Source organism: Aquarana catesbeiana, linkage group LG03 (assembly GCF_042186555.1).
Source record: "Aquarana catesbeiana isolate 2022-GZ linkage group LG03, ASM4218655v1, whole genome shotgun sequence".
Classification (NCBI taxonomy): Eukaryota; Metazoa; Chordata; class Amphibia; order Anura; family Ranidae; genus Aquarana; species Aquarana catesbeiana.
The window spans coordinates 350,949,157-351,093,335 of NC_133326.1; the positions used below are offsets into that span (position 1 = coordinate 350,949,157).

At 43.5% G+C, this 144,179-nt stretch overlaps 1 protein-coding gene across 1 annotated transcript; it reads right to left on the reverse strand.

Annotated features, from left to right (window-relative positions):
• Nucleotides 1–14,772: 14,772 nt before the first annotated feature.
• On the reverse strand, nucleotides 14,773–81,590 carry STC2 (stanniocalcin 2). Its single transcript, XM_073624049.1, has 4 exons — nucleotides 81,268–81,590; nucleotides 54,326–54,468; nucleotides 19,289–19,500; nucleotides 14,773–16,713 (listed from the first exon to the last, which is right to left on the reverse strand). The coding sequence occupies exons 1-4, from the start codon at nucleotides 81,425–81,427 to the stop codon at nucleotides 16,308–16,310; spliced, it is 921 nt and encodes a 306-aa protein (XP_073480150.1). The 5' UTR covers nucleotides 81,428–81,590; the 3' UTR covers nucleotides 14,773–16,307.
• Between the last annotated feature and the right edge of the window lie 62,589 nt (nucleotides 81,591–144,179).

Below are 144,179 nucleotides of genomic sequence, written 5' to 3' on the forward strand. Positions count from 1 at the left end.
AGTGTATGTATTAGCAGATTTAAATACACTAAACAAATTCAAGACAAAATCCAGCTCACGCTTTATAATCAATTACAGCAAGTAGTTCTTTTTTTCTTTTGGGGTACAGGTTTTGTAAGAATAAATAACAGCTGATCATTTTAGTCACCTCTGCCAGTGTTAAGTGGTTTGTCTCATCCATCTGATACATTCCTCATGGATCGCGTGTGAAAAACAATAGACTTACTTGCTGGATCACCAGATGAAAGAGAGCCTGGAAATAGAATTGAATGCAGCCATTACATCTAAGAATTGGTAAGCTGCAATATAATAAAGGTTTGCTTTTGGATTTAATACAAATAAAGAGATAAGTTCACCTTTTAACAAAAAATAATAAGTGCACATTTTTGTGCAAGTAAAAAAATGTGCATTTACAATTTTTTGTTTTAGGAGCCTGGAAAGCATTGCAGATCATTGACGCCATGTAGGTCTCCTGCAGACTGTCAGTGTAAGATGTCAGCCTGTACATCGAGCATCAGTAATATTTACAGCAAAGTTATTTGGAACAGTGATTCCATAGCATGCCATTACATATGGAAACCAGCAAGGGCAGATCTCTTTGTGTGAACACAACTAAACTGAGGGAGTAGCAAATTTTAGCTAAGAAACACGTCTCTTCTAAAAGACACTAAATCAAGACTTCCTAAACCAACACATGCAGCCACAGGTGCCTCGGCCGTGCAAACAGTCGATGAGACGTTTCATTTGCATTCACACCTGGGCAATGCTACACATAACATTTTTTTTTTTGCTGCGTTTTTTTGGCATGTTTGTGGCATTATATAGGGCAGTATAGGGCAGCCCGTTCACTTGAAAAAAAAGTGCCAAAGTAGCTCCTAAACCTTTTTTATCAGATTGCCAGGCGCGGTTTTCAAAAATTTGTTGCAGGAAAAACGCATAAAAAAATGCATGACTGCTACTTGTGTTTGGCGGGCCATTAAGAAAAATGGCACCGCAAGTGTGATGCGTGTTTTTCTCTGTTTTTTTTTTGTGTGTTTCACAATTTGGCCTTACTCAGCCGATCACCCTCCTGATGTCCCCCATGAGGACGTAGGACAGGGTTCTTCAAGGTATCAAGAGCGACCTACCCTGCATGAAGATATTCTCCACACATGTACTTCGAAGGTTGTGTCTACCATACCAATTTGTGTAAGTTGTTTCCTTGGTCTTATGTGTACATCTGTATACAAAATGTAATATTTTACTACCAGACGTATTGTGCTGCACTAAACTTTTTATCCAACCTCTATATTATTGCATTTTTTATTTTGATAAGTGTAGCCAGGTGCTTGGCTAAGAATGGAGAGTGAGAGAAACACTGGTTACAGTTGCTATCTGTAGCTGCTGCCCTGCTTAACGGCTATATTAGGAGGAGGTTGCTGCTGAGAGGGTTGAGCTAAAAAAACTGAGTCAGGCAGCGGTGTACTATGGGATTTGTAGTCCAGAGGAGGGAGACTCTACAAAAATCAAGTGCTTTTGAACTGCATTTCCCAGAAGGAGATTGCCAGAAGAGGGAGACAGAGCCTCACTTTCTCAAGCTGTACAAGACACAGCTCCCTCTTGCACGTCACTGTTCAGTGTGCACCACCACTGCTGCATAACTGCTAACAGCCAGAATCACCTGGATGCATAGCAGAGAGTAGATTAATCACTGTGTATGACTAGAAAGTGATCTGCAATATCGCTGGGACTGTGAGCTGCTGTTGTGGGGATTTACTATCTTTTGCTAGAGAGGCTGAGCCCCTTAGGAACTGACCATGCAGCCATCTTGTGGCCTTATTGCTGCCTGCAGGCTCGAATGGAACTAGTCTCATGTGCATCAACAGTACAATTGTGCCCCAACGCTAGCCTGCTTAAGAGTTACTAAAGAGAGGCTCTTTACAGCAAAGTTTATAGGGAAACCTTCACCCACTGCTTATGCTAAGAAGGGCCTCTCAGGGAATATTGCACCATATACTGGCCATTCTCTTAGAGTACACTCTAGGCTAGTTATAGTATTATTATTCACATTGCAGGTAATGCTTATATGCACTGTTTATTGCCAACTTTGCTGATTCATGAGTTAAACCCAGGCTAGTGGAACAGAACTCTAGGTTACCTTTGCATAATGCTTATACTGTCTAGTGGACTGTGTCTGACCCTACCTTCTGTGTGTTAATTTATGCCCAAACCACCATTTATTTTAACCTGTACCAATAGATTGAGTTAATTTACCACTAAATGGTCTTGTGTCTAATTCCTTGTACTAATTCACAACCAAGTTAAAGGTATCTATTCTCTTGTTTTTATAAGTGCTTGCAGTAACTTTTACTTAGCCAGGGGTGTCAGAGGGGCTGAGGTTGTTCTTGGATTCAAGCCGCAGAATGGAGAACCCAAAATACCAAGCAGCTTCTTTGGGGGTAGCGCTACATAAGCTAAAATATTAGAGAGAAATAGAGGTAAAAAAAGCACTTGTGTGGCTTAGCCAATCATTTTCTACATAATAAATCTTTGAGGTCCATGTAACTGGGCCCGTGGGGAGTTGGGAGGTATGCATTATGTAACAACAAATACAAAGTGATGAGAAATCTCTCCAAAGGGGACACATACAGGAAAAAACGAAATGCTATATGAAATCTACCCTGTTGTACCCTTTTTTTTATAGCAGAGCAACAGGAAGAGAAGGGAAATTCCCCACCAAGCCAAAAAGCGGTTTTAGCCCTTTGTCACTCTATCCAAAATAAAAAAAATGACTGTAGACGGTCCACAATAGACAGCCTAATTCACATTCACAAATACGTTAAAAAAAAAAGGATTCTTTTGTTTTGATTCCAAATGGCAATTTCAGTTCTGAAACAAAATTCAAAAGGAGGTTCCCTAGAAGAAGTCTTGCATACTCTTTTCTCGCCTGCAGTTATCTCCTACATTCCCTCAATTTCTGAGCTACAGTCTCCATCAGACTCTTCAGCATGTATTTTTCATATTGTCAAATGCTAATGTCCTCTCTGCAAGCTGTAGTTCCTTCCCCCAGGCTATTTGTCACAGTTCAGTCCTGTATGTTTAGCTTTTAAATGGAAAATGGATGGTGCCCCCAATCAATGTGGCTGGATATTGTGAGTAAACAAAAGACCCCTCCCCTTTTTATAGCTCTATACTACACATGGCCTCCTTGGCTTTATTGTCTAAAAACAATCCCCTTTGAGGCTAGTAGTATTCTGGTTCCTATTTATCTGCCCATTTTTTTTTTTTATTACACTTAAGCCCTGTTTCACACTTGTGCGGTGCGAATTGAAGCTCAGGTTTCACTGGGGAGATAAAAATCTCCTGTTCAAAGAATTCATTGCGTTTTTGCTCAGTATCAGAGAGCAGGGAGAGGGGGAGGGAGGGGGGGGGGGGAGAGGGGGACATGTAGTGAGGAGAAGTAGAAATTCCTTGTTCAGAACGCAATGCATCTGCGAATCAGATGCGTTCCCATAGGAGATAATAGGCTTGTAGTTCGCACCGCAATGCCCAAAAAACGCACACGTTTTTTGTGCAATGCGCAGTGCGAATGCAACGCACATATGTGAACCAGATGCATTCATATGAATGTATTTTAAAATGTCCTGCGAATTAGATGCGGTGTAAGCCGCATCTAATTCGCATAGGTGTGAACCCGGGCTCAGTAATGATCTGATCTCTCATGCTCTCTCTTTCTATGGACCTTGGTGTCCTGACAAATTTTAGCTTGTTCCATTCCATCCACTGTGTAGTCTCCACCTTCAGACTCCTGCTGTAGATCTTGCAGACCCTTGGCCTTATTTCACATCATTAATTTCTCCTTAGGTCTTCTTGCTGAATTTTCCTCAGAAATCCACTTTGCATTAGTTTTCCTGTGTTTATCACATGGCCAAGCCATTGAAGATGTTTGCTTCAAACTTCAAAATGTCTGCTTCTTAAATTTTTTGTTCACGGCTATTATATACAGTACTTCATTTGTTCTCATTTCTCACCTCTCTGTTTATTAACTTCCCTTCAACTTCAACTGTTCTTCTCACCTATTAAACCTGTAAAGTGTATCTAAACCTGCATACGAGAAAAAAAATGGTGTTTCTTTAACTTTAATTTATTACTATGGTAGCAAGTACTATATATACTGCAGTATAGTTCAGTGCGTCAGTGAACTTTAACGCAGTATATTTCTGTGTGTTACTGCAAGTTTAACGCAGTATATTTCAGTGTGTTAGTGCATGTCAAACACAGTATATTTGGGTGTGTTAGTGCACGTTTAACACAGTATATTTCTGTGCGTTACTGCACGTTTAATGCAGTAAATTGCAGTGTGTCAGTGTGGTTTTCCTGCAGTATATTGCAGTGTGTCAGTGCGGTTTTCCTGCAGTATATTGTAGTGTGTCAGTGGAGTGTGTCTGTGTAGTGAGTACTCAGGTTAAAGTGCACCAAACATTACTTTCCATTAATTAAAGTGCATCAACGTACACATTTCCACATCTGTATTACATTTTGTTAATAAGTACCCCCCATCATGTCTGGGAGGTCAACAAGGAGAGGCAGACGTGAGGGGACCAGCAGCATATGTGTTCACAGGGAAAGGTGGATGTGGTCAGTCCTCAGGCAGAGCATAATTTCATTTAGTGATGTTGCCCATGCTATCCAGCCACAGCATGCAGAGGAATTGGTGGACTGGCTTACTAAACCATCCTCATCCTCCGTCACCCAAGCAGAGACTAATGCGCAGTCCACTGCAGCTGCCAGAGTGGCTAAATCTGCCTCCTTGTCCACAGCTGCTCCTGGCATAGCCCCATCATCAGACCTGGAGGAGTCAGCTATGTTATTTAAACACAGCATTGGTCACTTGCTCCTTGACGATGCACAGCCATTACTTGATTAAGATGTTGTTTCTGAGTAGCGTTGCACAGATACCGCTTTTTTTAAGACCGAGTACAAGTACCGATGCTTTTTTTCAAGTACTCGCCGATACGGATTACTTATTTTTAATATCATGTGACAGTGCTACTGAAAAGCAGCACTGATTGGCATAAAAGATGGGCTCAGATTGGCCTCACTGCAACTTATAAATAATACATAATGTTTTCCCAAGACAAATATGCCGGTGTTCCGTCAGAATCGGCGACCCATCAGATTAGGTAACAGCGCGACGGTCATCTTGGTACACCCTGCACTCGCCCGCAGTAAGCCTGCAGTCAGAAGGCGGAAGTGGACATCTTGTTACACTGAGCCAAGACTTGAATTTCAGACTTATTTTAGCAGTAAACTGAGCTTATATAGCGAAATACAGTATTTTAAAATCTGTGAGACTGTTTTCATGTGCAATTTTAAAAGCAGCAGTGTTCTGTCAGGTTAGCAAACCTGTCAGATCAGCAGGCTTGCCGCTGCTTTTAAAATTCAACATCAAAACAGTCTGAAAAATAGTCTTTTAAAATACTGTATTTCACTATATGGGCTGGGCATAACAAGAGTGCAGGGTGTACCAAGATGGGTGTCACAGTGTTCTGACGGAACATCACTTCTGTTACCGAATCTGACGGGTCACTGATTCTGACGGAACACCGACATATTTGTTTTGGGAAAATATAGCGGCTGCGCCCCTGCCTCAGCCAGCTTACCTGCTAGCTGCCAGTGTGTTGTTGAATGTTGACGCTGACTGCCTCTGTCTTCTCTCCGCCCACTGACTTTTGGGAATGAGCAAGTGACGCTGTTCTATCAGAATAGCGCTACCTATCAGTGTAAGGGAAGTGATGTTCCCACCAAAAAATACTTATTTCGCATGCGCTATGCATTTCAAACACTGATCTGACAGGTAGTGGTAATCTGATAGAACAGCGGCAGCGGACATTTTACTACACCCAGCTACATCTTGAATTTCAGAGTAATTTTAGCAATACAGTGTGCGTTTATAAATAAAGTATGTTTACATCTGTGATTCTGTTTTGATGTTACGTTTTGTAACAAGCTGGACGCCATCAGTAGGAATGTGGCGGAGGCCATGTTGGTACATCCTGCATTGCTCAGCAGTAAACCTTTAGGCTTTCAACATTAAACATCCAAACAGCATCACAGATGTCAATATACTATATTTATTTATATACGCTCACTTTATTGCTAAAATGACTCTGAAATTCAAGACCCGGCTGGGTGTAGTAAGATGATCGCTGCCACAGTGTGTAGAATGCATAGCGCAGTGGAATGCATGTTGGAACACATAGCGCAAGCATAGTAAATATTTTTTGGTCAAAATAATACAATCCGATGGGTAGCGGTAATCTGATAGAACAACATCACTTGCTCACTCCCAAAAGTCAGTGGATGGAGAGAAGACAGAGGTAGTCAGCGTCAACATTCAACAACACACTGGCAGCTGGCAAGTAAGCTGGCTGGAGGAAAATTCTGGCAGTTTTGGAGGCATTGAAGCAGAGGAAGACATACTGTATTTCAAACCTTAAGAGATGGCTTTCCATCCCCAGAACCCTTGGGCGTAGTACATGGCTGGGAGGAGGCAGTTCCAGATACTGTAATCCTCAGTGACCTAGAGAAGTCTGCTTCTCATGCCTCCGCAAACTTGAGGTGCATGGGCTGCCTCATGCTTCAAAGCCTGCAAAAGGACCCAAGAATATGTGGCATAAAGTAGAAGGATCACGATTGGTTGGCAACCCTCCTTGACCACCGTTACAAGGGGAAAGTCTCAGAACTCATCCCGTCCCCACAGAGGGTGCAGAAAATAGTATCCCTTGATGACACCTTAAAGAGGAGTTTTGAGGCTTCTGTTGGTCAAGAGAGGAGCGGTGGAGAAGGGGGCTGCCTAAGTGATACATTTCACAATTTTTTTTAGTCACCCAGGGCTGTTTCCACATCCCATTGGCATCATCGGCATCATATGGTGGGCGTTTATCTATGGGTGAAAACAGAGATGGAGAGCTTTCCAGTTGACGATCCACTGGGTTACTGTGTCATGAGAATAGACCACTGGCTGGAACTTGCTCAGTATGCAATTGAGCTTCTGGGCTGCCCTGCATCCAGCGTGCTTTCCGAACATGCATTCAGTGCTGCTTAAGGTTTTGTTACTGATAATAGAACGCATCTGTCAAGACTCCATGGACCGTGTACATTTATCAAAATGGATCAGTCCTGGATTACCAGCAGCTATGAAGCCCCTGATGCTGATGTCACTGATTAAGTGTTTTTGGGTTGTGGAATCTCTGCAAGACTTCTAGGCTGCCTAGCATTGAGAGTGTAGATTTCATCTGGAAGAATTTTTTTTGGTGTAGGCTTCGTGAGCATAGTTAACACCCAAAGACCAATTTTTCCGCACCTGTTTGACAGGTGCATATCATTTCAATTTTTGACAGCAGGGCCAATTCTTGCTTTAATCAAGAGTACCTCTGTAGCGGTGGTGGTTGGTGGAAATTTTTTGGGGGGGCGGCAAACAATATGCCACCCCACCAACCCCCCCATTTTGAAGTCTATTAGAGCCTCTGGCTCTAATCAGGTGCTTAAAAAAATCCCCTGCCGCTGTAATTCACGTGCCCGGTGACCAGAAAGGGGCCGGACGCATGAATAGGAGGTGGGCGCGGCTGCAATGGATAGATTCATGCTATGCATGAATCTATCCATTATGCATATAGGGGGGTGGTGTGAGAAAGGGGGTGGTGCCCAGGCGCCCAGCAGGGCCAATTCTTGCTTAAATCAATAGTACCTCTGTAGCGGTGGTGGTTGGTGGAAATTTATTTTGGGGACCGCAAACAGTATGCCACCCCACCAACCCCCCGATCGAACTTACACCATCACCAGCGACTTCCCCCTGCATGACGACAGCCTCCCGCTCTCCATCTACGGTGGCTTCCCCTAATCGGCGGCCTCTCGTTCTCCTGCTCTCCACGGCGGCGGCTGCTTCCTTCTGCTCGGCGGCCTCCTGTTCTCCTGCATTCCACAGCGGGGGGTGGTGTGAGAAAAGGGGTGGTGCCCAGGCTCCCCTAATGGATGGGCTGCCAATACTCTATAGGGAGTACAGTGTGAAGGCACCTCTGACACCCAAAGACCAATATTTATGCACCTGGTTGACAGATGCATATCATTTAAAGTTTTGACAGCAAGGCAATTCTTGCTTTCATCAAGTATACCTCTATAGGGTTATTTCGGTGTGGAGGCACCTCCGACACCCAAAGACCAATTTTTCAGCACCTGTTACTTACATAATTACATAGTTGGTGAGGTTGAAAAAAGACACAAGTCCATCAAGTCCAACCTGTGTGTGTGCTTTTATGTCAGTATTCCATTTTATATCCTTTTATGTTATGGTTGTTCGGGTGCCTAATTGTTTTTTTAAACTATCTATGCTCCCTGCTGAAACCACTGCCTGTAGAAGAGAATTCCACATCCTTACCGCTCTTACAGTAAAGAAGCCTGTACGCAGTTTAAGGTTAAACCGCTTCTCTTCTAAATTTAGTGAATGGCCGCTTGTCTTTTTTCATTCCCTTTCACGGAAGAGTTTTATCCATATTGTGGGGTCACCAGTACGATATTTGTACATTGAAATCATATTCCCTCTCAAGCGTCTCATCTCCAGAGAGAATAAGTTCAGTGCTTGCAGTCTTTCACCGTAGCTGAGAATCTCCAGTCCTTTAATTAGCTTTGTTGCTCTTCTCTGGACTCTCTCCAGTTCCAGCACATCCTTCCTAAGGACTGGTGCCCAGAACTGGACGGCATACTCCAGGTGTGGCCGTACCAGAGTCTTGTAGAGTGGGAGAATTATCATTTTGTCTCTGAAGTTAATCCCCTTTTTAATGCATGCAACAATACCGTTAGCTTTGCTTGCAGCAGCTTGGCATTGCATGCCATTGCTGAGCCGGTCATCTACTAGGACCCCCAGATCCTTTTGCATCCTAGATTCCCCCAGAGGTTCACCCCCTAGTGAGTAGATTGCATTCATATTTTTGCCACCCATATGCATCATTTTACATTTTTCTACACCATTAATTTGTTCAGATCTTCTTGCAAGGTTTCCACATCCTGCAGAGAAATTATTGCCCTGCTTAGCTTAGTATCGTCCGCAAATACTGAGATTGAGCTGTTTATCCCATCCTCCAGGTCGCTTATGAATAAATTAAATAGGATTGGTCCCAGGACAGAACCCTGAGGGACCCCACTTTCCACACCGGACCATTCCGAGTACTCCCCATTTATCACTACCCTCTGAACTCGCCCCTGTAGGCAGTTTTCAATCCATGTACTCACCCTTTGATCCATGCTGACAGACGTTAGATTGTACAGTACAGTAAACGTTTATGGGGAACTGTATCAAATGCCTTTGCAAAACCAGATATACCACGTCTACGGGCCTTCCTTTATCTAGATGGCAGCTCACCTCCTCATAGAAGGTTAATAGATTGGTTTGGCAAGAATGATTCTTCATGAATCCATGGTGATTACTGCTAATGATACCATTTTCATTACCAAAATCTTGTATATAGTCCCTTATCTACCCCTCCAAGAGCTTGAAAACTATTGACGTTAGGCTAACTGGTCTGTAATTCCCAGGGATATATCTTGGTCCTTTTTTAAATATTGTTGCTACATTGGCTTTTCTCCAATCTGCTGGTACCCTAACAGTTAGTAGACTGTTCTTAAAAATTAGGAACAATGGTCTGGCAATTACTTGACTGAGTTCCTTAAGGACCCACGACGGCAAGCCATCTGGTCCCGGTGACTTATTAATGTTACGTTTTTCAAGTCTATACCTAATTCTATCCTCTGTTAGGTATCCAAAGTCTGTGGAAGAGGCACCAGAATGTATCCAAAAAATCTCTAACCTTGTTCCCAGTGCACATTGTGGCCTCATCATACAGACTGGCGTCCCAGGCCATTGTTTACAAAATAATGAAAGCTTGCAGGGAACATTTCATTTGTTTTGGCTTTGTAAATGCAATTATTGCTGCAGCAGCTTCTATACACAGTACAGATGTGCCACTTTAAAGGTAGACTGAGGGGACCCCACAGGCACTATATTGAAAGGAATTTTTCATTTTTATTGTTATTTCTCATTTTTATGCTTTCACTTTAAGCATCAGGTAATCACTGTTCATTTAAAAATCATGTTTTTTACAAACGTTTTTTTCATTGATACATGTACAGGGCACTACCCGGACCCCATAATCATTGTATGCCCAATTACTTGCATATAAGCCTTTAAAATGGGCACTTTTGATTTTTACAGTTCCTATAGACTTCCATGGGGTTCATTATTCGATTCTGAACTATTGCAATGTTCGAAAAGTTCTGGTGCGAACCGAACAGGGGGGGCGTCGCTCCCTACCCGGAAGTGCAAAATCACGTATATATACCTGATTCTGCACAGAACCGCTGCCCTATTGCAGTAAATCTGGTATGGAGCTGTCGGGAAGTGGTTGTTAATTGCTATAAATGATGGCACTTTGCATAATGCCACTACACTTTATACTACTATATTAGTAAACATATGATGAATTTTAGTGTCATATTGTACCACACCCCTATAATTTGATTGGAATGCCATTGTACTGAATAAGCTTGAATTTGTCACACTCAGCTAAGTAATCAATATTATTATAGTGTTATGTTTATCAAGAATTACACATTTTTATGTAAATATATGATTGTTTGATTTATATTTAAAGTATATGTAAACCATCACCTTGTAAAACACCCCATTCGGTTTAAAACTGAAATAAAAGGCAAAACATATGTGTATAGAGATAAAAAAACATCACCTTTCTATAAGTGATCACATACCCTCTGTTCTAAGCTGCATAAGTAAGTCAGAGAGCTGTGGGAGGAGAGCAGCACAACAATCTTCCTAGTGAATGGGTGTGCAGGGAGGGGGAGCATGTCAGGACCTGATCATTGGAGGAATGCAGGCTGAATTCTCAGCATGGCTAAAAACTGACCACTCTGTGCTGTCATGCCTAGTGTGGTCAGGAAAGCAGAGGGACTGGCAGGATCACCAGGGATTTGACACAAAGGAAGCAATACAAAGAGAACAGAATACTTTTTCATACAAGTGCATGGTACAGCAGGCACGTTTCAGGAATATGAAATGTTGGGTTTACATACTGTATTCCTTAACGTATGAGTATACTGACTCTGCTGTCAACTTAAAAAATGCAGGTAAAAGCACAGAAGAACCAAGTATTTTAAATGCTTACCTGCAGCCCTTTTTATAAAAAAAGTTTTTTTTTTTTTTTTGTTTTTTTTTTAAACTTACTAAAGTACTAAGAGACTAATTTCCTTAGCATAGAGCCCTCCCTTCTGCCATGTCACAGCCCTGTCCTCTTCTTAGAGTGTCTAATTACTGTTTGTGTCGGCCCAGCTCCTTCATTCTTTCACTCACCTCCTGACAAATGTTTGCTTTTATGTAGCAGCTTGGGAGGTGCAAAGAGGAATACTATCAAGTGTTGCTTGAATGACAGCTCGGATTCTGCTGGGGCTGCTGACGTCACATTGAAGATGGATAGAGGTCTTACAGGTTACAAACATGCATTAGATACATTAAGTCCAAATATAAGCTTATGAGGATATTGTTCTTGAAATGAATGGTCCTGTGACAGGGTGTCTTTGGGTACTCTAGTATGCAGCAATATTTTTTATGTGACTATTGGTAAAGCCTTTTGAAATATTTAAAAATATATTTAAATTATATTAGCATTCAACGTTTTGCTTTGCACAACAGAACGAATGCAACTATAACTTTCCAATATTCAATCATTTGATAACAAACCTTTATCACATTTATATTAACATAGCCAAAAGATTTACTGTATGAAAAACAAGCAATTGCTGATTATACATAAAATGTTTATTATTAATAAAATAATTATAGCAATAAATAAAGTGTTATAACATCAATTACCTTACACAACTGCATAAAATTATATTACGTTGCTTAACAAAATATACTACTAGTGGCATAAAATATGTACAACACAAGGTGAAAAAAAAAATGGTTTAAATTAAAAAAAGATAGAAAAAGTGTACATGTTTCTGCACATGTGTATAGTAAGGGAGGCGTGTGCCTAATGTGCTGGTGTACAGATATGTGTATGTAATATCGTGTTCATAAAGGAAAACAATACAATAAATAGAGCATAACATATATACAATAACGGCAAACAGTAGATATACAGTACATGTAAACAAACATTAACTTCATTCGTCCCTTCATTCAGCCCTTAGTTAAAACAGTAACCATGTACACCTTGCTGGCAGTGAAGGCTGATACCAGTCAGGAATGCCACCATAGCAGCTCAGGTAGCTAGAAGCACTCTGCTAATGAAGGCTGATAATGTGGGCACTTGAGATTCTGCCTGCCCTGATGCAAATCTCCAGTATTCACAGGGGCAAGAGGCAGCGGGAGGCAAAGAAATATTAATCTTGTATCCATTGGAGGGTCCATATTGATACAGTATTTGTAGTAACTATCATTGGCAGACATATTTGTCAAAGGCATGGTTACAGTCTACTGGACAGTGGTTCACATGCTGCTTGTCAGCCGTATTGCTTTAGTGTAGCCTAGACCAGGCATGCCAACGTCAGAGGACTGTACCTGGTTGATAAACTGTTACATTCATCCTGCAAAGTTTTTAATAAATAAATGTGGAAGATACAGAGTTCTCACGCTTAACCTGTAAATGGTGGGATACTCATGAACCAGCTTTACTACAATATAATAGTCTTGCTAAAGGGAGGAACAGTCCTGTGTGTGGCATTATGTGGCCATGTAGGAGGAAAATTAGGAAGTCAACATGCATGGTTCCTTTTCGAATATTATGAGTGGAAGCACATGTTTCTTGAATCAATTAATATCCGTATTGTCTTTTCATCTAGAATGATACTGTCAGACGCTAAAGTCTAAGGCTAGCCATACAAATATAGATTCTTCCATCCACGCTAAACAGTGTCGATGAAGTAATATCCTCCGCTGGCTGCTTAATCTCCAAACGGTGGCTACATCTGATTTGATGCTGACAATTTTTCACCCAGCTCATTTGAGAAAGGTTGACTAAAAGATTTACGAATTTCGTCTGATTCAGTTGAAATCATGTGGAAATCAAGCCTTATATGGTCAACTTTAGGACATTTGGACATTCCCTGTTTTTCCCTGCTTTAGGGTATTTTTTGTTTGACAAGTATCACCATTAGCATACCCTGTGTTGTCGACCCAGCATGTTTAGACTCAATGAGGTTGACAGCAGGGTGAGGGATCAGAACAAGGGGCTCTGAACTATTCAAGAGCCCAAGAATTTGTAGTTCTTCTTCTCGGATAGACATTCTGCACAGGACATAATGACCACAGATTGCCTGCAAAGTATACATTATGTAACTTTACAGGGTCTACTGGGTTGATGGCTCCTCAAATATTGCATGCTGTCTTTTAGGTGTGTCTTGCCTTCATGATGATGTCTTCAGCCACTCTAGAGATCACTGATCTCACTGACTTTAAGCCACCACGGGCAATGCATACATAGACTTACTGAGTGGGCACACACACACAACACACACATTTAAAGCAAACCTTTCAGGAGAGAAACATGATGACTACCATTGCTGACTTCTGAATCATAATGCTAGTGTCCTGGCTGTCATGATGATGCTCACTGACCTACAACAACTACAGACGTAAGGAATTCTAACTTTTCTCTGACTTTTATTTACTGCATACTTTTTACTGGACTAAAGACAACCATGCAACTGGCCAACAACAATGGTTGCCCATACAGTATATTTCTCCCCTGACAGGTGTACGGTAAATATGTCTACATTCACACACAGTCATACATACACAGATACCAACAAATTCTTATACACCCACACAAAAACACATAATGGCAGCAATGTTCATCACATAAAGATAAGGAAATCCATCCTTGTAATAAAGAAATAATAGCTATGTATTATGCATACTGAGGTGATCTGTTGAACAAGACATTCAATGCTTACTATGGACTTTTTTAGACCTATTAAAAATTTGTACAAAGCGTTGAAAGCACAACACTGACAAAATTCTGTACTGACTACTAAAGTGGATATGTCCAAGTTTTTTTTTATATTCTGAACACCTTCAGTTGGGTTTCATTGGATTAAAGAGGAGATTAAAAATCATTAAACATTCCTAGGATTGAAGCAGGACACAAAATAACTTGAAAGCTCAACTCTGGGCAGAAATATTTTAAAGTAAAATAGTCCCCCAGTAGGTCCATAAACTAAAAGACTGCTCAGGCTACAATACTCACCTTTAATCCAGAGTTGTTCCCTGCAGTAAAACCTTTTCACCGCAAGATGTCCTAAGTCCTCTGGGCTTCGGATCCGGTGAGTGCAGGGTTTCATGGACCCACATCACTGTAGCAGCCATCACTTAGTGTGATGACACTCCCTGCATTATTGAGGACCACACCTACCTCACTCTACAGAAGAGAGGAAGAGGTACATCATGTGACTAGAAAAAGAAAAGAGGGTGCACCAGCCTAGTGCATTATCCAAAGTGAATTTATTTTGTAAAGAAGATAAAAACTACTGACAAGCATGTAGAAATAAATGCACTTAAGCAGGCCTGTGACCAGTAATCTCTAGTACGTAGGAGAGACCATGCAGGAACCCCTGCTGGCTAACATGTTTCTAATGTCGACCTTCTTCCTCAGAGCCTCTGGGGAAGAAGGTTTACCTTTGAAATGCGTTAGACAGCAGAGGCTCTTGCATGGTCTCCCCTACGTACTGAAGATTGCTGGTACCAGGATTGTATAGCCACGGGATGGTGGCCTGCTTAAAGCGGGGGTCCACCTATCTGTCGTTTTTTTTTTTTGGAGTTCATTTACAAACTTTTCTTCTCATGATTATCTACTCACATGTTCTGTGTAATAAGTCCGCCTGTGTCCGATTTTGTTGTAAAGAATAACTTATAAAATTCACTGAAGGCGGTTTCCATCTTCATTGTGGGCATTTGAAGCCCACAAGCATGTATTTCCTGGATGCGGTGAATGCTGTGCTCCCAGCATTCATCGAAATGTTGTGATGACGCTGTTGCACAATGCATGCTGGGAAGCCTGAGACTAGCTCCCAGGGGACTGTGGGAGGACTGGGAGAGGCTAGGAACACGCCTACACCCATGGGAGGAATACCAGGAAGTGCTAAGAAGAATAGAAAAAAAAGGTAATTACGGTGATTTAAATTTTTTTACATGGCATGTCAGCATCTAGGCAAGGAAGAGAATGCATAGAGATAATGTTCAAAATTTGGGTGGAACTCCGCTTTAAGCGTATTTATTTCTACATGCTTGTGAGTAGTTTTTAATCTTTTAAAAAAAAAAAAAAAAATTCACTTGGGATAATGAACTAGGCTGGTGCGCCCTCTTTTCTTTTATCTTTCTAGTGTATAAAGGACATCCCCGGTCCTAGAGGTAAGCAAAGCCAGAAACATTATCCATTAAGGAGTGGAACATCACTCATAGCTGGGCTGGCCATTATACTTATGCACAAAAGTGTTTGTTTTTCTACATCATGCTAGCCTGATTAGAAAAGGTGTAAATATATATATATATATATATATATATATATATATATATATATATATATATATACACACAAACATACATACACACTGTATATAAAGCATAACTTACTGCTATAGAGGACTCCGAGGGGGGGTTGGGGGCTGAGCCCAGAGTTGGAGTATTTGGAGTAACTGCTATATAGATATTTTGAAAATTTATACTAAACACCTGAATTTAGTAAATGACATCTAACTTGCATAAAAATGTAACCTTCCTCTATTTGTAGGTAAAACTTCAGAGGCTTACAGTTGAAGTATTAATGGAATGGAGTGGTAGCTTATTATACGAATTAGAGTATTTATAGAATATAACATTGTCTGACATCACTCAACATCAAGTTAGCTTTAACTCAACATTTAAGTTTGCTTGTGTTTAAGCAGTTAATCACCACATAAGTACATCATAATATCAGTTTGATTTGAAAACCGATCTGTTCGATTACTATCTCATGCCAGCAATGTATATCAACGAAATGCAATGTATATCATTGAAATGGCCTCAATGGGTTCTTAGATGATGTTGGATGTATGGTGCTCTGTCCTCTCCTTAGGAGCTCGAGAATAAGCAACTGAATCTGAGAATGCACTTCAGGCAAAGCATTGCCCTCTTTATGGTAAAGGCCTTGGAATGTCCACAGAAATGGTATGACAGGCTTCTCAATGGAAGGATGTTAGAGAATGCTTGTGGAGACATTTTTTCACCTTCGGATGTCTGCTGAACCGACCAGTTTTTCAGAACTTTCTGTAGCACTAAATGCTATTTTGTTGCTTACAGGTTTTCCACGTATGTTTGACTGCACTTTGTTGTTTTTCTCATTTTTGTTGGATTTAGCACTTTCCCGTTCCAAGTCAGACTGCGAAGAAGAGTCACTCTGACTGCGAATGATTTTACCTGTGTCTCCTTTGACTGGGTCCCCCTGCTTTTTTGCAGGAAGAGCACTAGACCCAGTTATACCATCTCCTTGCATAGTAGGTGTGCAGAAGCTTAGAATGTAACAAAGGCTTCCCCAGTTCTGTGCACACTGAGCTTGTACACTGCGAGTGATTGCATCTTTCACCTCATCCCCACATGTAAGCAAAATGTTTACCAGATCAACATAGGGCCTAAGGAAAGAACACATTATAACGCATCAGGATAATTCTGAACCAGCAAAAACTGGGATTTTAACTATCTCATATTTTACCCAAAACGTAAAACAAAAGGTTTTAAGTATTGTTTAACAACCCCCTTTCCTTTTTACAGATAAATTATGTTTAAGAACTTTGTTTTTTTTTCACCTGAATACTTAGCTTGCTTAAAGTGACAGTAAACTCTGCTTTGAAAAAAAAAATGATTCAAGTACAGTATTATTCTTAACTCAAAAAAAGTAAATTCTATTGCTCCCAGCCTCCTACAAATCTCAAAATTCCTATTTTTTGCTGCTGTAGTGATCTGACTTCCTGTGAGAGGGTGTGGCTATTTTCATTCTCCATGGTCCTACTGTATGTAGGAACATAGTCAACCTCTCTTGCTCACTCTCCTTAAAAATAGATTGCAAGGTCATTTAGTAGTGGATGTGTATGGATTATTTTTGGAGAATAAGTATATTGTTTAATGGCACTTTACTATCTGTGGGTCTCAAAAAAGGCTTATCTTTTCCCTAAAGGGTTGCACATAAAAGTATCTTAAATTTTGCCTAAATAATACATTGAAACAGTAAAGAAAGCCATTTCTATAATTAGTCCACTGGGGAGCTTTAAACATTTGTACAAAAAAAGATTTCAGCGGATTTAGGAATCTTCATTCACGCCAGATGATTTTATGCAGGACAAAGTAAAATTAAACAATTAACTTCTCCCAAAGACATATACTCCGCTCCTGGACCATTCCACTGCTTGGAAGCCCCAAACTGACATGTCAGTATTTACACAGAGGTATAGACTTCTTCCCTGTCAAAAGTGACATCTCTGGGCCAACCCACGAGATAAAATGCTGTTGCATGCAAGAGGGGGAGTGAGTCACATGCTCTACAATATATGCCATGTATTTTAATTTATTAATGATGCCGCATGTCTGAATTCAAGAGTAGTAAAACAGTGAGGGTGTGTCAAGAAACATAAAGCAAACATAAAACTTAAAACATATAGTAAAATGCCTGGAACAGTAGCGCGCACACACACATACACGTCTTCTTAAAGCATGCAGTCTGTTGGGTGTAGCCTACTATTGTGTATATTTAATAAAATCCTTTGATTTTCTATGAGAAACACTTTTTAGATTCCATCCAAGTAACGAAAGTAGAAGAAATGGCAGCACACCACTGTAGCTCTAAATCCTCTTTATTTGGACATCCCAAAAATTACAGGCATCAGAATGCTGGATAGTCATTGACTAAGCGCACGTGAAGTGTGTGAAACGCATCTACCTAGCATTCTGATGCCTGTAATTTTTGGGATGTCCAAATAAAGAGGATTTTGATCTACAGTGGTGTGCGGCCATTTCTTCTAATTTTATTGTGTGTGGAGGCGGACCAAGGTGAGCACCTGCTGGATCATTAAGCTTCCTTAACTCACCTGGAGCGGAGGGTTTTCTTTTTTCCAAGTAATGAAAGTACCAGGAGGGTGGCAAACTGTTTTATTCAAATAAAGGCTGAGAGAAGGGGGGGATTCCTACATGACACTACAAGTATGGTCCCAAATCAAATTCGAGGCCTTTTATTTTACTTGAAGTAACTCAATGTCCTCCTCAAGGTTGGATGTACACTTTTCAAGCAAAGACAAATGAAATAGTGTTGCAGCTGTAATCTTCTTTCCATATTCACTGTCATCATTTGCCAGAAGCTCCACTCTTCAGTTAGAGTGCATCTTATTTTTTATGAACCTTGCTTGGATAGTGCAGGCATTCTTCAGAATGCACCACTGATTCCTATTACACATTTTGTAACACAGAGCAGCATCAGTTGTAAACCATGTTGTGGAAATTATAGTTAAAATAGAACCGAAGTCTGAAAATCAAAAACTGCTAAGGAGGTAGTACATTTTTTTGGCCAAAGAGATATGCAAAATCTTATCTGTCAAAAAACTTCTTTCCCTGACTCATGGGATTTTTTGTACAATGCTTCATTCTTGGCATTTGCTAAAATGCAAAGGATGGAGCTGGGTGCTGGAAGCGATGTACTGTAACTCCTGTAAACATGCACATGAGTTACATATTCACTGGCCACCCAATGGCTGAATAGGAGACATGCAGGTCCCAGAAGAAACAACCAAGAACCTGGATCTGCCAGCACTCTTTTGTTAACGTGAACAGTTATACTTAGAAGTGGCAATATAAAGGTGTCTGTGCTAATTGAACTCGGGATTAAGTAAAAACTTGCAATCATTACTCAACCTCTTTTGTCACTTATGGAACTCTTACAATTCCAGTTTGTGATTTTTTTTTTAACAGCAACCATGTATTAATCACTTTGCATGTGTAATGTGTCAGTATGTAAGCATTCATCTGGGGTCTTTTTCTACTTTATTATGGAAAGTAATTTTATAGAAAAGGGTAGTTGTGTTAAATTGTGGATGACTTTATTCTATTCCAAATGTCAGTTTTGTGCTTCTGGCTACAATACCTTTCACACAAGGAATTTCAAAGCTAATGGCCGCAAAACACCCCTGGCAATGCTGCAACGCTCTGACCATCATCACTTACTCATGTAACAGTAGGTCTTTGAAGTGAATCATCTCCACAATCACTTGAACATTATCCTTGGCAGCAGAGCAGAGGTCGTGCTTGGCGTAGCATTCCTTCTGGAGCTGGTACACCATCTCCTTAATAGCTGGGCACTTGCGACTGATGCAACTGAACTTGTGTCTCAGTCCATGAGCTTTGCATTTCAGTGCATCCTTGATAAATGATTTACCCTGGAAGGAAGACAAAAAGTATAGTATATTGTCAAATGTCACCTATGGCGAAGACCTGCCATTTATGCAAAACAATTATGTATTACTTTTTTTTAAAAAAACGAGGCAAAAAAAAAGATTGGTTTGTATCACTGTAAGGTTGGTGTCACACATTTGTGTTGTAGTACCATGGTATGCAGCATGCAATGGACCTGCTCAACTGTGCATTGTTGAGTGCTTGTAGGCAGTTTGAATTGTGCTTAGTTGTGAATTGGCGGCTGGCCCGGCTGGGGAAAGGGTTATTTGTTACGTGCTCAGTTCTCAGGCTTTTGGTCCCAGCCAGTCCACCTGTTCTATAAAAAAGGGGGCACAGCTGAGGTTCAAGAATTTCCAGCGTCCTGTGGAATCCAGATTACCTGTGAGATGAATCGTTTGACGCTGCTCTTTAGCACCAGGGTTTTTAAAAGACATTCAGTCATGGACAATGTCATTATGGACTCTCACCTCACGGAGGTATGCCTGGGCCACTACACTACTCTAGTTAGGATTAGAGGAAAGACGTTGTTCATATTGAACTGTATGCCGCAACTTGTTCAGTAAAGTTACATTAACTGTTCTGAGCCTGGTATGAAGTTATTTAAAGGAGTGGTTGTGGGTACTGGTATAACAAAAGAACCTGGATCTGTAAACACACTATGGGGTATGATGTAGCACTGCTAGAAAGGGTTGGCTCGGCAAAACAAGAAGGAGAGTAGTTGCTATGGGCTACCAAGTCAAGGAACAAGCTACTAGCAACCAGTCATTAAATGTGGCACCTAGTAAAGTGGCAGGTCCTCCAGTAGCAAGGGGGGTGTAGTCTGGTTCCCACCCTAGTGGTGGGTATCCAATAGCACCTGGAACCGAACCTGCGTTACAGAGATCCATGGCCTGATCACGAGGCATGGGAAGGAAGGCGTTAAGTGAGAGCATGCATGAGGTCTGGGCTATGTGCTTGATGGGACCCCATTCTGTTACTGGGAGTGTGGTAACAGAGGTATGCTTTACTGGTGGAGAGGGCCCAGACTCAGCACGTCCCTCATAATACAACATCTTCTATGTTACAGTGTGTAGTGACATGGAACAGCACTTTTCAGAGGTACTTTAATTTCTGCACACAATGAAGGCTCATCTCTAAGTCAAAGAATTGCCTTAATGTTAGATTCTTCACATGACCGCAGTCTCCGCCTTGTCCCGAGGATTGATGAACACGTTCTGAACAAAAGGTACACCCGCGTGCACGGCCCAGATGACCCCGCTCCCAACACTCTATGTAGATAAAATGGGCCAGGTCTGGTTTTGGTGCACTGGGGTGCATTGACCACCTATTCTAACTGGATGTGGTGCGTGCGGTAATGCAACACAAAGTCATTACGTTTTTTTATGTTTTTATATGTTTTATATCTTTATTGTTTTTAGTATGTACACAATATCTTTGTTTTACCAATAAACATTTATTATAGGAGATCCATGACACAGAAGCATTAGAAAAGATCCTAGAGCTTTACATGAAAATACAAAATATTTACATACAGTAATTCCTGTTAACTAAATAAAAAAGAACCTTTAAAAAAAAAAATATATATATATATTCCTGACCATAATAAAGAAAAAAAATATATAGAAAACCACATGTTCTTATTACATTTACTATATTAATATTTTATGTTTAGAGACAAAAGATATAGAAGAAAAAAAGGTTTACATAACTATTTTCACTTAACCATAGTTTGCTGCTCTTGTTTAAGTTACCCAATAGACAATTGCCAAATCACATCTACTAACTGACTTCGGCCAAACATTGCCAAAAATACCTCTGTGGTGAAGGTCTTAGTCCTGAATATTTGTAAACATGTTTTCAAATTTTCCTAAATTAATGTTTGTACATGTAAATATCACACTCATAAGGTTTAGAAAACAACTGTGTGAATACTGGAGATGAAGCTTAGCCGTGGGGGAGAGGCAACACTGAAACGACAGTCTCCGTTAGCATGAAAGGGAGATATGTCCTGTCCACATTCTTGCCACAGAATTGCACATTGGTCATAAAGGTAAAAATAAGTAAATGAATGGAATTCCACTGGTTTTAAGATGCTTACACTAGTATGAATTACATACAAGGATATAGTGTATATTATATTCGCTCTTCCTTGGCTAAAGCTGCTTCTAGACTAGGGGTTGTAGTAATCATATGATCACTCTCAAGCAAAATAAATAGCAGAGTAGGTCACTTGCAAGCCTGGATTTGCTAAGCTAGAAGTGCAAGCTTAACAGAGAGGAGAGTGGAGTGGGAGTGCTTCCAGTTTGCCAAGGGGCAACAAGTGCAATTGGAACAGGTTTTCTAACTTGACTGTTGCCACAGAAGGCGATGGCTGGCAATCCCAGGACCCAACCACAGGTATTTGACAAAAGATTGTCAGCTAATCCAGCATTTTTCATCAGCCTTTATCTATGGGTACTTCAAGTCTTTGTTAAGCATGAGAAATTCTGTGGCACTCTGAGATATCAAAATTTCTTGCATGTTAATGGGTATAGGATTGTGATGACAATGACCTGATGAAACTCAAACTGTGTGGACAACAGAATGAGGGAATCATACCCAAAACAGTGCAATTCTCATTTTCCTCAAAATGTGCAAGTTGGTAACAGATTTAAAATGTAATGTCTGTGGTGGGCAGCCAGAGAAGGCAACACATTTAATAAGCCATAGACCAGCATGGTGTACCTTTGATAAAACACAGCTTAACTTATTTGAAATTTGCTGGAGTTACCTGACCCAAATTACACCTCAGTGCCTGGAACTTAGCTCATTGGCCTCTCCTGACCTGCATCCTAATCAACCCCTTTTTGTGTGTGTGTTTGTTTGTGATATCTTAAGGCCACTGCGGTTCCGGTGCATTACTACAGTAACACCTCAGATCCATATGTTACCGTGGTCTTGATATTCTGATATTACTTACGTTAACTGTAATTCGACTCACCCTGGGCATCTATGTAATTCCCTCAAGGCTTCTAATAACAACTAGAAGCATAATCTCTAGCCTTATATTTTACTCTTAATCTAGATCCCAGGGGTGACCCACCTACTGATCTATGTTGCTTGTAATGCCAAGCTATTGTTATTGTTGTGTTTAACTATTTTTCTGTGCACTCCGGTGCTGTTCTCCCATTGGAACACCTTGCCCCCCCATTTGCTACCCTAGACTACCTGCCCTTATTTATTTATTATTTGGTCCCCGACGGTAGCTTTGGAGCCTCTGCGGGACCGCTTGCCGCTCCCCTAGTATGCCCCTACACCCTAATGTTAAGCTACTACTCTTATGCTACAAACCAACAGGGTTGTTCTATTCTTGTATATTCTCTCTGCTACTGTCTTTCTCTCTCTCTTTTCCTTTCTTCTCACGGCAGATGCGGTTCTGTACTCGGGATATGTTTTTACCACTGATAGATCTCATTTGCAAATGTTATGGCCCTCCTAAACATTCTCTCCTTGAATGTTCAAGGCTTTAATACCCCATATAATCGCATTAAGGCGTTACTATCCTTTGGAGCAGCTAAAGCCCATATAATCTGCCTGCAGAAAACCCATTTTATTGAAAAATCCACCCCCAAATTCCTCAGTACCTCTTATCCACAATTCTACACAGCTTCAGCCACAAAAAAACAATGAGGAACCCTGGTTGGATTCCATTGTTCCTTACCTTTCAATCACAAATTAAGTTCCCTGCAGGCAGATATCTCATTCTTACTGGACATATATCAGACACTGCGTTCAGCATTGTGTCGTATTGCACTCCAAATAAGCGCCCGACAGCATTTATCTCAGATCTCTTTCAGGTAGTGGATAAACACAAATGTGGTACGGCGGTCCTCTGTGGAGATTCGAACCAAGTAATTTTCCCATTCCTAAAAAAATCCCCACCAACCCTGACCTCTAGCCCAGTCAAGCTGACATTCCAACACCTACTCTCCAAACACAACTTAGTTGACACTTGGCATGAAGCCAATCCAGTTTGTAAATGTTACACACATTATTCTTTTCCACACAAATCTTTCTCCTGCATCGACCACATTTTTCAAACAGGCATGATCCCAGAAATCCTTTTTAGAGTACTCCCCATTGCTGTACCCTTGTATTTACTACGTCTTACACAACGTAGAATGATGTCCTATATTTGGGGTAATATAAAACCCTGTATTCCCAAAACCACCCTATTTCTTGCCAAAGTCAGTGGGGGACTTGGAATCCCAAATTTTTCATCCTACTATTATGCTGCGCAACTCGCACAATTGCCTAAATATCATGCAGCAAAAGAAACACCATAGCGGTCGAACTTGTTGACTGTGATCCCATATCTGTAGCTAACATGCTATGGCTCCATCCGAATGATAGAACCTTTATTCGAAACTCCATTACCACACATTCCCAATATATATGGGATAAGTTCAGGGACACACGTAACCTACAATCCCCTCATAATCCACTCCTCTCCTTCCTTAGGAACCCGGCATTTTAGCCAGCATGGGAATCTCCCACAGCATTCACCGCCTGGTCCAAAGCTAACCTATTCAGACTTCACAAACTAGTCTCTAATAATGCTATTCATTCTTTCCCAACTCTATGCGAGTCATACGGACTCCCTAGATCTGAACTGTTTCGCTAACTACAGATCAAAATTTTTTTATATTCCATTCCCTAGAACGGTATCACTATTGAATGAATGAATGAATGAATGAATGATTTATAAAGCGCTGCAAATGCGAACTGAATCGCCTCAAGGCGCTGGATGCATTTTCTGATGTCAGCTTCTCAGAAAAGGAAGGTCTTTAGTTTTTTTCTGAAGGCCTGGTGGTTTTCTTCCATGCGGATGTTGGTAGGAAGAGCGTTCCATAGTTGAGGTCCTTGGACTGCGAATCTTCGTTCTCCCTTTGCTTTGTAGCGGTATTTGGGAATGGTAAGGAGGTTTTGGTTAGCTGATCGAAGACTGCGATTCGGTGTGTAGTGTTTTATTTTCTCGCGGAGATATGGTGGGGCGTTTCCTTGTACGCATTTGTGGGTGATGCAGAGGGTCTTGAATGTGATCCGTTTCTTCACGGTTAGCCAGTGTAGGCTCTTTAGGGAGGGGGAGATGGATTCCCAGGGTTTTTTTCCTGTTAACAGTCTTGCCGCCGTGTTTTGGATGAGTTGTAAGCGCGCAAGCTGATATTGGGGTAGTCCTACGTAGAGCGAATTTGCGTAGTCGAGTCGGGAATTGATGATTGTTCCCACAACTGCCGCTTTGTCCTCTTCTGGGATGAAGGGGATTAGTCTGCGTAGTTGGCGGAGGAGATGGTGGGATCCGCTCACCACTGATCCTATTTGTGCATCCATTGTCATTCCTGAGTCAAAAATGACTCCAAGACTCTTGACTTTGGTGCTTGGGGAGATGGTCTGTCCAAGGATGGTGGGAGGTGTCCATGTAGTCTTTATTTTGGAATTTTTGTTAGCTTGTAGGAGAAGTAGTTCTGTTTTTGATCCGTTGAGTTTGAGGGAGCTAGTGGTCATCCAGTCGTCTATTAAGGAGAGGCATTTCTGTAATTGCTGATGAAGGTCTTTTTGTCCGTTGATACGAAGGTAGAGTTGGGTGTCGTCAGCGTATGAATGGAAACAAAGATCGGTTTTCCTGATGATATTGAGAAGTGGGCGGATGTATATATTGAATAGTACTGGTGACAAGGGTGATCCTTGAGGGACTCCGCAGGAGACTGCCCGGGTTTCCGAGGTGAATGTACTATTGAGTCAGATGACACAATTCGAATGGATCCGTAAAAGTGACCCACACGTTCGAGGTCTCATTTCAACATTGTATTAGCAATTGAACACTGTTACAGATAATGCACCACCATCATACACAGATAAATGGGCAAATGATTTGGAGCGCACTTTTGAGATCGCAGATTGGTCTAATATATGGATGGCCACTAAATCCTCTTCTCTTAATATCCTGGCAATCAAAACTAATTACAAGGTCCTAGCACGCTGGTATCTTGTACCAGCGAGGATTGCAAAATATGCCCCATCATATCCAGGGACATGTTTTCAGGGGTGCACAGCTCAGGGCACACACTTACATATTTGGTGGCAATGCCCTATTACCCAAGAATTCTGGAAGCGTATCCTTGCTATGGCCTCTAAAGCCCTAGAAACAATTGTCCACATGGATCCGACAACAGCCCTTCTAAACCTTAAATCACCTGAGCTCACACATACACAGTTTCAATTACTTTTACAACTCACCACAGCGGCAAAACAAACCATAGTCAGGGCATGGAAATCCCAGACTTTGGTCATGGCTGAAGCTAAGCATAGAATGAATAAAGCCCTTATAAATGCAAAAATGACCACCATTGAAAGGGACAAGATCCGGAAATTCGAAAAGGTCTGGCAACCTTGGATCAAACACTGCTTACCCCCTGACTTTGACAAATCCTTATTACTGCCATGGTAACTGTAATTCGATGTTTAATTCTCGAGCCATGTCCTGAGACAGAGCCGCACTCCCAGGATGGGAATCATTCACCCACCGTTAATTGCTCTATACCTTTCCTCTCTCTGTCCCTTAGGGTGTGAACGCTCTACAGTATATACACACCATTTACGTAGTGCTAAACAAAGCCGCATATGCTCTCCCCCTTTTCTTCCCCGTCTCTCTTTTCACTCTTCCCTTTCTTTTCTCTTTTCTCCTCTCTTCCAGGTTACAGCTTCACTAATCCGAATCTCCTAACTGAGATCCCCGAACACCTCCTTTACACTTCAAAGTATTCAGATCGCCGAAAACGGCGATTCTGAATACTGTGTACTTTTTTAAATTCGGCGCCATTGGCAGCCGAGTAAACGGGAAGTGACGTCATGACGTCGCTTCCGCGTTTACAACTAGAAGGCTGGAACGAAGCCACTCACAGCTTCGTTCCAGCCCGCCCCCAGCCGCCGAAGGTACCCGATTGGACACCGGGCCTCCCGATCGCACGGGAGGCCCGGTAACAGCGGCGGGAGGGGGGGGGATGTCCCCTCCCGCTCCTCCGGTATAACAACCGAGCGGCTTTTAGCCGCATCGGTTGTTATACACGGGTAGCCGATCGCCTGCTGTAAACAACGGTACCGGGATGATGCCTGCAGCTGTGGGCATCATCCCGGTATAACCCTGGAAAGCCGAGTACGCATATCTGCGTACGGTCGGCGGGAAGGGGTTAAAGTGGATGTAAACCCTCTCCTATACCCAGTGAAGTGAACAGCCTCAGATAATACACAGGGATGAAACACATCTCCCTACATAAATTTTACATGTATATCTGCCGTCTTCAGCTTGCTATATTCTTTAGAATTCTAACATTGTGGTAGAATTTTTACTTCCTCATTTAGCAGTAGGAGTGGATTCTTGGCATACACTATATGACAGCTGATTGGAGGAAAGGCACACACTCCAACTCCACATAGGTAGAGGAATGAAGATACTTTCAGAGCTGTACTATGACAAGACAAGCTCTCTGCTAATCTATTTATAGCACCCACCCTGACAAAATTTCCACCTGCTTTTATCTCCCGTCTCGGAGAACTTGTCAGAAGTTATCATGTTGATAACAGAGGAACGAAACAGCAGAAAGACACGGGACTTAGGACTTTGGAGAGAGATAAGTAAACACTACAGATAACGGCGATTCTGAATACTGTGTACTTTTTTAAATTCGGCGCCATTGGCAGCCGAGTAAACGGGAAGTGACGTCATGACGTCGCTTCCGCGTTTACAACTAGAAGGCTGGAACGAAGCCACTCACAGCTTCGTTCCAGCCCGCCCCCAGCCGCCGAAGGTACCCGATTGGACACCGGGCCTCCCGATCGCACGGGAGGCCCGGTAACAGCGGCGGGAGGGGGGGGGATGTCCCCTCCCGCTCCTCCGGTATAACAACCGAGCGGCTTTTAGCCGCATCGGTTGTTATACACGGGTAGCCGATCGCCTGCTGTAAACAACGGTACCGGGATGATGCCTGCAGCTGTGGGCATCATCCCGGTATAACCCTGGAAAGCCGAGTACGCATATCTGCGTACGGTCGGCGGGAAGGGGTTAAAGTGGATGTAAACCCTCTCCTATACCCAGTGAAGTGAACAGCCTCAGATAATACACAGGGATGAAACACATCTCCCTACATAAATTTTACATGTATATCTGCCGTCTTCAGCTTGCTATATTCTTTAGAATTCTAACATTGTGGTAGAATTTTTACTTCCTCATTTAGCAGTAGGAGTGGATTCTTGGCATACACTATATGACAGCTGATTGGAGGAAAGGCACACACTCCAACTCCACATAGGTAGAGGAATGAAGATACTTTCAGAGCTGTACTATGACAAGACAAGCTCTCTGCTAATCTATTTATAGCACCCACCCTGACAAAATTTCCACCTGCTTTTATCTCCCGTCTCGGAGAACTTGTCAGAAGTTATCATGTTGATAACAGAGGAACGAAACAGCAGAAAGACACGGGACTTAGGACTTTGGAGAGAGATAAGTAAACACTACAGATATTTGTGCCTAGGTCAAATTTCATGAATCGGGTTTACATCCACTTTAATAATATAATAACAAATGCGTTGCAGTGGTGTGTGGGCACTATCCACTGAAAAAAAAAGTTTTTTTTCAGCACAACGCGAGGCAATCCAGCACCTCGCACTGTGCAGTGGGCAGTTGAACTTCATTAAAATGTCTGTGAACCATTCCTTAATACCCTAAATAGAAATTAAAGAAACATTGCCCCTGTGAAGGGCTACTGTATTTTATTTTTTTAATAATCAAAATTGTATTCGTTTATATAATACATCATTTATACAACATACTATACCCCTACATTCAACCCAATAACAAAACTACAAATTACCCTACCTATCCCATTTAACCGAGGTTTATAAATTACAACAGAAAAAAAAAAAAAAAAACCAAGTTAGACTTACCGGTAACTTGTTTTCCAGAAGTCTTTCAGGACAGCACCTGAGAGATAGCGACTCCACCCACCGGAACAGGAAACACCTTCTTCCTCCAAACTTTAAAGGGAGGCACCTCCCCACCATACCTCAGTTGTAGTAGAGAAGACCTCCGGCCCCGGCTGGAACACATAAACACATACGTTAGTCACAGCATAGTATATACAATACAATAGGGCGGGATGTTGCTGTCCTGAAAGACTTCTGGAAAACAAGTTACCGGTAAGTCTAACTTGGTTTTTCCCAAGGCGTCTTTCAGGACAGCACCTGAGAGGATAACAGAGACTTACCCCCTTAGGGCGGGACAACAGCTTGCAGGACCTTTCTGCCAAACGCCTGATCATTAGCAGATGTGAGGTCCAGCCTGTAATGTTTCACGAATGTGTGAAAACTCGACCATGTTGCCGCCTTGCAGATTTGTTCAGGGGTGGCACCAGCTCTCTCTGCCCAAGTGGCCGCTAATGCTCTTGTTGAGTGTGCAGAAATTCCTGCTGGAGGAGACACACCTGCATGCGAATAAGCCTCTGAAATGGCTAACTTCAGCCACCTTGCTAAAGAGATTTTAGAAGCCTGGCAACCTTTCCTGTTGCCCGAAAATAGCACAAAGAGAGAATCTGAACGTCTAAAGAGCTTTGTCCTTTCCAAGTAACATAACAAAACTCTTCTAACATCCAACATGTGAAAACAAGTCTCCTTCTCCCCTACTGGGTTGGGGCAGAAGGTCGGAAGTACAATGTCCTGAACACGATTTTGTACTGAAGCTACCTTTGGTAAGAATTTCTGATCTGTTCTAAGTATAACCCTATCTGGGAAGATAGATAAATAGGGTTCCTTAACTGATAAAGCATTAAGCTCACTGATCCTTCGTGCAGAGACCATGGCAATCAGAAACACAGACTTAAAAGTGAGATATCTAAGTGGCGCTTCTTCCAAAGGTTCAAAAGGACTCCTTGTTAGAGCCTGGAGGACTATCGACAGATCCCATTTCGGAAACAACTTAAGTGGTGCTGGTCTGGATCTCGTAAGGGATCTGAAAAATCTGGTTACCAACGGATCTGAGGCCACCGATTTTTCTAGGAACACTGCTATCGCAGCTACCTGCACCTTCAAGGTACTAACTGCTAGTCCCTTGTCAGCACCAACCTGTAAAAATTCCAGAATGGAAACAAGACTCCCTGGGTCATGGTCAGATGAATTACACCATGTATTGTAAACCTTCCAGACCTTGGAATAGATATTTCTAGTCACCCTTTTCCTACTGGATAATAGCATAGAGATTAACCGGTTGGAAAAACCTTTGCTCCTTAAGAGCTGCTCTTCAGATACCAGGCTGTGAGCGCCAAAGTGGCTACCTCTGGGTGATTTACTGGCCCCTGAAATAGTAAATCGTGCCTGAGGGGCAGATGCCAACAAGGCCTGACCGCCATTTTCAGAACGGTTGAAAACCAAGCCCTTCTTGGCCAAAAAGGCGTGATTAGGATAACCGGTACTGTTTCCCCCTGAATCTTTCTTAAAACTAAGGGAATTAACTGGAATGGGGGGAAAGCGTAGCAGAGATGGAATCTCCATGGATACGCCAAGGCATCTGTTCCTAGTGACCCATCGTGATTGCTTAGGGAAAAAAATTGCGGAACCAAGGCATTCTCCTTTGAGGCGAACAGGTCCACCTCTGGCAGCCCCCACTTCGACAATCATGGCGAAAACCTCTGGGTTCAGCGACCATTCTGCTTCCCGAATGGGGTTTCTGCTCAGGAAATCCGCTACCCCGTTCAGGGATCCCTTTAGATGGACTGCTGATAAAGACAGCAGGTGTCCTTCTGCCCAACGGAGAATGCTCATGGCTAGTACTTGCAGCGATTTGCTCCTTGTACCTCCCTGTTCCTGGATTTTTCCTTTCTTCTCTAAAGGAAGAAAAATTCTTTGGCTTACCGAATTTATTATATACCCTAGAAAGCGAATCTCCTGAGATGGTTCCAGGGAAGATTTTTGGAGATTTAGGATCCAACCTAGAGACTCCAGATGGCTGCATGCTCTGCTTAAATTGCTCCTCAACTCCTCTCTTGAGGGGGCGAAAAATAGCAGATCGTCTAAGTAAGGAATTACTGCGATTCCCTGAAGACGCAGCGGAGCTAGAGCTTCTGCCATTATTTTGGTAAAAATTTGGGGTGCGGATGATAGCCCGAAGGGGAGGGCTCTGAATTGCAGATGCTGAATTCTGCCTTCCAACCTTACCGCCAACCTGAGAAACCTCTGGGACTGGGATGAGATTGGAATATGCAGGTATGCATCCTTTAAATCCACTGACGCCATGAAACAACCTGGAGTCAGAAGATTTCTGGCGGTGAAAATTGAGTCCATCTTGAACCTTCTGTATTTGATGGCTCTGTTTAGTGGCTTTAAATTTAGAATTAAACGAAATCTTCCTGTTGGTTTTTTTACCAGGAAGACATGAGAATAGAAACCCTCGTGCCATTCCTCTGGTGGCACCGGGATTACTACACCCTGTTGCATCAGTTCCTCCAGAGAGGATTTCATGGCCAGGGCCCTTAATGGATCTCGAGGAGCATTTGTTACCAGAAACCTTCTTGGGGGGCTTCTGGAAAACTCGAGAGTATAACCCTGCGAGAGAGTGGTCAGAATAACCTGATTTGTAGTTATCACTGACCACTGCGGAAGAAACTCTCGTAATCTTCCACCGACCCGCAGAGATGCGTCATAGTGAGTTTTCGGCCTGTGAAGGAGGACGGAAGAGAATTCCGCCTTTGCCCTTCGCCTTTTGCGCGGACCAATTTTTTCTCCTGCCCTGAAACTTATTTTCCTGCTGTTGCTGTTGAGTTTTTTGAGGTCGAAAAAGACGTTTTGGGGGTCTGCTTTTTCTTTTTGACCGGAAAGGACTTCTTCTTATCGGCAGTTCTGTCTAGGATATTATCTAGATCAGGGCCAAAAAGAAGGTCACCTGAAAAGGGAATACCACAAAGTTTACTCTTTGAAGCTGTATCACCTGGCCAGGTTTTTAGCCATAAAGCTCTTCTCGCAGCATTTGCTAAAGCTGCAGACCTAGCTGACATTTTGATAGCTTCAGCCGAAGCATCAGCAATATAAGCAACAGCAGAAATCAGGGTAGGAAAGGAATCTAAGATCTCCTGCTTGGGGGAATCTGCCACTATATGAGATCTAAGTTGGTTCACCCAGTATTCCAGATTCCTGGCTACACAGGTTGTGGCCATTGCTGGTTTTAAATTGCTCATGATTGATTGCCATGATCTCTTGAGCAAAAGATCCATGAGTTTGTCCATTGGATCCCTTAGAACACCCATGTCTTCAAAAGACAGGTCTGTGGATCTTGAGACCTGTGAAAAGGCCGCATCCAACCTGGGCACCTTATTCCACACCGCAGAAGGGTCCTCCTCAAAAGGGAATCGCCTTTTGTGGGCTCTGGAAAAAAAGGGCTTTTTCTCTGGATCTTGCCATTCCTTAGTAATGGCGTCAGAAATGACCGAATGAACCGGAAATGTTCGCCCCTTAGGCTCATTTAACCCTGCATACATGCGGTCATGAAGAGATAACTCCTTCTTTTCCTCACTTAAGCCAAGTGTAACATGGATAGCCTTAAGGAGTCCGTCTACCTCCTCTAGGGAAAGCTTAAATTTGGAAGGAGCCACTTCCGCTTCCTCACCCTCCTCCTCCGAATCTTTAACGGAAGGAGTAGGGGACTGCTCTTCCCTGATAGAGGGGCCTTCAGGTAAAGCTTCTACCATGGGGAAAGAAAAAGAACCCTGGGAAGCCTCAGAAGTGGATGGCTGACTAGCAGCTGGATTAACTAAAGAGTCACGAAAAGTCTGAATCGTGGCGTATAGTTCCTTCTTTACAGAGGCAACCAGATCATCACAAACCGAAGCTGATTCCTCCTTAACTAAAGAAGTGATGCATGTACTGCATAAGGCTTTTTTCCAATTTTCTCCCATTTTGGCCCTGCAAGAAGGACATCTCTTTTTTGGGTCAGAGCTTTTAGCCTGTGAGAGAAAAAACAAAAAAGGGAAAAAAACCAGGGGACCTTTTAGTGAGACCCGGTCTCAGCTACACAAGAATCACCCACAGGTGCACTAAGAAGAAACCAGTCAGCCTCTAGTGCCCAGACAGGCCCCTTGCCACTAGGGGGTAAGAAAAAAGAAAATAGACCAAACCCAGGAAAGGAAGAAAGGCAGACTTAAACTGCTGCTCCTACCTGAGCTTTACTGGCGCCTGTGCCTGTCCCCACCGCTGCAGACGCTGAGTCCTCCATCTCTGGTGTGCAGCTCCTCACTTGTGGCTTTATAAGCCGCTTCCGGACTCCCATAGTGCATCTGCACCGGACCGGAAGCGGAAGTAGGCGCCAGTTCCTGTCCTCCCTCCTCCCCCCTTGCATCCACGCCGGAAATGACGCTTCTGCTGACCCAGCGACCCCGCCATGTCACTTCCGCCGCGCCTGCCGGCCAAAAAACATGGCGGCGGCGCACGCGCACCGCCGCCCTATGACCGCGCGGATCACCGGGTCTACGGCTCTCACCGAGCACCAGGAGGGGAAGAGGAGCCCGTTTGCTACCACTGCCGAGGCTTGGGTAGGCCGGGAGGACAGCGGGTCCCTGAAGGAGGAAAAAAAGAAAGGAAGCCCCGTCTCCCAGGAGCACCTGAGAGAACCTGCTCCCCCTCAAAAGATGTTCCCTCCAGGCCGGAGGAAACACAAAAACTGAGGTATGGTGGGGAGGTGCCTCCCTTTAAAGTTTGGAGGAAGAAGGTGTTTCCTGTTCCGGTGGGTGGAGTCGCTATCTCTCAGGTGCTGTCCTGAAAGACGCCTTGGGAAAATTCTTTATTAAAACCTATAGTTCCTCCCTTCACCCTTATCCTTGGTATTAATTACTCCAACTCCTTCCCCCCAACATACAAACGTGATTAAACAGTATTATAAAGTGACTTCCCCTAATTATAAAGTGAAAGAAAAAAAAAAATTTTTTTACTATCCGTGATATCCCCTCCCCCCCTCCTTAATATTAATTTACTCCAGCACTTCCTCTCAACGTGCAAACATAATTAAATGAGATTTTAGAGTGGTTTTCCCCCTTATTCTAATTCATGTCATAAATCCCTATAATTCATAATTATATAATTTGTGCATATAAGAAAGGGGAAAAAAAAAACAAAAAACAAAAAACCCCTTCTGTGATTCTTCCCCCCCCCATCCTTAGTATTAATTTACCCAACTCTCCCCCCCCCTATCCAAACGTGCTTAAATAAAATTATAACGTGAATTTCCCCCTTATTCAAATCATGTCATAAATCACTATAATCCATAATTAATAAATTGTGCATTCTTCCCTCCACCCCCATCCTTAGTATTAATTTACCCCAGCTCTTCCCCCCAATGTACAAACATGATGAAACTAAATTATAAAGTGAATTCCCCCTTCTTCTAACTCATATCATAAATCAATATAGTTCCTAATTATATAATTTACCAAGAAAAAAAAAAAAAAAAAAAAAAAACACACAACCCTACCCCACATCACCCTCACCACTCAGTGTTTATTAGGGGAATCGGGGTGTATGGAAGAACAAAAAAAAAAAAAACCCGGAAAATGAGAACATGTAACCATACATTATCTTACCCCCCACCCCCTTTACTTAATTGGCATTAGAGAAGTCATGTCAATATTTAACTCTCTCTTTCTGGGCTCATCTTCTTATTTCCTAATTCTTAATGACTATACCATTTCTGCCTTCATTACCCATTGATGTTTCCCTCTTCCATTATCGCACTGTTCCCATTTTGCCCATGTACTTTCAAATTTCTCTTTTTGATTTTTAACCACATGAACCCACCTCTCCGCTTCCTTTATTATGTTAACCTCATTTCTCCACTCCAAAACTGACGGACTCCGATCTTGCCTTCAATACTTCGGGATTAGTTGTTTTGCTGCGTTTAATAAGTGTGGGGTTATACTTTCCCTATACTTTTTGACAGGTCCGGGATTTCCGTGAAACAAATATTGTATAGGTCCGAACTCCAAGGAGTCCACTGTTAGTTTGTTAATCCATGGGGCCACTGATTCCCAAAATGACTTAATTATTGGACATGTCCACCAAAGATGAAGAAAGGTTCCCCTCTGTCCACAACCCCTCCAGCACCTATCGCTAGAAGCTGAGGTGATTTGTGCTAGTTTTACTGGTGTCTTGTACCATCTCGCTAGGAGCTTATATGCCATTTCTTGCACCTTTGAGCTTATGGAAGTTGTGAATGTTAACGATATCATTCTATGAATTTTTTATCTGTCCAGACTTGGCCCAGCTCCCTCTCCCATTCTTTTACAAAGTATGGGGGTGTCCTTTCTTGTTCCCTTAGGATCATTCTGTACATTCGAGATAGCATATGCCCAGATTCTGATATCTGTGCACACTGCCTCTCAAATGCTGTAAGTGAGTTCATGGGTCTTAATGGTTTTGATTTCTTGAGAAAACTCTTCATTTGGTGGTATTTCCATTCTGCCATTCGTGTCTCACCAAATCTCATGACCATCTCTGTCAGTGATAATAGGGCTCCATTAGGAGCAAACTTACCATATCTAGTATTCCCATCCTGGCCCCATGCCCCCAGACTTCCCATCTCCTTCTACTGTTCATTCTGTGCCATACTTCCAGCGAATTCAGGGTCATCGGTGATGTCCATTTTGACAACCCTCTCAATGACCCTTGGATCCATGGTGCTCCTGCCAGGTTTCCCCCCCGCCATTGACATTTCTGCCTGTACCCATGGTTTTCTCTTTAGGTCATGGCACCAGTCTACTATTCTTACTAGAGTCATGGCCTTATAGTAGAATGTTATGTCTGGGAGTCCTAGGCCTCCCTCAGCTCTGCTTCTCCTTAAGATATCGTAAGCCAATCTAGGCCTTTTATCATTCCACACAAAGGACACAAATAGCCTACGCACTTGCCTGAAGAGAGTCGCTGGCAACCTGATTGGCACTGTGCACAGCACATAAACCATTCTGGGCAGTATACTCATTTTTATGGCAGCGATTCTCCCGAACCAGGTCAGATATTTACCCTTCCATTTCTTTAGCTCTTCTGTTATTTCTTTCAGTAATGAGCCATAGTTACGTTCATACAATAGTTCATAGTCTGCGCTAATTTGTACCCCCAGGTACGTCAGCGACTCCTTGTTCCATATAAATGGGTACATCTCTTTCAATAACCTCTCCATCTCCGCTGAGATATTACTAGGAAAGATGACTGATTTCTCAAAATTGATCTTGAAACCAGACACCCTTCCAAATCTCTGTACCTCTGCCATCAATGCGGCTATAGATGCCTGAGGAGCGGAGAGGAAAAATAACAGGTCATCCGCATACGCTGCTACTTTATGTTCCATATGTCCTATGTACGTCCCTACTATCTCCTCATTCTTTCTAATTCTGCGCAGGAATGGTTCCATTACTATCGCAAATATCAAAGGGGACAGCGGGCACCCTTGCCTGGTACCATTTTGTATGTTGAAACATTCAGATAATGTCCCATTGACCTTAATTCTTCCTCTTGGTTTCCCATATAGTGACATAATCCACCCTAACATTTTTCCCCCCAGACCTATCTTCCCCAATACTTCTCTCATAAAGCCCCAGTTCACTTTGTCGAAGGCCTTTTCGGCGTCCATCGACAGAGTGATTCCTGGGGCTCTATCCGAACCGTGTCGCATCCATTGCAATACATGGAGAGCGCGGATGGTATTGTCTCTAGCTTCCCATCCCTTTATAAACCCTGTCTGGTCTGGATGTACCAAATCGCCTACATGTTCCTGAAGTCTCAAAGCCAAGATTTTTGCCAATAATTTGGTGTCAGAATTCAGCAGAGAGATAGGCCTGTAATTAGCACATATCTGGGGATCTTTTCCCTCCTTTGGTAATACCGTTATATATGCCAGTAATGCTTCTGGAGAGAGTGGGATCGCAGCATTAATAGAGTTAAAATAACTGCAGAGTGGTTTTACCAAAACTGGAAGAAATTTCTTATAATATGAGTTTGTCAGCCCGTCTGGCCCAGGACTTTTCCCAGAAGGCAGGGTTGCTATCACTCTGCTCAACTCTTCAACCGTAATTGGACGTTCCATATCTTCAGATATTTCTCTAGGTATTATAGGCATGGCAGCGCTCTCCATATATTCATCTATCTCCTTCCTCCTATGACCCTCACTTTCCCCTCCTTCAGATGGTTCTGTTTTGGCGATGTTATATAGGGCCTCATAGAATTTACCAAATTCTTTAGCTATAGCCTTTGTATCCATTATTTTCTTGCCTTGCACTAGTAAGCTATGCACGTGTCTAGAGTCCTGTTGTTTTTTGAGTTGTTTTGCCAATAGCCTTCGGCATTTATTTCCTTGTTCGTATGCTCTATTAGCAAAAAACCTAATTTTATTCTTCGCTCTATGCTCTAGGCATTGTGAGAGCTCTGCTTGTAAGCTCTCCAGACAGCTGCCATCCATTTGGTCGAAATTTTTCTTGTGCTTTATCTCTAGGGCCCTAATCTTCTCTAGTAGTTCGTCTATCTCTCTTTTATCTTCCTTCTTCATGTGGCGATTAGCTCCCCTCTTACAACAGCCTTATGGGCTTCCCACACCACTTGATCTGACATTTTTTCTGTTTTATTTATTTCAAAATATTCCTTTATCTTAATACTTAGTTTCTCCACTGTGTCCTCCTTATCCAACAATGACTCGTTCAGACGCCATATTCGTTCCGAACGCGCCATTTGTGTTGGTCGGAGGGTCAGAGTTATTGGGGCGTGGTCGGATATAGTTATTGGTTCGATTGTACTTGTGCTAACATTCCCCAGGTAGAATTGGTCCACCAGAAAAAGGTCTAACCGCAAGTACATATCGTGTGTTTTAGAGTAGTAACTAAAGTCCCTAGTCCCTGGATGTAAAGCTCGCCAGCTGTCCACAAGATGTTGTGAGCGTAAGGTTTGTTTAACTCGCTTTATGGCTCCAAAAGATAAAGCGGTTCTACCCGTAGATGTATCTATACTCGGATCTAGCACCATATTGAAGTCTCCTCCAACCACTACACATCCCTCCTTAAATTCTTCCAGTTTTTTAAACATTTTAACCAAAAAATTAACAGTCCCTTCATTGGGTGCATATATTGAAGCAAAGGTATATCGTCTCCCCTGTATTACACCTTTTACAAACAAATACCGGCCTTCTGAGTCGCATTGTACGGTCTCCATTATCCAGGGGCATGATTTCTTAAATGCAATTGTAACCCCTCTTGCCCTTGCCATTGGAGATACCGCATGATACCATTGCTTCAATATATTCTGGGGCAGGCCTGAAATCGAGCTGCTCCCAAAATGGGTCTCCTGCAGGAGAACCACGTCAGCTCCCAAGTGTTGCATCTCCACCCACAGTCTCCCTCTCTTATTTGGTGAGCTCAAACCCCTCACGTTGTATGACAATATTTTCAATATGGCAGTCATTTTCTTTTGTCCCAGGAACCCCCCGTTCCCTTGCCCATAATCTCTGTCTTCCCCTCTGCCACTCCCGCCCCCCCTATTACCTCCCCATTTCCAACATTCAAAACCCCATTAAACACATACCTACACACAACATAACAAGAAAGCAAAAAATATATCACATTTGTGTTATAAACAGAAACCTTGCATGCTCTTCCCCCATACCAAAAACCTCTCTTTAGGGGTATACCTAAAAATCGGGTGGGGAGCTTGCGCGTATGGGCACCTCCCACGCGCAAGCTACCCCCTTTCCCTGCATTCCGCAGGATTACTCTTCCCTTTAATTGGGGCTGGCCTACTGACCTACACAAGGTCCTCATTTTCCCTCATGTCCCCGCATCTATTCCCCCCTCCTCCCGGGCTTCACCCTATAGAACCCTTCCCAGGTGGAAAAACAACAACAAAAAAAATAAGAAGGGGAAAAAAACCCCCCTAAAAAAGTCCTTTAAGTCCTTCTTTGGGCTCTACCCCTGTTAACCCTTGCCGGTACCTCTTGCCACTTATCTGCTCGTTGCAGGGGGGCCCTAAGGAATTTATTCCCCAGTCCGTAAAGTCCACCAGCGGAAGGTCTAATTTCTCTATAAATGATTTTAAATCATCCTTTGTTCGCAAAGTTGCAGTTTTTCCATCCCTGGAAGCTGTTAAACTAAAGGGGAACCCCCACCGGTATTTGATCTCAGCCTTTCGTAGGATTTCTAACAGTGGACGGACCGACCCTCGCTTAAAAAGAGTTCTTTTTGAGATATCTGGATACAATGCTATGTTTGAGCCTTCAAATGTAATTGTAGGAATATTACGTGCTGTCTTCATTATATTTTCTTTCACGGTGTATTTGTGAACTTTACAAATTACATCTCTGGGTACGTCAGCTTTTGTGTTCTGGGGAGGGACCCGATGTGCCCGGTCTATTTCAATAACGTTTGGGGCTTGATCCCCCAGAATCTGTCCAAAAATTTTTTGTACTGCTGGGGCTAATTCTGTCGCTGTAATTGACTCCTTTAATCTTTTTATACGTATATTTTGTCGCCTATCCCTGTTCTCGTACTCATCCAGCTGTTCTCTGTATGAATTTAATATCTCTTCATATTTTTTCATGGACTCTTGAACATCTACCACTGCCTGTGTGATAGTTTCTTGTTCTTTTTCCGCCCCTTCTACTCTGTGTCCTAGATCCCTGATGTCCTCTTTTAAACTTGCCACTGCTTGCATACAGGATTGCTCAACTGCTTGTATTAATTGCTGAATGTCATTTTTGGTGGGGAGGGCCTTCAACAATTCCCAGATGTCCCTTTCTGGGTCTGCATTTTGTCCATTCTGCCCCTGTGGGTTCCCCTCGCCATCCTGAGCGTTCTCCTGCTCACACTCGTGTCTATGTGGTGACCCGCTTACTCCCATATCCCCCCTTGTTATTTCTAGATGTTCCTGTCGGATACTTTGATCCATATCAGGGATTGGGTCTTCTCCTCCTCTTCTCATCATAGTCTCTGTGTCTATGGACTGTGCCTCTTCTAATGACCACCTGTTATCCTCCCATTGCGTCATTGTATCCCAGCTCTCTACCAGTGGGCTTTGTATGTCCACTGGTAGATGTCCATTGCCAGGGATGAGTTGGCCCTTATTCTTAGCCCCTATTACCTTGGGGCTCCCACCATTTCCGGGGGGGCTTGGCTCTGGGGTCTTCCTTCCTCTCCCTGCTGTAGGGGATCTCTTACCGTTTGCCACGACACTGTCACTTGTCCTCCGGGTACTCGCCTGCTTTATCCGGGACTCCCGCTCTGCTGTTTCTGCACAGTCCATGATGTTGCCTCCGCTTTGCTTCTTTGTGTCCGACCTTCCTGTTTGCTCAGGTATGCGGGGGGATAGGTACACTTTGATGCCATCTATCGATTTTCTGCCTCTCCCTGCTGTTGGTTGCAGGGCTGCTTGTCTGCGTGTTGTCATCCTCGAATTTTTATCACACTCTGCTCGTATAGAATAGAGTAGAGACATGGGGGGAGGGCAGCCTGTGAGAGCAGCCACTCCTCTCTCCACCTCTCTCACTCTCCCACTCCAGCTGGCTGCCCGTCTGCTTTCAGAAGAATGCCGGTGTGTGTTTGCTTTGCTGCACGGAGAGGTTGTAAACAGGCAGGCAGACTAACAAAGACCTCTCTCCCATACACCGCTTCTCCACTTTCTATCACACTGTGGAGTCTGCCTGTATGAAGTGGAGTATTGAAATGGGGAAGTAGCCGTTCCTCTTTTTCTCTCCACCTACGCTGGCCGCCCGTCTGCTATCAGGGAGAAGCCGGCATGTGTCTGTCTTGCTGCACGGAAAGGCTAAAGACAGGCAAACAGGCTAGCAAAGCCCTCTCTCCCATACACCACCCCTCAGCTTTCAGCCTTCTGTTACTCTTTGCTTTGCTCTGCTGCACTGGCTGTCCGTTTGCCGTCAGGAGAGCGCCGGCGTATGGTCGCTTTATTGCACCGAGAGGCTGGAGACAGATGAGGGGAAAATAGCCGGTGCGAGCAGTCGCCCCCCTCCCTCTCGAATGCCGGCGTATCCTTGCTTACTGCACGTGGGTGGCCGAAGACAGGCGAGTTGGCAAAGCCCTTTCTCACGTGCACCGCATCTCAGCTGTGTCCATTAGCCCGAGATCGTGGAGGGGGGAGGAGTACTCACTTACACACACACACACCCCCTACTGTATTTTATAACTCTGTTACATTTCTGTCTTGGTGTTGCAGCAAGTGACACAGACATTTCTTAAAGGTCAGAATTGCAGCAGAGCATGCTTTGAAAGGTACATGGTTTCTACTGTGTGTAGACCATAGGGTTCACGGTTCAGTTAACCTTCTGCAGTGACAATCACTCTCAGTCTGCTGGCATTTATGCCCTGTACACATGACCGGTTTTGATGTCGGACTAAACGCCGAAGGTTTCTCTGAACTCTGACGGAATTCCATGCAAGCAGTCTAAAGTCCGACCAAAGTCCGACTGTCCAGAACGCGGTGACGTACAGTACGTACGATGGGACTAGAAAAAGGACGTTCAATAGCCAGTAGCCAATAGCTTACGTCTCTTACTTGCTTCGGAGAATGTGTTGTTTTTGGTCCGTCGGAACAGCATACAGACGAGCGGTTTTCCCGATAGGAACTGGTTCCGGTGGAAAGATTTAGAACATGTTCTATTTCTAGGTCCGTCAGAATTTTCAAAAAAAAAGGTCCGATGAGGCCTACACACGAGCAGATTATACGATGAAAAGACTCCATCTGACTTTTTCTTGTTAAATATATTTATTGAGTTTTCACAGAAGAAGAAATAAAATGATACAATACATGGATACATATCAATCATCAGAAGATCTTTGCAGTATGATAAAAAAGATAAATAAATAAGTTAATAAAATAAAGTAATTTTAGAGATATCTTACAACCATATTTACTATACACTAGTTGGGATTCTAGATGTAAGATTAGAGAAATAAATCAAGTTATTAGACCAAGTATCCATAGGAATATTTTAGGAAATAATAAAAGAAAAGGAGAGGGAGGAGAGATAAAGATGGAAAGAAGGAAAGAAGAGAAAAAAAAAAAAAAGAGAGTTTCCCAGGATGATGATCCAGCTCTCATTAGGTATACAAATATAATATATATTTCAGTAATAATATGATATATATCTTAGTGTGGTAACAACAGAGATTGGTCAAAATCTGTAGGGAGGTAGTTTTTAACCCATGGTTGCCAAATTTTGCGAAATTTATTTATTTTATTTTCTTCAATAGCTGTCATCTTGGCGTATAAAAGTGCTCTGTTCATTCTGTGTTTAGCTTCAGCAAGAATTAGATTTTGGGACTTCCACGCCTTGGCAATCGTTTGTTTAGCTGCAGTGGTAAGTTGGATAAACAATTGGAATTGAGTATGGGTGAGTATTGTGGGTTTAAGGTTTAGGAGTGCCGTTGCAGGATCTGGAGGAATCGTGATTTCCAGGGCTTTAGAAGCCATAAGAAATATATTCTTCCAGAATTCTTCAACTACGGGGCATTGCCACCATATGTGAAAATGTGTTCCTGCTGTGTCACATCCTCTAAAGCAATTAGGTGAATATGTGGGGACAAATTTAGCTATTCTAGCTGGTACAAGGTACCAGCATGCTAGAACCTTGTAATTAGTTTCTACAGCAAAACAATTTGGAGAGGAAGTTTTGGTGGCTGACCATATATTCGACCAATCTTGTTTATTAAACACTGGATTCATATCTTGTGCCCATTTAGTTGTGTATGAGGGTAGAAACTCACTAGATATCATATTAAGTTGGAAATATAATATTGAGATAAGTCCTCTAATGTGTGGATCACTTATAAAAATCCGCTCAAATTGAGTCATTTGATTAAGAGTTGAGCCTGTACTAAGAAGTGGTTCATAAAAATTTTTAATTTGTAAATATCGAAATATTTCAGTTTTAGGTAACCCAAAGGTTTCACATAGTACAGGAAATGTATAAATAGCTTTAGTCGAGGAAAGATTGTATAAATGAGTGAGGTTCGTAGAGGTCCATGCAGAGAATGATTTTGGGAATTTCCAGGCAGGATAAAAGGCTGGATTATTAAGAAATGAAAGCAAGGGATTATGTGTTGATTGAAGATTATGTGCAAATTTACATTTATCCCATACTGCTAGGGTCTGTTTCGTGATAGGATTAGAAAGATGTATTCTATCAGCAGGACAGAGCCAAAACATCTTTGCCACTGAGATAGGGTCACTTTCCACTGATTCAATAGCTACCCATAGGGGAGCTTCTACAGAAGTATGATACTTGGTTATAAGTGCTAGCTGTGCAGCGTAGAAATAGGAGGAAAAGTTGGGCAATCCCAAACCACCACTCAATTTATTAAGGTAAAGCGTAGATTTAGGTATACGAGGTTTGGTGGTACCCAAATGAAGGACATAACTCTACGTCGAGTAAGTCTTATGCCCCGTACACACGGTCGGACTTTGTTCGGACATTCCGACAACAAAATCCTAGGATTTTTTCCGACGGATGTTGGCTCAAACTTGTTTTGCCTACACACGGTCGCACAAAGTTGTCGGAATTTCCGATCGCCAACAATGCGGTGACGTACACCACGTACGACGAGACTAGAAAAGGCCGGTTCAGAACCAAGCGCGGCACCCTTTGGGCTCCTTTTGCTAATCTCGTGTTAGTAAAAGTTTGGTGAGAGACGATTCGCGCTTTTTCAGACTCGTGGCTTTCAGATCGTTTTCTGCCGTTCAGTTTGTGCTTGTGGGTTTGTATCTGCTCTTCAGTGCGTGCAGTCAGTTCGTATCGGAGTTTTCTGTGCGATCTTGCCCGCTCGTTGCTGTTTTTCAGGTGGCTCTTCACAGGCCTTGCTGTTCTTCAGTGCGTTCTGTTACTTCGTTCTGAGCAGCCGACCGTTTTCTAGCCATGTTTCATATGCGTACTCCTCGTAGAGTTCGTGCTGTGCCGGGGCTTCGTGTTGGGGTCCTGACCTTGACACAAGTCCAGTCCATGAACAGGGTGGGGAGGAGTTCATGGACCAAGAATTGGTTGCTTCAGCGTGACCAGTTCTGTCATATGCCTTTGCTCTGTGAGATCCGTGAGAATAATCCTGATGATTTCAGGAACTTTCTCAGGATGACGGACCCCGTGTTTCACCGTTTGTTGGCTTCGCTGACCCCCTATATCAGCAGGCAGGATACCTGCATGAGGCAAGCCATCACTCCGGAGCGGAGGTTGGTCGCTACCCTGCGGTATTTGGCCACAGGGAGAAGCCTGCAGGACCTCAAGTTCTCGACAGGCATCTCCCCCCAGGCTCTTCTTTGTGGACATTTACTGCTTGTGTTTGTTTGAGCTGACCCTGACAGAAATGTGTGGAGTCCAGAAAATGTCGTGATTGTGTAACCTTATACAAAGCACTGTTGGCTGTTATTTACTAAATGCAAAGACACTTTTCACTACAAGTGCACTTGCAACTGCACTGAAACTGCACTTGTAGTGCAAAGAGGATTTGCCCTTAGGAAATTACCCCCATTTTCTCAGAAAACAACAATTACATCACCCCAAAATTGTTGTAGCGTTGAGACAATAATCCACACATTCTTGATTAGCAATCTTTTTAATACCTGCACAATCACATGTGCATTTACCAAAGGTTTTTCTGACAAACCAACATGTTTGTTGTATAACAATTTTTGTGGTGTCATTATCCAAAATCAAAATGTGCATTTTATAGAAAACAGGCCTGTGTAAAACCCACAAGAAAGACACAAATCTTGATCTTACAAAGTTCACATTTGGTAGAACTTGAAGGCAATATCAGACATGAGTATTTAGGAACTGTGTTTGATATTGTGTTCAGATGGGGGGAAATCACCCCTGGAAAAGCCAAATTTGGAAGATGCACACAAATTTCACAATGTCAACATGTGCTAGCTGCCATCACGGGGGATCAAGGGACGTGTTTTGGGGGAGAAAGCCCTTCCTCACCGCTACTTTATTATTGAGGAAGGGGTTGCACCCCCAAAACGCGTCCATTGATCTCCCGTGATGGCAGATAGCACATGTTGACACACTGTGTGCATCCTCCAAATTTGGCTTTGGGAAAAATCACAAAAACATTTCGCAAATTGTAGCAGACAAAAGAAGAAAGTGATTTGGAGGGGCTTTAAACTCGCCCCAAAACATCAATGATGTTTTTATATTTTGGAATAACATCATTGATGTTTTGCTTGATGATTTCCAATTGTAAATTACACCCCATGATCTCCCCGATCACGATCTGGGCACTTTCTGATGTGAAAGGATCTTCATCCACAACCTCACGATAGCCTAAAAAGTGAGGAACCCAAAATAAATTAGGTCTAAAAAATATGCCGCCATCCATTTCTTATCGGAGCCTGTGGTCGCAGACACTCACCTGTTGTGGTGACTTGTTCCACCACGTCTTCTTCCTCCTGCTCATCTTGTGTTGGGGGGATTTCACCTTCTTCCAGAGGGGGGGGCTGTGGTCTCCTCGGATGAGGGGTGTCCTCCAAGTCTTTTATCCCCTATGTAATACAAAAATGGTATAATTAGCACACAGATATTTGATGGCAGAACTATAAAGATGAAACATTGCTTGGAAGTGGGGTACAATGATCTATTTTAGCAGAGTTCCAAGATGTAGCATTTTTAGTGTCCTTTGTCAATCTGCGATACTTTACCTGTTTAGTACAAGCTTCACAGATGTAGCCCCCCCCCCCTATAGTATACACTGGAGCACCTGTGTGGCCCCCCTAATAAAAATGGTGTTCTGGGGTCCCACACTAGTGCTCCAGTGTCCAGATGTGAAAACAGCTGCTCAGTGTCCTCTCCTTACACAGAATCTAGTTTGCATTTCATTCTAGTAACAAAGCCATCTACACAACCCAATTCTTTGAAGACAAGTATAGGGCCTCAAAATGGTGGCCAAATGCATATGGCCTAAACAATGGTATTTTATAGTCCGAAATAAAAATGTGTGATCCGAACGAATAATGTGCCCATGAACATGAAATTTGCCATTTTAAACTGTACAACAGTTCCTAAAAGCACATGGAGCAGCACGAACATAATAAACACAAGAACAATAGGAACAGAGCACAACTACTTACTTTTTTTGCAGCACTCTCCGGATCTTTCTGTACTGCTCATGTTCTCATAATTTCAGGTCCGACCACCGCTTCCTGAGCTGATCTTTCGATCGTCGTACCCTGAATTTCCGTTGCAGACTCCGGACCACTTTCGCCATGATCTTGGCCTTTCGGACATTGGGGTTGGGGTAAGGCCCATACTTTCCATCATAGTCGGCCTTCTTCAGGATGTCCACCATCTCCAACATCTCCCCAAAGGACATATTTGAGTCCTTTAATCTCCTTCTGGATTGGGACGTTTCAGGCTCCGGCCTTTCCTCCTCCTCCTCCTCGTTGCTGTACTTAGCACGATCCTGCTGTCTATCCGCCATGTGCTCTTCCTCCACTGCGCCGAACGAAAAGGGGCGGGGAATAGAATAGAAAGAACGTCGGGGCGGGCGGAGTTATACGCATGCGCAGTGTGTATAAATCGTAACGTGCGCGTCTTACGTACGATCTGTGAGCGGAGGAAGGAGCATTGGAGACGCCGATCGTGCTAACGAAGGTAGGATCTAAACTTGGGCCTATACTGCTTCGAAATTGAAGCCTATATTGTAACAAGATTAGGGGAGTTTGGCCTGACATTAGGGTTTGTCTTGTGTTGTGTCTTGCTGAGAAAATGGATGGGTTCAACGACCACAATTTCCTGCCCCTGTTCATAGACAAGTACAGGGAGCTGCCCTGTCTGTGGCAGGTGAGACACCCCCACTATAACCACAAACAAAAGAGGCAGGCAGCGCTGGAGAAACTGCTGGAGTTGGTGAAGCCGGTGGTACCCACAGCAACCATCCCTTTTTTAAAAGCAAAAATTGGTGGCCTGAGGAGCACATATCTTAGGGAGCGCAAGAAGGTCACAGATTCCCAGAGATCCGGAGCTGCAGCAGATGACGTTTATGTCACCAGGCTGTGGTACTACGAGAGACTGCGATTTCTGTCAGACCACACTGAAGTCAGGGAATCCCTCTCTACTCTTCCTTCCACTCTTCCTTCCATCCCAGCTGAGGCTTCTGATGTCCAACCTGGGCCTTCCAGCCAGGAAGAAGTGGAGGAGCCCAGCTGGAGTCAGGTATAGCATTCTTCTACAGATTTCTGGGCAATAAAGAAATGATGTTTACTATAGATGTTATTATTGATCATTAATTGCTGATTAAAAAAAGTGTTTTACATATCAATAGACAGTAGTGGGCACCCAAAATTGGGACAAGAATGAAAAATGCTGGGCTCAGAAGGATAGTCTGTTATATTTGTTAACATTCAATTTGCAGCAGTCAGGAGGTGAAAATTGTGTGTGATTGATGTAAAAAAAACTAAAACTATGTCCCTTTTTCATACACAGGAAGACCTCAGCCAGGAGGAGGCTGTGGAATGTGGCAGTCAGGAGGAGGCGGGGATTAGTGGCAGCCAGGAGGAGGCGGGGCTAAGTGTCAGCCAAGAGAAGCCTGGGACAAGTCGCAGCCTGACTGAGTCTCAGGTTCCTCCCCTCCACCTGCCATACAAAAGGGCCAGGAAGGCCACTCCCAGTCCTGTGCAGGATTCAGCATACAGGCTGATCCAGGAGGCTTCTGCGTCCCTCAGAGCCTTCCCCAGTCCTGAAGAGGCCTTTGCCTGCATGGCTGCCACCAAATTGCAGGGCATGCAGGAGGGCCAACGCAAGATCTCTGAGGACCTGATTTATAAAGTCCTACGTAAGGGGGAGAGTGGGGAACTGACACACAAGACGGATGTCATTGAGATCGACGATGCTCCTCCTCCTCCTCCTCCTGCTGCCACAACTCCACCACCACAGCCAAAGGCTGGAAGGAAGCGTGGAAGGAAGACCAAAGAGTGATTGCCCTGGGTTCAGTCTGGTCTGACAAAAGCTGCAGTCTCTCGTATGACCACAGCCTGGGGACACAGATGTCATCTGCTGTTTTCCGGATCTCTGGGACTTCTGGACCAGACTGCCCTCCCTTAGATAAGGACTCCTCAGGCCACCAATTTTGCTTTTAAATAATTGATGTCTGCCCTGGGGGTTCAAGGCTTCGCCCACTTCTGCAGTTTCTCCAGCGTTGCCTCCCTCTTTGTTTATAGTTGTGACCCCTTAATAAAATATTTTTAGGTAAATTCTACTCTCCTGTGTGTGTTTTCATCCAAAAAGGACAGTTTGTTGGTGACGATTCAGGTACATTTCTAACATAAAATGTGAAATTAACAAGAGACAACAACAAACAATCTCCTACAGATTAAATAGAACAACATATCAATGGTGTTGGGGGAACTTGTCACAAAAAACACACAAACATTTTCGGGAGTACAAATCAAAATCACTAAAAAAAAAAAATTAAAAAAGAGAAACACAAAAAAAGATTCTACATTAAAGTCAAAAAAATAAAAAAAATATGTTGTCAGATGTGAGAAATCAAAATATATTGAGGGAATCCCGATAAATAGTAACGAAAGAAGTTTGTGAGAAGTGTGTGTGAATATGAGCAGCAAAACTACTTAATTCTTGTCACATTATAAAGAAGAACAGAGTGCGCTGTATTAAACCATTTTGAACATTGCAGCGTGACGAAAGTGCTGTATCCATTACGAACGCTAAGTTTACCAGAACGAGCTGTCCCGTGTCAGAATTTCTTCTGAGCATGCATGGCACTTTGTGCGTCGGAACAGGCCACACACGGTCGGAATTGACGCGATCGGATTTTGTTGTCGGAAAATTTTATCTCCTGCTGTCCAACTTTGTATGTCGGAAAATCCGATGGAAAATGTCCGATGGAGCCCACACACGGTCGGAATTTCCGACAACACGCTCCGATCGGACAATGTCCATCGGAAAATCCGACCGTGTGTACGGGGCATTAGAAAGTAAGATGGTAAAGAAATAGGGAGTACCCTAAATAAATATAAGAATTTCGGCAGGATTGACATCTTTACCGCATTAATCCTTCCCAACCATGACAATGATAGAAGAGCCCATTGTTTCAGGAAGCCGGAAGTTTGTTTAAGGAGGGTTAAGTAATTTGCCGCAAAAAGGTCTTTAAGAGAGATTGTGAGTTTTAATCCTAGGTATGGAAGCAGCTTTGGAACCCAAGTAAAGGGTAAGGAAGTTTGTGCCTGCTGAAGTTCTAATTGAGATAAGGAAATATTTAATGCATTTGATTTTGTTGGATTAACATGTAGTCCTGATATTTGGGCGAAATTATCTAGTGTTTTTAGTAGATTAGGGGTGGATATATGGGGATGAGACAAAAATATGAGAATGTCATCCGCAAAGAGACATAGTTTATGGTGATAACCACCTAGTTCGATACCTTTAATGTCAGGATTGGTTCTAATAAGGTGTGCCAGGGGTTCTATTATTAGGGCAAAAAGTAGAGGGGAAAGAGGGCATCCTTGTCTAGTGCCTCTTTTGATATCAATCATTGTTGACTTATAGCCTGCATATTTGATATATGCTCTAGGATTATTGTATAAGGATGAGACCCAGGTTAAAAAATTGTTTCCAAATCCCCATTTACCAAGGACATATTCCATATAAGGCCACGTAACCGAATCAAATGCTTTCCTTATGTCTAAGGATACAAGACACGCTGGGATTCGTCTAGTTTTAGCCGCATTAATAAGTAAGAGTGCTCTCCTGATATTATCTCCAGCTTGGCGTTTAGGCATAAAGCCTGTTTGGTCTTTATGGATTAGTAGGCCAATAATATTATTCAGTCTAGTGGCCAAAATTTTAGCAATTAATTTTATATCGAGATTTAGGAGGGATATAGGACGATAAATAGTCCAGGAGGTGGAGTCAGAATGTGGTTTGGGGATCATTGCTATTATAGAGGTGAGAGTCTGTTCTAAATGAGTTACCTTTAAGGATCGAATTGAAGGCTTTAGTTAAGACAGGTGTTAAGATTGATGCAAATTGTCTATAATATGTTGCCGAAAATCCATCTGGGCCTGGTCTTTTACGTAATTTTAAAGATTTTATTGCGTTAAGGACTTCAGTATCTGTAATTGGACATTCAAGAAGATCTTTCTGTTGTTGATCAAGGTTAGGAAGCGTGATATTGGAGAACAGTGTGTCTGCTTTAGTTTTATCAAAATTTGAGGCAGAAGAATATAGTTTAGATAACTTAGAGCGAAAAATTTCAAGTATTTTCACTGGGTTACTAGTGTAAGATTCCCGGGATACTTTCAATCTGATAGGCGTATGTATATGTTGTGAATTTTTTAAAATTCTGGCCATAGGTGTATCAGGTTTATTTGCCCTGCAATATTGAACATGCTGCCGTTTACTTATAAGTTTATCTGCGGTATCAGTAAGAAAAAGATCTAGATCCAGGCGGGCTTTTTCTAGTTTGGTACTGTTGGTAGCATTTGGGGAGGTTTGAAAAGTTTGATGACAGTCATTAAAGGTAGATTCAAGTTTTGCAAACAACAATTTGCGTTCTCTTTTAAGGTTAGTTGCTTGTTGTATCAGTCTACCCCTAATGACTACCTTGTGCACCTCCCATAATGTAATAGCAGAGACATCGTCTGTATCATTGGATTTTAGGTAATCAGAAAGTGCTTTTTCAATCTCAACACGATGAGAAGGGTGGGTCAGAATTGAATAGTTTATACACCAAGTGGTATCGTGTAATCTAGGAATTGTGGAAGCAATGGTAATGAATACTGCGCAGTGGTCTGTCCATGGAAAAGGAATGATTTTGGATGATATAATTTCTGGTAGCATACTTGACGGGATTAGAATATGATCTATTCGTGAAAAAGAGTTATGCGGATAAGAATAATGAGTGAAGCGCCTACTAATAGGGTTCATCTCTCGCCAAGTATCTACCAGGCTATGAGTGGTGAGTAGATGTTGAAAAGTTAGGTTTATTGAGTTTGTGGTAGGTCCAGGGGGAGATTTATCTAAGAACGGGAAAATAGTAGCATTAGAATCCCCACAAATAACAACAGTACCAAACTTATGTACTTCTATAAGTTGAAAAAGGTGGGATAAGAAAGCAGTTGGGCGTTTGTTAGGGGCATAATAAGACACAATAGTAATAGGATTATCAGAAATAAATCCTGTTAGGAGAACATATCGTCCTTCAGGGTCTGTTATTTTGGATACAAGGTTAAACTGAGTGGAACGGTGAAAACCAGTGAGAGTTCCGCGCTGTTTAACCGTAGCTGAAGCAGTATAGAATTGTGGATATGATGATGAAAGAAATTTGGGATAAACTTTGTCAGTAAAATCCGTTTCCTGCAAACATATAATATTAGCTTTTTTCATAGCAAAAGAGCGTAAAGCCTTGGTTCGCTTATGTGGAGTATTAAACCCCTGTACATTTAATGACAAGATATTTATAGGATCCATAAAGCAACGAATGCGAATATTATAGCATAACAAGCAGAGTACTCACCGAGAACCAGGATCACCAACCGGAGAGTCAGGAGGGAATAGCAAAGATTAAAGAAAGAAGCAATAGAATAGAAAAAGAAAAAAGGAGAGGAGAATCGAACAAACCCAATATGAAGACAATTTAGCAGTATATAAAGGCTAAATAATAGGGTGTAGGAGCATCTCAGGAGAGTTTTTAGAACTCTCTGAGAGGGTCCGGGACCACCAATAGAGACCCCATAACAATGGTAGGAGTAATTGGTGGAATAATGGGCAACAAGAAATTCCTAAGGGATGTATAACATCGGAGGACCACAGGAACTATTCCATTACTATCATGGAAAAATTTTGCTTAAATTGTTACAAAAAAGAAAAAAAAAAAGTTCAAAAACTTAAGAGGAAAAAAAAACAGAAAAAAAGTTAATATAAAAAAATAAAAAAAAAAATATTAAAAAAAAATATATATTTTTGTAACATAACAGTAGTATGTAGCCATAACTCATTTCAGTCATGAATATGGCCAGTTTATTAACTCTGTCAGCATACTGTGCTGGAAAAAAATAGCAAGGACAAATAACTAGTCTGGCTTAGATTGTCAGTCCATTGAATCCTCATTGTTTGGTGGTGAATGTTCATATCAACCTCGCTTGTTAAGATTTTGATGGGAAGATGTGGAATAGCTGGGTTTTGGGTCTTTGTTTTGCTGTGTAGAACGAAAAGCTGAACGCCTATGAGACTGGTCATTTGGTAAGATTGCTTCGGCTAGGCCCATATCAAATAGGGCTGACTTCAAGTCCTCTGAAGAGCGACAAACATATTTTGTTTCCAAATGAGTAAATCTGAGACAAAAAGGAAATTCCCATTGATAGGAAATTTGATTTCTCTGGAGTACCTGGAGTTGAGGTTTAAGTGCACGTCTTTTTGCAACCGTTAGTGGGGACAAATCTGTGAAGAGTTGATAGGTATTGCCCTGGAAGCTAAGAGATTCTCTCCCTCTGGCAGCTGTTAGTATCTGTTCTTTGGTTCTGTAAAAGTGCAATTTAGCTATAATATCCCTCGGGGGACCATTTATTTTGCTTGGGGCTAACGCTCTATGCACTCTATCCATTTCGAACCTGTCAATAGGGGTTCCAGGTAATAATTCTTGAAAGAGCGCCGTGATATTAGCCTGCAGGTCTAGAACAGATTCAGGGATTCCCCTGATTCGCAGATTCGATCGGCGATCTCTGTTCTCTTGGTCCTCTAAACGATTTTGTAATGTAAGGTTTTCCTCTTTTAGTACCTTCATCTCAGACATATAGTTCTGTGTAAAATTATCAATTTCATCAACCCTCAGTTCTAAGTCAGCTGTTCTCTGACCTAGTTCTCTAATTTCTTTAGTCAGTTTGTCAGTTATATGATCAGAAGTCTGTTTGAGGGCTTTCTGAAGCATACATTCAAATTTTTTGAAGATGTCAGACTGTGTAGCAGCTTGTAATTCACAGTATTCATATTCAGACTCAGACTCACCGTTAGCAGCCTGTGTCTTCTGACTGTGAGGTAAAGATTTTTCAGTGTATTCACCGCTGTGCTGACTGTGAGGTAAAGATTTTCCAGTGTATTTACCACTGTGCTGACTGTGAGGTAAAGATTTTTCAGTGTATTTACCACTGTGCTGACTGTGAGGTAAAGATTTTTCAGTGTATTTACCACTGTGCTGACTGTGAGGTAAAGATTTTTCAGTGTATTTACCACTGTGCTGACTGTGAGGTAAAGATTTTTCAGTGTATTCACCGCTGTGCTGACTGTGAGGTAAAGATTTTCCAGTGTATTCACCACTGTGCTGACTGTGAGGTAAAGATTTTCCAGTGTATTCACCACTGTGCTGACTGTGAGGTAAAGATTTTCCAGTGTATTCACCACTGTGCTGACTGTGAGGTAAAGATTTTTCAGTGTATTCACCGCTGTGCTGACTGTGAGGTAAAGATTTTCCAGTGTATTCACCGCTGTGCTGACTGTGAGGTAAAGATTTTCCAGTGTATTCACCACTGTGCTGACTGTGAGGTAAAGATTTTTCAGTGTATTCACCGCTGTGCTGACTGTGAGGTAAAGATTTTCCAGTGTATTCACCGCTGTGCTGACTGTGAGGTAAAGATTTTTTAGTGTATTCACCGCTGTGCTGTGGGGGAGAGGATGCCGCCACCATTCCAGCCGCCAGCCTGTGTGCCGTTTCCTTCGTTTTTCCTGCTTTAATTTTCGTTTTAGGAGCGCTCAAGACCATTGTCAGTGAAGCTGACAGTATTAGCTAGGATTTTCTGCAGTTTTGGGATACTTGCTGGTTCACTGGGACCTGTAGTCCTCTGATGAAAACTCCCGAGGAGCGGAGCTCTAAGGTAACATTACCTTCACCTCAGGCTGCCGCACATGTGCCCCGTCTGACTTTTTCTATCGGATATTCCGCTCATGTGTACGCGGCATTAGACAGCAGTTCCAGGCTAAATCTGAGTACTGTTAGATCTCGCTAAGGGACTGTATGCTTTTTGTGTGCAAATATATTCCTGTAATGTGAATATGGTCATTTAGACATTTATTTTGTTTTAGGTGTAATAGCCAGAGTTTAGTTATGGCTAAACTTTTAATGGGGCATTTTAATGTTATAGAAAAGTATACATTTTCAATAAACACATATTTTGAGTCATTGCATGTTTACCATAATATCTGACATGAGTCAGAATTCAACAAGCTCACATTCTCATTATTTTGTTATTCTATTATATATAGAGATTTGTTTATTGGTCACTAAAAGAAGCTCTCAGTGGCTCAGTGTACTTTATTTTAAGACAGACTGTAGTTACACAGGAAGTTTACTTTTATCAATCATAGGCCTGCTGGCCACATTTGGCAATTAAAACTGATCATCGCTGGATCCACAGATAGAGCAAGCTGACGCTTTATGCAAATCTACACTTTTCCTGTGAACATTAAGCTTGCCCCCTCCCAACCTTCTATGCCTACCTATTGATCCTATAATGTGATGGGTTGTCTCCTGCATCAATAGAGCAGCTTGGTACATGACAAGGTGTAGAGACTGTTGGACTTGAAGTAATGCACACCCCACAATCTGTCTTTTTCACACCTATATTTTAAAGATGCTGAAAAAACTTTTCTGAAAGAACTTGATTTCTGAGAGTCATGCAATTATTATACAGGTAGCGAAACTATAAAGAAGACTCCATGATAAACATTTAATACTAGTATCATTATAATACCTGAGCATCAAATCGGCCAGCGTTATGCAGGAAGGTCATGCAGATCTCATGAAGGCCGCGGATCTCACACGAGTTGTTCTCAAAGCATTCAAAGACTCCGCATCCCACGTCACCAGCACTGACTAGGCAGTGTTGAATTTCAGCTGTTATGGTAGAGAATATATATATATAAAAAATGGTTATGATTTATATGCATGCTCTAAAAAATACAAAACAATACACAATGATGATAGCTATCATCACCAGAGTTTTATCATAAACATTTCCATCACCATTATCACCGCTCCTAAAGCACCCCTGCCCATTGAAAATAATGGGGCGGCCGCTGCACTGGTGCTTTGTGGCCGGTTTTAACCCTTTTTCGGCCATTAGCGGGGGTTAAAACCGCCCAGCTAGCGGCCGAATAGCGCCGCTAAAACGGCGCTAAAAATAGCGCCGCTTTACTGCCGACGCCTGCCCGTCCCAGTGTGGAAGGGCTCTTAGGCCTGCAAGTTACCAAGATATCAATAACAGTTTGGGCCCATGTGCCATTATGAAATCAGAAATTCCTCCTGATATATCCTGCATACTGCTATTCTAAATTTACTCTTGTTGAATTCTGCTACAGTTCCCATAATATTGTTTAGATGACCCTGCCTTCTGGTTCAGTACTTAAAGTGTGTTATGCCAATGTCTTTCTAGTTTTGGATAAAGTGGGGAAGGATTAAAACTCATAATGGGTTTTTACTGCTATTTCTGTTAGAAGTATTTAAACTATCTTCCTGTTCACCAGAGAATGGTTTTGAAAAACATTTTTTGGGTGGACATACACTTTAAAATCTAAAAAATGGATCCTGCTTACTGCTTAAAGTGGTTCTAAAGTCTAAACATCTTTAACTTAATGCATTCTCTGCACTAAAGGAGAAGTATAGCCAAAGCTATTTTGGCTATACTTCTCTTGGGGATCACAGAAGTATGTTTGCTTTGCACTCCTGTGACCCAGTTTCAGCTGACAGCTGGCTAAAGCCTGCTGTCGGCTAAGGTCACAGAGCCAGTCCAGGCTCTGAAAAGATCCCACCACCATATGGTCGGGATCTGCCCAGATGCCTGGACTGGCAGCTGGCTTGGCATAAGCCAGCCGCTCCAGTCCCCTTTACAGCTCAGTGCTCCAGTGAGCGCTTGAAGGGCAGAGCAGAGAGGTGATAACTGACAGTCACAGGCTCTCTGCTTACTGAAGGCTGAGAATAAAGTGATCAGCGGTCTTTGATCGCTTAGTTCTCAGTCTTAGAGCTGGTGAGGAACAGATGCAGCATCGAATCGATGCTGCGTCCATCTAGGTGAGTATATGTTTTGTTTTAGAAGCCCATACTTCTCTGTTAAGTTAAATGTTTAGGTAGCAGTATGCCCCCCTTTTTATTTACCTAAGACCTCACTGGATCCAGCACTGTGCCCGTCTGTAGCAGCTCCCCTCGCTGTCACAGGCTTTGCTGAGGCAATGGGAGACAAAAGCTTTCAGTCAAATCCTGTGATGAGAGAATGGGGACTATGGATTCAGGCAGCATGGCTTGGGATAAAGCCTGCAGGTGTGCTACAATAGGCTTCCTATAGTAGCACATTAAGAAGAGGAGGAGCCAGGAGCAGATCGCCAGTGGGAGGCCCAACAAGAGGAAGATTGGGGCCGCTCTATCAGGTAAGTATATCATGTTTGTTATATAAAAAAAAAATATTTACTACAGGGTTCCTCCTGTGAACCCTGCCTATTGCCTCAGTCTCTTATTTCATGCTGATGTTTACTGCTTCAGCCCCATAATTCACCCCAATAAATCCAGCTCACTGTTTCAGTAATTCCCCCAGATGGATCCTGCCTACTGCTTCAGTCCTGTAGTTCCATCTGATGGATCCTGCTTGTTGCTTCAGTCACATATTTTATCCTGATAAACCCTGCCTATTGCTTTAGTCCTGATATGCCACCTGATGGACGCTGCCTAATCCTTCAGTCCCATACATCATGCTTTAACATGCCTGTGCCCATCCAACATGAAACTTTCACAATCTTTCATTGACTGCATTTAGGTACATATTTGGATTACTTTTAAATCAATTTATTTTTTTTTCTAATAATTTTTATTGGGAAAAAGATGATGTTTTTACAAAGTTCAGAAGGAAAAGAGAACAAAAGCAAAAAGGTGAAGACAAGTCATCCCCATCATATGAAAATGAACATCTTTCATAAGAGCAAGTGAAATATAACATCATCATAATTATCACTATATTACTCAAAGATTTGTAAAAGGACATGCAATTGAGTAGCAGGGGCACCGCTTCTTTAGAAAGAGGTGGAAGATGGGTGAAGCAAGAGATAAAGTAAAGGGAGAATCAGGAAGCATATAAGTACACCATAACGTGATATAAGTGTGCGAATGTGTAGAGTTGAAATTGGTAGCTCACTCTGGTCAAGGGTTAGAGAAATGATAGCAATCACAGGGGAATCAGGCCAGCAGCACCTAAACAAATCCTTAAGTAGTAAATCAAAGGGGAAGTGATATGCTTCTGGCGTCTGACAGCCAGGGAAGCGTAAATTTGTCAATCAATAAGTGTGTTTTAGCGAAAAGAATTTCCATATGGCAATGTTCTTTAATTGAAGAGATGACAACAGAATATGGGGTGGGGCAGCATTTTTCCAAGCACGCTCTATGGCTAAGTAAGCTGCTATCAGAACATGTGTAAACAATAGCGCGAAATTTAGGAGGCCAAAAGGATAAACCCAGACCAAAATGAGACACTTGAGGGTTAAGCACACATGAAATACCAGTGATCTCATAAAGAAGTTAGGAAACATTCCTGCAGAAGGGGGCAATATGGCACTCCCACCAGAGATGTACTATCAACATCATATTTCCTCCAGCATTTCAGGGAATGAAATGGATTTATCTGACTGGTGTGTAGTATCACTGATAGTATATTTTCATCACTGTTTCCCAATGTGAAACATTTCTGGAGAAAAGAGAGGGTGTTTGTAGAGCTTGATGCCAAGAGTTGAGGGGTATGTCAATTTGCAGGATGGATTCCCTTGAGGCCATATTAGAAGATTTTTTATCTGGATCAGAATAATATATTATAAATAAAAGAGATCCCTTTAAATTTGGTCGTTGGTGAAGCATAGAATGAGAGCAAGTCTTTCCTCACTGTATTAGTGGTTAGGGATACGGTAGAGTGAATGTGATGAGTTTGTAGATGAATGTAGAAGTCTTTGTTGGGTAGATGATAGGTTTCTGAGAGTTGTTGGAAGTATTTGAGGCCCTGAGAGAAGAAAAAGGTCCCCAATCCCCAATGCCTGCTGTTGTCCAGCGTTTTAGTGGAAGGTCCAGATAGAGTTTTAAAGAGAGAAGTGGTAGCTGTTTCAGGGCCTGTTGGATTACTTTTTTAAACCTTTAAATGATATATGCTGCTGCAAATATAAGTGCAGTAAAGATTCTGAATGTTGTACCTCCAGCTCTTTTACACACAGCAGGTTTACACATATGACCCTTATAGAAAATAGACTTACATGCTATTGTCTTACTCCATCACTACAGGTAAAACTTTTGCCTGGACACTAACAGTCATCATTACTAGAGCCTTGCTAGGATAATTTAATCATCATATGTATGTAGAATATTATTTGTGGAACTGCGTCACCAGTGTAATGATGCATTCATGGTTTGCCTGGTGATAACAAATTCCTCTGCCCTTGAAAGCCTGAGGTAACTTGAAACACATTCAAATTCTCATGTTACTTTTAAACACTTTCTCCGTCCAACTGCATCACTGCTTGTTTCTGTGATGCCAGTCATCATCTGATCTATTATTTAGGATGCAACTGAAGCACTTTCTATGAGCTTATTACATTTCTCTTCTTAGTTTAAATCAAATTATTAGCAATGTGTGTATTAGTGTGGAAGTAAAGAAAAGTAACATGGCTTGGTACTTTAACAGGATACGTAATCAGCCCAGTGATCAGGCAGAGAGTAATCGTAACTAGCAGTTTACTAAACACGTGAAAAGTTAGAAGCAATAATGCACAACAAAGGTCAGTTTGGCAAAACACATACATACAATGCAGAATAAGGGCTTGTTTAGACTTGCAGTTGGGGGGGGGCCTTAAAAAAATATATGCATGTTTTCAGCAATGTTTTTATCACCCCCAAACTGCCACCTCTTAAGCTGCAAAGGACAGGGGTGTTTACATGCCACGTTAGCAATTCTTTGCTTTGAATTTGTGGCAACAATTCTCAGCGGTACTACCATTGAACATGACCCATTCAAGTGAATGGCGATGCTCCTTAAATGCCCTGCAAGTGAGTGCAATGCATGTGGTTATAGTGCATTGGTATGGCTTTTATGAGGTTAAAACAGGAGGTGAGGAGGCATCATATCCCCTTCTCACTGCCTGTCAAATGTCTCTGAAAAGTGATCCAAGAGGCATAGCAGTTTAGATGCAAGTCTAAAACTTAGCTTAATAGAAAAACGTATTATGAAAGCTGCTCAAACATGGACTCCTCACAGCAATGTCCCTGTGGCTTAATCAGGGTAATGTGGTTGCAAAGTAAAGCCTCTACAATACTCTATAGAGAGTTAAGCTGAGTATCACTACTTAAAGTGGTTGAATTCTTTTTTTCTAAAATGACAAACATGTTATACTTACCTGCTCTGTGCAGTAGTATCGTAGACAGCAGCTCCGATCCTTCTTTTTTGGGGTCCCCCGCTGGCGCACTAGGCTCCTTTTCTGCATGTGCCACCATAGCAAGTCTATAGACACACACAGTGCAGCTCGGCAATGCCCCCCACTCCCTCCTCACATGACTTGATTGACATCAGCAGTAGCCAATTGGTCTCACTGCTGCCTCTGTGTCCTGTGAGGATAGAGGGAGAAACTAGCGCTACCCATCTTGTCTCGGTCCCTTATTGTGATGTCATCAAACCATTTCAGTCTTCTGGAGCCTGAGAGGACCCCGCCACTTAATAGCCAATGGGAAGTGGTCATGTCACCCAAGCAGCGACATGAGCAGCAGAAGAAGGAGCCTCCCACTCAGCAGTTCAGAAGGGTGAAGACTTGGGACCTATGGACCACATTATTACAGTTTTAGGTTAGTACAGTTTTAGGTAAGTATAAGGTAATATTTATATTAAACTTTGAGATTAGTCAGTGGAGAATGGAATTAAAGGCTAGTGGGAGGAGGGTTTCAGTCATGCACTTTAAGTCTTATTTCCCCCGTACACACGGTCGGATTTTCCGACGGAAAATGTGTGATAGGACCTTGTTGTCGGAAATTCCGACCGTGTGTAGGCTCCATCACACATTTTCCATTGGATTTTCCGACACACAAAGTTTGAGAGCAGGCTATAAAATTTTCTGACAACAAAATCCGTTGTCGGAATTTCCAATCGTGTGTACACAAATCCGATGCACAAAGTGCCACGCATGCTCAGAATAAAGAGATGAAACCTATTGGCTACTGCCCCGTTTATAGTCCCGACGTACGTGTTTTACGTTACCGCGTTCAGAATGATCGGATTTTCCGACAACTTTGTGTGACCGTGTGTATGCAAGACAAGTTTGAGCCAACATCCGTTGGAAAAAATACTAGGATTTTGTTGTCGGAATGTCCGATCAATGTCCGACCGTGTGTACGGGGCATTAGAAGGAGATTATGGGGTTGATTTACTAAAAACTAGAGTCAAATATCTGGTGCAGCTCTGCATAGAAACCAATCAGCTTCCCATTTTTTTTTTTTTGTCAAAGCTTAATTGAACAAGCTGAAGTTAGCAACTGATTGGCTACCATGCACAACTGCACCAGATTTTGCACTCTCCAGTTTTAGTAAATCAACCTCTATGTGTTAGGAATAAGAATGCCTGTCTCCAATACCTAATTTACCACTAAATGATTCATTTGAATTTGCACCCTTTTAGTATTTCCACCTGACAAGAGCCTTTAATGTTTTGAACTTGATAATGCTGGTGACTGAGCCATATAACTATGTACTGGGACTGTAAAAAAGCAATAACCCACTCTGTGAATGCTGTTTAAACTGTTTGATGCTAATAACTGCCAGGTACTTTCTCTGTAGCAATACGTAGGTACACTCTGCTGGCAATACACTTTGAGGTTGGGATTTGCAGACTGGCTCACCAATGTCGATTGAAATAACAAATGATCAATCCATGTCGCTTTTTCTTAAACAGAGTGTTGGTACCTCTGCCACCCATGCTATCAAGTGACTAGGTCACTGAATGAATATACCAAAGACCCTGGGAGTATCCACATAATACTAGGATACAGGTTGAAGGACTACTTGGCCTGTGATTGGGAAAGGGGTCTAAATATATAAGCTGGGTTCAGTCTGAACTCAGTCAAATCCCTGTTCGGCAAAAACTCATGGGATGAGGTGACATGATCGCATCCCCGCTGGACAAATCAGCTGCAACTGGGGCATTCCCTGCCCTGAAAATTTATATACACAAGAGGGTGGGGATACTCATGTGGCCATATTAGGTCAATGACACAAGCATTCCTTTTCCTTTGTGTTTGTGTAGCTGTGGGGTTGGGATTGCCCCAGCCTCATTTGATTGGGAAAGTGGGGAAGCAAACATGTGATAGATTCCCACAGGTTCTGCTGAATTGGGTTCAGATAGAACCCAGCGCATCCCTGTTTATCTGATAACAAGCTAACCTGATCAGCTAGATTCACTGCCAGTCCGTGTTTAGATGAACTATCTTACTTATCATTACTCCTGTGTGTTGCTACTCCTTATTTTTACATTAAGGTGGACCCAAGGTCGGAAATAATTTTCATGCTAAGCGCATGCATGCTAAGTAATGTGTAATTGTAACAAGCACCTGTATCTATTGTAATACCCATCGCAGAGTTCACTTCCTCTGATAATGCCTTCCTCTGATAATGCCTTTATCTGAAACAATGCCTTTAGCCAATTGTCTGGCATTATCTTTGTTCGGGCATCGATTAGGTTTATATTTACTTCCTAAACAGAAATGCTGTCTTAGAGATTATGCAGTCTTGTAAAATTATGATGCCTGTGCAGCTTTCAACTGTGTTAACAAATGTCTGACAGATTAGCCACAGCTACAATGGCCATGGGAGTAAAGGAGATAGAGAATATGCTTCTTCCTGCCTCTAGTAGCTTCACGACATCTTCTCAGTCTAAGCAAGGGCACATATCTGGAGCTCAAGGACTGCTTCATAATGATAAAAGGTAGGTTGTTTTTGAAAAAGTTCACTGGTGCTAACTATTGTGACGTGTTGGGAATTTATTCAGGCAGATTTATAAAATTACAGAAAGGTCTACTTTAGATAGATCTAGGTAGGTTTAAGAATATGCTCCCACAAGGCCATGAGAGGTTTTCCTGTTATCAGCAGGACACAATGAGCAGAAGCTCTGCTGACTTCCATCATCCAATCATGTGCAAGCAAAAATGCTGTTCTCTTTATTTTCCTTGCACGTAATTGGGTACCCTTTGTAAAGTGAAGCTTTACCTCATTTACTAATCTCTGTAGCAACTGCACTTTGCAAAGTGCACAGTCTATTTGCCTATAGTAACTCAACATCATTGAACTGTAGAGGAACATATAAAGGGTTATTGAGTGTGTCTGGTATTGGGGTTGATTTACTAAAGGCAAATCCACTCTGCACTACAAGTGAACTTGGAAGTGCAGTCACTGTAGATTTGAGGGGAAGATCTGAAATGAGGGGAAGCTCAGCTGATTTTATCATCCAATCATGTGCAAGCTAAAATGCTGTTTTTTATTTTCCTTGCATGTCCCTCTCAGATCTACAGCGACTGCACTTCCAAGTGCACATTTCTTAAGTGCACTTGTGTGACGGGTGTCACTTTGGGCGGGGGGCTTGTAGAACACAGCTTAACTTGGAGAGCTCTGGAAACTCTGTGTCCAGTTCCACCAGCCCCTCCTATGTGTAAATAACCCTGTGTCCATTAGGGGCACAGGGTGACCGAGAACCCCAGTCTGATCTGTGCTAGTTGGACTCGCTGTACAGCCACACTGGAATGTTGTATATATGTATATATTGTGTGTTGTCTCATTCTGTTCGACTCTTTGCTGAGATCGTTTGGGGTGTGGCTGTGTTCCATTTTTCTATTGTGTCTGTCTGCCTTGGGTATTATGGGATGTCTATGTAGATTAGCTGTGAGAGGGGAGTGGGAGAATTCCTCCAACAGCTCTCCCAGCTGATTGAACAGTCTACCCCATCCTGAATGCAAAGGGAGCGTTACCTCTGTGTACCTGTGTTTCAATAAACAGTTCACGTTCCAGCTTGCAGCCAAAGGAGTACTATCTAGTTTGTGGTTGCAAGTGGTAGGGAAGATCTGATATCTATATTCCGACAAGAAGGAAGCGGTATATGATGAAAGCACTCAAGCGGAGTGTGGGATGTTTCGTTACATTGGTGGCAAGAAGTGGGACGCTTCCTGCAGTCTGGGACATCCAACCCTCCACCTGGATCCAAGATCAGGATAGCAGACTTCAGTCAACCCAGCGGAGATATGGATCTGCTGCGGATCGTCCTTTCAGCATACTCCACGACTGTGTCAGCGCATGTATACCTGGAGCTCGGGCAGCAGATTCAGGTAGGACTCTGGATTGGAGCTGTCAGGGACGTGCCAGTGCCTTTCAGGGGAATATGCGTGCACGCATGCGGGGTCCGTCCAGAGTGACACGGCAGAATTCCCCCACTGGTGTGCGCGCTATCGCTGTTTGGCGCCAAGGGCCCTTTAAAAGTGTGACAGCTGCACTCATGCGGTGCTGTTCGTCTGCAGCTCCGTACCTGTGTTCCTGAACCTGCCTGCTGATTGTCATTACTGTTATCGACCTGGCCTGCCTGACCTTGCTATCTTCTTGTGACCCGTTGCCGACCTCCTGCTTGCCTGACTACCCTGTGATTATCCATTTGCTAATATCTGCCTGATCTCCTGCCAACCCGGACTGTCTGACCCTGCCTTTGCCTGTGCCTTGTATTGCTGCATTCCGGCCTTCTCATCCACCTCCAGGTGCCGCTGCTTCTATACCTCCTACCTGCCTGTCTGCTGTTCCTCTTCTGCCTGCCAGCATCTGCAGCTCAGCCATTCCAGAAGGATCTCTACTCAGCATCTGTGCTGGCCTCCGCAAGAACCTTCACCAGGCACTCCTACCCACTGTGCTCACGAGACCACTGTTCCCACTCCAGTGGCTCCTGAACCAGCGCTGTAAGAGAGGTTTTCTCCTACCAGTCGGGCTCAACTGCCAGATACCTAACAGTACGAACAGCCATGACTGAGCCTGCAGGAGAGACTTCCCCCATCAAGGAGATCTGCACGCACCTTGCAGCACTCACCCAGGCCGTGAACACTCTGCAGGATAGCTACAACCGACTGGAGGGACAAGTTCTGAACCTTACTGGTAGTGTGGCCTCTGCCTCAGCGGCTGCCCCAACAGACTGTCTCATCTCCTTCTGTGGTAATGCTTCCACCTGAACCAAGGGTCCCCATTCCTGAAAGGTTTTCTGGGGACCGAACCAATTTCCGGGCCTTCCGCATCGCTTGTCAGCTTTACTTTGCCCTGCAGCCACGGACCTTTTCTCTAGAGGCTACTAAAGTGGGGTTTGTAATATCCCTCTTACAAGGAGAACTCCAGACCTGGGCTCACCGTTTACTTGAAACAGACTCTGCACATACCCAGTCCTTACCTTCCTTCTTCGAGGCTATGGCTCAGCTTTACGAAGAACCTCAGCGGACTGCTACAGCTGAGTCAGCTCTGTTCGCGCTCCAGCAAGGCTGCCGACCGGCCGAGGACTATGTCACGGACTTCAGACGCTGGAGCGCGGACACTCAATGGAACAATGCAGCTTTGCGCCACCAATTCCGCATGGGCTTGTCCGAGGGCCTGAAGGATGAGCTGGCTCGGGTATGTCTGATACCCTTGAGGAACTTATCACCCTGATGATTCAGATTGATCGACGCCTCCGTGAACGTCGGTCTGAACGCTCTTCCCAGCAAACACGCCCAGTGTGGATGACCACAAAAGTTCCAGTTCCTGCTTCCCGTTACTCACCTTCCACCTGCTCAAATTCGGTCACTCCAACACCTGATGTTCCCGAACCCATGCAGCTAGGACTAATGCGATCTACTCTGTCTCCAGAAGAACGAGCACGCCGATGCCAGCTAAACCTTTGCCTTTACTGTGGTGGAGTAGGCCACTATGTACACAGCTGTCCAGCTAAGACCCGTAAGTGTCCCCTTCCTGCTCCGGCCAGTTTATCTGCTTTGTCCGCTAATGCAACTCAACTTGCTCTCCCTCTCTCGTTACAGCTCCAGGGAAGGACAATCCAAGTCAACGCCATTATTGACTCCGGGGCATGTAGTTGCTTTATAGACTCTGTCTTTGCCACTCAACAAGATATTCCCCTAAAAGGACAAGACGCATAAACTTTCAGTTTTCCTGGCTGATGGGTCCCACATTAAATCTGGGCAAGTCTCTCAGGAGACCCTTCCTCTGCCTGTCACCAGTTCTTCTCAGCATAAAGAAATTCGAACCTTGGACATCATCTCTTCTCCGCTATTTCCGATTATTCTGGGCATGCCCTGGCTCCAGGCCCATAATCCTTATGTCAATTGGACCACCGGTGAAGTCAAGTTTTTGTCATCCTACTGTCAAGAACATTGCTTACATATACCCTCCAGATCTTCAGCCACCTTACTGTGTATGGACATAGATCAGGACCTCCTTCAAACCATACCAGAGGCCTATCGGGAGTTTGCTGATGTGCTCAGTAAGAAGGGAGCAGACTCCCCGCCACCCCATCGTCCTTATGACTGTCCAATTGAACTTCTTCCTGGGGCCGAAATTCCTTTTGGGCGCATCTTTCCCTTATCTGAAAAAGAGCAAGAAGCACTTAAGTCATATATTGACGAGAATCTAGAAAAAGGATTTATTCGACCTTCTACCTCTCCAGCTGGTGCCGGGATATTTTTTGTCTCTAAGAAAGATCAGACCCTTCGTCCATGTGTGGACTATTGGGAGCTAAACAAAGTCACGGTTAAGAACCGATACCCGTTGCCCTTGATACCTGAGCTATTTCAGAAGTTGAGATCTGCTGTCATCCTGACCAAACTGGATTTAAGAGGAGCCTACAACCTGGTCCGCATCCGGGCCGGGGATGAATGGAAAACAGCTTTCCGGACTCGTTTTGGGCATTATGAGTACTTGGTCATGCCCTTTGGCCTATGTAATGCTCCTGCCACTTTTCAACATTTTATCAACGATGTATTCAGAGACTTCCTAGACATCTTTGTATTCGTTTATCTAAGACGATATTTTGATTTTCTCTGGGTCACTTAATCAACACTGGGAACATGTTCTCAGAGTCTTGGGCCGTGTTCGTCTGCACGGGTTATACGCTAAAGCCGAAAAATGCGAATTCGAACAGAAGGACATTCAGTTTTTGGGGTTAGTGATCTCCCCAACTGGTATCAAAATGGATCCTCAGAAGGTATCCGCCGTGCTAGACTGGCCAGTTCCCCTGGATAAGAAGGGGGTGCAACGCTTCATAGGGTTCGCAAACTTTTACAGAAGATTCATCAAGGGGTTTTCCGCCATCATCTCACCCATCACGCAACTAACCAAACAGAACTGTCGCTTTCACTGTAGTCCGGAAGCTCAGGACGCCTTTGAGAAACTTAAAAGGCGTGTCACTTCAGCCCCAATTCTCAGTCATCCTGACCCGTCCTTACCTTTTATCATGGAAGTTGATGCTTCCGAAGTGGCCGTGGGAGCAGTCATCTCTCAGCGGCAGGGCAACAAGGACCTAATGCATCCCGTGGGATTTTTCTCTCGAAAACTCTCTCCGGCTGAACGGAATTATGACGTAGGTGATGGAGAACTACTTGCTATCAAAACAGCGTTGGAGGACTTGAGGTATCTGTTAGAGGGCGCAGTCCACCCGGTATTAATATATACCGATCACAAAAATTTAGAGTATTTGAGATCTGCCAAACGATTGAAACCCCAGCAAGCCCGTTGGGCTCTATTCTTTACACGTTTTTGTTTCCATATCACATACCGGCCAGGAACAAAGAATATTAAGCCAGACGCGCTATCCCGCATGTTTGATAACCCCAAGGACTTATCTATACCTGATACCATTCTGCCTGCAAACAACTTTTTACTCCTTCAGACGGATCTTCTGTGCCTGATCAGGGAGGCATCCCCGGAATCTTCAAGCCCCCAGGGAATCACCTTAACACCTCAAGACGGGTTATTGTGGAGAGGAAGCCAAATCTTCGTGCCAGAAAATGTTCGAGTCAAGGTGCTAACCCTACTTCACGACCATCCACTTGCAGGGCATTTTGGGGTCCGTAAAACTTTTGAACTTGTGCAACGCACGTTCTGGTGGCCTAATTTGAAGGAGTTCTGCAGGAAGTATGTCAGCTCTTGCCCTGTCTGCATCCAGAGTAAGACCACAAGGAACCGAGCCTGAGGACTACTAAGACCCTTGCCAGTACCAGACAGACCCTGGTGGATAATAGCAATGGACTTCATAGTTGAACTACCATGCTCAGAAGGGTGTTCAGCGATCTTTGTGGTCGTTGACCGCCTGTCCAAGATGGCCCATTTTGTACCCTTAAAAGGAACACCTTCTGCTGTGGAGATGGCCCGTGTGTTCATCAAAGAGATCGTCAGGCTGCACGGAGTCCCTGCAAATATAGTGTCTGACGGGGGGTGCAGTTCACCTCACGCTTCTGGAAGGCCCTGTGTGAGATCTTGAAAATTGAGCTAGCTCTGTCCTCAGCATACCACCCCCAATCTAACGGGCAAACGGAAAGGACAAATCAGACTCTAGAGCAATACATTCGGTATTTTACATCTTTTGTACAGGATGATTGGGTGTCCCTGCTGCCCCTAGCGGAATTCGCTTATAATAATGCCAGCCATTCTTTGCCAATTACGGTTTTCATTTATCCTTTTTACCTGATTTTCTTCCAGAATCCTCAGTTCCAGCGGTCAAGGACACATTGCAGTTTCTCAGCCACAATAACTGGATATTACAGGAGGCGGTATCCAAGGCACAAGCAGACAGTAAGAGGACCTTTGATCAGAAAAGAAGAGGGGATCTGAACCTTCAGCTTGGCGATAAGGTATGGCTGTCTACCAATAACATTAAATTGATTTGTCCTTCCAAGAAATTTGCTCCTAAGTTTATTGGTCCTTTTTCGGTTAGAAGGAAGATTAATGAAGTGTCTTATGAACTATGTCTACCTGATTCCCTCATAATTCACCCTGTATTTCATGTATCGCTGTTGAAGCCTGCCCTGCCTGATCCTTTTCCTGATAGGGGTACCAGGGCCCCCGAACCTGTCCTGGTGGATGGAGGTGAGGAGTATGAGGTGGAAGCCATCGTGATTGCAGAAAAAGACTGGGGCAAGTACAATTCTTAATAAAATGGAAAGGGTATGGTCCAGAGAATAATTCATGGGAACCTGACAGCAATATCCATGCAAAACGCCTAATCCATGCTTATTTTTCTGCCCACCCTGAAAAGAAAAGTTACTTGGGCATCCGGAGGCTGCCCGTTGGGAGGGGGCAATGTCAGGGACGTGCCAGTGCCTTTCAGGGGGATATGCGTGCGCGCATGTGCACGCGGGGTCCGTCCAGAGTGACACGGCAGAATTCCCCCACTGGTGTCCGCCGTGCGCGCTAGTGCTGTTTGGTGCCAAGGGCCCTTTAAAAGTGTTACAGCTGCACTCATGCAGTGCTGTTCGTCTGCAGCTCCGTACCTGTGTTCCTGAACCTGCCTGCTGATTGTCATTACTGTTATCGACCCGGCCTGCCTGACCTTGCTATCTTCTTGTGACCCGTTGCCGAACTCCTGCTTGCCTGACTACCCTGTGATTATCCATTTGCTAATATCTGCCTGATCTCCTGCCAACCCGGACTGTCTGACCCTGCCTTTGCCTGTGCCTTGTATTGCTGCATTCCGGCCTTCTCATCCAGCTCCAGGTGCTGCTGCTTCTATACCTCCTACCTGCCTGCCTGCTGTTCCTCTTCTGCCTGCCAGCATCTGCAGCTCAGCCATTCCAGAAGGATCTCTACTCAGCTTCTGTGCCGGCCTCCGCAAGAGCCTTCACCAGGCACTCCTACCCACTGTGCTCACGAGACCACTGTTCCCACTCCAGTGGCTCCTGAACCAGCGCTGTAAGAGAGGTCTTCTCCTACCAGTCGGGCTCAACTACCAGGTACCTAACAGGAGCCCTCCAGGTTACTGGTATGCAACAGGGCAAGTACTTTCCAACCCCAGAGCAACAGGCCAGTAACCAGCGGGCACTGCAGATGGCATTCCTGGAAGAGCGGCCCCAGGAGTAATGGGTGACTGAGTTGGACAGGCTGGTCCAGCAGGAGAGCTGGACAATAGGTATTGGGCTCTACAATGGCATGCAGAGCAAGGATATGTCTTTGGTGGCCCTGGATTGCTGTTCGAAAGCCTTACAGATCGTTTTGTGTTTGGCGATGAAGGGGAACCTACCCTTGAGGACCTGCGAGAACACAGAGAGGCTATGCTCGGTGTTGCAGGGGTCTTAGACCTTAAACCTGATCTGAACTATTTGCTAAGGAAAGAACAGTATCTGGAAAGGGCATACAGGAAACTGCTAGAACACGTTCAGCAGCATGCCAGAGAATCGGCAGCGGAAACTCTGGAGATTGCCATCTCCAAAGCTGAAGGGCTGACAACAGAGCAGACCTCTGCTAACCACTGTCCAGCACCAATAACATCTTCTGGGTTCTACGGACAGGAGATGGTGAACCTCTATCCCCAGACACCAGTTCCAGAGACTGGGGATTTAATATACTTCTCTGCTGAGGAAGGACAACCTGGTGAGCCTCCAGCAGAAGAGCTGGCATCAGGGCCAAACATCACTGAGCTCTGCCCAGCTCCAACAGCAGCATCTGTGGAGTTACCAGAAACTTCTGCAGCTGAATTGCTGACAACTGGACAGAGGGACCAAGACCTCTGCCACACACCTGCGGCAGTTCCGGAGGCCAAGGGTGAGAAGGAGATGATCACTTCCCAGCAAAAGATTAAGATCCAGGGGGAGAAGGGAGAGGAGGTATTCATCCTCCCTTCCTAACAGTTGGCCAGGGTGGAGAAAGTGATCTTTCCTCCCCAGCAAGGATCGGTGCAGTTGGGAGACAGTACCAGAGACATATTGTCCCAGCAGCCAGATTAGGGTAAGGCCGGTACCCCTTCCCAGCAGCAGATGCCACTCTAGAATGATGCCACCAACCCAGCAGAAGAGCTAGCAACAGGGCAGAGTGCTGCTGGCCTCTACCCTCAACTAACAAAAGATGGAGTTCCTGTGAAAGTGGATGGGACTTCTATCTCTACTGATACAACCCCAGAAAATGGTGCGGCACTGAGACAGGAGGATGTCAGCCATGCTTTGCAAGCATTGGGGGATTTTCCTCTACCAAAATTGGATGAGTTTTCAGTCTCCACCTGTATACTCCAGGGAGGCAGGGCAGTTAGCCCAGATCCCCAACAGCATGATGAAGTGAGCCCAGTCACTGTCTTCTCTCCAGTGGCTGAAAGGACTCCAGGGAGAAGGGCCAGTCCACGCTTCTCCCCAGCGGCGGGTATGTTCTCTGAGAAAGGCAGAGGTTGGCTGGGTGAGTAATGCTATGTTTAGGACAATTTATTTGGGGTACTGTGTGGATACCGGCATTGGGGGACTGGAACTACTGACTAACTTCGGAGTCAACCCGTCTGGGGTCTCCTCCTGTGTTAGTCCCCTGCCGAAAGGGGAGATTTGGGCGTGGGGCTTGTGGAACACAGCTTACCTTGGAGAGCTCTGGAAACTCCTTTCCAGTTCCCCCGACCCCTGCTATGTGTAAATAACCCTGTGTCTATTAGGGGCACAGGGTGACTGAGAACCCCAGTCTGATCTGTATTAGTTGGACTCGCTGTACAGCCACAGTGGAATGTTGTATAAATGTACAGTATATATTGTGTGTTGTCTCATGCTGTTGGACTCTTTGCTGGGATCATTTGGGGTGTGGCTGTGTTACATTGTTCTATTGTGTCTATCTGCCTTGGGTATGATGGGATGTCTATGTAGATTAGCTGTGAGAGGGGAGAGGGAGAATTCCTCCAAAGGCTCTCTTTGCAGAGTGGAGAGTTTACCCTGCCCTGAATGCAAAGGGAGTCTTACCTCTGTGTACCTGTGTTTCAATAAACAGATCATGTTCCAGCTTGCAGCCAAACGAGACCTGTCTAGTTTGTGGTTGCAAGTGGTAGGGAAGATCTGATGTCTATATTCAGACAGGAAGGAAGTGGTATATGACAAAAGCACTCAAGCGGAGTGTGGGACATTTTGTTACATAGTGCAAAGTGGATTTGCCTTTAGTAAATAACCCCCATAGTGTTTGATTATTAGCTACTCTTTCATCACTAGGAAAGTTACAATTGTCAATTTCAACAAATCTTTTAAAATCTTAATTTAACTGCAGTGCATTTCTTCATGGTTTTAAAAGTATTCTTATGCTTAGTTGCCCATGGCCATACATGGCCTATTTATCAAAAGTAGTGTGACTGAACTGAGCATAATTTGCAAAAACCTGAAGCAGTCCACTCCATAATGATACAAGCATTCTCTGCATGGGAAGAGCTTGCTAAATTACAGACACACTTTCCAAGATATTAAACAGTGGACTTTAAATGCTCAATCAGTTTTCTCACCAGAAAACTTCCCATCACTGCATACATTCTGCATTTAAACTACGACTAAGCTGGAAAGAAGAATGGGCTGCTTGCAATCAAATGTAATCAGAAGATCACTGCCTGTTTTTCTCAGAAAAATGTGTCAAAGCAACAATGGTCCAAAGGCATGTGACCTTAATAGCACCCCAGGCAAGAAAGCTTGACAAAAGCCAAGTCATACAAGCTGGTCAGATATCACCAAGATCAGTACAGAATCAACAGACAGGATTGGATGTAAAATACATGCCAAGATCAAAACCAGATGTCATCAGAGACAGATGCTGAATCTGATACCAGAGATGCAACTAGCAAAAAGTCCAAAATCCTAATTTCATCCAGGTGCCAGAGTTGCTGTCCGAATGCTCCACACACCTCTCACGTGCGCTACCCCCCCCCCCCACTTGCTCACTTTGTATCCCAAGCTCTGCTTGCCCATCTGCGGGTCCGGGGCTGGCCTAGCAGGTGCCGCTGGGTAGAGGGGAGGAAGGAGAGCGTACACACATCCGCTTTCCTCCCCTTCTTATTGTTGATCCAGAAGTGACGTGTGACATCACTTCCGGTTCCTGGTTGACATAAACACATGTGGCGGGGTGCCTACACCTGAAAACGTTGATTGCGATACACAGGTTACATATCGCCGCCCAGAATGAGAGCAATAATTCTAGCACCAGACCTCCTTTGTAATGCTAAACTGATGGACTTATAGGTTTTTTTTCGCCTATGGAAAATGTACCTAAGTTTGTCGCCATTTCACGGGTGCACGCAAATTTTAGGTTTGACAAGTTGGGTATCTATTTACTTGGTGCAACCTCAGCTTTTATATTTTACCAAACAATTGGGTAATTGATTGCGTTTTTGTGCCCTAAAATTACCTTTGCTGTAATATCGTGTGACATAACAAATTGGAACTACAATACCACTATTTTATTGTCTATGGTGTCTGCTTTCAGAAAATATATAATGTTTGGGGTTTATGTATTCTTCAGACCTAAAATTATTTTTTAAACGTGTGCAGAAAACGCAAAAATGGCTCTGGCAGCAAAAGGGTTAAAGGATAAATTCACCTTCGGGAACAAGCTACATGTTCCACCTGTAAGCTTTGTTAAAAAAAAGAAAATTTGTCAAGCCCTGCCTTCAGTCATGCATGTGTAGAAGGATGGCTACTCATACCCTCTGTCTCTGAACATGTCAAGTAAACAGGGACACCTGAGAAATCAACAGGGACATCGGACATTCTAAAAGCTATGACATGATGTCATGAAAAAGGATTCCAAATAAACACATTTTTTCCCTATAATATAAACACATTTTCACTTAAAATACCCAGTTTATAAAATAAACTCAGAATTTCCTTGTTCTAGTATGACGATGATGTCGCCTCTAGCTGTCCCAAGTCACGTCACACAACTGAAGAAGTATCTAAGTAACATAAATGTTTTGAAAACATCCCTCTTGTCCCTCACGCTTGGCTCTTCAGTTCACTATGAGTTGTAAATTGAGGATATCAAATAAGCTACAAAATGCTGACCCTGTGACCCATGGAAGCAGTGTATGTTTTAAACATCTGCTGGAGCAGCCAGGAAGTGTGACCCTACTTGTACTGAGGTTGGCTGATGTACTTCGTAAATATTTTTGCACTAAGAAAAAGTGAAGGAGAATTCCCTGTTCTCACCAGATACCAGGCCACGTTCTATTATCCCGTTTCCAAAATATGAATTTGTCTATTCTAGTCTGTGAATCGAACCATGGGATTTAATGAACTAACCACAAAGTGTTCAGTGGTCAAAATGAACTGTGTGCAATCTTTTGCAAGAATATCTGAGCATTAGCGACTAACTGATCAGAGGAAACACTTTATACAATTTATGAATAAAACTTGTGATTAGGTAACTGTTAGGAAAAGAAAATGCGTAGCATGTATTAGTGTGCTATTACTGGGAAATTTACCAGTTCTGGAATTGGGTTTGTCATCATTATTAGAGGTCGACCGATATGGGTTTTTCTCTGGCCGATGCCAAAGCCGATATTTAGAAATCGCAGTGGCCAATGGCCGATATATGATGCCGATTTTTTTGGGCCGATATATTAGGCCGATATCTTTTTTTTTTTTCCCTTCATCGCATAAAATCTAACAGTTAGACCCCTTTCACACTGGGGCGTTTTTCAGGCGCTTTTGGGCTAAAAATAGCGCCTGTAAAACGGCTCCCCTGCAGTCTATGTGAAAGCTCGAGTGCTTTCACACTGAGGCGATGCGATGGCAGGATGTTAAAAAAAAGTCCTGCAAGCGGCATCTTTGGAGCGGTGTATACCGCTCCTCCACCACTCCTGCCCATTGAAATGAATGCACACCGCTGCCGAAGCGCCTGCAAAGCGTTTCGGCAGCAGCATTTCAGGGGCGCATTTAACCCCTTCTTCGGCCGCTAGCTGGGTTATAAGCGCCCCGCTAGCAGCCGAATAGCGCCGCTAAAATGACGGTAAAGCGCCGCTAAAACTAACAGCGTTTTACCGTCAACGCATGCCCGCTCCAGTGTGAAAGCAGCCTTAAGTAATAAGTGATACAGAAAATTTTTTATATTTAAACATTTATTAAACAAAACAAACCTCCAATCAGTTCACTTGTATGTATAATTTAGATTAAAAAAAAAAATAAGTATCTTAAATATTAAATACACAAAAACAGGTAATCAAAACTTTTGGACGAAAAAAAATGGGCTAACTTTACTGCTTTTTTTTTTTTTTTTTTAATTTCATTAGTGTATTTTTTCAAAAAAAATTGCGTTTGAAAGACCGCTGCGCAAATACCGTGTGACATAAAATATTGCAACAACCGCTATTTTATTCCCTAGGGTCTCTGCTAGAAAAAATATATATATAATGTTTGGGGGTTCTAAGTGATTTTCTAGCAGAAAATACAGGATTTTTACTTGTAAGCAACAAGTGTCAGAAAAGATTTAGTCTTTAAATGGTTAAACTGAGAACTTCTCCAGGAGTTCAGTCTATTGATAAAAGAACCTGAAAGAGATACAAATGTATCTTCTTATCAGACTTGGCAGGCTGCCCAGAGGAGGAGAGAAGAAAACTTCAGAAAACTTGCATTGACTTCTATTACAGAAGTCATTTGCAAGTCCCGCTGAAGGTATAATCGGCTTTTTTTATCAGCACAATCGGCCGATGCCGATTAAGTAAAAAAAGCCAAATATCGGCCGGCCGATATATCGGTCGACCTCTAATCATTATGTATACCAAACATTAATTCCGAAGTATCAAACGTTCTTTAGGAATTTTTCTATTGCTGATTTGTAATTTTTCAAAACTAGATTCTAAAAGCCCATTCACACAGGGGCAACTTTGGATCCGACTTCAAGTCGTCCCTAATCGCCTCAAGTCGCGCTACATGAGAAAATCAATGTAAGTGAATGGATCCGTCTTAATGCACACTACTGCAGTCGCTCCGACTTCAGAAAAGGTTCCTGTACTACTTCAATCCGACTTCTAGGCAACTTGTACCCATTGATTTCAATGGAAGTTGCCTCCAAGTTTGATCACTGTTCATACTGAGGCAACTTTACAGGAAGCAGAAAGGAAACAGAAAGTAATTTCCTCCACTAAACAGCCAGCCCCCTCCTTCTCACACACAGCTGATAAGCTCTGATTGGCCACTTGTAAAGTTCCCTGTCCTGGAGGCGACTTCAAGTTGTGTTGTGAGTTGCCCCAAGTCGTGCTGTGATTCATACTCAAGTCGTGTCCAAGTTGCCTCCCAAAGTCACGCTGGAAGTTGTGTTGCCCCTGTGTGAATGGGCTCTAACTCTCATATCATCTCGCACATAAATAAAGTTACATTTAACAGAATGTTGACTTCTACATGAAGGCAGATAGGTATTCTTGTGAGGTTACCCCCATCACTGGACATGATAATTAGGTGTCTAAGAACCATGGTGGCCAAACCAAGGAATTTCCCAGTATACAGAATTACAGTATTGTAAAACCCAATTAAAATCACACATGTTGTATTTCTTTTTATAGTCCTCTAGCATCATATGTTATGAGTTTCATTCGTAAGTGCCTTAAAATGGTTTAAGACATGAAATTATTACTATATAGCATTTATATAGCGCCAACAGTTTGCGTAGCGCTTTACAACATGGGGCAAACAGTACAGTTACAATACAATTCAATACAGGAGGAATCAGAGGGCCATGCTTGTTAGAGCTTACAATCTAGAATATGAAGCATATCCCTCTATAGTGTGTAGTTTTCTCAATTAAAGTGTTTGTTACTCCATTTCATATTTCTGATATGAGCCTGCTGTACTATGTACTTGTATGAGAAACTATCCTCTTCTCCTTGTATTGCTTCCTCAGTGTGCTGCTGCTTCTCCTCTCCCCATCTCTTATGCAGCTGAGAACAGAGGAAATGTGATGACTTATAAAAAAGGGAAAACATGTATTTATAACTTTTTTTTTATATCTATACACAAATGTCTTGCCTTTTATTTCTATTTTAAACGTAATGGATTGTTTAACAAGGTGATCGTTTACAATCACTTTAAGAGCTCTAGGTGTAATTTCTGTCTGCTGCTTCCTTCCTCTGCTATCATCATGAATAACCTCTGATGAATTTTCCTGACACTAAAAGAAAAATGGTGACAGGGGAGGGAGCTCTAGCAGATTGACAGCCTCAGCTCTGTTTATGTGAGCTGTGTGAAGGGGGTGTGTCACTTCCCTCCAATCAGCTCTCCGAGCTCTCCTCAATGATGTAACTTTATCTCTCCACCCCCTACTTTTAAGAGTGGAGAATTCATGTGTAAATTCAGCACTTTGAATGGCTGTAGAGAAGAAAGAGCTGCAATTAGACAGGTACAACCTATGTAGGAGGAATTGTTTTATCTCTGTGTATCACTTGAAACCAGTCACTTCACTGGGTATATGTGAGGGTTTACAACCACTTTAAAGTAGCCTTGTTTCCTAGTAGAATTGCAGCTTCCTGCTCTCCTACTCCAGTGTTCTATGCTGGTGTTTTGTCAGATTAAGCGACCCATAAGAATTTGAAACGGAAGTGATGTTCCGTCGTCACCATCTTGCTACACCCTGCACTTGTCCACAGTAAGGATACAGTGAGAAGGCGGCAAGCGGACATCTTGTTACACCCACCGGAGTCTTGCATTTCACACTTATTTTTAACAGTCAACTCAGCTTTTAGTGAAATTCAGTATTTTCAAATCCCTCATACTGTTTTGATGTTGATTTTTTAAAGCAGCGGTGTTCTGTCAGATTAGCAAACCTGTGAGATCAGCAGGCTTGCCGCTGCATGTAAAATTCAACATCTAAAAACAGTCTGATGAATTTTTAAATACTGCATTTCACTATATAAGCTCAGTTTACTGTTAAAAATAAGTGTGAAATGCAAAACTCAAGATGTCCGCTTGCCACCTTCTCACTGTATCCTTACTGTGGACAAGTGCAGGGTGTAGCAAGATGGTGGCGACAGAATGTCACTTCCGTTTCAAATTCTTATGGGTCGCCTAATCTGACGAAACAAGTCATTACAAGTGTCCTTATGCAAACTTGTATTGCAGAAACAAATAGGGTGTGCCTGACCAAGTCTGTTAGATCAGTGGTTCTCAACCTCAGTCCGCAAGTACACTCAACAGTCCATGTTTTCAGGTTTTCCTTTACTTTGCACAGCTGCTAATGACATGGCATTGATAAGAGCCATTTTATCTAAGGCTACTTTCACACTGGGTCGGGGGCGTTAGCGGGAAAGCGCTGCTAGTTTTAGCGGCACTTTCCCGCTATTATAGCGACGCTTTTCAGGAGGGCGCTTTTAACCCCCCCGCTAGTGGCTGATTAAAGGGTTAAAAGCGCTGAAGCACTTTACAAGCGCTTCGGCAGCGTTGCCCATTGATTTCAATGGCAGGGACGGTGAAGGAGCAGTGTATACACCGCTCTTCCGCCGCCCCAAAGATGCTGCTTGCAGGACTTTTTTTCCTGTCCTGCAAGAGCACCGCCCCAGTGTGAAAGCACTCAGGCTTTCACACTGGGGTGGCTTGAGAAGCGCTTTCAAGGCACTTTACAGATGCTATTTTTAGCGCAAAGAAGCCTGAAAAGTGCCCCAGTGTGAAAGGGGTCTAAGGGAAGTTCCCAAAACATAGCCCATTGGGAGTACTTGAGGACTGAGGTTGAGAACCACTGTGTTAGATTACAGAGTGCTGCCCATCAGTGCCTCCTATCAGTGCCCATCAGATCCACCTATCAGTACAGCCTCATCAGTGCCCACTGGTGCCGCCTCATCAGTGCCATCACTGCAGCCTATCAGTGCCCATCAATGTCCATCAGTGCCGTCTAATCAGTGCCCATCATTACAGCCTCATCAACGCACATCAGAGAAGGAGAAAAGTTACCTGTTTGCAAAATTGTATTACAGACTATAAAAAGGTTTTTTTTCAAATTTTCTAGTTGTGTGAACAAAATAATAAAAATTTAGTTTGGGTACAGTGTTGCATGACTGTGCAATTGTCATTCAAAGTGTGACAGTGCTGAAAGCTGAAAATTGGCCTGGGCAGGAAAGTGGTAAAAGTGCCCTGTAGGCAAGTGGTTAAAGAAGTTTCCTTGTCTCGTATGGTATACTGAGTGTAGCACCCTCCTAGGTAGATGCTTGAGTAAGTGTATATAGTTTTTGGTTTCTTTGCCTAACAGAGAGACAGCTAGGTAAATGTAAGTGCTGTCTGCTTAACAGAGATGCTGTGATTGCTTAGTATGGTATGCTCAAAATGCTCTGGTGCTGATCATGCTGTCTGGAATTTCACACTGGTCTAGTAGCTATGGGAGGTATTGGACAGTGGGTGAAAACCATTCAGATGATAGCATGAATATTCATACAGCCCTGGCCAATTAGAAGGGCATGTGCCCCAATGCATGCTGGATGACTAGTTATATCTAAAGTGCACATGGGCTCTGGGTCTTCCTCTACAGAAAGAGGTCCGCTGCCTCTCTCCAGCACAGGCTGCCATGCGGTCTCAGGTGGGTGATCTGAGGCCCTGAAACACTGAAGCTGAAACCCATGGTTCTCTTGCCAACTGATTGAGGGAGGATGTCCATGGATCCTGCCTGTTATCACTGAGAAAGGTGACCTGCATCCAGGGCCTTGTGAATACAGACCCCCCCTAAAGGGATCCTAGAGACTGTTGTTGCTAAAATCCCCCTCTTGGTGCCAAAAGTCTGTATACTGGGTGTAAGCTAAAGGGGACACTGGCTAATGTCTTGAAGAAGCAAAGACCACTAAATTCCTTCTGCTACAAAGGGACTTGCTCTATTCTATACAGCCTGCGATATAGTTCTACTGATAGTCTGCTATGCAGCCCTACTGACAGTCGGCTACACAGTTCTATTAAGAAGCTGTCCTTGCTTGTGAATAGTTAATTTGGAGTATCCTACTAAATCCCTTCTCCTATCCAAGTTCTCCAAATAAAATAAAAAAACAAATCCCCTAGTCTGGTTATAGGAGACCCGGACACAAATATTTCAAACGGCTCCTGCGGGGGTAGCGCTACATGAGTATTGTTTGTCTATACTGTAGATATCTGCCTACAAAAGGTATCCAAACTGGAATTAAATTTGGATTGGGTCTCTCTACTGAAGATACTCTGATTGGTAACTATTATAAAGAGCAAAGTAGATACATGTAATGTGGGTGAAAAATGATGCCTCCTTACTTGTACAGTAAAATATTAGAGGCATTCTGGAGGTAAGCATGTCCCATCCTCAGCTCCCAACCATCACGCGGATCTCTCTCTTATGACTGATCCCTGATTCTATCACCACACACAGGAGTGACGTACACAGGAGAACCCGTTACTTGGAAATGACTTTGAGGATGCGGTCCCACACAGTGACGACACTGCCAGACCCTGGGTGTCATTCTAAAGCTTTTAACATCGCAGAAATTTCATATATTCCAATTTAGATGCCTGTACCTTTTCATCCTTCTTTATATAACGATTTAACATGGACTCTTATTCATAAATCTCACTTGGCACACTGCTAGCCAGTGGCTTGTAAACAAAATAAATCATTATAAAGCCTAGCTTGCGTGGAATGTACCTACGTATGTCTGACACAAGCACACAGAGACAGGGTTCTATAGACCACAAAGCTAATGAAATATTCCCTAGGGGGAAATGAAAAAGAAATGCTTAGTGCTAAGTTGGCATAGGCAATCTATGGCTCTCCAACTGATGTAGAACTAACAATCCCAGGTCACTCTGTTAACAATCAGGCCCATGGTCACAGCATGCTGGGACTTATAGTTACACAAGAACTGGTAAGAGGAGAACGTTGAACCTTTTCCCTGGAGGGGGTGGTGGGGTACTGGCAAACATAAAGACCTTTCAATGGTCAGGATGGATTTCTACGGTAGTGCACTGGTTGGTAGGCATGTTTAAGGGTGGGGGATCCTAAAGGACAAGGCACAAATTTGTTTTTCACATCTTCAGGCATCGGCTTCCCTGGGTGCTCTTGGCATTCGTTCACATAACACCTCATAGCCGCATGAGCATGCTGTGATCATAGATCTGAATGTGGAGCAGATAGTGGAATATTGCCCAAGACGTGCTATCAACAGTAGACCCTACTCTGATCAATGTCTGAATGGTGAAGTATCTACACTCAGGGTTACCATTTCAACATACCTGATTAGCACTGGCCCAGAGGACAAATACCCACCGCCCCTCCAAGCCTAGTCCTCCCCTGTCCACTGGTTGCCAGCATCTGCTGTAAAGCTAGATTTAAAAAAAAAAAAAATCTCATGCTTAAAAGTCTGTTTTTATACTGAAAAACTTGGCTATGTAAATATTCCAAATATATTTTTACAAATCAGCACATACCATGACTCTAAAAAAAACAGCCTTTACACTGCAACCTTTCTGTGCAAAAATGCTTTCTTGGGCACCGACCAAACACCTCAAAGTACTATTGTTACCTGAACTGGCAAACTGGATCTCGCTGACATGTTTGCTAAACAGAAGACAGGACATTTCTTGTAAAAGATCCCAGCCTTGGTCCAGTCAGACAAAACACCATCCTATTTACTACAGCAGCCTGTCTGGGGATGAGTGTATTTTTCTTTCTTTTTTTTTTCAGTCTCTGACTTGCAGATATTAACTCTGCAATCCCCATGTGACTGGACTTTTCCTCCCCTAGCAGGCACACTTAGCACGTGCTTTAATACAAGCACTGGTTAGTAGAAAGCATTCACACACTACAAATCTCACCGCCTGTCATCAGGCTTCATTTTATTGCTCAAAGCAACTTCTCCAATCGTGTATTTTGCCATATTCCCAAAATATTTGTAACCACATGAGAACTGCATTTAATCAGGTTGTGATAACTTTGCAGTTGTGTTGTAAAACACAATGAAATAGGATTTCCACGGGTATTAAAATCCCCCCAGATCTGAATCAGTAATAGCACTAAATGATAGGGTTACCCCTTGGGGGGGGGTGAAGAAATGAAAAGATACAATATATACCTTGTCATTATTTTAGCTACACCTCTGTCTATCCATCTGTGTATGTCTATGCACCTCTGGCTAGGTTTTGTTACCCATGTACAGGTTAGGCTTGGTAAAAAAAAGTAGATGGGTGGGTGGATAGATAGATAGCTAGATAAGAAAATTGATTACTGCAAGAGATTGGTCAAATGTGTAGATAGATATGCATAAAAATAACACAAGTATACATAACTGCAAGAGACAGGTCAAAGTTTCAAAAAGATGATAGATAGATACAAGAGATGGGTCAAAGGGAGAGAGAGAGAGAGAGAGAGAGAGAGAGAGATGTTAAAATGGAAGATTACTGAAAGAGATTGGTCAAATGTGTAGATAGATTGATAGATAGATATGCATAAAAATGACACAAGTATACATAACTGCAAGAGACAGGTCAAAGTTTCAAAAAAGATGACAGATAGATAGATAGATAGATAGATAGATAGATAGATAGATAGATAGATAAACTAAAGGATAGACAGTCACTTGTGTACCAAAAACTTCAGAATACAAACTATACACGATGCCTGATTTCCATGTACTGTAACATATCTATGTATGTCTATGTGATGTATATTGTAGGTGAGCCCTGTCCCAGGCAGGCTCTTAGAAGTTACCTGTGTTCTGTAGGGAGAGCCTCCCTTTCTGATTGGCCAGTTTGTCTGCTCTGTCCTGGCTGCTGTCAGGCAGGTCTGTGGCTTCTGTCCCGAACACGGCATCAATGCTGGCGAGTAGCAGTCCCAGAGTGACGAGTGTGTGGAGAAGTTGTGCGCACATGGTCCCGTCCTCACACTTAGAGCTGTAATACGGAGAGGCTGACAGATCAGCCTGTACTTGTAGCACTGGCCAGCCCCCTTGCAACTCGATCTGCCCACCAAATACTGGGAATGATGAGAATCGGGGAGGGATGGAGCCTCAAATATCCCCTGCGAGCTCTGCTGTCACTTGAATGAAGGAGTCAAGCAGGTGTTGTCTTAGGCGTGCACCAATCGCAGCGCCCCGGCGCTTTGACAGCTTTCGAAGTGGGCGGGGCGCCCCAGCCTACTCACTACTACGGCGAGGTAGATGATGATGGATGGATTTGTGTCGGCTCTGCAGGGCTTCCCTTCTTTCCGATGTCAGAGCTAAGGCATGCAGAACAATAGAGCTCACATAGGCAGCGTGGTCGCATAAAGTGCATCATCCTGTCTGGTCAGATTTCAAGTAAGGATCATCTGTAGGCAAGAGGTGCTGGTTACCTTTGTAGATGATCACCAAAAAAGAAATAATATTTTAAAGGGAATCTGTCACGTGTGAGGCAAGATAGCAGTGCTATAGAGCAACATGTATCAGTTTTACTTTTAAAAGAATAAGTTCACCTTAAAAAAAAAAAAAAAATAAGTGCACATTTTTTGCAGGTATAAAATATCTAAATATTTTTTTGTTGGGAACCTCTAAAGCATTAGGAGATAATGGGTGTAATGCCAGGCTTCTGCAATCTGTCTGTGTAGCTGTCTGCCCAGTGGCAGTGCATCCATTAAGGGCGCACGGGTGCCTCCCTCTATCTCCAGCCACCCCCTCTACGTATCATGGCCGCTGCTGCCATCCCCTATTCAAGCATCCAGCCCCTTATCAGACGCCGGGCGTCTGAATTACAGCAGCGGGGTTGTTTTTTTAAAGAACCTGATTAGAGCCATAGGCTCTAATAGTCTTTAAAAAAGGTGGACTCGGAATCCACCCAGATGTGTTAGAAAAGCGAGTGAATATTTGCTTTTCTAACACTGAACTGCCTCTCAGCCAATCAGAAGACGTGGGTCTAATACCCATCACCTGATTGCCTGAAGGCACAAGCGATCCCATTGGCCACCTAGCATAAGGCAAGAAGAGATGCACGTAGGACACAGGAGCCACCGCATGACCTGCGCTACCCGTCCCACAGCTCTCCACCGTCACCCGCTGCCTGATCCGCCACCACGATGGAGTAAGTGCCTGGCAGACAGCGAGTGAGTAGGTGGGTAGATGTCACAGTGGCTGCATATGATGGGGCAAGGTTGGCTGTATAGGATGGGCACAGTGGCTGTATATGATGGGGCACAGTTGGCTGTATATGATGGGCACAGTGGCTGTATATGATGGGCAGAGTGGCTGCATTTGCTGGGCACAGTTGGCTGCATATGATGGGCACAGTTTGCTGTATATGATGGACACAGTTGGCTGTATATGATGGGAACAATGGCTGCATATGATGGGCACAGTGGCTGCATATGATGGGCACAGTGGCTGCATTTGCTGGGCACAGTTGGCTGCATATGATGGGGTACAGTTGGCTGCATATGATGGGCATGCTGGCTGCATATGATGGGCACAGTGGCTGCATTTGCTGGGCACATTTGGCTGCATATGATGGGCACAGTGGCTGCATATGATGGGCACAGTTGGCTGCATATGATGGCCACAGTGGCTGCATATGATGGCACAGCGAGGCTGCATTTGATGTTTTTATTTCAGTGTTTTTCTGATTTTTTCAGTTCGTTTGCACCCCCCAAAAATTTTGAGCACCAGCCGCCACTGTGTCTGCCCATACCTCCTATGCAGGCAGGAAGTTACACAATGACAGGAGGCTCAATGAACTACCTAGAGCGCTAATGTGATCTACAAGCTGACAGCCGTAAAGGCTTTGGGAACTTGTAGTTTATTTAATCAATGGCACGGACGTGTTGGGTGGAGCTCCGCACAGCTGCGCTCTCTTTGACATGTGATAGCCAGTGCAGGGAGAGGATCCCCAGCTTTATGTCTCAAGGAGGGGGGGGGTCAGATGCTGAACATGTTACTTGTTGCACCCTAAATATGGATGTAAAATGTTCAGAAACTTATCCTTTAAATTCAGGCTGCAATTGATGACCAATCTACTGTGGAATATTAAGGCTCATGAACACAGCTATACATCACCTAGATCAGCATTTTTCTTTATCAGGTACAGCAAGGGATTTCTGACCAGCCTCAGATAGGAAGCTTGTTCAGTTAGTGATAGGCTGAGGCAGTATGCACCGAGCACATGAAATTATTACATGCAATTAGGGATGGATATGCCCCCTTGGATGCAGACAGATTGCATCCAGGGGTGCACATCTATTCCTAATTGCAGGTAATCATTTCATGTGCTCGATGGACAGTGTCAGCATGCCATTGATTTGTAGAGGTTTATGGTTCATAGCTAATCAGAATCATATGGCTGTTCCAGCAAAATATATACTGCACTGGGCGCTGTATGGCCTTAATCGGTCATGTGTAAGAACCCTTACCTGTGTGTAAAAAGAAGTAGTCCTTACATTCCTGTAAGTACAGTGGGTCAGAATACAGCTTGCTCGAGGCCCCATTGGCCCTCATTGCTAAGGCCCAGACCACACTTGATGATAGAGCATCAGTGACATCAATTGAGAGGAAGATTCCAAAATTCTTACCTGGGGCCATCAGATTACCAGGCCCAAGAAATTACCAACTTCTGACAGCAGGGGACCCCTTTGCACACACATGCAAAAGAAAGATATGTAATAAACCAGAGACTTGGGGGCTATTAGAACTGTTGATTATGGTCTCTGTCTTTAAATGTCCCACTGTATAGCAGAAAGCTGGGTAGAGGATGGGTGCCTGATGCAATAAGTAATCTCACATGCTGTGGCCAGGGAACGCAGAAAATGAAGTATTGCCTTTTCCAGCATCACTAAAACTGTGTGATGAGAACATGCAGATATATGCACATTCTTAGGTCAAGTCCACGCATGCACTAATGTGTTACAATCAAGCCTCTATTTCCAGCATGAATACTCTCATTTTAGTAGCAGACAAGCAGGGGTTAATTATTATAATGTCATCCTAAAGTTGGATGATGCCATGCTCCGGATGCATGTATGTACATGAATATGTGCTGGGAGGAGCTGCATAACATGAAAGTGTTCTGTTTGCACCCAGTCTCCTTGTAAAAGCTAAGTGTATGAACTTGCTGGTCATCCCTGGCAGATATTTTTATGAAAAATATCAGGAAATGGTAGCTGTTGCAATGTACAAATAGCTTAGGAGCAGTAAGAATGTGCACGTGAAAAAAAGCAGATGGGCAACACAAAGTCAATTTAGTTATTTATTACAAAAATAAAGACTGATTTGATTTAATTTATCTAAAATATACTTAGTTTTTTTCCAAGGCTACATTCACACTAGCCTCCTATGTTTAAACAAACCAGATTATCTAGTAAACATAAAAAAACAAAAAAACAAAAAAACAAAAAAGAAAAACTTCCTGCTCGAGTTTTCCTGTATTTAAATATACTTACATTTAAGTACGTTTACATGCATTCACATGCGTTCAGAGTATCCAGCTAAACGGAATGCACTGAAACACAAATAATCAGGTAATTGCACAGTGTGAATTATACCTTTTAAAATCATTACATGAATTTATATATATATGCGTTTGGAAATGTCCTATAAACGCATGTATGTCATTGCCCATGTGAACGAAGCCAAAATTTATTAGCTTGCGCTCTTAAAAAAAATATAAAAAAATAGTTGTTTAAAGCTGATGTTTAGCTAAAGAAAATTCCTACAGCTTTGGTCATATCACCTACCTGTAATGAAGTAAGTCCCACGTTGTGTAGGCAGCTGGATCCTGAGAAAATATTCACTGCAGGGATGCCTATCTGCTTTTTGTCTCTGAATTTTTGGCGCTGTAGTAGTTAACAGCTTTGGGTCTTCTTTCAGAAAAGCAGTGGAGATGGTTGGATGGAGACCCGTCCCCCCCCTTCACTCTACATTAATAAAAGCATATGGGACACAGGGGCACGTCCCCCTGATCCACCCGCTCAGCCCTTAATCTACATGCAAGGTGCCGGATGCATGGATTCCAATAGGATTTTTTTTTCTGACGCTCATGATTAGAGCCTAAGGCTATAATTGGCTTCAAAAAAAGGGGAGGCTCAGGGGGCAGAGCACTTCCCCCCAAGCCCACCCAGTTGTGTGACAATATCGAATTAATATAGTGGATAGAAAAACTGAATCCTGGGAGCAGTGTCCCAAAAATGAAATGCAGAGAACAAACTGTTTACCAGTATTGTCTCTGGCCTCTGAAGCTGATCTTTCCCCCATTACTGACTTATCATGCCTTTTTCTGCATGAACCCTGCATTACTTACTACTAACCTCTGAACTCTGCATTGCATACTACTGACCTCTGCACTCTATTACTTACTACTGACCCCTTGACCCCTGCTCTCTGATTTACTTGCAACCCCTGGACGTTATGATGCTTACTGCTGACCTCTGCACTCTGCGTTACTTGCTGCTGACCCCTGAGCTCTGCATTACTTACTACTGGCCTCTGCTCTGTGCTGCTTACTACTGATTCCTGCAATCAGCATACATACTACTGACCTCTGACCTCTGTGTTACTTACTCCCTACCCCTAAATTCTGTGTTACATACTACTGACCCTTGCATCCTGCAATACTTACCACTGACCCCTGGACTCTGTTACTTACTACTGACCTTTGTTCTTAGCTACTTACTATTGATCCCTTCACTCTTTGTTACATACCACTGACCTCCACACTCTGTTTTACTACTGACTCCTGAACTCTGCGTTACTACTGACCCCTGAACTTTGGAATACTTGCTACTGACCTAATAATGATCCCTGCACTCTGCATTCCATACTATTGACCCCTGCATTCTGCGTTATTTACTAATGACCTCAGCTCTGCACTAATTACTAATGATCCTGGCACTCTGCGTTACATACTACTGATCTATGCACTCTGTGTTCCTTACTCCTGACCCTTGAACTTACATAGTTAGTCAGGTTGAAAAAAGACACACGTCCTTCTAGTTCAACCATAAAAAAATAAAAATAAATAAATAAAATAAAAAATATCATACAATCCCATATACCCAATCCTATACCCACAGTTGATCCAGAAGTAGGCGAAAAAAACCCTAGCAAAGCAGGATGCAATTTGCTGCAGCAGGGGAAAAAATTCCTTCCTGATCCCAGAGAGGCAATCGGATATTCCCTGGATCAACTTTACCTATAAATGTTAGTACCCAGTTATATTATGTACATTTAAGAAAGAACCCAGGCCTTTCTTAAAGCAATCTACTGAGCTGGCCAGAACCACCTCTGGAGGGAGTCTATTCCACATTTTCACAGCTCTTACTGTGAAGAAACCTTTCTGTAGTTGGAGATGAAATCTCTTTTCCTCTATATGTAAAGAGTGCCCCCTTGTCCTAAGTGTTGACCATAAAGTGAATAACTCAACACCAAGTTCACTTTATGGACCCCTTATATATTTATACATGGTGATCATATCCCCCTTATTCTCCTCTTCTCAAGAGAGAATAAATTCAGTTCCTCTAATCTTTCTCATAGCTGAGCTCCTCCATGCCTCTTATAAGTTTAGTCGCCCTTCTTTGCACTTTCTCCAGTTCCCTGATATCCTTTTTGAGAACTGTTTCCCAAAACTGAACTGCATATTCCAGATGAGGTCTTACTAATGATTTGTACAGGGGCAAAATGATCTCTCTCTCTCTGGAGTCCATACCTCTCTTAATACAAGAAAGGACTTTGCTCGCTTTGGAAACCACAGCTTGGCATTGCATGCTATTATTGAGCTTATGATCTACCAAAACCCCCAGATCCTTCTCCACCATTAATTCCCCCAGTTGTACCCCCCCTAATATGAATGATACATGCATATTCTTAGCCCCCAAGTGCATAACTTTACATTTCTCAACATTAAACCTCATCTGTCACATAGTCACCCAATTAGACAGTGCGTTGAGGTCGGCTTGTAAATTGGAGACATCCTGTAAGGAGGTTATTCCACTGCATAGCTTGGTGTCATCTGCAAAGACAGAAATGTTACTTTTAATCCCAGACCTGATATCATTTCTAAAGATATTAAAAAGTAAGGGTCCCAGCACTGAACCTTGGGGTACACCACTGATAACCTTAGACCATTCAGAGTAAGAATCATTAACCACTACTCTCTAAATTCTGTCTTTTAGCCAGTTTTCTATCCATTTTCAAAAACCTGATATTTCCAAGCCTGTAGACTTTACCTTACACATGAGCCGTGTGAGGGGAACTATGTCAAACGCTTTTGCAAAATCCAAGTATACCATGTCCACCGCCACCACTCGGTCCAAGGTTTTACTTACCTCCTCATAAAAAGAAATCAGGTTTGTTTGACAACTTCTGTCTTTCATAAATCCATGCTGTCTGTTGCTTAAAATATTTTTTTCCAGCAAGAACTAGCGGGTCTATAGTTACTTGGTAAAGACTTTGTTGCCTTTTTAAATATAGGCACCCCATTGGTCCTACATCAATCCAGTGGTACTATTCCCGTCATTAATGAGTCCCTAAAAATTAGATACAATGGTTTTGAAATTACAGAGCTCAATTCTTTCAAGATCCGTGGGTGTATGCACATCTGGTCCAGGTGCTTTATCCACCTTTATTCTGTCTAAATACTTCTGGACCATATCCCTTTTGAGCCATTGTGGATCATTTGGGGCTGTGTCACTACCACCCCCATTATGGACATGAGCTCCCCCATGCTCCTTTGTATACACAGAGCTGAAGAAAGTATTTAATACATTTGCCTTCTCTATGTCCCCAGTCACGCACTGTAGATTATTTTGTAAAGGGCCTACATGCTCAGACCTGACCTGTTTACTATTAATATATTTGAAGAATTCTTTGGGGTTTGTCCTACTATCTTTTGCAATCTGTCGTTCGTTTTGAGTTTTTGCTTCCTTGATTTCCCTTTTACATATTCTGGTATATTCTTTGTAACATTTAACACACTAGTGTTCCTTCATTTTTATATTTTTTAAAAGCTCTTTTCTTATTGTTTATAGATTTTTTAACTTTGGCCCGTGAGCCACATAGATTTTATTTTTAGCCTTTTAAGCGTATTGCCCATGGGAATATACAGTGGGGCAAAAAAGTATTTAGTCAGCCACCAAAAGTTCTCCCACTTAAAAAGATGAGAGAGGCCTGTAATTGTCATCATAGGTATACCTCAACTATGAGAGACAAAATGTGGAAACAAATCCAGACAATCACATTGTCTGATTTTTGAAATAATTTATTTGCAAATTATGGTGGAAAATAAGTATTTGGTCACCTACAAACAAGCAAGATTTCTGTCTCTCACAGACCTGTATCTTCTTCTTTAAGAGGCTCCTCTGTCTTCCACTCATTACCTGTATTAATGGCACCTGTTTGAACTTATTATCAGTATAAAAGACACCTGTCCACAACCTCAAACATTCACACTCCAAACTCCACTATGGTGAAGACCAAAGAGCTGTCGAAGGACACCAGAAACAAAATTGTAGACCTGCACCAGGCTGGGAAGACTGAATCTGCAATAGGCAAACAGCTTGGTGTGAAGAAATCAACTGTGGGAGCAATAATTAGTAACACACTACTCCGCCAGGGACTCAGATCCTGCAATGCCAGACGTGTCCCCCTGCTTAAGCCAGTACATGTCCTGGCCCGTCTGAGGTTTGCTGGAGAGCAATTGGATGATCCAGAAGAGGATTGGGAGAATCTCATATGGTCAGATGAATGCAAAGTAGAACTGTTTGGTAGAAACACAACTCATCGTGTTTGGAGGAGAGAGAATGCTGAGTTTCAACCAAAGAACACCATACCTACTGTGAAGCATGGGGGTGGCAACATCATGCTTTAGGGCTGTTTCTCTGCAAAGGGAACAGGACGACTGATCCGTGTACATGAAAGAATGAATGGGGCCATGTATCGTGAGATTTTTAGTGCAAACCTCCTCCCATCAGCAAGGGCATTGAAGATGAAACGTGGCTGGGTCTTTCAGCATGACAATGAGTGGCCGCCCGGGCAACAAAGGAGTGGCTTTGTAAGAAGCATTTCTAGGTCCTGGAGTGGCCTAGCCAGTCTCCAGATCTCAACCCCATAGAAAACCTTTGGAGGGAGTTGAAAGTCCGTGTTGCCCAGCGACAGCCCCAAAACATCACTGCTCTAGAGGAGATCTGCATGGAGGAATGGGTCAACATACCATCAACAGTGTGTGACAACCTTGTGAAGACTTACAGAAAATGTTTGACCTCTGTCATTGCCAACAAAGGATATATAACAAAGTATTGAGATGAACTTTTGATATTGACCAAATACTTATTTTCCACCATAATTTGCAAATAAATTCTTTCAAAAATCAGACAATGTTATTGTCTGGATTTGTTTCCACATTTTGTCTCTCATAGTTGAGGTATACTTATGATGACAATTACAGGCCTCTCTCATCTTTTTAAGTGGGAGAACTTGCACAATTGATGGCTGACTAAATACTTTTTTGCCCCACTGTACTTTGCAGTGAGTTCACAAACAGTCATTTTGAATAATTCCCATTTCTGTTCTGTGCCCATTGATGCCAATATTCCCTCCCAGTCGAAGTGTTGGAGAGCAGCCCTCATCCTTGGAAAATGTACTCTCTTGAAGTTAAGTGTTTTTATCTTTCCCGTATATGTTTTTTGCTTACAGCTCAAATGAAATCATGTTATGGTCACTGCTACCAAGATGTTCCTTTATATGAACATTAGTAATAAGCTCTGCATGTTTTGAGATTACCAGGTCCAACAGAGCATCATTCCTAGTTGGGGCCTCAATAAACTGGACCATTAAAGGGGTTGTAAAGGTAATTTTTTTTTCTTTAAAAATAACAAACATGTTATACTTACCTTCACTGTGCAGCTCGTTCTGCACAGAGTGGCCCCGAACCTGCTTTTCTGGGGGCCCTCAGCGGCTGTCTCAGCTCCTCCCAGCAATAACGAACCACCTTAATGCGAGCTCCCTCGCATGGTGGTTCGTTATTGCGGGCGCGCTCCCGTGATACAGCCGCCGGCTATAGCCGCTCACTGTATCACTCGGCCCCGCCCCCCGCGTCATTGGATGTGATTGACAGCAGCGCGAGCCGATGGCTGCGCTGCTTTCAATCCATCCACTATAGCCAATCAGCGACCAGGCTGATCGGCTGAATGGAGGACGGGAACGAGCAGGCGAGTTTTTGAGGTGTCAGGTAAGTAAAACGGGGGGGCTGGGGGCGGCGGTATTATCAAAAGTTTTTTCACCTTAATGCATAGAATGCATTAAGGTGAAAAAATGTATACCTTTACAACCCCTTTAAATTGTCCTGTAATAGGTTTATACATTTTTGCCCTTTAACTGTCCCAGCAGTGCCATTACTCCAGTCAATTTCTGGGTAGTTAAAATCCCCCATTATTATCACCTTCACAGCCCTTGCAGCCCTTTCCATCTGTGCAAGGAACTGAGTCTCCACCTTCTCATTAACATTGGATGGTCTATAACAAACCCCAATGATTAACTTTGAACTACGCACATCTATATGCAGTTCCACCCATAATGTTTTGCCGCCTCCCACGTGGCTTCATCTGGAGGAGAGGATTCCTTGAAAGGTTTATTGGCACTAAGTGCAAAGGCATATTTGACCCCTTGGGGTCGCATAAAGGAGGTGAGCGGCCATTGCATGCGGTGGTGGGAACACTCAGGATAAAGTTTTTGTTAGAAGAATCACCACTGTGGAGGATTTTCCATTATTGATTACTGGACTTTTTTTTGCATCACTTTATTTTCATATTTTTAATATTTTTCTTATATTGCATTATCACTGGAAAGTTTTGTTTTTGGTAAATTATCGCAGCACTGTCACATTTTCATTTTCATATTGTCTTTTGTGGGAGCACACTAGTGACAGCTGCAGCAAAAATTCTAATCACTATTTAGTATCACAATTTTGTTTATCTATCAAAATCTTCACCTATTAGCGCGCCGCTACTTTTCTTTTAACCACTCCCCTTAATTAGAGGGAAAAAAATGTGCTGTTTAAAAAGTGTCAGAAAAGGGGGGAAACAAAGTATTTTAAAAACTGATAGCAAACTTATCAAATAAAGGAGGAAAAAAAAAAAAACCCAAAAACACTTGAAAGCATAACCAGTCAAAAGCACAAAAGCACAACTCCTGGTTATTACCTCTCCACTTTAGTTCAAAATTACACATATGTTCACGAATTGCAGAAGCAAGCCAACATTAGTAGGGAGCCAATGGGAGTTTGTAAAGCCACTTATATACACCTGTAAACAATTAGCCACTCCCCTTAATTAGCAGAGGCAAAATAAAAAAATTCAATAAAATGTGCTGTTTGAAAAGTGTCAGAAAAAGGAGGGAAGAAAAGTATTTTAAAAACTGATAGCAAACTTATCACATAAAGGAGGGAAGAAAACCCCCCAAAACACTTTCAAGCAGTGCCGGGACAAGGCCATCTAGAGCCCAGGGCAAACATGCCAAACTGTGCACCCCCCCCAAAATATATTAGCATTATGTGTTATGAAAAATCCCCCTCCCAAAAAAATTTGAGCACTAATCTGCATGCTTACACCCTAAGAATATATTCCCCCTCCTCCAAGGGCAAATCCGTCCCACCCTGCAGAAATCCCCCCTCCCAGCATAAATCTTTAACCCCTATCCCCTCTCCCAGCTCAAATCCTCTCTCTCCCCAAGTCCTCCCAGCACACACCCCCCCCTCAAAAAAAAAAATCACTCCTCCTAGAACAAATACTCTACTCCTCAAAACCCCCCTCCTCTGAGTATACGTCCTCCCCCCACTCCAAATCCCCCCTCCTAGCACAACCAACCCCCAAAATACTCCCATTCATCCATACTGGCACAAATTCCCCCAAAAAATATTTCCCCCTCCTAGCACAAATCCCCCCCCCCCTCTACAATATCACCTCTTCTAGCACAAACACCCCAAATCCCCCCTTCTAGTACAAATCCAATTCCCTCACCCCACCAACACAAATCCCTCATAATCACCTTTCCTAGCTAACCCCCTACATTTCCCCTCCTAGAACAATTCTTACCCCCTGCTGCCCCCGAATTCCCCCACTCAACACAAATCCCCTCTCCCCCAATTTCCTTTCCTTGTGGTGCCCCTCCATCTCACATGATACCACAGTGCCCATGGCAGCCGTCCCTCCTGCCCAACCCTTGTCCCGGCCCTGCTTGCAAGCACAAGCAGTCAAAAGCACATTAGCACAACTCATGGTTATTAACTCTCCACTTTAGTTCAAAATTGCACTTATGTTCACAAATTGCAGAAGCAAGCCAGCATTAGCAGGGAACCAGCTCCAATGGGAGTTTGTATAGACACTTATATACACCTGTAAACAATTAACCACTCCCCTTAATTAGCAGAGGATAAAAAATGTGCTGTTTAAAAAGTGTCAGAAAAAAAAGGGAAAAAAAGCATTTTAAAAACTGATAGCAAACTTATCAAATAAAGGAGGGAAAAAAAACCCAAAACACTTGCAAGCACAAGCAGTCAAAAGCACAAAAGCACAACTCCTGGTTATTAACTCTTCACTTTAGTTCAAAATTGCACTTATGTTCACAAATTGCAGAAGCAAGCCAACATTAGTAGGGAGCCAGCTCCAATGGGAGTTTGCATAGACACTTATATACACCTGTAAACAATTGACCACTCCCCTTAATTAGCAGAGGAAAAAAAAATGTGCTGTTTAAAGTGTCAGAAAAAGCAGGGAAAAAGTATTTTAAAAACTGATAGCAAAACTTATCAAATAAAGGAGGAAAAAACAAAACAAAAACACTTGCAAGCACAAGCAGTCAAAAGCAGTCAAAAGCACAAAAGCACAACTCCTGGTTATTAACTCTCCACTTTAGTTTAAAATTGCACTTATGTTCACAAATTGCAGAAGCAAGCCAGCATTAGCAGGGAGCCAGCTCCAATGGGAGTTTGTATAGACAATTATATACACCTGTAAACAATTAACCACTCCCCTTAATTAGCAGAGGGAAAAAAAAGAAAAACTCTGCATTACTTAATACTGACCTTTGTTCTTCTCTACATACTAATGATTCCTGCACCTTGTCTTACATATTACTGAGCTCTGCATTCTGCACTAATTACTCTTGAACTCAGTGTTACTACTGACCCCTGCACTCTGCCTTACTTACTACTGACCACTGAAGTCTCCATTACTTACTACTGACCTCTGCTTAGGTCACAATTTAGCATTCTTCCAGAACTGATTTCCCTTGCATTCAGCCACACATCATCTAAGAGCTGCTAAGAAACTTGCTGATGGAAGCCTTGCCTCTTCTGGTGTGATAGGATCTCAGGCATGAACAGAAAGCAGACAGATATATACACTACATTACCAAAAGTATTGGAACGCCTGCCTTTAAACACACACATGAACTTCAATGGCATCCCAGTCTTAGTCTGTAGGGTTCAATATTGAGTTGGTTCACCTTTTGAAGGGAACTCTTAAGGCGTCAGCATACCAAGACATTTTGGACAATTTCATGCTCCCAATTTTGTGGGAACAGTTTGGGGATGGCCCCTTCCTGTTACAACATGACTGCACACCAGTGCACAAACAAGGTCCATAAAGACATGGATGAGCGAGTTTGGGGTGGAGGAATTTGACTGGCCTGTACAGAGTCCTGACCTCAACCCAATAGAACACCTTTGGGATAAATTAGAGCAGAGACTGTGAGCCAGGCCTTCTCGTCCACATTAGTGACCTCACAAATGCACTTCTGGAATAATGGGCAAACATTCCTAAACCTTGTGGACAGCCTTTCTAAAAGCGTTGAAGCTGTTTTAGCTGCAAAGGGTGGGCCAACTCAACATTGAATCCTATGACTAAGACTGGGATGCCATTACATTTCATGTGCATGTAAAGTCAGGCTTCCCAATACTTTTTGTAATATAGTGTATATCAATTAGGGATGAGCCCGATGTTCAAGTTGAACGTAAGTTCGAGTCGTACATTGGGTGTTCGCCTGTTCGCCGAACAGCGAACAATATGTGGTGTTCGCTGTAAATTCAAAAGCTGTCAGAACACCGTTAAAGTCTATGGAACACTAACATGAAAAATCAAAAGTGCTCATTTTAAAGGTTATATGCAAGTTTTTGTCATAAAAAGTGTTTGGGGGCCTGGGTCCTGCCCCAGGGGACATGTATCAATGCAAACTTTTTTTTTAAAAACGGACGTTTTTTTGGGAGCAGTGATTGTTTTAACGCTTAAAGTGAAACAATATAAATGAAATATTCCTTTAAATATCGTGCCTGGGCGGTGTATATAGTATGCCTGTAAAGTGGCGCATTTTTTCCCGTGTTTAGAACAGTACCACAGCAAAATGAAATTTTTAAAGGAAAAATTGTCATTTAAAACTGATCTAGGCTGTAATGAATTGTCGGGTCTCAGCAATATAGATACAGATAATTGAAAAAAAGAGCATGGAATCCCCTCCCCTCCATTACCAGGCCCTTTAGGGGAACCCCAAATCAAAATTAAAAAAAAAATTTTTTTAAATTTGCCTGGGGGGTCCCCCTAAAATCCATACCAGGCCCTTCGGGTCTGATATGGAAATTAAGGGGAACCCTGCGCCAAATTAAAAAAAAATGGCGTAGGGGTCCCCCCAAAATCCATACCAGACCCTTTAGGTTTGGTATGGATTTTAAGGGGAACCCTGCCCCAAAATTTTAAAAAAAAATGGCGTAGGGGTCCCTTATCCGAGCACGCAACCTGGCAGGCTGCAGGAAAAGAGGGGGGGATGAGAGAGCGACCCCCCTCCTGAACCGTACCAGGCCACATGCCCTCAACATGGGGAGGGTGCTTTGGGGTAGCCCCCCCAAAGCACCTTGTCCCCACGTTGATGGGGACAAGGGCCTCATCCCCACAACCCTTGCCCAGTGGTTGTGGGGGTCTGTTAGCGGAGGGCTTATCAGAATCTGGAAGCCCCCTTTAACAAGGGGACCCCCAGATCCAGGTTTCCCCCTGTGTGAATTGGTAACGGCCTACCATTTCACCAAAAAAGTGTCGAAATGGTAAAAAAGACAAGACACAGCTTGGGACAAGTCCTTTATTAAAAATTAAAAAAATAAAAATGTCTCATGAAGTAAGTTTGACTGAAAAAATAAAATAAAAAAAAAGCCATGACCGACCCTCCATGGGGGGGTTATGTCACCAGGTGGCCCCGCCCTCAGTTATATAATAGCTGTCAAAGCGAAGATGCAGCAGACAGTGGGAGCCTCCCATGGAGGCGGGTCGGTCACGACTTTTTTTTTTGTTTTTCTTTTTCGGTCTGTCGGGCGGCGTGAACTTACTTCGTTTGACATTTTAATTTTTTTTATTTTTTAAAAAAGGACTTGTCCCATGTGTCTTGTCTTTTACCATTTTGACACTTTTTTTGTGAAATCGTAGGGGTACATTTGTACCCCGTTACCAATTCACACAGGGGGGAGGCCGGGATCTGGGGGTCCCCTTGTTAAAGGGGGCTTCCAAATTCCGATAAGCCCCCCGCCCGCAGACCCCCACAACCTCCGGGCAAGGGTTGTGGGGATGAGGCCCTTGTCCCCATCAACATGGGAACAAGGTGCTTTGGGGGGCTACCTCAATTACCCTCCCCATGTTGAGGGCATGTGGCCTGGTACGGTTCAGGAGGGGGGTCGCTCTCTCATCCCCCCCTCTTTTCCTGCAGTCTGCCAGGTTGCGTGCTGGGATAAGGGTCTGGTATGGATTTTGGGGGGACCCATACCCCATTTTTTAAAAATTTTGGTGCAGGGTTCCCATTAAAATCCATACCAGACCTGAAGGGCCTGGTTTGCATTTTAGGGGGACCCCCACGCAATTTTTTTTTTAAATTTTGATTCGGGGTTCCCCTTAATATTCATACCAGACCCAAAGGGCCTGGTAATGGGGGGGGATCCCATGCTCTTTTTTTCAATTATCTGTATCTATATTGCTGAGACCCGACAATTCATTACTGCCGCGATCAGTTTTAAATGACAATTTTTCCTTTAGAAGGAAGGCACGATATTTAAAGGACTATTTAATTTTTATTGTTTCACTTTAAGCATTGAAAAAAATCACTGCTCCTGAAAATACGGTCGTTTTAAAAAATTTTTTTTGCATTGATACATGTCCCCTGGGGCAGGACCCGGGTCCCCAAACACTTTTTATGACAATAACTTGCATATAAGCCTTTAAAATGAGCACTTTTGATTATTCATGTTCGTGTTCCATAGACTTTAATGGTGTTCGTGTGTTCTACTGAATTTTTTGCCTGTTCGCATGTTCTGCTGCGAATCGAACCGGGGTTTTTTCGGCTCATCCTTAATATCAATGTATACATATATCATCACAAATAAACATAGACAAGTGCAAATTTAAGAGGCTACAACTTTTAAGACAACACAAACCTAAAACCATGACTGGCAATCAAGGGCTTGTGGCTCATGAATGACTGCAGGTTGGATATGAGGGGGCTCTGAGGAACATATTTTTATATTTAAACTGGGTCCTTAGGGGGATGGTGTTTATTTCCATTATGGAATTCCTTGTGTGGTCTGCCCTGTCTGTGATTGGATTATTTCCACAGTCAATATTGGCATAGGTGCCTTGGTGTTGGGTAGCATTTTGGAGAACTGGAGAGAGGAAGCTGGTGTTTTCAGTCTCTCCTGGGTAATCTGGAAGCAGGAAGCAGCAGACAGAAATTACACTTAGTGCTCTTAAAGTGATTGTATAGGCAGAAGGTTTTTTTATCTTAATGCATTCTATGCATTAAGATAAAAAAACCTTCAGTGTGTAGCAGCCCCCCTCATACTTACCTGAGCCCCATCTCTATCCAGGGATGTGCTTGAATGCTTCCTGATTCACTGAGACACTGCAGCAGTGCCATTGGCTCCCGCTGCTGTCCGTCAAAGTCAGGTAGCCAATCACGAGAGAGAGGGGGCAGGCCTAAAACGCGGCTTCCGTGTGTCAATGGACACACGGAACTGCGGCTCGATTCGGGTGCCCTTATAGCAAGCTGCAGGAGGGAGGAGCCAGGAGCGCTGGCAAGGGACCCGAGAAGAGGAGAATCCAGTATGCTCTGTGCAAAACCACTACACAGGGCAGGTAAGCATAACATGTTTATCATTTTTAACCACTTCTCGTCAGGCCTATAACAGAATGACGGCCGGGTGGTGGTTCTGTTATCCTGACTAGACGTGGTACAGTATGCGGGGGTGCGCACGCAACTTTGATCTAGGTAAGTTGTCTCTGACGGAGGCTCCTTACCACGTGTTCAGCTGTGACCAATCAAAGCTGATCACAGCGTGAACCAGGAAGTGCCGGCTTTCCTCGGTTCGCGCTGACAGGGAGAGCCGATCAACGGCTCAGAGGGGGGTGTGCACTGATAATCAGCACACTGAATATCAGCACAGCCCCCATCAGAGGTGCCACCACAATGGCAATCAGTGTCCATCAGCTGACAGTCAGTGCCGCATCAGTAATGCCTATCAGTGCCCATAAAAGTGCCAATCATTGCCCATAAAAGTGCCAATCAGTGCCCCATCAGTTATGCCTGTCAGTGCCCTTCAGATGCCCATCAGCAATGCCTGTCAGTACCTCCCAATCAGTGCTGCCCATCAGTGCTGCCTATCAGTGCCACCTGTCAGTGCCCAACAGTGCCGCCTATCAGTGCCCATCAGTGCCGCCTATCAGTGCCACCTATTAGTGCCCATCAGTGCTGCTTATCAGTGCCCATCAGTGCACATCAGTGCCGCCTATCAGTGCCCATCAGTGCTCCATATCAGTGCTGCCTATCGGTGCCCATCAGTGCTTCATATCAGTGCCGCCTATCAGTGCCCATCAATTCTACATATTAGTGCCTCCTCATCAGTGCCCATCAGTGCCCATTAGTGCAGCCTCATCAGTGCCCTGTCAGTGAAGGAGAAAACAAAATTTTATAACAGAAATGAAGAAAAACTTTTTTTTCCAAAAATGTTGGTATTTTTTAGTTTGTTTAGCAAAAAATAAAAACCAAAGTGGTGATCAATTACCACCAAAAGAAAGCTCCATTTTTGGGAAGAAAATTATAAAAATGTATGTAGCACTGCCCCCTAGGGGACTGTTTGGAATTACCTGCTCATCTGCACTGCTATGACCTGGTGAACATTCCAACCCACCTGGCACTCTGGGTTCAGACATCCTGATACCATCCTGATACCACTGCAAAGTAATGAATCAGACAACTCGAGGTATTATGATTCTGATAGTATTTACTTGAATCAACTGGAAAGGGTGGAACACAACAAGGAGGGAATAAATCTGCTGAGCTTTAGGGCTTACAACGCCAGCTCAGCAAAAGAATTCCTCCGAAAGTCAAGAAACAAGGTAATAACAAATATGCGGCACGTTATAAATACTTCCTTTAAGAAGTAATACTTTCCCCCTAGGGATGAACACAACTAAACAGAATAGACTGGCACACTAAAAGAGGTAACCTGGCTGAGCAAAAACGGCTCTAGTAATGGGAGCTTAGGTCTAGAGAGGATGGTACAAAGGCCATTTTGTAATTCTAATATTAATGTCCTCATTGCAGATCTGATGTTCTTCACCGGTACGTTGGAGCTTGTCATTTGTAATCCAATTAGGTGTAATGGGGTGTATTAAGTTCCTTGTAGAGAGTGAGGTTAAAGCGCTTAAGCACTGCGTTACGCTAAATTCAGGAAAGTGTTCATAGGGTGGATGTGTCTGATGCAAAGTGTACCAGTGATACTGTGACAAGAGTGCAGATAAAAGAGATGGGCGATTAGCTCTCTCACTGACAAGCAGGTAGACGTGATTGAGAAAAATATATTTTTGTTGTGTTGGGACTTTATATGAGGCAATGGCCTTAAAAGGCCAGATACCTCCATCCCTATTTAGTTGGAAAGGTTTGCAGGTAGATGCGATGTCTTCTGACAGCTTCTGGTGTAGCGATGCTTCTACATCAAATCCACCGCTTTGATCTTCCTTTTTGCAGCTTCACACACCGACTGGCTGGTCACTGTAGCGATGCGGTAAGGATGTCCGATGGCAACCCGTGGAGCTAGACCCTTTTGGCTCAGGTGGGCAGATGTTACACCGCATGGTAGACCGCGACCTCTCTCTTCCTGCATGGAGAGGTTCATCTTGTATCAGGCCCAGGAGGAAGAGAGCGACTTGCGGGTCTCTGGCATCTTTTATAGCTCCTCCCAGCAATCTCTCTGATGGTAGCAAAGATCTCTGGGATATATGGTCCAGATGCATAGACAGACAGAACAGTTATCAGTCTGATGAACTACTCATCCCATAGTTCCTTTAACCGGACTCTCAAATATGATGTAATTTAATAGCCCTGGGTATTATGGGGCATGCAATGCATAAAGACACCGGAGGATTGCCTTACTTTGCAATTGTAGTCCACATTGCTACATCTGGTATGGGTACAGCGTTGCATGCCATTCAAAGTCCGACAGCGCTGAAAGCTGAAAATTGTCTTGGGTTGTAAGGGGGGAAAGTGCCCAGTATTGAAGTGGTTAAAGAAAAAAAAACAAGACTTTAGTATCACTTTAATTGAGACAAGTGCACACTATAGAGGTATATGTTTTGTTCATATTTCATGTCTGAGGTTTACAACCACTTTAAGGGAATACTTTGGGTACCCCCCCAGGTCAGAATTAGTGTCCCCGTTGGAAGATTTCCCCTCTATTACTTTTCTGGGGACAACCCAAAATTAGGTATTTTCTATTCTATATTGTACCTGGGCGCTGGAGCAATTTTTTACATTTTTGGATTAGATTGATTTTATGTAGTTTTGTATGCTGCATGGACTAAATTTTCATTGTAGAATTGGAACAAAGATATGTTGGGCTTTGCATTTCTATTATAAGCTCTGTAGTCTTCTCAATTAGCCAGGTGCCCTTTCATCTGATGTGAAAGAGGCATGGGAGCACACTGCTAAAATGTGTTGTTTCAGCTGTCAGCTGTGGTGCTGAACACACTCATGTGACATCGGCCATAGACACATTCATGCAGGGGCCCCATTTTTTTTCTAGCCACCCTGCCCTGAGCACAAATAAAGTTTTCTGGCTGGTAAACAGCAGAAGCTGATTTGCAGTGCTGTACTCATTTGGTCTTCCCCTAAGCTCAGTTGCTGCTGCTGTTGCTTTTGCCGGAACTCCACATTAAGGCGGAACCCCGCACTTAGAAGTGAGCTGTACCCCCCCAGTGTCTCTGTACACCTTCTTCCGTGGATTGTAGCATTTAGAAGGGGACACCACTGAACCTGCGTCCAATTCCACCAGTCCAGCCTTCCTATCCAGGGCTGGTGCAAGGATTTTTGACACCCTAGGCGAAAACTCATTTTGCCGCCCCATTAGCTCCACCCCTGACTCCACCCGAATGTGAATGGATGAGAAAGATACCTTGTATCTTTTTCTGTCCTTGTAGAGATAGAAAAAAAAGTATGTGTAGAAAAAATAAATAGAATAAAAAATACACCTGGATTAAGGTTTGATCTAGGTCAGCCCCAGGGTTAGTGTTTGGGTCAAGGTCAAGGTCAAAGGTCAGGTTCAGTATTTTTTAGACAGAATTTTTTTTTTAAATTAGTGTCAGTGTCAGTTAGTGTAAGTGTCAGTGTGATTTAGGTAGGATAAAAAAAAGCAAAATGTGCATTATTGTTTCTGAGCTGTACTACAGGTACAAACAACAACTAACATACACATATGTGGTATCGCTGCGATCGTCAGGAGCAGGAGAATTTATTTTGGGTTGCTCTTTGGTGGTAGGTTATGATAGTAGCAAGAGATATACAGTTGCATTAAAAAGGTTTTTTTTTTTTACCATTTTGGGCCAGTTTTCCTTAGATCACAAAAAAAAATATTAGGAGATATTCATAACTATTTACCACCAAATGAAAGGCCAATTTGTCCTGAAAAAAAACCAAGGTATAATCCATCTAGATATACTGTGGATCAGCCACTGGGCAGGGAGGACAACCACCTACTCTCCCAGACTGTGGATCCCCGCCCACCCCCTATCTTCCCCCCCCCCTCCCCCCCCCCCCCTTTTTCCTCTGTAAACATGAGAAATTCACTTCTTCACAATCTTCTGAGATTCTTCACCCTAATGTGTCTCACTCACTTTTCCTCCTCTATGGCCTCTTAGGCTAGGTACATAGGATACCCTGTGCAGTAATGTCGGTCCCCGTATGTGGGGCACCGATAGCTAAGGACCCAAGCTCACAGGCCCTCTCTCTACCAGGGTCCCCTGTCCCCTTGCCAAGTCAGAACAACTACCTACTGGCTGGTTGCTTTAGCACCCAACATTACTCTGGTTACCCTTAGCAAACAAAATATAGCCTCTCCTCCTTCCACTGCAGGTTAGACCTTTGTAATGCATCTTCACACTGAATCCTCTTTATCTCCCTTCAAGCCATATTCTTTGATACACCATTCATAAACCCCTTTCTAAGGAATCCAGACCACGCACATTTGGGACTCCAGAACATTTGATTGAGAACTTTTGCAATCACACATTAATGTAAAACAGTCTTTCATAGATTTCCTTCATTCATTCTCTAGTTCATCCTAACTCCAGGCTGCCCAGCATCATACCTTATAAGTTAGTGCAAATTCCAATGAATAAAGTCCATGACTCTGTCTTTGGTACCCCGAATGGGTACCCACCAAGGGGGAGCCCCAAAAGTGAGAGCTGAATTACATGTGGCAGCAGTCCTCCTTACAACTCCCTATCCAAGGACCCAGCTAAGTTTCCTCCCCTTGCATTTATAGCCTGTCACAAGGGGGCAGAGCTATGAACACACGACACGTTAACCCCTTATTAACTTCTGGATGGCTTGTAGCATAGTACACAATGAACCCATAAAATGCAGTACAAAAATCAACACATGAGGTAGAACATGGTCAAGCATTATACAAATACCCTTCCTACCTCCTGCACATTCCTATTAGCTAGCAAGGCTGGCCAATGTAATGATGAGCCATTAGGAATGTGTGGGGCTGGGTCCTAAAGGTGAGCACTGGCTTCAGTCAGATTTATTGGAGCTTTGCCTGTCAGAACAGTCAAAAATTAATCTGTGTAAATGTGTATATCCAAGTACACACCAAATGGCTTGAAGGCCTTAAAGTAAAACTATTGGCAAAACTTTTTCCTGGTGTCTCCATGGCAGCATACGTATGATAGTAGCCCCGCCTACTTCCACCCACAGGACCAGTGCATAGCTATAAAAAGTTATCACCCACACAACAGCCAATTTCCCTTTTTTTGTCCTCATGGAACTCACAGCCAGTGTGAAGAGAAAAAACCCTTACCTGCCAGCTTTGGTGGTTTTCTGCACAGGTTAAGCCTCTCCTGTATCGCAGTCCCTGACCTTGGGACGCTAAATGCTCTGATAAGGCAGGGAACCCCTTCTGTGGATCTTTTGGGGTAAAAATTGGGTGCTAACTAGCCCCACATACAGCAGTGCAGCCAGGGCTTTGTTCCTCAGAAGAGCTGTCCATGTCCAGAGCCTGCTTCCCAGAAGTGAATGGATCCATTGAACTGTGACACCACATTTCAAAGATAAGTATGTTTTCTCATTTTTTGGAATTGATCTGTGAATGGCATAAGTGGTGTGTTACATCTCCACTTGGATGGGCTGTATCTGCACCGTGTTCCAGTATGCATTCTAGCGGCAATCGTGGAAGAGAAAGCTAAGTGTCTACATTCAAAGGAATAATGCAATAAGCTAAACAGGTGAAGTGGATAGAGCTCACATGGGGGCCATCTCTGGTTTGGGCAAGTACTCCCCCAGTGGCCATCTTGGAGTTGGGCAAGACTATCTGGCAGCCATCTTGGAAGTGGGCAAGATGAGAAGTTTGCCAGGAGTGGGAGGCAGGCAGAAGAGTTGTGGACCATGGGGTTCAAGACCCAGCAGCTTACAGATAGGGCAATCACATAATATGACTGCATGCCAGCATGCCCATAGCCGCAAAACCTGCATCAAGGGCCATTTCCTGCTACCTAGCAAATAGATATGTCCTTACTCATGTCTCAGCGTGGCATTATTAATATACCTGACTAAATGTCAGTGCTCCAGCTGCCCTGCACTATAAGCTCACTGCATAACAAAGATCCATACGGTTCTATAGGTAAGGGTCATCAGACCAGGTAGGTATTTTGCTGCTAAAAGAGTGCATTCAGGTGCTAACTGACCTCTCTCTTGGCTAAGAAGCCAAGCCTGTCCCACTGACAGGAATATGCATGAGAGGAGCACCAGAAATCCAGTTTAAGGTAGAGAAAATCTTCTTTCATACTCCAAATGCTAACACAATGGCCTGCAGCGTGTGTCAGGACCACCTTAAAGAGGCAGACAGAAGCTCTCCGGCCCATTATGCTTAGCTACAAAGAATTGCTGTGAAACCTGGGTGAAGATGCATTTACAAAGTAAATAATGTGTCAAGATTGCCTTAAAGAGGGTGACAGAAGGTCTTACACCCCAATATTCATAACTGCAAAGGGATTGCTATGAGAAATTGCCTTTTAAAGATAAAGAGTGTGTCAAGGTTGCCTTAAAGGAGTAGACAGAAGCTGTCTTGCCCACTATTTATAGCCACAAAGGATTGATGTGGGCCTGTGTGAAGTTACCATATCCAAGTTATTGAGAATACCTCAAGCTGCATTCCAATACTGTTGCTACCAACTGCATAAAGCCTCCTTCAACAGAGAGCAGGCCAACTGCTGGCAAGGAAGAACAGAGAACAGCTGGTACTTTATGTTCAGCCTAAGGCATTACCCCTGCTGGCCATTCTCTTTAAGGTAGGTAAGTTTACCATGAGTGGAGAATAACCAGAGGAGCCAGGTAAGAAACCAAAGCAGGCTCTAGGTAAGAGCCTGCTACAGCATTTCCTTAGTCGTAAGAAGTATCCTGCATGGATGAGACAGTCCAAGTCAACAGCATTGGATATGCGGCTGAAGTTGAACACTTGTCATTACTAGCTGAAGAAGGCTAGTACAGAGTACAGATTGCAACGTCTTTTTCTCCTTCTAATTGTTAAGCGTCTTTTCTCCATTTGTGGTCTCTGCATATCCTCTGACAGAGGCCTAGAACTGAGGGTAGCCTTATGTGAGGCAATTCCTTTGGCCTGGTTTCACCCCAGGCTTTTACAGGCCTCTGTTTTACGAGGGACAAGTTGACTCAGCCTTTGTTCAAGTGATTGATTTCACTATTGCTGAGGCTGAGGGGTCTAGCTCTCGAGCAAGGAAGTCTTCTCTTCCTGTTTTAAGGAATCCCCATGGAAAGACACCTCATACTGTGGAACATTCTGGGGAACAGAATGGTTCCCCATTGACAACGCCAGATGATGACGAAACACGTCTGGGAAGGCACGCACTGACGTCACCACACCATCGGAGTAGGAGAATGGGCTCCGCTTTTCTTGTTTATGCCGGCCAGCGTTTGTATGCGTGACATTGCTGTTTCAACTGTAAGTGACTAGTTTTTTTAAAATAAATGTTTGGAAGATATCACACTATGGTCAGTCTTCTTCTCTTCTGGGCTACCTGGGTTTTCAATTGAGTACGTGGATACGTGGATACCGGAAGTGGGCCTTGGAGATTGACCCCTGCCATTCGAACACCGTGATCATCAGCAAGCTCAAAGGAATTGGCTGGGCTATAGCCATCTGCCTTTTAAGCTTGCCATTTGGTAAGCTCAATCAACAGCTATGGTGGTTGGGCACACTGCTTGTATATGCACACTGTGGTGTTATTGTTTCTCTGCATGTTCCTAATGGACATTTTGTTTTCCCTGATGTCAACCGTTATGGACTTCATTTTTTAGCGCAGCTTCCCCCATTTCTTAGGCATTCTGGAGAACAGACCTAGACACCCTTCATATCATAGGGCTTGGTTGTCTTTGGCGTCTTGTTTTCCAAGGAAACATCCAAAAGTTTGGGACTGTTTTATATAATCTGGATCCAAGCAGACAATGCCATAAAGGTGGCGTACTGCAATTCAAGCAAAAGACTAGATATCCTTGGCTCCAGTCTTGTCAGGCATGAGCATTCCAGGTATACATCTTGGCAGGCAGACTGCATCTAACAGTAGTGCCTAAACCTGTGAGATCTGTGTGTTTTCTATCCCTGGAGATATTGCTGGAGGTGAGTCCCAGGATGGAAACTTCAGAGATTGACTACCGGGCCCCTAAGGTCATACTAAAGGCTGAGTTTTGGCTCAGGTGCAGTGGTCCTCTGGTAGGATGCTCCTGTGACTTTTAGTACTTCCCTCATTTGTCTCTCATGTTTGGAGTGGAAACCCTTCCGGTGTTCCAGGCTGATCCAGGCAGATGTGGTACACCACCCTAAAAGGGGTGCCAGACAGTTGCTCCAATGGATCTAATGGTTCAGGAGCATCTGTTCCCAAGGAATGTGTTTTACCATCCAGGTTCAAGCTGCCTTGATAATTGAAGCTCAAATTTGGAGACCGGGCATCATGGAGTCTAGGAATCCCTTAATGCTAAGCAGGGAGGTTTACTTCTTCATGTTAAATCTATTGCTGGACATGTGGTGATTACTTATGTTGGTATAAGCCTCAGGACTTTCTCCCCAAAAGTTTCTTCGCTGGACAAGTCCTCTCCTGCAGCTAGGCCTAGGTCAGCATTCTGCTCTTAACCGCTTAGCAACCGGCCCATAGCCGAATGACGGCTACAGGGCAGTTGCTTAACTCTGGGAGGGCGTACTATGATGTCCTCCCAGAATCCCGCTCTTGCGCGCCCCCTGGCTCAGCAATACCCTGCACTAGTCTGCAATACCCCGCAATACTCTGCAATACTCTGCAATGCCCTGCAATACTCTGCAATACTCTGCAATGCCCTGCAATACTCTGCAATACTCTGCCATACTCTGCAATACCCTGCAATATGCCGCAATACTCTGAATACCCTGCAATACCCTGCAATACTCTGGAATACCCCGCAATACTCTGGAATACCCTGCAATACTCTGCAATACCCTGCCATACTCTGCAATACCCTGCCATATCCTGCAATACCCTGCCATACTCTGCCATACTCTACCATACCCAGCCATACTCTGCAATACCCAGCCATACCCTGCAATACCCTGCCATACTCTGCAATACCGTGCCATACTCTGCAATACCCAGCCATACTCTGCAATACCCTGCCATACTCTGCCATACCCTGCAATACCCTGGCATACTCTGCAATACCCAGCCATACTCTGCAATACCCAGCCATACTCTGCAATACTCGGTGATACCCAGCCATACTCTGCAATACCCAGCCATACTCTGCCATACCCAGCCATACTCTGCCATACCCAGCCATACTCGGTGATACCCAGCCATACTCTGTAATACCCAGCCATACTCTGCAATACTTGGTGATACCCAGCCATACTCTGCCATACCCAGCCATACCCTGCAATACCCTGCCATACTCAGCCATACCCAGCCATGCACAGCTATGCTCAGCCATACTCGGCCATACTCGGCTGTACTCGGCCTCTGTATGTGGCCAGGCTGTGGAAGTCTCACACATGTGATATCGCCGTACTCTATTTTGGGGTGTCATTTTTGGTATGTGTACATGCTATGTGTTAGAAATATTGTATAAATGGACAACTTTGTGTTAAAAAAAATGCATTTTAACCACTTCCCTCCCACCGGCCGTCATACGACGTCCTTGACTTTGTGCGGGGATATCTGAATGATGCCTGCAGCTACAGGCATCATTCAGATATCAGCTTTTTCAGCCAGCGATTCCCTACACCATAAGAATGATCATAGCAGCTGTTCCACTGCTTGATCGTTCTTACGGGAGTCGAGAGGGGACATCCCCCCTCCCGCCGCCCCCAGGTGCTTCTACCGACTCACCGCTACGATCGAAGCTACGATTTTTTTTTATTTCAGGCTTCCCAGCCTAGAGGTGAGATATGGGGTCTTATTGACCCCATATCTCACTGTAAAGGGGACCTGTCATGCCATATTCCTATTACAAGGGATGTTTACATTCCTTGTAATAGGAATAAAAGTGATCAAAAAATGTGGAATTTTATGGAAAAGAGCATCAATTTAAAATAAATAAAGTAAAATGAACATTGAAAAAAAAAAAAAAAAAAAATGTAAAGTGCCCCTGTCCCTGTGTGCTCGCATGCAGAAGCGAATGCATACGTAAGCCCCGCCTACATATGAAAATGGTGTTCAAACCACACATGTGAGGTATCGTTGCGATCGGTAGAGCAAGAGCAATATTGTGGCCCTAGACCTCCTCTGTAACTCAAAACATGTAACCAGTAAAAAATGTTAAAGCGTTGCCTATGGGGATTTTTAAGTAGCAAAGTTTGGCGCCATTCCACGAGCTTGTGAAATTTTGAAGGGTGACATGCTAAGTATATATTTACTTGGCATAACTTCATCTTTCACATTATGCAAAAACATTGAGCTAACTTAACTGTTTTGTTTTTTTTATTAAAGCACAAAACTGTTTTTTTTCCAAAAAAAAGCGTTTGAAAAATTGCTGTGCAAATACCGTGTGAGATAAAAAGTTGCAACGACTGCCATTGTATTCTCTAGGGTCTTTGCTAAAAAAACATATATAATGTTTTGGGGTTCTATGTAATTTTCTAGCAAATAAATGATGATTTTTACATGTAGGAGAAAAATGTCAGAATTGGCCTGGGTGCTCCAGAACGCCTAATGGTGCTCCGTGCATGTTGGGCCTCTGTATGTGGCCACGCTGTATAAAAGTCTCACACATGTGGTATCGCCATACTCGGGAGAATTAGCAAAATGTGTTTTGGGGTGTAATTTGTGATATGCATATGCTGTGTGTGAGAAATAACCTGCTAATATGACAATATTGTGAAAAAAAATAAAAAAAAAATCTTTATTTTGCAAAGAATTGTTGGGAAAAAATGACAACTCCAAAAAACTCATCATGCATCTTTCTAAATACTTTGGAATATCTTCTTTCCAAAAAGGGGTCATTTGGGGGGTAGGGTCATGTTAGGGTCTCAAGAAATTAGATAGGCCGTCAGTACTTCAGGTGTAATCAATTTTCAGATATTGACACCATAGCTTTTGGACTCTATAACTTTCACAAAGACCAAATAATATACACTGATTTGGATTATTTTTACCAAAGATATGTAGTGGTATACATTTTGGCCAACATATATGAAGAAAAATTACTAACTTGCAAAATTTTATAACAGAAACGAAGAAAAATGCATTTTTTACAGAATTTTCGGTCTTTTTTCTTTTATAGCGCAAAAAATAAAGAACCCAGTGGTTAAATACCACCAAAAGAAAGCTCTATAGGTACAGTGTTGCATGACTGAGTAATTGTCATTCAAAATGTGAGAGCACTGAAAGCTGAAAATTGGTCTGGTTATTAAGGGGGTTTAAGTGTCCAGTGGTCAAGTGGTTAATATTGCTGCCCATGTGACTTGGTGGGATCTTAAGTAGTTCACTTGTAGCCTTCACTTGGGGAGGTGACTGTTCAAGATTGGTGCCCTTGTCTGGCATGGAACCTTTCTCACGTTTAACATAAGACAAGGTTGTTAGGACCCAGTTCTCAATCTTGCTCTGGTTTGTTTATATCTGTCTCCTCAAACAGGACATCCTTATTCATTCTTATTCTGTCTCTTGGTTGGATGTGGTCATGTTGGAAATTTTTTATCTCTCAGCCTTTACTTTCCTCTTGTATTTCAAGATGGATCCTGTACTGATGCTCTGTTTTTTTTTTCTTGCTCCATCATGTCAAAATGACTCAGCAGGCCATCAACCAACTCCATGGTCTATGGTTCAGGTTTCATCCTGTTCTGACAAGATGCACTCTACTAAATCTATGAGTGCATCCTGAGCTTTTGCCTGCAGACTACGGTTTCTCAGATCGGCAAGGCTGCCACCTAGGCTTCTATTCTCACTTTCCCTGTGTTCTGCCAGGGGTTTGGGGTGATTGTAGCTGGATTAACGCACTTGCTGCAGGAGCATTTGGGTGATGTCCGTTGTCCTTTTTCCATCTGCGCTGTAGTTTTTGGGGCAGGCTTTGGGGGCGTGTCCCCTTGAGGGGGTGAGCTCTGGGGCCTGTCTTTGGGATTTTAGTGTCAATCACTTAGCGGTTCCTAAAGTTGATTCTAAGGTCCCGCTATATGGCTGGGCTGCAACCACTGAAAGTAATTGCTGTACATTCCTCCAGCAGCATCTGAACATTGTGGGCACCATATGCAGAGATGTCAGCCAACATTACAGGCAGGGGAGCCAATCTGGTTCTATTATGGTGCATTCTTTCAACACTACTGATGGGCTTAGTTGTCCTGACTACACCTGTCTTTGGCAGGAAGCCAGTAGCTTACTCACTATCTTATAATAGAATTTGCTGACGCTTCCCACCCTGATAGCTAGTTATTGATCTATTATACGTATGCTGCCATGGAGGCACCAGGAAAACAGAAAATTGTATCATACTTGCCAGCATACGGAACCCATACAGTTCGTTCCTAGCACTGTACAAGGAATGGGCTGTTGTGTGGGTGTTAACGTTTTATAGCTATGCACTATTCATGTGGACGGAAGTGGGCGGCGCTACTATCATACATATGCTACCATGTATAGGCACCAGGAAAAGAAAATTACGGTAAGTGTAATACAATTTTCACTTTTTTTACCATTTTAGGTAGAAGAAGGGAGGGTCATAATCTCTGTCAGTCTATATTTTGCCAGCTGTGTCCCATTGGGGAGATTTCATTTTCAAATTATTTTATTGGTTTTTTGCAGGAAAATACAGAGTACAATTGAGAGATTGTACGTCGTGCAACGACGTAGAGTATAACTTGAAATAAAAACAAAGAATATTCAAACAGAGATTATACGTAATATTCAGCGGCTCGTCACCGGCTAGAGCGCGTTCAAATATACATAGGTATAGCACTTTACTGAACTATGGTTGTTGTGTTTTGCACTTGGGGTCCCTTCCCCCCCCGCAGCACCCCTATTGGGATCTCTTTGCGCTGCAAAGGGAGAGTGGCCCCACTTGAACTTTGTGAAGCGCAGGTAGTTTCAATTGTGGTGATGTGCTGAGTTTCTGTAGGATTCGAGATTAATGTCGCGCGGGTAAGACATGGCAAACATGTTGCTCGGTCAAGAAGGTCTAGGGTTGAGTTAGGGAATTTGGGCCTTGAGTGCAGCATTGGTCCAGTTAGTCCAGGGCGACCATTGTTTACTGGCTTGTGTGGCGCGACCATTACTGGTGGCCACCGTCATTTCATAGCTAAAGTGGAGTGAAACCAGGTCAATGGTTTGTTTTATGTTTGGGGGTATGTCGGACTTCCAATTCCTTGTTATATTGAGTCTGGAAGCTAAGAGAATATGGGTTATTGTGTGTCTGAGAGGTCCAGGTATGTCTCCTATGGTTAAATTCAGGAGCGCCAGTTCCGGTGAGGGTGGGATATGACATTTTGTGATGTTGGCTATCAATTCAAACGTATCTAACCAGAATTTTCTGATGAGGGGGCATGCCCAAAAAATATGGAACATGTCCCCTCTAGATGTTTTGCATCTCCAGCATGTCGCGGGATTGTGGGAGTGGAAGGCAGCTAACTTTACTGGGGTTAGGTACCAGCGGAGCGAGATTTTTTGAGTGAGTTCCCAAAGTGATGAGCATTGGGTTGCTAAGTAGGTGGACTTGAGAGCTAGTTGCCATTGCGCGTCAGAGAAGGTAATGTTAAGATCTTTTTCCCATTGACAATGGGGGACCAACTTATTAAAGGATCTTTTCCCTTGAAGCAGGGTGTAGAAGTATGATATACCTTTGGGCTTTGGATTGGGGTTTGTAAGGAAGTGCCAGGTTTTTTGAGGTATATTGTAAAGGGGGTGAGGAAGTTTACTTAGGCAGTGGTGTATACGAAGGAATGTAAATCTTTCTCCATCAGGCAGATCGTATTCTTTTTGTAGTTGGGAAAAGGATTTAATTTGAGTTCCTTGAAAAAGGAGGTGTATTGAGTGTATTCCATTGTTGGACCATTTGGTGAGTTTGAGATCAGGTGACAGATAGTGTAGTGACTCCAAGGGTATGTGGAGGTGAGTGTTGGGGGGGGTGCATTCTGAGAGGGCGAGCATTTTCCCCCAAGCATAGACTGAGGCCTTCATGGTCGGGGAGATAGAGGGTGAGATATAAGAGCCCAAAGGGATGCTCATTATCCAGTTTTTTAAGTTTGGGCGTGTCAGTGAGAGATTTTCCATCTGGGCCCATAGGGATTGAGTAGTGGGTTGGAACCACTCTGGAAGTTGTGCGAGTATGGCCGCAAGGTAGTAGTCCCTAAAATCTATGGATCCTGTGCCCCCCGCCAATCTGTGTTTAATTAATTTGGCGTGTGCACATCTGGGTTTTTTCCCGCTCCAGAGAAACTTGGAGAAAATTGCTTGGAGAGATTTGAAGAACGAGACGGGAATTGGGATTGGTAGTGTTCGGAAGTAGTACAGTATTTGAGGTAGGCATGTCATCTTAAAGGCTGCTAGCCTCCCCGACCATGAGAGCTCGTGTTTCGTGATTTGTTGTGAGTCAGTTTTGATTTTGTGAAGGAGTGGGAGGAAGTTAGATGAGTATAAATTCTTTGTCGTTTTCGGGAGTTGGATTCCCAGGTATGTGATTTCCTTGTCTGCCCATGTGAAGGAGTATTGTGCCTGAAGTAGATTCTTAGTGGTGGCATCTAGATTGATGTCAAGGATGGAAGATTTGGATGTGTTTAATTTATAGTACGATACTCTACTGAACCAATTTAATGTGGTTTGTACTTCTGCCAGGGAGGTTGTGGGATTAGTGAGTATTAAGATCACGTCGTCTGCAAAGAGACTGATTTTGTGGGTGACGGGGCCAGTTTGTATCCCGGATATAGTAGTGTTGGATCTTATATGTTGTGCTAGAGGTTCCATCAATAAGTTGAAGATGAGTGGGGACAGGGGGCAACCTTGGCGTGTTCCATTTGTGATTGGGAATGGTTTCGAGAGCATACCTTCTGTGAATACTTGGGCCGAGGGGGTTGTATACATAGCTAATATAGCTCTAAGGATGTGGTCTCTGAAGCCAAATTTCTGAAGGACCAGTTCTAAGTAGTTCCAGTGAACCCTGTCGAACGCCTTCTCTGCATCCAAGGAGAGGAGCAGAGAAGGCGTTCCGGTGGATTCTGCGTGGTGTATCAAGTTGATCATTCTTCTGGTTGCATCTGGTGCCTGCCTTCCTTTGGTGAATCCTGTCTGGTCCCTATGTATGAGGGTGGGTATAATATCTAAAAGGCGTGTGGCGATTGTCTTAGCGTAGATTTTCAGGTCAAGGTTGAGAAGGGATATTGGTCTAAAGTTTTTGGGGGAGTCTGGGTCTTTCCCTGGTTTGGGAATCGTAACAATCAGTGCATTCAGGAAATCGTTCGGCATATTGGAAGAGGAGGCAGCGTTGTTAAATAGCTCAGTAATATGTGGGACTATCTGTGGGGCATATTGTTTGTAGTATTCGGCTGTTAGGCCGTCCGGACCTGGGGCTTTCCCATTAGGTAGGGAATCAATTGATGTCTGAATTTCCTGTTCAGAAAAGGGTCTATTTAGGTTGTCTAGTTGGGTGCCTGTTAGGGTGGGTAATTGGATAGATTGGAGAAAATGATTGATCTCGGCTGGTGTTGGTTGCGGCGTGCTAGCGTCGCGTTTTAAGTTGTAAAGGTCACTATAGTAGTCGCTAAAAGCGTTAGCTATGTCCTGAGGATTGGACAGGGGGATGTTCGTGTGGGGGTGGATGATCTGAGATATTTTAGATTTGAGTCTTCTGCCTCTGAGTTTCAGTGCTAGCGTTTTACCTGCCTTGTTGGAGGTGGCGTAGGAGGTGGCCTTTAATTTACGTTGGAGGTACTCGAAGGAGTGGAGGAGCAAGGTTTTTAGTTCTTGCCGTAGATTCAATAATTGGATGGTTTGTGGGGGTTGGGGGTTGGCTTTATGTTGTTGTTCTAGGGAAGTGATTTGGGATGTTAGTTCATCTAAACGCTGCGTCCTCTTTTTTTTGTGAAGGGAGCTCATTTTAATCAACATACCTCTAATATATGCCTTATGGGCATTCCACACCACACCATGGTCAGACACTGTGCCTTTGTTTATAGAAAAAAATTCAGTGAGAAGATTGGATATTTCTGTGGTGTATTTTTCATTTTGTAGTATGAAATTATTTGCACGCCACAAGAATGTGTTGCGTTGTGGAGTGGAGTCTGAGATAGTAATTGATATTGGGGCGTGGTCTGACCATGTTGCGGCGTGGATTTCAGATTTACATATTTTCTGGAGAAGCCATTTATCAGTGACAAATAAATCAATTCGTGAATACGAATTATGTACGTGGGAGAAGAAGGTGTAGTTCTTTTCCGAGCCGTGATGGCAGCGCCATACATCAAAGAGTTCCTGTGAGGACAAGAGATTTTTCAGTGGCGATGGACGTCTCTTCGCCGGAGACGTAGTGTCCATGATGACATCAGGGGCAATGTTGAAATCCCCACAAATGATCAGGTGACCTTCTTTTATTTGATTGGTTAGGCGTAGGACCTTGTGAAGGAATTTCTTTTGATGGGAGTTCGGTGCATAAATGTTGGAAAGGGTATATGAAATTTTGTTGATGGAGCATACTAGAATTAAGTAGCGACCGTCGGGGTCAATTAGTATTTTGGATAGTTGGAAGTCCACTGTGTCTTTTATGGCTATCATGACGCCCTTGGATTTGGTGGAGTGGCAGGCATGGAAGATGTGAGGAAACTGACGGTTGACACATAATGGAGAGTCCGATTTTATCAGATGTGTCTCCTGGATGCACAAGATGTCGCTCTGTAGAGCGTTGGCAGATTTCCAAAGAGAGTGGCGTTTGGCTGGATGGTTCAAGCCTTTAGCATTAAGTGATAATACCTTTAGTGGCATGGTGTTAGGAGATGTAGTTAGGTTGGTGTGGGAAGTCACTTACAGTTAGATGACCTGGTTTACTTGCCAGAGGATCTTGGTGGCGGTAGCAGTAGGTGGGTGGTGTTCGGTCTCTGGTGCCAGAAGAGGGATGGTGTTAAAGCTGCAAATAGAGCAAAATGTTAACCACAGTTGGCGATACAGTGCCAATGAGCAAACCGCTGAGAAGGTAACTTTGCAAAAAAAAATAAACAGGGAGATGTAGAGGAGGTGTTTCACACCGCTTCAACCTCTAAATGGGGGTATAAACAGTTATTGTCAAGAGGAGTTGAGCAATCAGTGGAACAATTCGTCTAACTCCAGGGGATGTGCGGTGTCGTAATTAGGCCTATTGCGGTTTTAGGTGTAGAGCCACCTCAGCTGGGGTGGTGATCCATGCGACTGCGGGCCTGGGATGTGCCGTTGCGCGTTGGTGGGTCCTTGGGGGGTTCCAGAATGATTCCCCAGTTATGCAGGAGGTGCAGGCCTTTGTGGAGGTCATGTATGGCGTGGGATTGCCCGTTTCTAGTGACTAGGATAGTTGCTGGATAACGCCATTTGTATGGTATTTTGTGGTTTTGAAGCCCTTTGGTGATCGGGTTCAGGTTTCTTCTTTGTTGAAGAGTATATTTAGATAGGTCCGGGAAAAATTGGATTCCCGTGTACGGAGCAGGTAGTGGGGATTTTTTTTTTGACCCCCAGCAGGAGCTTCTCTTTGACGTGGAAGAAGTGGACCCTCATCAAGACATCTCTGGGGATGGAGGCAGCTAGGTGGGATGGCTTGGCTATTCTATGAATTCTGTCGATGATTATGTCCCTGGGGGATGCTTCTGGGACTATGACATGCATCATTTCTTTCGCATAGCGTGGTAGGTCTGCAGGCAATATGGATTCAGGGACTCCGCGCAGTTTGATATTGTTCCTGCGAGATCTGTCCTCTAAATCGGCCAGCTTGGCGCGGATCCATGTCTGTTCCTCTCTCATGTCAGCACATACATCCATGACCTCATTCACTTTGGTAGTGCAGTCACTCATATCATTTTCAATGCATGTCACTCTGTCATCCATTATGTGTATTTCTGAGGAGATTTTTGCAAAAAGTGAGGAGAGATCTGTCATAAGGGAGGTCTGCAGTGATAGGAGCATGTCCTTTAACGTGGTGTCCATAACAGGCTGCCCTGAGGTGGGGAAGGCTGCCATGGATGAATGCAGGGCCTGATTGCTGAGAAGGGAGTTGAAGGCCTGGGCCTCAATTTGTGGGGTGGGCGGCCGCTGCGGCGGCGCATCGATCCTCATTTTAGCCTTAGCAGGGCTATTCAGGAGGTTGTCTCTCTCCGGGGGGTGAGGGGGTAAGGCTGGGGGGGTCTGGTGTGACTGGATCTGCCAGGAATTCGTCCTGCAGATCCGTGTATGTGTCCCGCGGCGCGGCCTGGCCGGCGCCATCTTGGAAATCACTGACCTGCTCCGCCGGCTTGTATGAGAATTCAGTAAGTTTCTTTGGCTTATATTCCGGGTTTCTCTTCCGAGATGTGCTGGCCATGGTCTCCGGTGTGTGGGAGGCTAGGATGGCTCTGGATGAGCTTCGTTGTGCGGCCTGAGTAGCTGGATTATCTCCCCTGTGAGACGAGCTGAGGTATCAAGCGTCCATCTACAGCTCCGGTCGGCCACGCCCCCCCCATTGGGGAGATTTCACTTCCTGTCCCATAGCCAAAACAGAAAGAGAGAGGAAAACCCTGCAAATTAAGGGAATCCCTTGGGGACCCCCAGGTAACCAGAACTAGTGTCTCCAATAGAACATATCCCCTCTACTACTTTTCTGCAGACAACTAAAAATTTGGGATCTAAAACTTAAAATTTTGCTTTTAGTTGTACTTTAAGGAAGGGGTGCTTTGAGAACTGATGGTGGCTGGATACCTCAGTATGTGCTACTTAGTTGCTCATAATAAGCACATTTAATAATCAAATGTAATAAAGTAACGTTTCAAAGCCTCAAAGGTATCCTTCATCAGACAAAAGTGACTGTTGTCTCATGAAGTATGCCCATGAGGCTCCAAAACATTACTTTATTACATGTTATTATTAAATGTGCTCATTATGAGCAACTGAATATATCAAGATTCATCTGTGACAGGAAGATATTGGAGGGTGCTAAATGCATGTACAGTGTATACTAAACTAATAATCTGAGTATACTTTGCAAAGTGAGATTTCACTACATTCACTAAGCTCTAGTGAAAATTTCTTTGCAAAGCGAACAACCTATTTGTCTTTAGTAAATCAACCCCACTGTCTCCATAATCCTTTGGGGCACCAATGATAAAATCTCCCCAATGAAGGCCCAGAGAGATATAAGAAACCATCAAGCAGCTTAACTTTCAAGTACAGTGCATCCAGAAAGTATTTACAGCGCTTCCCTTTTTCCACACTTTGCAATGTTACAGCCTTAATCCAAAATCACTTACATTCATTATTTTCCTCAAAATTCTACAAACAATACCCCATAATGACAACGTGAAAGAAATTTGTTTGAAATCTTTGCAAATCTAATAAAAATAAAAAACGAAAAAAAATAATCACATGTACATAAGTATTCACAGCCTTTGCTTAATACTTTGTTGAAGCACCTTTGGCACCAATAACAGCCTCAAGTCTTTTTGAGTATGATGCTACCTTTGTTATTTTGGCTGTGTGCTTAGGGACATGGTTGTCCTGGAAGATGAACCTTTGCCCCCAGTCTGAGGTCCAGCACTCTGGAGCAGGTTATCTCTGTAGGATGTCTCTGTACATTGTTGCATTCATCTTTCCATCGATCCTGACTAGTCTCCCAGTTAATGCCGCTGAAAAACATTCCCACAGCATGATACTGCCACCACCGTGCTTCACTGTAGGGATGGTATTGGCCAGGTGATGAGTGGTGCCTGGTTTCCTCCAGAATGACGCATGCCATTCAGGCCAAAGAGTTTAATCTCTGTTTCATCAGACCAGAGAATTTTTTTTTCTCTTGGTCTGAGAGTCCTTCAGGTGCCTTTTGGCAAACTCCAAGCTGTCATGGCCACTCTACCATACAGGCCTGATTGGCGGAGTGCTGCAGAGACAGTTGTTCTTCTGGAAGGTTCCCCTCTCTCCACAGAGAAACACTGGAGCTCTGTCAGAGTGACCACCGGGTTCTTTATCACCTCCCTGACTAAGGCCCTTCTCCCTGATCACTCAGTTTGCCCGGGCGGCCCACACTAGGAAGAGTCCTGGTGGTTCCAAACTTCTTCCATTTACAGATGATGGAGGCCACTGTGCTCATTGTGCCCTTCAATGTTGCAGAAATGTTTCTGTACCCTTCCCCAGATCTGTGGCTCAATACAATCCTGACTTGGAGGTCTACACACAATTCTTTGGACTTCATGGCTCGATTTGTGCTCTGACATGCACTGTTAACTGTGGAACCTTATATAGATAGGTGTGTGCCTTTCCAAATCCAATCAACTGAAGCTGCACCTGAGCTCAGTTTTGAGTGTCATGGCAAAGGCTGTGAATACCTATGTACTGTACATGTGATTTTTTTTATTTTTTATTTTTAATAAATTTGCAAAGATTTTAAACAAACTTATTTCACATTGTCATTATGGGGTATTGTTTGTAGAATTTTAAGGGAAATAATGAATTTAATCCATTTTGGAATACGGCTGTAACAAAACAAAATGTTGAAAAAGTGAAGCACTGTGAATACTTTCCAGATGCACTGTATCTAACAAACATTGAAACATCACTGTTAGGTCTTCTAACCCTTAAAGAGCTGTTTCAGATAATAATAGTAATTATAAATGAATACTCTAGGCAATGTACCGCATGGATTTAGGAAGAATCTTGTGTTGCTAAACTTTGTGCAGGGCATTGCAAAAATCACCTATGATGAGAAAGTCTCTGATGCTGAAGAAGAAAGAAATAGCTTGGTGGGGGCGACCAGTTCTGATAAAGCTGTAAAAATAGTGTTATAATAAAAAAAATGCTTATTGTATTATGTTGGTAAAATAATAATAATGTAATAGGTACAGTCACACCTAAAATCTTCAGCTACTAGCTTGGGTTTTGAAGGGACTATGTTTAGCTTTCACTGGGCCATAACCTTTGAATTATGTATGCTCTCTTTTAATTACAAGACAAGAAAGGCTTGTTTTTATTTTACAAAATTGGAATGTACATTTGCTATATAGGAATTGCCAGAACAACAAGTGTGTGTAATAAAACTCAATGGCCCTATGAAAAAGAAACAGAAGTTGTGTTTTTATGCTCTTTTTTTAGTTCCATGAACTGTTTGGCTTTGTATTCAGCTTCAGATGGATAACTATCCAAATATTTGGGATATGGCAAAAAAAGTAAATCGAAATATTCACAACACCTTTATTTCCTATATTTTCAAGTGAAGCTTTGACCTTAAATGTTCTCCATGCATCCTTCTTTTCTGCAGCCCACACTTTAGCCAACTTCACCTTACATTTTTGGCCTGTTTTCTATTTATATTCAGCAAATTTCCACAACAAGTAGAGCCCTGTGAGGCTTATCCTGGTAGATACCTACAGACAGTGACTGGTTGATCCCGTATTGGTTTTGGCAAAGAGCAGATGGCTCATTTCAACAGATGAGAAGGAAACACAAACAGACTATACTACTATGTGAACAGGATTTTTTTTTATTGGTGAGGCTGTGCTGTTCCCATCTGAGTTCATACTGAGGACCAGGGACCATAGACATTGAGATACATTTGACACTGGCTGCTAAAAAGCAAGAATTTTATTTATTTTTTTGTTGATAATCATTTCTAATAAATTTCAAGATTGTCAAAAATGAAAGGAAACATTGCATACATCTATTCAGGACTACACATACTTTCTCATAAACATGCAAATGTGCATACACATATGCTCAACATTGTCTTAAAGGACTTTTAAAAATTTCAAATAATGCACTTATTTTTATTTTGTACATCTGCTGACAGGCCCATGTTAAACTTTTGCCATTGGGACAGCAATATAATAGCTCAGTAGAATACTCACCTGCTTCTACTGTGCCACTCAATCACTGACTGAAATGCTACAGAATCATGCTTGGCAGCAAGCGAGCGGTAGCAGAACAGTGCCTCCCTGGACTGGCTAGCAAGGTAGTGACACCATGGAAACAGGTGAGTGCTTTCTTAACAATCCTGAGAGATTGCTAGTATGAAATGGGCCCTAAAGAGACATAAGCCCCGTACACACGATCGGAATTTCGGCCAGCAAAAGACAGATGAGCGCTTTTGGTCGGAAAATGTGACCCTGTGTATGCTCCATCAGACTTTTGCTGGCCGAATTTTTGCCAGCAAAAGTTTGAGAGCATGTTCTCAATTTTTCTGACGGAAAAAGTTTCTATCGGTAATTCCGTTCGTCTGTATGCAATTCCAACGCGCAAAAAAACACGCATGCTTAGAATCAAGTACGATACGGAGCCGCTCGGTCTGGTAAAACGACCTTGCGTAATGGAGATGGCACATTCATCACACAGATCATTTTTAAATCTTTCAATGCAGCGCATTCTCTTCTTCTTTATAATGCTAGAAGAATGAAGTTGTTTTGCTGCTCATATTCAAGCAGAGTTCCCACAGACTTATATCTTTATTATTTCTCGTGATCTCATGAATAATATTTTTGTTTTTTAAAGCCAGCTTTCCAGAATAATGTTTATATTTTTTTATAGTCATTTTTTTTTAATCAAGATCTCCTGTTGTTTTTTTGTTAATTATTTTAGAGTGATCTTCATATTTTATTTTTTGTCACGTTTCCACAACACCATTATTATCTTGTATTTGTAAACCTCAAGGAGGTTGCTTGTTGTCACTTGTTAATTAGACATTGTATTTTTGAAATGTACCTGCCTACTCACAAACAAACTGTCCTATTTGAAGAAAAACACATAGACAAGTATTTTCATAACAAAAATCTCCATTTATTCTGGCTCATAATAACAAAATAAAGAGGGAAGGCAACGCTGGAGAAACAGCTGGAATTTGCGAAGCCTTTGGCCCCCAGGGCAGACATTAACTCTGTGGATAAAAAAATTGGTAGCTTGAGAAGTCCATATAGAAGGGAGCACAATCTGGTCCAGGACTTCCAGAGATCAGGAACAGCAGCAGATGACATGTATGTCCCCAGGCTGTGGTACTACAACAGGCTGCGTCTTCTGTCAAACCAGACTGAACCCAGGCAATCACTTTCTTCTCTTCACTGCAACCTTCCCTCCAAGCTGCCCTGCAGCCTTCCCTGCAGCCTTCCCTGCAGGCTGTGGCTCTGGAGGTGGACTTGTGGCAGGAGGAGGAGGATGAGCGAGCGTACATAAGTGGACGTCATCCATCATTTGGCCACTCAACCCCTTGTGGATGGTCTCAAAAATTAATTTTTCACATTAGGCGGCATGGGCCCCCTTCCGTTTGCTGCAAATTTGAGGCTATATACATGCTATAGGCCTCTAGAGTGTCAAGGGGGGCTTTCAGGCCGTCATTAGCCTCCTTAATGAGGCCCAGTGCTGCCTCCTCCACGTTCCTCCCATTCCTGGGCCTTTTGTGTTGAAGGCAGAGGGGAGAGACCTGGGACTGGGTGAGGCTGGGCCTGGCCACCACCTGGCTGAGACTTACCCCCGCCTCCTCCTGTGTGCCACATTCCAGAGCTTCGTCCTGGCTGAGGTCTTCCTGTGTATGAAAAAGGGACATAGTTTTAGTTTTTGGTTCATCAATCACACACAATTTTCAGCTCATGACTGTTACAAATTGAATGTTAATAAATAGAAAAGACTATTATTCTAAGCCCAGCATTTTTCATTCTTGTCCCAATCATTTTGGCCCCTACTGTCTATTATTATGTAAAACACTCTTTGTTACATCATTCATTTGTTAGCAATAATAACATCTAGTTAACAACAATCTTTCCCACAAAAATATTTTTAATAAAACTATACCTGGCTCCATCTGGGCTCCTCAATTTCTTCCAGGACGGAAGGCCCAGGTTGGTCCTTGGAAGCCTCAGCTGGGGTGGATGGAAGGGTTGAGTGAAGGCTGTATGAAAGGGGAGTCGGAAGAGTGGAAAGTGATTCCCTGGCTTCCATCTGGTCATCCAGAAAATGCATCTTGTTGTAATACCACAGACTGGGTACATATATGTCATCTGCTGCTGCTCCTGATCTCAGGGACTTCTGGACCTTCTAAAGCTCCTTCCTATATGTGCTTCTCAAGCTACCAATTTTATTTTCAACAAACGTGGCGACCTGTGTTTTCACGAATTCCAACAGTTTCTCCAGCAATGCCTTCTTTGCTGGTTTGTTTCTATATAAGGGGTTTTTCACCTCCCATAAATTCCTCATATCTCTGTATCGATCTATGAATTGTCCCATAAAATCAGGATCTTTAAATTGTCTAAACTCTCCTAATCTTATCCCAATAAAGGCCTCAATCTAGAATCAGTATAGGCCACTCATGTCCCAAGTTGAAATGTTTTACCTTCTTTATCATGTTCGTCGCTTCCGTACCTGCTTCCTTTGGACACAGAACATAGGTACGACACAAGCGTAATAGCTTTATAGACACTGCACATGCGTGAAACTCCACCCACGTCGCCCGCCCCTGATGTTCTTTTTAGAATATTCCCCGCCCCGTCTCTTTCGGCGCAGTGGGAGATGACATGGTGGAGACACAGCAGGTGCTTAATAGCAGTAACAAGGAGGAAAGCCCGGAGCCAGAAACGTCCCGATCCAGAAGGAGATTTAAGGCCTCAAATATGTCCTTTGTAGAGATAGTGGAGATGGTGGACATATTGAAGAGGGCCGACTATGATGGTGATTTTGGACCTTACCCAAACCCAAATATGAGAAAGACCAAGATCATGACTAAAGTTGCGAAGAGTCTGCGCTGGAATTTTGGGGTACGACGATCCAAGGAGCAATTGAGGAAACGCTGGTCAGACATCAAATTAAGGGAGCAGGATCAGTATAGAAGGATCAAAAAAGTTCTTCGAGAAAGTAAGTAGTTGTCGTGTGTTCTTATTCTTATTATTACTTGCATGCTGCTCCATGTGCTTTTCTTTACTGTTGGACATTTTAAAATGGCTACTTTCATGTTCATGGGCACAGTAATCAGTTGTAGTAAACATCGTTCATTTGCTAACTATATACAATGTTTTTGCCAGATACAGGGTTAACTACATCTACATTTGGTCTTGATTATTTGTATTAAAGGAAGTTTAGGACATTGTTGTCTAGATGTGTTTGAAACTAGAAGGAATTGCAAACTTCATTCAGTGTAATGTAAGGAGAGGACACTCAGCAGCTGTTTACACATCTGGACTCAGGAGCACTAGTGTGGGACACAAGAAAAAACTTATTAGGGTGTGCCACACAGGTACTCCAGTGGATACTTGGGGTGTCTCCATGTGTGAAACTTGTCCAAAAAAGGTAAGTATTGCAGCTTTATTAAGGGAATAAATAATGTCTTTAACTTGAAACTCTGCCCAAACAGACAATTGTACCCCACTTCCAAGCAATGTTTCATAATCCTATTTCTGACAGATAAAAGGATAAGTACAGCGCTGCGCTAGATCAAAAAAAGGACACTGAGATAGCAGCTAACACACCTATAGACTCAGGGTAAAAATAATAACAAAAGATAAAAGTGTAGCTCTATAAACTCAATAAATGTGTACATCAAAAACCCATAAATGCATATGTACAGTGAATAAATATTGTCAAACCATGTACAGCTATAAAAGTGAATAGCACTATGTGGTTAATCAACAAAACTATTAGGTGAAGCAGTGAATAATACCCTTTATAGGCAAATATAACAGTGACTAATAGGAAGGAAACAGTGACGGTTCCATAAGCTCAACAACTCAAATAATATATGAAAAACTTTAAAACATAATCGTCCATTTCAAAATTGTGAAAAACGTGTGAAAAACACCACCAAAAGTCTATGGGGGTAGTGCATAAGCAATGATGGAAAAATAGCTCCCAAGTTCGCAGGTGAGTAGTTAAACCAAATCTGGCAGGTAATTAGACAGTGGGAGAACCGTAGGTGCACAGAAGATTTAAATCAGTGCCGGGGCCATCACCGGGAAATGAAGAGGCTTACCGGAACTCAATGACCTGAAATGGCATACGCCATACAAGTCAAAAAAGGCTTGATGACCAACAGGTCTAGGCAGCGTGTCTTGTCAGTTGTCATCAGCATACAGCAGAAAAAGATATCAGCACGGCTTCCACATCCAAAGACACTCCAACATAAGCCAAACGAACGGTTCGTATGCCATGCGAGGAGATAGAAAACTCACATAGCGTGATAACGTTTAAACACTGGTTTATTAAAATAATTAAAAACAAACTCACATATTAGAAGATAGGAAAAAGCTCAAACATCATATATCGGTAGCCGTGAGGGGTCCACCCGACATGTTTCAACTAAAAAGCCGTCATCTGGGGTGTGGAACCCCCTCACCCCACCGCTCTATAAACAAATAATGACCCCCACTGGGAGTGTCCAAATACCGGAAGTGCAATGAATGAATGTCACTTCCGGTTATAGAGGTCATAGGATAACTATTTATAATCCCCCATATACAGTGGTTCAAGGACAAAAGTCATTGAATGATACACCTCAGAGATTATTAGTGGCCAAGAAATGTTGTAAAGGAATACTACACTGTGCATTAGCACGGTCCACCTGTCTGGAAACCAAGCCTCGCTATCCGTATATCAACACTTCCTGTGTGGGCACAGCGGCGCCGCCGCGCTCCACCCATATGCCCAAGCCTCACTTCTGTGTAGCGCGCTGACGTCACTCCCGCACTGCAAGTACGGCGTCAGTGCGCTCCAACTCATTCACCAAGCCTCATTCTCATATCATTGCCCAACCCATTGCATATAGAGACACCGCTGCGCTCCAGGGAAATCAAACCAAGCCTCAATCTGAGGCCGGCCATAGACTTCCGAAGTGTCAGCAGAGGTGGATAATAAGAAAACTTTGAGACAGCAGAAGTGGGTATTAATAATAAAATATGGGTAAAATTAATACGAAAAAAATGTATAAAAATTACCCAGACTAATGAGCTTAAAATAAAATAAAATCTATATGAAAAAATTATATAAAAATAGCCCAGAATAATGAGCTTATAGAAGGGGCATCTACCCACATCCAATAGTGCAAAAAATAAACACAAGATCTAAAAAGACACTGCCAAGGGGGGGCATCAATACCATTCCCAAATACATTGTATACATTCGATTGGCCAATAATCAACCCAAATTACATGCATATATTGAAATGACCCATAATCGGCCCAAATAATAAAATCATAACAATAATTAAATTCTAAGTCTTGATTAAAAAAGAGAGATCATAACAATGTTTATGCTTGATTAATAAAAGAGTTGATGTCCCACTCCACGTTAATACCCTGCGGAAAATGGGACCCCAACTCGTATATCCAGTATGTCTCCAAACGGGAGACACCCCTAAGAGTCACCCGCCCCCCGCCATGGGGCCACATACCTATCAATGATAAGGAACTGGGTACCTGCAGGGTTTCGATCATGAAATTCCCTGTAGTGCCTAGGGACAGTATGTTTGGTACTACCTGCTTTAATAAGGTTAATATGCTCCGAAACCCGTGTTGTGAATGATCTGATGGTCCGGCCCACATATTGTTTGCCACAAGGGCAAGTTAGAAGATACACTATTCCTGTAGTGGCACAAGTACAAAATTGTTTAATCATATAAGTACGGCTAGTTACAGTGGAGGAAAAGCTATGGCTTGCCCTTCTACCACAGATGTTAAACTGGCAAACCAAGCACTTTCTACAGGGATAGAATCCGATCCAATCATGAAAGAAGGATGGTTTTCTCGGTTGATTAATGACGTTAGGTGCCAACTTATTCAGAAGGGATGGGACACCTTTAAAGACCACCTTTGGGGTCTTGGGCAACAGGGGTCCTAAAATTTTATCAGTTTTTAAAACATCCCAGTGATGTTCAAAGATTTTCTTGACATGCTTATGTTGCATGGAAAAAGACGTCAGAAAGGACCATTTAAATTCATCATTTGGTTGTCGAGGTCTGTCCTCCAATAGTGTCTGGCGGTCTATTGCACAAGCATTCTCAATCTCTTTATCCAAGTCAAGAGGGTTATAGCCCTTCTCCAAGAACCTATCTTTCAAGATTGTGGCCTGAACCTTAAAAGTATCAAGATCAGTACAGTATCTACGCAGTCGTAAAAACTGACTCTTCGGAACTGATCTGATCCAGGAACTATGGTGACAACTATCGGTCGGTATGTACCCGTTCCTATCAGTAGATTTAAAATAGGTACTAAATGTAAATGTACATTCCTTTCTCTCAATAACAAGGTCCAAAAAATGAATTGAGGTTGTACTAGCCTCAAAATATAAGGCAATACCCCTATCATTGTTATTCAAAGTTGCGATAAAATCAACCAAACCATCATAGCTGCCTGTCCACAGGAGGAGGATGTCGTCTATGTACCGGGCCCACAACAGAAGGTGTGGGTTCTCCATGGCATAGATGACATCCTCCTCCCACTTGGCCATGAACAGATTGGCCAGGCTGGGAGCAAATTTTGCTCCCATTGCCACCCCTTTATGTTGACGATAAAATTTGCCATCGAACCAGAAATAATTGTGTTGCGTTGCAAACTCAATAAAGTTACCAATGAAGTTAATCTGGGGTGAAGCAAGGGAGGCATCCCTATTCAGAAAGCATTGTACTGCATCCACACCCTCACGGTGTGGAATGCAGGTATAAAGGGGCGCCACGTCCGCAGTGGCCATAATAAGATCACCAGAATAAGAAACATTCGATAATAATCTGATCACATCCTTGGTATCTTTTATATGGGATGGCATCTTAAGTACAGATGGCTGAAGAAAAAAATCTATGTATTTCCCAATTTTAGAAGTAACCGAGTCGATACCACTAATTATGGGTCGACCTGGAGGGTGAAGGGGGTCCTTATGGACCTTGGGCAGGTAATATATAACTGGAATACGTGGGGCAAGGGGGACTAAAAAAGATCTCTCCTTTTTATTTAGAATATAAGAATCAAAACCTTTGGCTACTAATTTCTTCAATTCCTTTTTATACTCATATGTGGGATTATTTGGTAATTCTATGTAAGTCTCACGATCTCCCAAAATGCGATGCATTTCATCCATGTAGTCTGATTTATTCAATAAAACAATGCCACCGCCTTTGTCAGCGGGGAGAATGACCAGATTTTTGTTATCACATAAAGTGTTTAAGCCCACTGAAGGTAAAGGGTTATGAAATTTACGCTTAAGTGGGATGTTAGCTAGGTCTCTCAACACTAATTCCTTAAACAAATTAATAGTTGGTGGAAGTTGTGTTGGGGGACTAAAAAGAGAGGGATTGGATAAGCCAGAATGTACCGTACCGGACGTTGCCGCCCTGGCCACATTCCTAGTGGGATTCGAGATGATATACCTTTGAACATTGATTTTTCTGATGAACTTTTGAATGTCGATAAATGTGTCAAACTTATTAAGTTTGCACGGGGGGGCGAATTTAAGACCTTTGTTCAGAACAATTTTTTCTTCTTGAGTTAGGATAGTATCACTCAAGTTAAATACCCCCTGACATGTTAAATGCATTTTTTCGTCTCTGGACCCTCCTCTGGACCCTCTCTTGTTTCTGGACCTCTTTTTTTGTTTTGAGGGTCCTCGCGAAAACCCCGAGTAGTCCGTGAATCAGAGTAAAGTTGTTTATAGGGGGATGGATCGTACCCAACATTAGGAAATGGACAGACATTCTCATTGTAATGGTCACGTAGGGGAGAGTATCTATTGTATGTGGAAACCGGGGGATGTCTATAGTAGGATGGATTCGGGTAATATGAATGATAGGAAGAATCTCGATGGCGAACCGGGGAGCCCCGATGATAGGAGTTCTCCCGTTCGTAATATTGATAGTCGCTATAGCCACGATGATCCCCCCTATTTCCACCTCTACCCCTACTTCTAGAATAATGGCCTCTTCCCCTTTGTTGGTTTTTGGGGGTATGTATACTCGGCTGTCGACCCCTATGTGGAGGGGGACCTCCACCATGGGGCCGTCCTTTATCGACAAGAGATTTAGGACGAACCGAAGGTTCAATGGAAGGAGCCAAAGTATCCGGACTTTGAACATTGGTCTCCATTGCTGACTGCAGGGTAGGCCCTGCGATGGATTTCTGCCACCCAAACACTTTACCCGCCTTGTAGTCCCCAATGTCACGGGAATATTTTTTATGCTTCTTGGTTTTTTGTTCCTTATCCTCCCTTATAAGGTGCGCTTGCAAGTTAGAGGACTTGCTATTTCTGGTCTCAAATATCTGTGTGCTAAGTATACCTTTTGTTTTGTTCTCATAGGGGGAGCAAAGACTCAGGAAATATGAGGACACCAGGGACCCCCTCACCTCCTGAAGAAGGGGAACAGAGGTCACAACCTGAGGATGTGGAGGAAGGAGAGGTGATTGAAATTGACACCATAACAGGTGAGTGTCTGACACCCCAGATTCAGTTAATAGATGTATGCCTGCATATTTATAATACATGGTGTGTATTTTTATTTTTTAGGTGATGTTCAGGTTGTGGAAGAAGAATCACATCATTTCACCAGTGACAGTGCCCAAAGGCTAATCCAGGACATCATGTATTGTAGTCATGATTTAGACTGTATAAAGCAAAAAAAAATTGAGATTGATCAAAAACTGAAGAACATGATTGATGTGCTAGGAAGAATCTAAATACCCAAAAAATGCCACCATTTCTTTTTTTTTTTTTAAGCACAAATTTTTGTCAAATTTTAAAAGCCAAATTTGGAAGATGCACACAGTGTGTCAGCATGTGCTATTTGCGGTGTGGATAAGTGTGGCGCTAAGAAACAAGAAAAAATGAATGTACGTTAGTGAGCAAAGTCAGACAGAATATCCTCTGAAAAACTATATGCACAATAAAGTGTCTTAATGAAACTTAATCATAAGTGGAATTGACAGCAATATATACCCTATAGTGATTGGATAAAAATACACAAGTGAGACCTATATAAGCTGTTAGCTGACACTAGCAGGAAAAAGTGAAAAAAAGTGAATAGGATATAAAGAGATCCTACAGCTACTACACATCCCAATAATGGGAAGGAGTAGTGAAATAAATAAAAGTGAAGCAAAAATAGATATCAAATTTCTAGGACATCACTAAACTGTATTAACCCCAAATGTGTAGTCAAAACAGATGGTGAGAAAGTGGAACTAAAAATGTTAAAATTGTGAGCTGGGAATGTGTGGGCTAATGCTAGAATAGCAGACATAAACTCATAAGTTGCTGGTATAACTAAAAGTCCAGAAAACAATGGATGTACATCTGGAGAAAAGGCGGAAAAGATCAACAACAACCAGAAATGGCAGTAGGAGTCCCTTAAATCTGGGAATGGCATCCACAGGATGGGGTTTCCAGCTTGTATGTGAAAGGGATAGGCAAAGGTACCCTTACCCTTATGTGCTATTTGCCACCAGGGGATATCAATGTATGCGTTTTGTGGCTGCAACCCCTTCCTTGAAACTCAAGTAGGTAAGAGGAAGAGGTTGCACCCCCAAAACAGATCCAATTATCTCCCATGATGGGAGATAGCACATGTTGACATTAGGTATGGGATCAGGAGGGAAATCCCCAGTTTGACTCCCAATTTGTGTGCATCTTCCAAATTTGGCTTTTACAGGGGTGACATCACCAGATCTGATGAAGGCAATATCAACACATTTTGGACACTAAAATGTCTGATATTACCTTCAGTGTTTCAATGTTGAACTTTGTAAGTTCCAGAGTTGTGTGTTATGTTTTGAAATATGCCTGTTTATGTACCCTCAAAAATCTTAAAAAAAAAAAAAAATGAAAACAAGAATTGTCGTTTTTACCAAAAATAAGTTTTACAACGCACATGTACATGTGCACAGAATAAAAGATTTTATACTCAACAATGTGTGGCTTCTCCTTTCAATGATCAATACCAGTTTATGTATTAAGTTGGTGTTTACAGTGACAATGGGTGTTATTTAATAATGCAAAAACCACTTGGCACTAAAAGTGCACTAGGAGAACCTAGGAGACAGCAAAAATAAAACCAACCAGTAAATGAAAATCAAGATTTTATCTGATAAAAAAGAAAATGTATTCCAAATTTGGTGGCAAAGCAATGGCCCTCCTACCCGTAAAATATTGGACATAATTTTCTCTCACTTCACGGGCACTTTGGGGGGGCAAGCCAGGACAGCCAGCTTGCAGGGCTGTCATTGGAACTTCTGAAAGTTCGGCCTCAGGTCCAACAGAGGCAACATAACTAGCATTATGTTTTTTAAGAAAATTGTGCAGGATGCAGCAACTCAAAATTATATGGTTCAGTTTGTATTTCGCCATATTTATGGCTGTTTGAAACAGGCGGAACCGGCTGGCCAGGATCTCAAACGTATTCTCCACGACTCATCTGGCTCCGGCCAAGCTGATAATTAAAAACCCTCTTCTCCGGGGTGAGATTCCTCTGGGGAAATGGCCTCATCACGTGGTCACCCAGACCGAATGCCTCATCTGCGATGAACCCAAATGGCAGTCCTTCGACGTTCTCCTCCGGAGGTGGCAATCCCATGCCACCACTCTCGAGATGTCAGTAGAACTCGGTCCGGGCAAATACTCCACCCTCTGACATCCGGCCATTCCTCCCCATGTCCACATATAAAAACTCATATGTCGCCGACACTACCGCCATCAACACAATACTATTAAACCCCTTGTAATTATAATAGTATGACCCCAAATGGGGTGGTGGGATGATGTGGACGTGCTTCCCATCGATTGCTCCTCCGCAGTTGGGAAAGTCCCAACGGGTGGCAAAGTGGGAGGCCACAGTCTGCCATTCCTGTGGCGTTGAAGGAAACCGTGGAGTCAAACAAGAAAAGAAAATTGTAATTTTGCACATAACATTGCAAGCAGATTAGACCCAAACATTCTTGGCCAACATCAGTATAACATATTTGAAGGAGTATTTAAAGGCAAAAGTATAAGGTCCACTTATCAGATTCCTCACCCCCTCTGATGGCCCATTGTAAAAATTTTAAGGGGGGGTATGTTTTGGACAGGTAACCCTCTCCACTTCATTGAGAGCATTCATAATGTGTGTTACTTTGGCCAGCCCCTCCTTACTTACACTATTGGCAGCCCACTGGACAGGTAAGAAGTGTCATAATCCAAAAATAAAAATACACACTGTATAAATTGAAGCACATTTTTACATTCTGCAATTACCTTTCAAAATAATAATATGAGAAAAAAACTTTAAAGAGTACCATTTGAAAGTATTCAGGCAGGCCCTTGCACTACATGCTTTGGTGAATTCGTCCATCAATATGAACACAAAAGAGGTAGGTATAGTGTGTATGGGTTTGGCAAAGTCAGCAGATAGAGGATCAGTATGGGTTGACTTAGCGGTTGGGGGGAGGGAGGGTTACAAATGATTTTGGGCCCCCCAAAAAAAGCCTCTGGCACTCTGCATGAATTTAAGGACACAAATAACATTTGTACATACTTTAGGGGGTGTTTAGGGTAAAGCAGTACTATGGAGCTGACAAAATACATTGTTAAGTAACTAGGCTAGGTGTGTATGGGCCCAGTATAGCATGCTGGGGAGGTTAGTGAAGGTAAATATGCATGAAGGACAAAAAGGAGCATTAAAAGCTTCCAGCATGCATGAGAACAAAGGGGACATTCACAGCATATTACAATCATGGTAATTATGGAATGATGAAAGAAATACAATACATTAGCAAACATTGAATACATATAATGTGATGTTAAAGTAGAAATCTTACCTTAATATAGTCCTTCTGCAGGACCTGTATGATGGCAGAACAGGTCTCTGGGATAATGATTTCCAGAGCCTGGGGGGAGATGCCTGTCGAGAACATGAGGTCCTGCAGACTTCTCTCCATCGCCAAATACCACAATGTGACGACTAGCCTCTGCTCCGGAGTGATGGCTTACCTCATGCAGGTATCCTGCCTGCTGATATAAGGGATCAGCAAAGCCAACAGACGGTGAAAAATGGGGTCCGTCATCCTGAGAAAGTTCCTGAAATCATCAGGGTTATTCTCACGGCTCTCCCGCAGCAAAGGCATGTGAGAGAATTGGTCATGCTGGAGCAACCAATTCTTAGTCCATGAACTCCTCCCCACCCTGTTCAGGTTCTAGGCTTGGGTCAAAGCTAGAAGCCCAACACCAAGCCCCTGCATAGCACGAACTCTACGACGAGCACGTACGCGCAACATGGCTTCAAAATGGTCAGCTGGTCAGAACGAACTAACAGAACGCACTGAAGAACAGCAAGGCCTGTGAAGAGCGAGCTGAAAATCAGTAACAAGCGGAAAAGAACGCACTAAAAAACAGATATGAACTGTCTACACGCACTGAAAAGCAGATACAAACCCACAAGCACAAACTGAACAGCAGTAAAACAATCTGAAAAAGCAGGAATCCGAAAAGCGCAAATCGTCTCTCACCAAACTTCTACTAACAGGGGATAAACACGACATTAGCAGAAGGAGCCCAAAGGATGGCGCACTTCGTATTGAACTGCCCTTTTTTACTCCCGTCGTACATGTTGTACGTCACCACATTTTTGGCAGTCAGAATTTGGTGTGACTGTGTGTATGCAAGACAAGATTGAGCGGAATTCCGTCAGAAAAACCATCATAGCTTTTTCTGACGAGAAGTCCGATTGTGTGTACGGGGCATAAGGGTGGGCAAAGTGCCTTCAGGGCAAAGTGACAGAATCTTTTTAAAAGTACCTTCCCTGAGCCACTTTTACTTACTATTACTGTTTTCTACCATTGTTCTTTTGGAAACGCTGCTAAATACATACTTTTGAGTATGGGGTATGTGACTATAATGAGGGCTGATAATCCAAAAATGTGTGGAGAGAATGAGAAAGTCATATTGCACAACCCTTATTTTCCCATAAGTCACTAGTTGATAACAAAATCGGTCAGATTTAAAGCTCGTTTGTGCTGCTAGGCAGTTATGGGAGATAAAAAAAAAAACATCCAAAACAAGACACATTGACACAGAGCAGATCAACTAGAAAGGAATGCAGAAACATCTTGGATGGTTTTTCCGATGGAATTCTGCTCAAGCTTAGCTTGCATACACACGGTCACACAAAAGTTCTCTGAACTTTCGACCGTCAAGAGCGTGGTGACGTACAACACTACGACGAGCCGAGAAAATGAAGTTCAATGCTTCCGAGCATGGGTCGAATTGTTTCCGAGCATGAGTAGGAATTTTGCGCATTGGAATTGGTACAGACGATCGGAATTTCTGATCGGAACTTTTTCCGACCGAAAAATAGAGAACCTACTCTCAATCTTTTGCTGGCAGGAATTCCACCAGCAAAAGTCCGATGGAGGATACACATGGTCGGAATTTCCGACCAAAAGCACACATCAGACTTTTGCTGGCGGAATTTCCGATCGTGTGTACGGGGAATTAGCCAGGATCTGCAAAGATGCCTCCTAATGCAGCACGGTCGTACTGTAAATGATTGTCATAAACGGGTTGTAATACATTCTGTTGAATTATTTCAGCAAATAGATATCCTGGTCTGCGTTTTTTAACTATAAAAATCCAACTCTGTTTCATATTCCATAATTCCAGCTGTAATGCAGATACCTTCATGAAACATGGTTACACTAATGTATAAAAAATAATAATCAGTTTGTCTATTTTACCAGGTGCAGAGGGCTAATGGGACACATGACACCTCCTAAGAGAAACATACATAGGATTTGTGTCATAGTTGGTGTCTATCAAATCGTAATTTCATTCTTTTGGATTGTGAAACCCAGTCATCTGCATCGATATAGTTAGAATATTTGGCGTTAGGAAGTGTCTGCTGGAGCATAATAAAACACTACATGCCCCCAGCACACTCTCAGATCTTTATGTTTGGTTGTGTTATGTCTGTAAATGCCTTCTCCAGGGACCAGAAAAACTGAACTATGAAGAAAAGTAATTTATGATGATGATGACTTTGATATATGAGATTGTACTATGATGCAAGGGAATTGGACTCTGCATGAAACCAAAGACTAGGCAAACTGGGGTTGACTTTGTAAAACTGGAGAGTGCAAAATCTGGTGCAACTCTGCATAGAAATCAATCAGCTTTCAGTTTTTCTGTCAAAGCTTGAATAAGCTTGAACAAGCTCAATTTAGAAGCTGATGGGCTACCATGCACTGCTGCACTGGATTTTGCACTCTCCAGTTTAAGTAAATCAACCCATCTGTGTTCACTTTTAATCCAGTGTTATTTTACTGTTGCTAATTGTCTGTTTTGTGATATCCTTTTTCTGTAAATATTTTCTTACATCATTCTTTCTTCTTTTCTGTCATTTAAAGTGGAAGTTCAGGCAAAACCTAACGCTAAACCTGAGTGTAATGATTAAGCGCACTTAGAATGTGTGAAATGCATCTACCAGCTTTCTGTCAACACTTTTGGATGTTCTGAATAAAATCATTTTGATTGAGTACAGAGTGCGGCCATTTCTTCTTTTGATTATATGTGGAGGCGAGCCGAGGCTGGCACCTGTCCAGATCATCAGGCTTTCAAAACCTCACCTGGAGCAGCGAATCTTCTTGTTTGAATGCTAAACCTGCTCTCTGACACATTTTAAACCTAATCTATCTAACCCTGTAAAGCAAAAATCGCTATACTTACCTATTCTGCAGCCGATCCAGTCCCAGCATCAGCTTTCAGCGGCAGCTTCATTGTGTAGCATGTGCGGGAGAGACAGCCGACAAAAGAAGCCCCATAGTAACTCTATGGGTGGTGTCACTTACCAGCCATTTCACAGCCGTTGTCGGTCCTCTCCTGCACACAGCTTCCTCTGCTGGAAACCGGACCAAATCGGCTGCAGAATAGGTAAGTACAGCTTTACCGGGTTAGATAAATTAGGTTTAGAATGTGGCAGACAGCAGGTTTAGTGTTAGTTTTTGCCTGGACTTACATTTTAACCTGTTCAGATCTGCACTATAGCCAAATGACAGCTATAGCGCGGATCTGCTTTGCCGGGAGGCTGTCTATTGATGTCCTCCCCTTTCAAAGCTAGCTATGCCCCTCTGAAAGGTGATCACTCGGGTGATCACAGATCCGAGTAAGGGGCTGATCCCGGCCCCTTACCACAAGATCAGCTGTCAGTCAATGACAACAGATCACATGATGTAAACAGAGGCTCGGTAATCATTTTTTTTTCTTCTCACGCTGACAGCGCGAGAAGAAAAAAAGACGATCGCTGGCTTCTGTTTGCAGGGACATCGGCCCCGAAAAGGAAGAGCCTCTGTGCCCACCAGTACCACCTGCCAATGCCAGCAATCAGTGCCACGAATCAGTTCCCATCACTCAGTGCCCACAGTACATCAGTGCTACCTAGCAATGCCCACAAGTGCCACCTATTAATGCCCACCAGTGGTGCCAATCAGTGCCTCATCAGTGCCACTTTGCAGTGCTGCCTATCAGTGTCACCTACCAGTGCTGATCAGTGCCCATCTTTGCCACCCATCAGTGCCCATCACTTCCACCCATCAGTGCCAGCTATCAGTGCCACCTATCACTGCCAGCTATTAGTGCCCTTCAGTGCCACCTATCAATGCCCTTCAGTGCCGCCCATCAGTGCCACCCATCAGTGCCCACCAATGCCACTTATCAGTGCCCACCAGTGCCATCTATCAGCACCCACCAGTGCTGCCTATTCATGCCCATCAGTGCCGCCTTATCAGTGCCCATCAGTCCAGTCTTATCAGTGCCCATCAGTGCAGCCTATCAGTGCCCATCAGTGCAGCCTCATCAGCGTACATCAATGAAGGAGAAAAATTACCTGTTTGCAAAATGTATTAACAAAATATAAAATATCGTTTTATTACATTTTTTTAACAAAGCAATTAAAAACCAAGAGGTGATCAAATACTACCAAAAGAAAGCTCTATCTGTGGGAAAAAAATGATAAAAATTTCATTTGGGTACAGTGTTGTATGACCGCGCAATTGTCGTTCAAAGAGTGACAGCGCTAAAAGCTGAAAATTGATCTGTGCAAGAGGGGGGTTTAGGTGCCCAGTAAGCAAGTGGTTAAGCTGAATCTCTGAATACTCTAACCAGAAAAAGGATGTTATTGCATCTTTGCTTCAAAGTAGCACTACTACAGAATAAAAGTTGGCCTGGACTGCTTCTTAAAGTGGTCTTTCTCACTCTATAAAACTAAAAATAATGTATAGGGGGAAATAAACAATCATAGTTACCCTTATCCCCTTGTGACTTTTTCTTCATATTTACCTATTTTCATCCTGCCTCTAGGCTGCCTAAATTCTTTTTTTACCTGCAAATGAACATAATTAAGTAAAATGCATACAGAAAGTGAGGGGCATGACGTCATGCGCTTCATCTCGAGCATGTTCAGTACGAAATTTCCCTAAAGATAATAGTGAAATTGCCTTTCCAGGGGGTAACTGTGCGGCTAGGGCTACATCAAGTGTTAAAGTGTTTGGTACCCCAACAGCGGCTAGGATGTGGAATTTCCTTCCACAGGCGGCGGTTTCAACGGGGGGCATCGATAGTTTCAAGTTGAGTTGCAGTAGTCAAGGTGAGAGATGACCAGGGAGTAAATTATGAGCTTTGTTGTGTCATTGGTTAGAAAGGGGTGTATTTTGGAGATGTGGCAGAGGTTGAGGTGGCAATATTTGGACAGTGTGGATTTAGTTTAAAGTTACTGTGGAGTTAGTTTAAAGTTAGTGTGGAGTAAGTGTGGTGTTAGTTGAAAGATAGTGTGGAGCTAGTTTAAAGTTAGTGTGGAGTTAGTGTGGAGTTAGTTTAATCACTTAAGGATCGGAAGGATTTGTCCCCTTAATGACCAGGCCATTTTTTGCGATTCGGCACTGTGTCGCTTTAACCCAAGGTCTTACCTCTGACATCTTTATGATCTCTGCATACCAAGGTCACCTGGGCCAGGCCGGGGCCACCAGAATTACCGGCTTCCCTTCCCTTTTGACCCTCTGGAGGAATCGCGGGAGAAGCAGAACTGGAGGGAACGCATAGATCAGAAAGTACTGATCCAAAGGAATCGCTAAGGCATCTGACCCTTGTGCCAGCGGATCCCTTGTTCTTGACATAAAGTTGTCCAGTTTCTTGTTGAACATGGAAGCCAACAGGTCTATATCCGGGGTACCAAATTTCCGACATATGGCCATATGTTCGGGTGTAGAGACCATTCTCCTGGACACAGCTGCTGGCGGCTCAAGAAATCCGCCTGCCAATTTTCTACCCCTGGAAGGAAGACCGCAGACAGGCAGGGAACATGCCTTTCTGCCCAAGTAAAAATGTGATTCACCTCCTTCTGGGCATCCAGACTCCTGGTGCCCCCTTGGTGATTGATATAGGCCACCGCTGTAGTGTTGTCTGACTGTATCTGGACAGGACAGCCTTGCAACCTGTAAGTCCAGGCCCTGAAGGCCAGATGAATTGCCCGAATCTCCAGAATGTTGATGGGCAAGAGCCCTTCAGCTCTGGACCATCTTCCCTGGGAAGAGGCTTCTTCCAGAACTGCTCCCCAGCCTACAAGGCTGGCATCTGTGGTTACGACCTTCCAAGTAATTGGAACAAAGGATTTTCGTTTCAGTAGATTCTTGGTTAGTAACCACCAATTGAGGCTTTGACGTACCCATGGTGACAGGCACATTGGAAGATCCAAGGCTTGAACTCTCTTGTTCCAGGCAGATAGGATGCTGTTCTGTAAAGGTCTTGAGTGAAACTGGGCGTAAGGAACATCCTTGAATGAGGCTACCATTTTCCCTAATAACCTCTTACATAGTCGAATAGATTTTTCCTTGTTTTGACTACTCGGACCAAATACTTTATGGCTTTGGCTTTTGACTTGGGTAAGAATACTCTCCTTTGGACTGTGTCTATGACCATGCTCAAATATTCCAGCCGTTTTAGGGGCTGTAAGGAGGGTTTTTCTAGATTGAGGACCCAGCCTAGGTACTCTAAATACTTCACTGTGCTGAGCACATTGCGTTCTAAGCGTGCTACGGACTGTTCTACAAGAAAATCATCCAGATAAGCTGTTACTGCTATGCCTCGAGCCCTTAGCTTTGCCAGGGGCGGGGCTAGAACCTTCGTAAACACCCGAGGTGCGGTAGCAAGACCGAACCGTAGGGCCACAAACTGGAGGTGGCGCTGCTCCACCGCAAACCTTAGAAACCTTTGGTGAAGGGGGAAAATTGGTACATGTAGATATGCATCTTTGATGTCTATCAGTGCAAGAAATTCTCCTCCCTGAAGGGTGGAAACCACTGAGTGGATTGACTCCATGCAGAAAGAACGAATGTTTAGGAACTGATTCAGGTCTTTTAGATCTAGAATAATAGATCTGACATCCCTGTTTAGTTTTGGAACCATAAAGAGGTTTGAGTAGAACCCCTAGCCTTGCTCTTCTGGAGCTAGTTCTATAATCACCCCTTGGGATAACAGGCGTTCTAAGGCCAGAAGCAAGGACCTCCTTTTTCCTGGATCTTTGGAGACTCTTGATCTTAGAAAGCGGGTTGGCAGAAGCTCCCAAAACTCCAGCTTGTAGCCCAGAGACACCGTGGAGGTTACCCATTTGTCCTGAACCTCTTCCCGCCAGGCGTCTGCAAACCGCAGCAGCCTACCCCCCACTAGGCCCGAGCGGGGGTGGCTCTTCATAAGGAGGCTTTTGGGTTCTGCTTAAAGCGGTTGTATACCCGCTGTTTTTTTTTTTTTTTCTACACCTGCAAGGGAAAAGGCATAATGAGCTAGTATGCACCGCATACTAGCTCATTATGAGATACTTACCTTAGAACGAGGCGCAGGCATCTCACACGGTCCACGCCGAGGGAGCTGACATTTCCCCTCGGCATGTCTTCCGGGTATCGCGGCTCCGGCGCTGTGAGTGGCCGGAGCCACAATGTCATCACTCCTGCGCATGCGCGCAGGAGACTTCTGTCCGGCAAGCTTGCCGGGCTGTCTGACGAGAATCCCCTGTGCGCAAGCGCCACTGCAGTCAGCGGCTCATTGCGAGGGGAATATCTCCTAAACCGTACAGGTTTAGGAGATATTTTTTTTACCTACAGGTAAGCCTTATTATAGGCTTACCTGTAGGTAAAAGTAAAAAAAAAAAAAAGGTATACAACCACTTTAACAGATGTTGGACCCCAAGACTTTTTCTGCCCTTGGGCCTGGCCTTGGACCTTTCCCCTAGTATTGGACTGGGGAGGCCGTCGCCACTGCCTGGAGGTCGAGGCTCCAGAGGCTGGGGAAAGAGAACTTCTAAATGAGGGACGTTTACTCTTCTTCTTAACCTGCAACAAAGTGGTCTTGTCCCCGGTAATCCTCTGGATATATTTGTCCAAATCATCCCCAAACAAGCGTTCCCCATGAAACGGGAACCCAGTCAAAAATCTTTTGCATGAAGCCTCAGCTGCCCAATGCTTAAGCCAAAGGGACCTGCGCATGTGTACCAGCAGGAGAGTAAGGCAGGATGCTTGCTGAACAGAATCCACAATGGCATCAACCGCAAAACATAAGGCCTTAGGAAGGTCTGCATCAACCTTGACCTGTTCAGTAGGGAGGAGGTTAACCACCTGCTTCATTTGTTCCTTTAGGAATTGGCACATGCCAACTGCTGCGACCTACAGGTTGGACCACAGCGCCAGCAATAGCAAAGGAGGCTTTAAATAAAGATTCCAGCTTTTTGTCAGTTGGATCTTTGAACCCCTGAGCAGTGTCCATAGGGCAGGTCAGGCTTTTATTCACACAGGAAATAGCCACATCAATTGCTGGCACCCCCCATTTCTTGGTAAATTTTTCCTCTACCGGATAAAGAAGGGAAAACTTCTTAGGAGGAGAAAATAGCTTATCTGGGTGAACCCAGTCCTCATACAACAATTTCTCCAGCAAGGGATGAATTGGGAAGGTATACGCAGCCTGTGGGGATTTCCGGGATCCCAAGGAGGAAACAGAGGATATGGCAGCCTCAGCAGAGTGGGCAATTTGTATGTGGCACGCACCAACTCAGTATAATATTGCACCTGCACCTTGAGGGCCTGAGAGGAAGAAGAGAGCTTCTCCTCATCCCTTGAATCGTCCGACTGCTCCTGATCCCCATCCCTGGATAGGGATACTTCATCATTATCAGATTACTCATCCGATCAGGAACCTAGAGCAGAGGCAGGGGATCTATCCCGTTTTCTGCTACTCTTTAAGGAAGTTGTGATTAAAGTAGCAATCCTTCCTCCTAAGCCATCCAATGAAGCTTTCATAGTGTCTTCAGTGACATACACAGGGGCTGCAACATTGCGAGAGGCTGCAAAGCCTGACAGGGGCAATGACTCATCCTGTGAAACTGTTTCCAGTCTTTAATGGGGGGATGGTATCCTGCAGACATGTCCAGAACCCCTAGATCTAGGCGGTGACTTCTTAGTGCCTCTTTTACCTGCTCCTGAAGCTCTCGTACGGGGAGACATAGTCCTAAGCTGCAAAAGCAGAGGTACTAGTATAGATGCAATCACTGTTGTGCCTTAGTCTTACAATATAATCATTAGCTTAGTCTGCACAACCTGATGCCGAGTAGGTGTCTTAGGTATGCCTGGATCCGAATCCACTGAGATGCTTACTGCCCACAGCTCTGTGTCCCTACCACTTACAGGGGCTCCGGTGTCCTGAGCTTTAAACATTCCAGGCCCACGCCTGCGCATGGATGCGCCGTGCATGCCACACGTGCATGGCGCCCGCAACTACGCCCCCTCCTTCCCCGCTAAATCTGCTGTAAAAGCACGCCCCCTGCGCGCGCGTGTAGGACCATCATGGCAGCAGCCAGGGGCGAGGGGGGAGAAAGGAGGCCTCCGGAGGACTACATGCGACCCCAAGGCTACGTGGGATCCCCCCTTTCAGTTTATGTGACAGAGCCTGCAGTGAAGGAGGTGAGCGGCTTCACAGACCAGCTTCACTCAGCGTGTATCCTGGAAGGCATGTAAGTATACACCAGGTATGTCTCTTACTCCCTCTAGTGGCGGAAACCAGGTAAGACATGAAAACTACTCATAGAAGATAATCCTTAAGGTAAATACCTAGGATTGTCTTCACTTACCTTATCCACACCGCAGGAAACTACTGAGAACAGACAGATCCAACCTTCACCCATCACGGCGGGTAATGTTGTGCCAACCTTCAGGGTTCTGGATTCCTACTTACAGGATCCTCTTTCCTGGATCTGTAGAAGACTCTGCCAGAAAACTTTTTGTGCAACTTTTAATTTGTGATTAAAAATGCTGGATCCCAGAGCCCAGTCCTCAAAGAGAGACATTACAGGCAAAACCTTGTTTCTTCTTTCACGAGGCCCGTGTACCATCCATCTTAGGTGTATTTATTAGCCTGAGGTATGGATCCGGTTGTATAGCTCCTAGGCCCCCTCAGAGACCATCAAACAGAGCTCTCTTCTTAGCACATCTTCAACGTGACTAACCACCTTAGACACTGGTGAAAAAACTGAGGTACTTTCCATATGGGAGGGGTTATATAGGGGAGGAACTCGCCTTGTAATTAGGGTTGCCAGTGTCCAATCACCTGATGGTGATCTAACCCACTTAGTAATTATCAAAGGCTCTGTGTCCCGTGATGTATGAACAAGAAATAGACATTTTTAAATTATTGCCATTAAAGTGGAATTACACTTCATCTGAACACCACAAACCAAAAATGCTGTTTAATTCATTTTTAATATTCAAAGCAAACTCCCCCCATCCATCCATGTCTCCATGCTTTATTTTGTTGAGAAATCACTGTGAAAAAAACATAAAACAATATAACAAGTGTTTGGCGCAAAGGTTAAAAGCAATAATCCACATAAATGACAATATTATGCATATGCATATAAATGATGAACTGGAACAAGGGATAAGAAAAGATAATAGTAGTCCATGATGGTGTGCATAAGTCTGAGATTTTTGGGGGGGCGTGTCCGGACGTTCAACAGGGAGGACGTGTACTGCCTTTGCTCCGTCTAGGCTATCCGTATCCAAAGCCATCCCTACCCCTCCTCAACCCATCGTGGCTATTCACACACCTCAGGGGTATCTGGACACCCTTGGCTACGACCCCTGGGGAATATACAACCTTTTTGGCCCCTGGAAGTGGTTCGGGGCCTACAGCTCAGTCCAAACCTCGGACGCCCGCCGCCATCTTGGGCCCTATCTGACACCCGGAGCCTCCCGTTCTCCGTTGCTCTGGACTGGAGACCTCCGAGAAGCTTCTGCACTGCACCCTGTCCGCACTCGGGATCCTTCCGTCCCGGTATCTTCCACCCGGAGATCCCTCCTCTGACACGCCGACCCCCGGGGGTCCGACGCCATCCCGCGGCCTACCACTCCGGCCTATCCTGCCCTCTACACGGCGGTGAGTACCTGGATACTCTTCCACCCAACATCCACCTCTCGGTCGGCCCCCCATCAGAGGGAAATCTTGTTTCTTGGCCCATAAGAAGCCACCCGAGGCCTCCGCGCTATCGGTGCTCACCCGACTGGCATAGCCTGTCAGGAAAGTCCTAGGCTCCGGCCTACCCACGGAGGTCGGTGGCCATCTTTGTACTCTACATACTCCCTACCCACATTAGAGCCTTCACTTGCACATTGCAACCAATGCACCTACCCATCTAGACTCTGCTTCAATCAGATCTCCCCTTGATCTATAGCTGAGGTGGGACTTTCAATATCCGCAAAATTTTTATTTTTTATTTCTCTCTCTTTGATTTTTCATGAAAACCTCTACAAGCAACCACAGTATGTGGAAATATGACTGACACTGAGCAAATGTAGATGAGAGGTGCCCCACACGGCTACCGGCCTAACAGTTCCAGTTATGCCTTCCAAATCAGCGAAATCTCGTTCCGCAGCAGGTAAAAGATCTGGCAAAAGGTCACTGTCTAATTCAATATCTGCAGGCTCTATTCAACAATATTTGTCTAACGCACGCGGCACTCAGGCCCGAACCTCGAGACTAAGCGCCTCTCCCTCATCTCACGTTGCCTCTGTGAGGGGAAGCTCTCCAGCCTCTTCATACTGCTCTGATCTCATGGATGACCCAGGTTCCCCTGCTGGCTCCGAAATGACTACGCTGATGAGCGGTCTTAAAAAAGAACTTGCAGGCATGTTTCACAACCTGGAAAAATCTATTAAAAAAGAGATAACTGCAGTTAGGACTGACATGTCCCACATCTTAGTCAGAGTGGAGGAGACGGAGCAACGGCAAGACACCCAAGCTCTAGCCATTAAAGAACTGCAGGACACTGTTACCCAGCTAGCATTTGCTCAACGGGCCTCCCTATACAAGCTCGAAGACCTCGAGAACCGCAATCGAAGAAACAACATTCGGGTCAGAGGCCTACCCGAGGCTACTGGAGATAGTGACCTAGAACCATCAATACGAGGCATTTTCAACACCATTATGGGTAATCCTGTCACCGCACCACTCCGCTTTGACCGGGTACACCGGGCTCTGAGACCCCGCAATACTAACTCTGACCAACCCAGAGACGTTATCTGTCGCCTGCATTACTTCGAAGATAAAAATGCAATTATGATGAAGATGCGGGGCCTGCCTAACATAGATTTTGACGGGGCGACCATCACCATATTCCCAGACATCTCCAAAGACACCTTAGACCGTCGCAGAGCTCTAAAACCGCTTCTTGACCTCTTGCGTACAGATGGGATCACATATAGATGGGGCTTCCCAGCCTGCCTGATTGCCACAAAAAATGGCCGATCCCACACACTAAGGTTCCCGGAGGAACTTACAACCTTTTTGCAAGCTCTTAATCTTCCACCCTTGGAACTCCCAGGCTGGCAGAACTCCATTCCTAAATTCTCGAATCTTACAGATTCAGTCTGGAGAAAAACCCCTTCAAAGGCAAGTCGCTCCTCTCTCCCGGGCTCTGCACAAAAGAATGGATGAATTGCGCAACTTTGTCCTTTGTCCTTTTTTCATTCAACCACGATTCACCAGTACAGATGCTTATTTTCCTACAGCAAATTGACGCCAAGTCAGATTTCAAACGTAAACTTTTTGTACACTTACCTGACTATTTTTGGTAAACTCTGACCTATGATTAGTTAGACCACTGATCTCCTTTCATGTTCTTTTGTTGGTCTGTTGTTGTATCAGTATTGGTCTACAATTTATGCTGCTCAGTAGGAATCTCAAGGTTTAAGTTGATTTTTGTTTCTGCCTACATGACACCTTATTTTTATTTAGCTGGAACTAATTTTTTTTTTTTTTTTCTATTTCTAATTACAAGTTGATTATCTGATATAGGCCGAGTGTTGTTGGGGCACGTCTCTTTTATTGCTCCTCCCCGACAACACAACCCAGTCCCCCCCCTCCTTCTGGGGTTGACGAGTGCGTGCGACCTTAAAAGTTATTTTACCCAATCCCTGTTTAAGGTTTTGGATGGCCGCTCG

Coding starts and splice junctions, on each gene's coding strand:
- STC2 (XM_073624049.1), bottom strand. CDS start 81,427: ATGTGCGCACAACTTCTCCACACACTCGTCACTCTGGGACTGCTACTC. Junction 19,501..54,325: donor CTGGCCGATTTGATGCTCAG/GTATTATAATGA, acceptor TCTTCCTTCCAG/GGTAAATCATTTATCAAGGA. Junction 16,714..19,288: donor AAAGACCTACTGTTACATGA/GTAAGTGATGAT, acceptor TTCTTTCCTTAG/GCCCTATGTTGATCTGGTAA.